This window comes from Panicum virgatum, chromosome 8K (assembly GCF_016808335.1).
Source record: "Panicum virgatum strain AP13 chromosome 8K, P.virgatum_v5, whole genome shotgun sequence".
In the NCBI taxonomy this organism is placed as follows: domain Eukaryota; kingdom Viridiplantae; phylum Streptophyta; class Magnoliopsida; order Poales; family Poaceae; genus Panicum; species Panicum virgatum.
In genome coordinates this window covers 45,796,279-45,912,837 of record NC_053143.1, presented here as the reverse complement: position 1 = coordinate 45,912,837, position 116,559 = coordinate 45,796,279, and the positions used below count along the sequence as shown (strand labels likewise).

The following is a 116,559-nucleotide window of genomic DNA, read 5'->3' as shown; positions in this document are numbered from 1 at the left end:
ATAGCCAAGGGTTTTACACAAAAAGAAGGGGTTGATTATAATGAAACTTTCTCCCCTGTGTCTAAGAAAGATTCTTTCAGAATCGTCATGGCGCTAGTGGCTCATTATGATTTAGAGCTATATCAGATGGATGTTAAAACTACGTTCCTTAATGGTGACTTGGATGAGACTATCTTCATGGCACAGCCGGAAGGTTTTGCTTTGAAGGGCAAGGAACATATAGGATGCAAACTAAAGAAGTCCATTTACGGACTTAAGCAAGCGTCAAGACAATGGAACCTTAAATTTGATCAAGTGATTAAGAATTCGGATTTAAGGAGAATGATGTAGATAATTGTATCTACACTAAGATGAAGGGTGGTACATTCATAATTCTAGTACTTTATGTGGATGATATCCTATTAGCAAGCAGCGATAAGCATATGCTGCATGAGACAAAGGGATTTCTTTCATCCAACTTTGATATGAAAGATCTTGATGATGCCTCTTACGTTCTGGGCATTGAGATACATCGAGATAGGACAAAAGGAGTACTAGGATTATCTCAGAAAGCATATATTGAGAGAATGCTTAAGAGATTTAATATGGATAAGAGTAAGGCCACACCTGTTCCATTAGCGAAGGGCGATAGGTTTAGTGAAGCCCAATGTCCTAAGAACCAATTGGAATTAGATGAGATGAAGGACATACCTTATACTTCAGCTGTCGGAAGCCTGATGTATGCACAAGTCTGTACGCATCCTGACTTGGCATTTGCTACCAGAATGTTTGGAAGATATCAAAAAAATCCCAAAAAGGTCCACTGGGTAGGTGTCAAGAAGGCATCACGTTACTGCCAAGGCACCAAAGACTTTATGCTCACATATAGAAGATCAGATAACTTTGAAGTTGTTGGTTATACTGATGCTGACTTTGCGGGCTGTGTGGATAGTAGAAAATCTACATCAGGATATATCTACACGTTAGCTGGTAGAGCAATATCATGGAAAAGCTCTAAGCAAAGTTTGGTTGCAGCATCGACGATGCAAGCTGAATTTGTGGCATTCTATGAAGCAACAGGACAGACTGTATGGCTTAAGAATTTTATTCCGGGCCTTAAGGTTATTGACAGCATTACGGAACCTATAACGTTATACTGCGATAATCAGTCCGCACTATTCTTTTCGAGTAACAACAAGTCAAGTGGCGCTTCCAAACACATTGACCTTAAGTATCGAGTTGTGAAAGAAAGATGCTAGGATCGAACCATTAAGATTGAGCACATAAGAACTAATACTATGTTAGCGGATCCGCTCACTAAAGGCTTACCACCGAACGTGTTTAAGCAGCACATTACTAATATGGGTTTGGTAGATAGTCTTTAGGTCCTGGTTTAGGGCCATTATGATCTCCCTATTAATGAATAAGCGTTCTACCGAGGTGTTTCAGTGAGACTGTGGGTAATGGGTCCCAGTAGTGCATCAAGCTGCTGACGACGCATTGGTCCGGTACTTACTGTTATACTGAGGGTGAACTTTAAGTGTGATGCGAACATTTAGTTTAACCGTTCGATCAAGTGGGAGAATGTTGGAAATAAATTTCTGTTAAGATAATATGTGATCTTCACTATTAAGGAAAGCGTTTAAACCACCTAAATGCGATTAAGGAAACTTAATGAAAAACTCTAATGGGTTGTGATCAGCAGGCCCATTAGTCCCGTTTCCAGAGGCTGCCCCCAGCCCCACAGTGCCTATAAATATGAGGTCGTGATTAGCATCCTTAATCACGTCATTAGCTAAACCCTAGCCACGAAAGTCTGATCGCTAAGGGCACTGAAGGGGTTCGGAAGGCCAATTCCTCAAGGGCAGTGTCGCTGGCGTCCGGAAGGCCGCCTCTACCCTGTTCGCGCATCTTCATCAACAAGTACGCCTACTTCCTCTGCTCAGGCATCATCAACTCAGGAGGCACTAATGGCTGCTTCATCCGCTAACGCTGGTATAATGATCTACCATTTTTCCGCATTAGATTGATCTGTCATGAACTAGGTTAGGTAAAGATCTTGGGTTATTAGCCTCTAATGTTTAAGCCTGGCTAATTCTAACAGAAATTAAACTACAGCTCCTGCTGCTTATGTTAATTACCAGTCATGGTACATGCCGATGAGGCCGCGCTCGTAGACGACGCCGAGGGTGGAGAGCTCGGCGGCGGTCGGCACGACGTTCATGACCCAGGCCTTTGGGGAGAAGATCGCCGCAGACCCAGACGCCGACCTCGCCCATCTCCGTGACCTTTTCCCAGCAGAGCGCGGCGGCGGTACTCCTCAATCCGCTGCTGCTCGGCGGCGAGGTCCGCCTCCGCGTGCTCCCACGCCTTGTGGTTCGTCTTCCAGTTGATCGGCGGGCCCGAGAGCACCCAGTAGCCACCCGGCTGGAGCACGCGGTCGATCTCCATCATGTACATCCCGCCTGCGTGTGTGAAAGGCAGCGCGTGAGGATTCCTGCTTGCGATCATGGAGGCGGCCGGGCATGGCGGCGGTGGCGCTCACCGTTGGCGGCCCAGGGGATGAGGCAGCGGGAGCAGTGCACCATGTCGAAGGCGCGCGGCGGGAAGGGGAGCTTGACGGAGCCGAGGACGCCGATGAAGGCCGGCACGCCGCGCTCGAGAGCGAACTGGACCTGCGCCTCGTGCGAGTCGCGCGGCGCGAAGGACATGGCGATCACGCCGCGGGAGTCCAGGTACGCGCCCAGGCTCGCCACCTGCACACGCACAGATGGACGCCGAGTCAGTCAGGGAAGCCGGCAACGGCGAGGTCGGCCAAGGTAGGCGGCGAGGTGCTTATTACGTACGCCGCAGCCGATGTCGAGGACGGTGCGGACGTGGCCGCCGGCGAAGGGGACGACGGAGGCGAGGCGGTCGATGTACTCGTCGGCGCCGTGGGGGAACTGCGTGCCGCCGCCGGGGAAGCGGAGGACGGCGCCCTCGTACTGGACCCAGTTCTGGACGGCCTTCTCGACGGTGAGGCTCTTGTAGGGCGCGTTGGCGAAGGGGACGAGGTCGCGGCTCCGGGGCCACGGGAACGGCGTCACGTAGCCCGGCGGCGCGGGGACCAGGCAGCGCAGGCGCTCGCCGGCGGCGGGGCAGTGCCGCTCCCGGTACACCATGTTCTTGCGGGGGAACTTCATGGCGCGGTCCTGGTCGTGGCAGGGGGTGTGGTCCGCCAGCGCCGCCGCGCACGGCGCGAACAACTCCGGGGCCGCGCCGGCCGCCGCCGACGCGTTCGCGGCGGCGGCGCCGCCGTGGTGCGTCTCGAAGCTGAGCCCCGCGGCGGCGGTGGGGCCGCCGCAGGCCGCCTGCCGGTTCACGGCGGCGGCGATGCGGTCGCCCTTGCCATAGCCGCTGCGCTGCCACGCGCCGAGCACGTAGAAAAAGCAGCACAGCGCCATGGCGACCACCAGGCTCAGCGGGCTCCGCGCCCCCGAGCTGCTCTTGTTCGCCATGGCCGCCTGGCCGATTGGATTCGATCAACCAATCTGCCATCATCAAGAACAATAATTTCAACAAGAAAGAAAGAAACATTTTTTCCTACAAAATGTGATCAATAATGTGCAAATATAATGCACGATGGATGAATCGGAGTGGAATGTAACGCGAACCTTGATTGCGATGCTCACGTTTCTAATAATCTGATCGATTAACGATGTGGTAAATCCGAACGCTGCTCTTGCGTTTGATTGAGGGAGGTGAGGAGGAATACGTGACGCGGTTTGTGTCAGGTATGCAGAGTAACGAGAAGGAGAGAGAACCGGATCTTGGAAGTGTTAGAGCAAAAGTAATTGATTGTTTCTATTGATGGGATTTACAGTTTATATACAAGACCAAGGGAGGCCGAAGGGATATGCCTGTATGGCCCCTTCGTGGGTTGATCCTTTCGTGGATTGGCCCTTTCGTGATGGCCCTTTCATGAAAAGTAACCGCCTAATCACTAATCTAATTAACTATTACAAAAATTGATCTCTAATTCTAATTTCTTCGTAACACTCCCCCTTGATCAATTTTCTTCTTCTTATGGTCTTGTAATCAATCGAATAACTCTTTGAAAATCCTATGGAAAAAATCAGGAGATGCGATATATATAACTCCCCCAAAAACCTTTCAGGAAAAATGTGAGAAGAATCTTTGGAAAATCTTGTGGGAAAAACCAAAGTAATTCTGCTATACTAGGCAAAACTCCTTCAAACCCAGTGGGAAAATTAGGAGAAACACCGTAATATACAACTACCAATGTTAGTAGACCCTTAAGATAAACCCAAGTCTTACTCTAATAACACCTTGACCATATGATCAATATGCTTCAAATATCATCTTCCAAAAACCCCTGTGGGGAAAATAGATGATATAGCATATACCGTTGTGCCGGCATTGCCTCATCAAAAACTTTATATAAGAAACATCAAAGGGAAAACTCACATAAAGAAAAGAGTACAATGCATGTTATGTCCGAGTATCATCCACCAAAAACCACATGGAAAAAATGGATGATATGACATGACATTGTGTTGATATTGCCTCATTAAAAACTTTATATGAGAAACCCCAAGGGAAAAACTCATAGAAAGAAAAAAGTGCAATATGATGTTTGCAACAAGTTACTATTCAGAGAGACTCTCCCCCTGATACTTGCAAATATCAAATTAAATTCATACCAATGTACTCAACACATAAGAAATGTTGAGTATGGTAGACTCTGTGAATATCTCCACGAGATTATCACATTACTTATTTTGCAAATGTTCATATGTCCATATTACTTATGGAGCAGAACCATCTTAGTGCAAAAATATTACACTAACTATAACTTGTCTTCATCTACACAACACAAGTTGTATTACCTTTATGGGTAATGACTATTGATTCAATAGAATCAACACCACATAACTTCAATATGTGATCTATCATTTTGTCCAGCTATACACATCATGTGAAGTCTTGTGCAATACAATATCAGAATGATTATTGGAATTGACCATTAAATGTCTAGTTAAAAACTATCACTAAATGGTCTTTCCATATGTACATTAAGCCTTCCAATGATCTGGATTTTGGGATCTTAGAGATAACCAGAATCATTATATCCACATGATCGGATCATGGATTATACCAAGATCACATGTGCTATTTGAGATATCAAAAGATACTCTTAATTCCAATCTACCAATATTTGGTTGGACTAGCACTGCTACTAGATAGCAAATCTTTGCAAAAGTAATATCCGGCCAGGAATATTTGCAAGATATATCAACGCATCAATAGCACAGAGATAATGAACTATATGTTATATTATCTCATATCAATCACTATGGCATACAATAATCTTTCTCTTTTGTAGAGATAGAACAACCATAGGATACCTTCATATTGAATCGCTCAATATGATCTGGATATAGAAGCTTTGTATAAAATTTTGAGAGAAGATGCTTAGATCATAAACACAAAATAAAATATTGGTTTAGTCTGTATCTTCCATCTTAAACTCCGTCTTTGATTATCACGCGCTATCAATGTGTGTTCATTACTAATGGCGTCAAATTTATTGACCACCATATAATACTATGAAGTCCAATCAAGGACATAAAAAAATGAACACCCATGTGTAATCAATCTTATATCCCTTAAGTTTAAGGAATGCACACAAGGTCGATTGTACCAAATTTGACTTAATTGCTCTAAGCCGTATATTGACTGAAGCAATACGCAATATATGTTGCGATTTTATGTATGAGGTTTGGGTATGTGAACTCCTTCTCGGAAGCTTCACAAATATACCAAATCAAGTTATCATATAAATATATGCAATCACTACATCTATCAACTATCAACTGCAAAGATAGATGCTTTTGTACTGCCAATCAAAAGATAGTATCAAAAATTTGTAACAATTATTTAGGAGAATAATTTGCACTAAAACTAAGTGCCTGGGCTTTGCGTAAACCCCTTACGCTACTAGTCTTGCTTTGTGTCTCACCACCATATTGTTCTCAATTCATTTTAGGATGAAAACACTTATGTATCCCACAGTAAAGATACCTTGAGATGTTAGCTCCATAGGCTAAACCATCTCTTTCTTGGTGAGCAAGACTATCTCTGTATGTACTACTTCATTCAACAAGTTCCAATAAGAGTGTTCAAAATACTCTGCCGTGGTCTTATTAATTGAATGACTTGGAATGTTGTATACAATTTATTCAGAGAAATATTTGTCCACACGTGTAGCCTTTGTTTCATAAAATTCTCCAGTCTATCAAGACTCAAAAATATCATTAACGACTCATCATGACTTCCTGAAACGAGAGTCATGGCTTTCCGATATCCTAGCATCAGTATTTAGGTACACCTTTGAGCTAGGTTTGTGGATGACATTCATCCACCGGGTAATAACCAATATTTACCCACAATATGTTGCCAACAGGTTCACCTGCATTTACTATCTTAGAAGGAAAGCCTTCTATTGCTAGCAATGAATAATCCTGCTTTATGGCCATACTTCTCCCCCTCTTATTTACAATTGGGAGTTGAGTGGATTTATTTGGTACCTCCACTCTTTCTAGCACATAACTTCCAAAGGATTAACAAATTTAAAAGATACCTTAGTAATCAGTAAATGCATTTGGCAGTCTATTTGCAATATTTTGCAAATAATAGTTATTTGAACTCAAAATTCAGTTCATTTAGTACGTGATCCAGAGCTTGAAATGCCTTAAGCATTCCAAATAATTTCCTGGCATTAGATATGGTACTTCAAATCTCCCCCTAATGCCTGGAAATGCTCGTTATTAAAAGAAACCCAGCGTACGGGCCATAAATAGGTCCTCCTTGAGACGTTCTAGATACTTAATGATTGACGGAGATTGAAAATCTTATGTTGATCCCAAATTTTCTGTGTGTACCCATCAATGTATGCTGTGGTGGTGAGATTGGTACGTATACAACGTAACCCAATCTTACGCAAATAGGAAATCTTCAAGGATTCGCACGTACTAAATGCATATATAAGGGATATGCAGTTAATTATAAGTCAGGAGTGTGTAAATCTACCTGACCCCAACTCCAAGTTGGCAAATAGCAATTCGCTAACGGTGGTCCTATATTATTTTGATGTCTTTTGTATAGATTCCATTTATCCCTTTGGATATTTAACTGAATTCTAATGCCAAAACAATTGTTTTGAGGCATATAAATTTAGTAGTGTTCAGAATAATGAGCTCACAACTTGAGCCATTATTTACCAAATGCATGGTTGAGTGTGGATACGTCACACACTCTAGATCATCTTATAGATGAATCTCACACTCTAGATCATCTTATAGATGAATCTTTACAACCATGAAATGCCTAATCTGTCCATACAATGTTTGTATCGGACTCAAACATATTCTCTTGAATATAATCAAGGAATATTATACGCTGAAATATGATTTTAAGATAAGAGGATCTTAAAATCTGTTTCACTGTGGCACTTATCATAACCACACTTTTGAAAAAATATGACCAATAGAATTGCTAATAATTTTTCAACTAATCCCATAGGATGGGCAAGTTGATCATTCCAAATTTGGAATGCATCAACAGTGTGAAAAATTATCTTATACGCAACATCTTTTACTGTAATGATTGTATGCATAATATAATCAAAATGAGACTTATCTCATTACTTATATGCCATATCCTATATTGTCCTTTTTGTGTTTCCAAACGAAAACACATTTGGATATCTCTATAATTTGATAAGATATGAGTCGAATTAGAATTAAATATCCTCGATTGTTATCTCATATCCATAGGAAGAATGATAGTAGTAGAACAAACCAAACTATCATTGCATCACATCAACGATGGCCAAAAATATTCTCTTTTATTGTCATAAGAACCAGGAACATTTTGCTTCCCCGATTATAAAGTTTGTGGTAAAAAAAGTCCACTAGGTACATACCATTCCCACATTTGAATGATTTCCGGACTATTTGTATTTATATATGACAAGAATTCAATGAAATTCTCATCTAATATATAGAAATCCATAAATATTATCAAGTATCAAATTCATAATATGATACCTACAATACTTATGTGTTGACAATAACTATTACAACATCTTTGATGTATAACAACAATCCCTAATTAAGGTTCATGAAATTCTTTCCTTAGTCAATGGGATAAAACTAATGTTATTTTCCACTGTCTATGGGGGATAATGATACCATCTAGAGCGAGTTCATCAAACTCCTCTGAAGTCAATATCCACACATGTGACAGCCCATTGATTTAATTAATTTACACCTAAGGTAAATTAAAAATCACTATGGTGATGTTGTAATCTCCAATGTAAAATTTAGGGGGATCTATATCTTCTTGTTGTTTGGACAATTGGAGGTAGTCAACAAAACTTCAAACCTCACAACAATTAGAGGTAGTCACAAGATGTGTATACCTCATAGACAATCATTATTAATATGGCACACACATAGTAGATAATCTCTATGTCCGAAACATAGAGTAGATCTCTCAATAGTAGGCAAATAAACTGCTGCTATAGGCACATTCTCTAGTCTGATATATTCACATGAATATACCGCAACCAATGCCTAAGACTCTACTACCTGTGTGTAACCTTTAATAATGAATGATGGTCGTCACTGTAAAAGTGTACCATTCGTATATTTCTAAAACACTTATTTGGGAGAACACAACGTAGGTAATCATCAAGTTTAAAATAAATGTGATGTAAACCTCTCAGCAATGGGCGAATAATCGCTGCCATAGGCACGGTCTCTGGGCTGAATAATCCAATATGAATTAAACGCAGCCAATGCCTAGGACTCCATTACTTGTGTTAGAATCCCAAATGTATCCAAGATATAGATATAACAATTTTGCATAACCCCTCAATAATTAAGAAATTCTTAATTAGGAGAAACAATCTTTGTTAAAATGTTACTTATAAAAAAATAACCAAATTAACAATGTTAACAAAGTACTCTACCATAATGATACTGTTTAATTCAGATATTAAAACAGAAAATTTACTAAGCACATAGAGCTATAGATGGATAGTGGCATAATTTGTGCAAATTTTTTAGGGATCAAAGCAAAAATTACACATTTTATGTTAGCCTTACTAGCAAAAATGGTTTGACTGCCATTTTGCTCTTTCTAGACTAGGCCAATATGTGCCTTATTGTGAAATTGCATGAGAGAATAGGGGCTCGGCTTGGCCTGTTGGCCCGATTAGACACGCCAGCCTGTCTTGGCTCGCTGGTGGCCCAATCCGGCCTGGTTTGGCCCGAGTAAAAAAAAAAAACAGGGAGAGGTGGGGAGAACCGAACCGCCGGGGGACGTCTATACATAACGCGCGCGATTGGCTGCCGTGACGTCGCAAAGGCAGCTGGCCTGCCTCTAGTACTTTGATCCATGTCGAGAGAGAAAAGTCAGTGCACGATCCAGGTAATAATGAGGAAACGAAAAAGTAAACGGATCATTATTAGTGTGCAATATACATTAAAAATAATAAAATATTTCAAAATAAATAAAATTGTTCTGAAACAAATAAAAATGTTCTATAAAAATATAACATACTAATTTAGAAAACAAAACAAAATGTTCCAGAAACAAGACAAAATGTTCTGTCCGAAATAAATGTTCTAGAACAAATAGAAAACTCTATACAATGATCTAATAGAAAAGGAGCCTGGAGGACCTGGTTGCCGGTGATTGCACCGAGCACTTGGTTTAACGGAGTTCTAATCCGATTCAAAAAAAAAGAGCCAAACAAATCGAATAGAAAAGTAGGCCTCGTGGGGGCCGTCTATTTGTCGCCTTAAGCGACTTGAGATCGATCGCATCGTAGAAGATCGCATCGCAGAAGGGTCCAGACGGGTGCGCACGCGCTCGGGGGGAAGCGGACGGGAAAGTTGGGCCCGGCCCATTAGCTGGGCGCATAATGTTGGGGCTGCGATTGTTTTTTCTATTATGTTAAATACTTTACAAATTTCTGAATGTTTCAAAGAAAAATTCAAATTGGTCCGAAGAAATTAATAAAAAAAATTCAGATTCGATTGAATACAATAAATTTCAGATTATTGGAACATTTTGGAGTGTTTTGGAAAAAAATGTTTAGAAGAAAAAGTTCTGAATAAATATTGTTAAAAATTTCAGAATTGTTTGAAAACATTTCAGATTGTTTCAAAATAATTTCAGGTTTATTTTGGAAGCATTTTAGAGTGTTTTAAAAAATATTTGCAAAAAGGTTCTCAACAAATGTTGTTAAACACTTTGGAATGTTTACACAAGAAAAGTTCTGAATAAATATTGTTAAACACTTCAAATAAATAATTGCCAGAAATGTTCAGAAAAAAGTTTTGAACTTTTAAAAATGTTCCTAAAGAATTTGTTTGGAAACATTTCATAATGTTCCTTAGAACTTTTCGAAATGTTCCTGAACATTCGAAAAGTTCCCGAACAAGTTTGTAAACATTTCAAAGTGTCGAGTGAAAAAATATTTGACAACAATTCACAATGTTCTGGATAACTGCCAGAAATGTTTAGAAAAAAGTTTTGAACTTTTAAAAATGTTCATGAGGAATTTGTTTTGGAACATTTTTAGAATGTTCCATTAGAACTTTTCAGATGTTCCAAAGTGTTCCGGAACATTCAGATATTTTGGAGTTGGAAAACATTTCAAAAGTGTTCCGGAACATTCAAATGTTTCAGAAACATTTCAAAAGTGTTTTGAAAACATTTTGTTATGTTTTCAGAATGTTCCGAAACTTTTAATTTGGCCGGCCCCAGCAAAGTTCATTGCACGGCACGTTGCAATGGAAGAAGAAAAAGAAAACGAAGAAAAACTTAATGGGCCTTCACAGTTCACAGAAACAAAACAAAAGAAAACAAAAGAAAGATAAAAAAAAGAAACAAAACAAAAGAAAGGGGGGTGGCGTGCGTTAGCTGCAACGGAAGAAGATAAAAAAAAAGAACGAAGAAAAGCTTCTCTCACGGTTCACGGAACCAAAACAAGAGAAAGCATGTGGCGTAAGCTTCCGGCCTTCTGCGACACGATGGCGCGCAGTAGCTCGCGCGACAAATAGAAATCCCCGGCCTCGTGGGCCGAGCTTAGCCTGCGTCGCTGTACTATCTCGCTTTTGCGATAGGCTGCGTCCTATTTAGCGCGCGCGATGAATAGAATTAACCAACCGCCGCCGCCCCTTTGCCCCTAAATCTCGTCGGTCGTCGCGCCCCTTGGCCTCGACCGCCGCCCAGCGCCGCTCCCGGTCTGCAGCGCCCCTTCCTGCGCCCTTTGGGCCCGCCGCCGCCGCTCGCTTGATGCCGTCGCCGCCCCTTGGCCCTTGCACCGCCTCCTCTCGCCGCTGCGCAAGCGCCTTGGGCAGCCCGCCGTGCGCCGCAGTGAGCAACGCTGATGTGCGCCGCGCCAGCGCCGTGCCCCCGCCGCGGAGCGCTGCAGTGTGCCGTTGGCGCCACCGAGTGCAGCGCCGTCGTCGTGCAAGTGCTCCGAAGAAGCACAAGTGGTGCTACTCTAGGCCGTTGCGGTCGACGTCGAAGGGCCAGGCCGTTTGGCCAACGGTGGAGTAGGGGTGCATCCTCTACGGCGCCGGCCATGACTACCATGGATGCGGCGTGCAGACCCACGCCAGTGGCCACCAAGCGGAAGGACAAGAAATCCAGTGCCCAATTCAAAGAAACGTAAGCTACTTGGTTCCATTCTTACTCAATGGTCTTAGGCCCTGGCGTGGGCTTGCGCTCTTGTCTTGGTGGTGCAGAGGGGCCTGGCTAGTTAGCGCGCGCCCGCTAGAAAGGAAACTAACAAACGATTTCCGACAGCCTGAAAACTTTCCATTTTGGGAACCGTATCCGTTCTCTTTTCAGGTTCTGTGGTCGGCAGGCGTCTAACATTAAAAATTTACTGGCTCAACTAATCAGCGCGTAGGGGTCCGAGCACTCGATCTCACACCGGGAGTGATTTTATTTTCTAAGTTTCTCTCTCCACGATTCTCTTTCTAGAAAGTTGCTAATAATAGTACATATGTATAAACTATGCATGATATTTTTTCAGTTATAACTATTAGATAATAATTTTTTAGCACAACTTTTACTATACTTATAATTTATATGCATAATTTTTTCAACCAACTTTTATATAGGATACTTTTTTAACACAATGTGTACAAATTTTACGTATAACTTTTTTCAGCCTCCTTACTAAATGATAATTTTGAACATAACTAAAATTTTCACACAATTTTGATGCATAAGTTCGTCATACAACTTGTGAAAAATATAATTTGTCGAGATAACTTTTCAACACAACTCACTGGATAACTTTTTATATACAAATTCATCATACAAATTCTAAGGACAATGCTTGATATAATTTTTAGTAGATTTTTTCTAAAGTCTTTGTCAAGAGAATTTCTCTAGAGAAATACATAGTAGAAAGTAAAAAGTTAAAACCTGAAAAAAGGAATAATAAATAGTAGAAAGTAAAAAGTTAAAATCTGAAAAAGAAAATAATAATAATAAATGCTGCCATTACGGAACACAGGGAAGAAAATAGAAAAGAAAAAAAAAAGAGAAAATCGATACCTGCCTCCCGCCTGGCTGTCACGTGGCCACGTGGGTGGGCACTCGCTGGCTGTTCACGTGGGTGGGCACTCGCTGGCTGTTCCGTCGCGCGCCACAAAGCGTTATGGCGCGCGATTGTTGTTTCGGATTTGCGGGTGCAGAGGCCATCGTGCCTCTGCTTCTTTTCGAGAGTTTCGTCGAGTCTTGTGTATGCCTCTTCGAGGTTTGTTCTCGCCGAGATGGCCGATCTCTCAATGGATTGGTCCTTTCGTGATGGCCCTTTCATGAAAAATAACCGTCTAATCACTAATCTAATTATCTATTACAGAAATTGATCACTAATTCTAATTTCTTCGTAACAGGAAGCATGGTGAGAGAGAAGAGGGCCTAAGAAACAGGAGTTAGCTTGAAGCCGTGAACATATATCTTTTTTCAAAATGGTTGAGAGATATATGACGTCACATTTTAGCCTTATAAAGGAGAAAATGGTGATATATTATGGGCCATCGGAGTATATAACATATCTAATATCCAAATAAATATCAAAGTCAACCTGAAGAAGAGTTAGGCCCAAATTCTTTTGCAAAGAAGAATTTATGTTCGAGAAGGCAAATTAGTGTTAAACTTCATGTACTGTAACGTGTATAATTAGAACATTAATAGAATAGATCATCGACAACATTAATAATAGAATGTCACGGTAATACCAATGAGAGATTGATACAAATAGAGTGAGATTAATGTTTTGTACGTAGTTTGTTTTAGAAAAATCATCAACTGCATTGAACAACACTATTCACCTTCTTGTTCGAATAACCAAGGGTCATTTACATGGAGTATCCCATTCAGATTTACCATACGGCTCCCTAATTTCAGCTTCTACCAACATATCGCTCGAATCTCACACTTACGTTTGATGATTTGAAGCTCAAGCTTGTTGTACAAAAATTAATTAAGGAAAAAAAATCAGTTAACCTCATTTGGAGTTATTTATCAACTAATATGTGATGATCCTCCATGCAAGTTCATTTGGTACCATCATGAATGCACGCATATAGATACTGCCAACCCTTCTGCCCAAGTTTACAGGAAAAAAAATTCTGCGTAGGAGGGCTGCAAAGCGCCCTCCGTGCAGCACCATCCCAGATTTGTGCCATGTGGACAGCCCATGTAAGCGTAGACGGTAGACGCGGCTCCGGCTGCTTGGATGCGATCCCCGCGGCTCCTGGAGCAGCGCACGCTCGGCTCACAAACGTTTGCCCTCTTCTCATCTCTCTTAATTCCTTTAAATTTGATAGCTAACTAGCCTATCAACCCGTGGTCCTGCACGGGCTAATTAGAAATTAATATAGAAATAAGACTTATAGCTAATAATTACAATTATTTATCTCACACCCTCTTTCATTTATTAAATATTCTAACATATACTCTAAAATACATATTACATCGCTGCGTGCTCTAAAGTCTAGAAGCTGCTGCCTTCTCCTCCCAAGTCCCAACTTCTGAAATTGTACCTCTCCTACCTGCTTCCTTTTCTTTTCTTGCGGGCTTGCTGATCAGCGCTTCAGCTCACCTTTTGTACTGGAGCCAAGGTCGTTACTCAGCACGAATTTGAATTTTTTTTGTACAAAACGCATCCTTGAATTTTTGCAGTTCTGTTAAAACAAAAACTCATAATATTTACAAAAAACGCATCCTAGTTTGAATCGTCAATATTAATCACTCTAAATGTTTGCAAATACACATTTGAACGCCTGCCTCATATTGCTCAGCCTCTACGCATGCAGCATCGAGCCATCGATTGGATGTGCGGCTCTGCCTCGAAGCCAAGACAGCAACACCGTGCTTAACCTCATGTGTCCAGCATGGGGTCGTCCGATCTACTCATGTTGTGCAACTTGCAGTTTTGTCTTTTTGTGAAAAAAAAACTATAATGAAATGTGCAAAGTTTTCAAGCAAGGTGCTAATGCTCGATGGATAATCCAATGGAAATACTACAACTTGATAGATCTAAAGACAGAACAGACCCTTTTTCACACCCTAGCACATAGCATTGGCCTCTCCCAAATGAACGAATTGAAAAAGTGATGAACAAAACAAAGGTGTCCTCCATTCTCTTCGTGATCCGTATATGAAATTTTAGTGCGCAGCTACAGACGCATGGATCCTTGACAACTCCATATAGCTTTGGTGGATGTGTTGGCCATTTCAGCTTCCGCCAACATCTCACGCCTCTCCAAAATTGCAATTCAAAACAGAGGAACAAAAATGGGACTCTTCTCTGCTGGTTCTTCTGGGGTTTCATCTTATTTGTGCTACATGCTGAATGTACATATATACTGCCATTGCTTCTGCCCAAGTAGCATGGTCACATGGATTGTTCTCCAAAACCATGAATAGCATGCTACGGCCTTTCTAATCATCAGAAATGCATGTATTTGGTATCTTTCCTGATGCTGTCATGAAATAGTTTAACATGCATGAGAACTGTAAATCTATATATTGAGATACAAATTTAACAAGTTAAGTTTGCAGTTTGAATATGTAGAATTAGACATTATTTTTGCCTATGAAGTATGAATAATACTTTTCAACCTACCAATATTAAAAATATCACACTAAAATTCCACAAGGTGGCATGTGTTGATTGAAGTATCAACCTACTGAGACACTAATGGAACAACAACGATTCAGAATCAATTACACAAAGCTTCGTTTTCAATCGGGCAGTATTTCTATCGTTACCTTGTTACACCCATATCATTACAAGAAAACTGATTACAAAGCATAACGATATCTGAATTCTCTCTATCATTTGCTCCTGGGGGATGTGGTGGGGTGGGGGGGGATGCTGGGGTTTGGATTACCGTAGACAATATGATGAATACCTCAGTCATGGAGGAAGGCATGAGTATGACATTTTATTATCATGGAAAACAAGGGTAATGACAATGGATTGGTGATAAATTTTACGGAAGTTGTAAATCCTAGAGAATAATGAAAGCATGTCATCTTGTTGACGTAGTAGAGAATGGCATGCTAGTCATGTTTGTTTTGCTGCTAATTCATGCTAAACCCATCCATATCATGTGGTGTAATAGGACAGGCAGTATATAAGTAGCTGCATCTTAACATTGCCACAAACAAGTAGTATTAATAACTAGTATCTCCAAAGGAGCAGGCAGATGTATATAGATCACGCTCTGAATGAAATGATCAAACGAGAAACTACAGAATGATATGCTCTGCTCCATTTTGGTTAAGGAAAACAGATACTCTGCTGGTGCTGAATGACCAAAGATTACAGAGTTAAGGCTGGATAAGCCCCTGAGTGGAACAAAATACTAAATTTTTAACACGATTTTAAAATGAAATTTGGAAACTATCTTCCATCAATACCAGATATTGTGACATCATTGAGACTACATGGCTCGACAAGTGTGGATGACTCCTCCTCTGTCACCCTTACATGGAAATATGCTGGGTGCTTAGGCTCAGGCAACGTCATGCTTTCAATAGTTAGCATGGCAACCACATCTGCCATGGTGGGTCGATTAGCTGCATTTTCTTGGACACACAACAATGCAATATTAATGCATCTCATCATCCCTGGAGTATGATACTCAGCCATGCCTGTAAATTGTATGAGCCCAAAATAAAGACTGATCACAAATTATGTAAAGGATCTTCTTGAATTTCGAAAAGCTTCAATGATCTTCTGGATAAGTGCAAAGAATAGATGCAGATTCTAGATCAATACTGTTAGTAGTGTAGTACTGGCTTTTATTTTTGCGAGAAAGAGAGATCACTCAGGGACATGGATACATTCCTTGGCAACTGTTGACTTAATACATAGGGGAACCTGTGTAAGACACATCGCCACTTGAATCGTATATTTCATCAACTGTGCAAGTTCATTGGCAGCTATATTAGGGTCTTTCTTAACAGCCTGGAAATATACTTCTGGCAAACAGGACAGAGCGTTGAACAAAGCAAAAACAGTGTTACACCCTTCAAAATTTTGTGCATACTCTTTTTGGAAGATCAGAAACACAAACTTTTACGTGTTCAAAATTGAAAAGACTTACGTGCCCAAGAAGGTTGATGAAGTCTCCATATCGATGGAATCTTGATGTTCTTTGTCCGCTGACAATCTCAAGAATTAGCACACCGAAGCTGAATACATCAGATTTGACTGAGAAGAGGCCCTCTGAAGCATACTCTGGAGCCATATAACCACTGAAAGGATACATGTAATAGATCCTGATGTCAAGTAACAGTATTGGTAGCTATGTGTATATCATAGATTGACTGATTGGTAAGAAAATCTTACTATGTCCCAACGATCCTCTTTGTGTTTTGTTCCGTATCATTTTTGCTAAATATTTTTGCGAGCCCAAAATCTGAAATTTTTGGGTTCATTTCATGGTCCAAGAGAATGTTGCTTGCTTTGAGATCTCTATGGATGACGCGCAACCGAGAGTGTTTATGTAAATACAGAAGCCCTTGTGCTATCCCATCTATTATTGCTAGGCGTTTGTTCCAATTTACCAAAGCTCTTCTGGTTTCATCTGGGAATCATTCAACAAAGATATATTAAAGAAAATACATTTCCTATTAGATTTAGTAAATAATATTTTTTACTACAGTGACCTGAGAAGTACTACCAAAAATGAAGAAGTCCAAGCTTTTATTTGGCAAATATTCATAGATCAGCAGTTTCTCCTGTCCCTGGTAGCAGAATCCTAAGAGCCTAACCAGATTTGTGTGCTGGAGGTTAGCTATTAGTTGAATTTCATTTTTGAACTCTGTGAAGCCTTGCCCTGAATGCGAAGCAAGTCTCTTAACTGCTATCTCCAACCCATCAGGAAGTTGGCCCTGAAAATAAGTTCAAAAGAAGTTGATCGGTATGTATTTCAGTTATTATTTAGATAATTCACTATTGTTCTGGTGACCATGACTGAGTAAAAGAGCACAGCTACTTTCTTTTGTTGTTTTTATAGGTATGTTTGGCACTCAGGAGTTTCACAGGAATTATGTTGGAAATAGCTTAATTTTAAAAATAAGGAAATTTTTCTAATGTTCCAAACAGGTGTTAAGACTATTTCTCAGCATGCTTTAATTTGATAATTATCTCTATGTACCTCATGATTGTTTTTCTTTTTCTTACCTTGTATACAGGACCAAAGCCACCTTGCCCAAGTTAATTTTCTTCTGAGAAGTGACATGTAGCCTCTAGTACTTGGGAGAAGTCATAAACCATGAACTCTGAACTCCTTCCTTCCAGTCCCCAATCTAGGGCTTCATCTTCCTTCACTTTCATTTTAATCCTGTTCTGTGAATCTGTAATCAGAGTTTCATGTGATCATTTTAGTTATAACGATTGTTGCACATGGTTTGAGACTTGAGTAAGGGAGTAAAATGTCGGGACGCAGCTACCTTTCTTGTGCTTTCTGCTGTATATGAAGTAAAGGAAGCAAAAGACGGATACAAGTGGTCGTACAATGGAGGCGGTGACCAAAACTTTGCTCGTGGCCCCCTGAAAATGAAACATGGCAGCCATTTTGCAAAATAAACATAAAATTGATTTATGATTTCAAAGTTAAAATTTTTTACCAGGATTGGAATAAATAAGGACCGGCTATCGCGATAAAATCAATGTAGCAAGAAAAATGTACCAAATATGTGGGACTGGTACCAAAATAGGTGGGCCCGTACTTACATTAATTAACTTTTTTAATCTGTTTAGAGAACAAGATTACGAAAATACTTTTCCATCAATTTTTCTAATTCACATATCAAATCAGCGGCTGCAATAATCAACAAAAATAGTATCGAAAGATACCGTCTGGTACCTTCCAACCAATGTAACAAGGCTCTTCAAAGTTTGGTGTATATGGGCCGTAATATTACAAAAAATCTTTGGGGGTCTAAGAAACATTAAGTACTTCAGCTTTTAGTTTGAAAAATAAGAACAGTCTTGAAATTGATCTTGTCCCTACATAATTGGATCGTAAGGTGATCAATATAATCTTCACAAAAAACTTGTAGTGCACAATTATCTTTTGGGTATCATCAAACATTTCCAACTAAACATATATGCAAAACATGGAAGTATAGTCTATGATTTTGAGCATCTAGTAATTTTAAGTGCAATTAATGTGGTATAATAGCTTCTTTTTTAAGAAGTATGAAATCCCAAGGTTGAGAAACCCCAAAAATCTACAAGGTGGTCACATTGTTGTGGGGAGTCTCAAGAGCGTCTTCCGAATCATACTTGTGTGTGATGGGAGAGAGTTGAAGAACTAATGGGAATTTGTCCATAGGACACTGCGAAAGCATGGTTTTGTACAGCACACATAGCCAAACTCGATTTAGTATCCAGCACACCTTGAAACCACCCTGAATAAACTAAATATTTTTAGCTCAAAGGAGGATGAAAATACCATTTTACCGTTGGGCCCACTTGTCATCATCTTCCACACGTATGAGGAGGTTGTTGGGTTTAGTTCCCCGTCATCAGAGAAATGGGGGTAGGGAATACAACTTGTAAGGTAGGGGTAGCTGTCACGTATGAGGCTAGAATTTTGGTTGAGTTTGTTGATTTTGCGCTCGGTGGATTTTGACTGTTACATATTGCCCCACTTCTCCTCCAATTCCCCCACCAAAATTGTGGGTCTGGCCACCGTGGAACAAGCGGCCCTCGCGGGTTCAGTCATGAGCTCGAAGTGAACGGTAATGATAGGGGTCACGTGCGCGTGTGCCTGTCAATCTATCATAGAAGGCTAGTAGGGCCGCTACTGGGCCAGCATAGGAGATCTGATTTGCATGCAAAAGGCCTGCCCACAAGATTAGCGCTTAGCGAGCGGCTCAGCGCTGAAATGACGCTAATAATCTCTAATAATAGGGGTCACGCACGTGTATGGGATCCCGCACGTCGCACAATCACCTCACCGGTTAAAACCGCGCATGCTCACAATCCATGAAGGGATGCAATATTATTGGTGGTTTCTTTTTTCATTTTTCTTCATTCATTCATTTTGGAACAATTGTTCCACAAGGCGGAATATTTTTTCATTATGCTGCAATAGTAACTGTTTGAGGAACTAGCATCGCATAACTTAGACTAAATGAGCATCTCCAAGAGTTTACCAAATTTTACTAGGTAAATCTTGTGTTTTGCCAATTTTTAAAAAGATAAGCCAAGTAAAAAAAGAGCTCATCTCCAATAGTTTGGCATAATTCACTTGCCAAACCCAGATATAACTTACATCAGGAACCTGAGAGAGAAATAAAATTATGTTTATGCCCTTCCACCTCATAAAAACTTACATCAGGAACCCTGAGACAGAAACAAAATTATTTTTATGCCCTTCCAGCTCTTTTGATACGGACGGATGCGCCGCGGATACGAGCGCGCATATATACGCGCGCGGAGGTTCTTTTTTCGAACTTGGCATAAATGACAATCTGGGATGGGGAACTGTTGGAGAAGGTTTTTCTGTTTTTGCCAAAAAAAATAAGAATGACAATCTGGGATGGAGAACTCTTGAAGATGCTATTGCAGCTAGCTCTGTATATTTCGGGCAGCCAGGCCCGGAAAGGTTCTTTAGATGGGGATGAGAAGGGGAATCTGTGCGACCACCGTTAAGTCCCATAACACTAACTGCTCTTACGTGGTGGAATATGTTGGCCGGATAGGACACCATCTGTCAGCTACCATAATTATCCGTGGTTTTGGGTGCAAATCAAGCTATATAATAGCTCTAGCCACCACGTATAAAGGTGTATCCTAGTATTCTCTTTGGATCCAAACAAGAGAGCAGGCCCTAAGAACCAGAACCTGATGGAACAGTGTACAGAGGTACTAAAATACAAGTTCTAGTGTCTAATATAAACTGTAACAACTTTAGTCTAAACTAGAACTACTGCAACCAAAATAAAGTATGTGCAGGAAGTAATCAACTAAAAATGAGCAAATCTGATTGTTCTCTAAAATGTTTGGCATGCGGTTAAAATTTGAGTTCCCAGATGGCAATGACTTTTCAGGATTAAGGTACAATGCATGCGGTTAAAAACTTTTTCTGAACAAATGAGACTTGATTGCTGGTAGGCAAGTACGCACTCCTTAGGTATTTAATCTTATTATAAGTTTAAAATGTTTGAATAAAGTTATAAGTTTAATTAATCTTGGCAAGCAGAACAAATGAAACCATTCCTTAGGTAGGGATGTTTTTGTGGTATGTTGAATATAATCAATATTTGGTCCTCAGTCTGTTTCTGTTGGCTCTTTGAACTAATTAGCTTGCCCTAAATATCATATATTTAAACAATACTTCATCCGTCCAAAAATAAGTGTTCGTTTAGAAAATTTCAGATATATTACTAGTAGTAAAAAATGACCATGTTATCTCTAATTAACTATAGCACTACAATGCATTGGAACCAGAAAAGTAGCATATACTTAAGCATTTGATTGGCTCTATGCTTTTCTCTACACAATTTTTTCTTGGTATTTGACATTGCTTTAACTAGATGAACTTCACTGCAATCTAAAAAGAATACTCTTTGTGGCATAGAATTTGAATGCTAAACGAACACTTGTTTTGGGATGGAGGGGAGTAACAAGGAGTGAGTGATATTTATTTGTATTTACTAGATGTTGTGTTGCTTACTCTTGTGTTTCTGGTTGGTGGGCATGACATCTGGAGGCACAGCAGCATCCGCCGACGGTACCATGCGCCACATGGGTTGGCCTTCGTAAAACTAAACCATGCTGTACCTCAAATTACATGGCACAGCGAGAACCTGACTTCCTTGCTGGCTCATTGCCATCTCGCTGATATTCTTGAGGCACTCCCAGCACTCAGTAGGTGTCAAATCTGGCAAGCACTGCATCAGTGAGTACAGTGGCGCGAAGTTGCCGTTGACTTCCATGCGTCCAGTCGCGAACCTCTCCATGTAGAGTTGTATGCGGCTTGCTTAGCCGTCTCCTGCAGTAGAACCTTGATGATGTCGTTGATGAAGGTGACACTGTTGGGCCTGTTGGGATCCAAACTTGGTAACGCATCCGACGTCCTCGGTCCTACGACAAGATGATCTCTTCCCAAAGGACTAGCATGATCAAGGAAGTCCTTGTTGGAGAAGCGGATGAGGCATTGATCATAGAAGATGGTAGCCTCCTTACTGAACCCACACAGACGTTGTGCGTCCTGGAACCCGATGGTGGCGCATTGACTGCAGTCGAAGGCGCCGACATCGCCTCGACAAAGAAAGAGGCCGTAGATGGTATCCGAGACGGCGCTAATGGAGCCCTTGGCGAAGGGGGATGGATTGGCTGAGGCGTTCTTAACGAGCATGTGGGATAGGAGCTCAAGATTGCCATGGTAGGTGCTGTTGGCAGTATTGTTATTGCTGCTGATGCCACAGAATTGGTAAATTAGGAGATCGCCGCCGATGGCGGCCGTGGGGGACAACATGAAGCCGAGAACGAGAAGGACAGGGGCGATCATGGCTGGCTAACCAATGATTCTACACTGGCAGAACCAGCATATATATGTTTGCTAATACTAGCAGCAGCTGTAGAACTGTATATAGTCCATTGGCTGAGGCTCCGCGTCTGGTTTAGCACGCTACCCCTGGTTTCCCGTCATCCTTTTTACGAGCAGCCTGTTTGGACTTGGAAAAATACTGTGGACTTGGACTTTAGACTGGAACGAAAGGTTGCTATCCCACTATTGATGGACCCTGATAGAAGCCCGTCAAAGTGTCTTCTTGAAATCGAACTCCTATCAGTGTCATCGACCTGTTTTGAAGGACCCTAAGCTACTAGTAACGGTAAAAATTTAATGCAACAAAACATTCAACAACGTAAGCCCAGAGTCCAGTTCATAATTTAAAAATGTATGTGTCTGCGTAAGAAACATGATCTATTAGGTCATAGTTTGTGATTGGTGATTGTGTAATAACATAATCAATATAACTAACAATATTTATTACAATATTTGTAACAAGTTTGTAGAATTTCTAGGTCCTATAAATGAAGTCCAATCCATAGTCAAGGTGTCCAAATCACTGTCACGGTGTTCAAATCATAGTGAAAACCAGAGAATATTTTAGAAGTACCCAACTGACAGCCGAGATGAGTTGTACAAGTCCCAGCAGAACTTAGGCAACCGGTTCAACCGATGGTTAGAATGATAAATGGGTTGGTGGATTAGAAAATTGCTATGGCCATCAAGTGAAGAGAAGACCAGTATCACCAGTTGAAACGACGCTACCAGAGTCTAGGCATCGGTGCAATGCTGAGTTGACCGCCCCCGGAAAAATATTTTCAAGGGCGGGTGACGCCATCACCTGCCTCTAAAAATGCCGCCTAACATCACCATCCCTTAAAAATGTCGCCTAGCGTCATCCACTCCTAAAAATAGAAAGTATTTTTTAGAACCGGATGATGACATCACTTATCCTAAAAAAATAAAAAATCAGTGACGGGTAGATCACAAGCACACGCCTCTTTCTCCCCTATCTCTCCCCCTTTTCTCATCCGAAGTCTACTGCATCTTAGCTCCTCCCTGACGCTCCCCAAGAGCAAGCTACTGGTAGCACTCTCTCTCTCTCTCTCTTCTACGTACATCTTAATCTGCTCCCTCGGCTTTCAAAAAAAAAATCTGCTCCCTCACGCTTCCCAAGTCCACCGGAGGGAAGGCCTCCCGCAAGCAGCTGGCCGCGTTCGCGTCTCTCTCTCTCTCTCGTGCTCTTCCGTTCCGATCTGCTCTGATCTCGCCGAGATTTGGTGGTTGTTTAGGCCACGTTGTCCTGAGACGCGTTTTCGTTTGCGATTAGCAGCAGCTGTAGAACTGTATATAGTCCATTGGCTGAGGCTCCGCGCCTAGTTTAGTAGGCTACCCCTGGTTTCCCGTCATACTTTAGGCCATCTCCAACAGCCTCTCTAAACTGACATGAATAGGTAGAAAAGTAAAAATTTAGAAAAAACAGGCATCCAACAGTCTAGGCATATCCCTCACTAATCCATCCGGCTCGCCATATCCGCCTGTTCCCTCGGCATCTGCCGAGCCGCACGCGCTCGCCATCCGGCTCCTTCTTTCCCACTCGCGGCCTACTCCGGGGGCGGTTACATGTCACTGATGGCGACAATTTCACCAACCATCGCCTGAAGATTTCTCCACCATCTATTATATTTAATGGGCCATCAGCCCAACATCCAATGTATGGGCTCTTGCGCACACTCTAGATAAAAAATATCTAGCACCGTACTATAATTATGACCACATGCAGCACATGTACAGTCCAATGAAAACGACATGTTAGCAAGAGACATCAACTAAAAAAAGTCATAAGTTCCGAACTAAATATCTCAATTAAATTTTGATTTCACCATAATGTTCCTTACCATGAGATCTTCAAATCAAGACCACACTTGACTATATTCAGAATAATTATTTTAAAAACTATTTTTAATATAAGATAATTAATTTCTATTGCTCTGAGCAAATATTTTAAATCTGGAACAAAAAATTGCTTTATACGAACAAAATAATCAAACAAGACGAACAAAAATATTGCACATTCTGAACATTTGACAACTAAATATCACGAACAAATGAGTTCACATCACGGAACAATTTTGTCTGCAAGTTGAACAAATAATTTAATATCACAAACATTTTAGTATAAATAAATAAAAAATATTTTTATATGGAGAACAAATGTGTCCACAAGACTAATAAATTATCCTTGCACACGAACAAATTATTCTTCTCGACAAATAAAATATAAAATAATAAAAATAATATAGCTTTCAAGTAGAGAAGAAATTATCATTAAAGAATTAAAATTAATAAAGAAAAAGGAAGTAGGTAGAGAAAAGATTCGAAGAAAAAGAAATAAAAGTGCACTGCACCACAGCTAGTAAGCATACATACAGTCAAAACAGTACGAAGCATGCACATATATAGGAAAAAACATAAACTTCAAACATGTATAAATAAATAGAGACTTGAACGTGAAAAACAAATGCATAAATTGAGAAAGAAAATGAATAAGAAGAAAAAGAAAATTAAAATAAAGAGAAGAAGCAGAAATAAAAAAAGAAAAAAAGAGTACACATGCTTCTATAACATACATGCAACCGCACGAACAACACGCACATCACAACATCCTTCAATCAAATCAATAGCCTGCTCTTTGTGGGCTCACAGCTGGCATGCTGCAGCAGCACCACACACAACAGTACGACACAATAATAGCCAATCAATCTGCTCCTCGTGGGCCAAAATCTTTTAACTATCCGGGCCGAAATCATCCCGCTGCTCCACCTGACAATCTTCAGGCGATGGATTCAACTTTTGTAGCCCGGGCAATATATAGCCATTGCGGCCTACTCCCCCATAGCCTGCTCCCCCTCCTCCACTTCTCCTCCGATGCAGTAGCAGGAGGCCCCGACCGAGGAGCCTGCCGCCCCGCCGCCGGCCCTGGAAGCTGTCCGGGCCCCAGTTCTCTCTGCCATGGCGGCCGCAACTGCAGATGCTGCCGAGATGGAGGCCGTGGTGGCCGACGAGGGCAGGAATGGCCGAAGCAAGCGGGGCCTAGTGAAGGGCGCGGTCCTGGAGCTGGAGCTGGAGCCCAAGCGCAGCCAGGCCGCGCCTGCGCCTGCGCCCGCTGCCGCGCCGCCGCCGCCGTGGCCACAGCAGCACCCGGCCTCGCGGATCTACTAGCCCAGCACCACCATCAGCAGCTCACGCGGATGGTGGGGAAAGGCAGCGGGAAGAGGCGGCGGACGGCGGGGAATGGCAGCGGGAAGTGGCGGGCGGGCGACAGACGGCGAAGAAGGGGCGGCGGATGGGCAGGGACGGCAGGGACCGGGAAAAGAAGAGTGGGATAGCTAGTCTGTTGTATTGTACAAATATTTAGAGAGTGGAGACTGGCTAAACAGATAGCTAAATGGTAATATAAAAAATAGAATTTAGCTAGTCTTTTGAGATGATTTTGTACAAGCAGCAGTTTGTTTGTTTGGACATGCAAAAATACTCGGTGGACTTTTGGACTTTAGACAGCAACGAAAGGTTGCTATCCCTGTTTTGATGGACCCTGATAGAAGCCCGTCAAAGTCACTCCAATCAGTGTCATCGACCCTGGCTTTTTACAGGTAACTTTATGATTAATGCGTAGATAGGCGTGTGTACATGTGTGGACACACCTGACCTGACCTGACGGATGTTGGGCATACCACCTGTACTTCGCCATAACAAATTAAATCTAAACTCAATCACAGCTGGATATTAGCTGGTGGGTGCATGGCAGTGCGTATCAGTAAAGTCATCATCGCCTCTAGTGTATGTCACTCTCAGCATCATCGCCTCTGGGATATTAGCTGGTGGATGCCAATTTGAAGCCTCCAGACTCCATCTTTAACAGGTCAAACCTGGTTGGTTGGAATTTGGTAGTGGTGGAAAAGAACGACCACGATGGAAGCAATCAGTGTCGTTTGCCGATTAGGATTGTTGGGCGCGTTACTTCCGCCATGTTCTACATGTCTCCACAGCTCATCATTTTCTACCGTATCTACATTGACCACTCCTTCCCTATCAAATCCTGGTCTCTGGAAATCTGACGCATGTACCTATGTAATCCTAGCTTGTAGTCTGGAAGTCTACCGACGCATATCCCACATACTCCCTCATGCAAAAAGAAAATCACAAGTGAAACCAACTAAAGTTTAACAAAGTTTATGCAAGAAAAAATTCAATACTTATTATACCAAATAAGTCTCGATCATAAATGGTTGATGCTCTTTTATAAAACTAGTGAAGATACACGTGCCACAGGTAGGTGTTTAAAGAAAAATTATTTAAAAATAATTAGATTACATCAAATATAATGACTACTGAAAATTAAACTTATTTATTAATAATTTATTCCTTTGATGTAAGTCTATATATAAATAACAAATACCAGTACTCGTGGGCACGGCCATCGGCCTGACAATATAGAAAAATTAAATATATTTCTCAGTATATATCCGTGTCCCTTATGAAGTGGACAACAGCTCTTATATTTTCTGGAATGTTCAATGCGCTCTCATTAAAGTTATATTTCAAGACTTCAATTAGGAACCATTTTCTGAGAACCCCTGAATTCTGTTGAGCTATAAAAAATATTATTGGTACAAGAAAACTTGAGTGATAATGGAGAATATCTAATGGATTGTATTGACCACACGAAGCATCTCAGGATCACTGGTCCAATAGAAGCAACAACCGCGATCACGTCCACTTGGGATCCATACGCCATTGAAAGAGCTTCAAACATGGTCACAAAGAAGGTGTACGAAACCATCCTGTCCTAACTTTTCTTCTCTATCTCTACTCCTAACAATATAGAGAAATATATGGTTGCCCTATTTTTCTGTGATCGACTACTAACAATATCTTACCTCTAGCAGTTTTAATAAAAGAGCTCGATCTTTCATCGTCAACGTGAAATACAGGGTAGGCTGATTGGCATCCTAGTGCAACAGTGACAAGTAGCACGCCGGGGGCGCCGATTGTGAGGAATAACACAGGGTGACCAAGTAAAAATTAGGATGCATAAATGCAGGCAAGAAAAAAATCAATCAAACATTTGAATGGATATCAAAATCTTATCTCTACAAATTTCTGTGCACCATTGCATCCAGTGACGAAACGACCAGCATAGCTTAATTCGCACCTCTAGGCCTGGTTTTTAGTGGGACAGGGGCGTTGGTGACCTTCAGGGATAGATAATGGACACTGGTGACCTCCACGACAACAGGCGCTGGTGCCGACAATAACCATGCAATGTGCGATGTTAGGAGGGGAAGGAGAATGGGGAACGTCGGTGACAATGATCAGGGAAACACGGACGATGTGGGACGCCGCTGACCTAAGACATGATTTCAGTGCCCCGATGAACAATACTGTTGGTGATATGACCAAGAGCCCATCATCACAATACGGTTTAAAGGCCCAAGAAGATATTGATCCAAGAGGGATTAGGGTTACTAATGGGCCTATGAGATAGAAGCCCATTAGTACGCCCTATATACACGAGGGAGGGGCTAGGGGGGGCGAGACCCCGGTGAGCTGCGCCACCTCCCTAGCCGCCGCCCCTCCCTCTCTCTCTCGGCCGCCGCCCTTGCCGTGCGTGCGGTGCTAGCACATCGACGCCCGGCTGTTTCATCCCCGTACGTGTGGACTCCGTGGAGGCGCTGCTGCGACTGCTACGCTGATCGGCTGCTGGGATCAAGTACGAGGAGCTCGGTTCGTGGGACGTGATCGACTACTTCCTCTACATCGACGCGCGACTTCTTCCGCTGCGCTGCGCGTCTAGTGGTAACGATCTATGATTTTCTACTCGCAAGTATCTTGGGTATATGCGGTAGTGATGCTAGCGTAGCCTACCCGTTTTCCTACAGTGGTATCAGAGCCATCTTGCGTAGTTTTTGGTCTGGATCTTTTGCATATAGGTGATATATTGTTGTAGTAGATTGGATCTATTACTTTTGCACGGTTTGATTAGATCAATTGGTCATAAGGGGTTAAAACTGGAGCGAGTTGATTGCGCGGCATGTGACAAAATATTAGTTTGTGTTCTTTCTCTGTTATGCATACGACATGTCCCTACCGGCTGGAATCACCATCGGGACTAACTGTGTGCATAGTCAGCAGATTGAACCAACAGATCGAGGTCATGTGTAGATGCAGTCTTCTCAATTGCAAAGTTTGCACGGTCAATGTGATTGACCTAGTGAAAATTGAGGCATTATGAATGGCTCGGATTTGAGGTGATGCGATCACTCTGATGAGATTTTCATAGGGATTCCATAGATGCGATCTGTGTAATACCGTGACGCCTAAGCGCTACTTCCTAACCGCCGTTGCTTTCTCGCTGTAGCGGCTTCCTAAGCGCTACTTTGGTAGAACACGTCGTACGCCTAACTTGTTTTTGCAGGGTGTGATGTGAATGGTAATGGCCTCAATGTCATGTGATGATGTATGTGATGATTTGTGCGGCCTGCGTGTCGCAAGTTAACACAACCGGGTTGAGGTTGCACCATTATTGTATAACGACCTGCGTGTCGACTTGTGATGTTTGAATCCTCATGTAATTATTTCACTAGCTATTAGATGTAGTAGCTTAGTATCTTTTCATGGAGGCTTCAATCATGATGGCGATGATGATCACCACAAGACATGACGGATGGCAATGGAGGTCACCTTGGAGCCATGGCGATGGAGCCCATTGTGATGCAAGAGGCCATACTATTCATAATATAATATGATTATATGCCTGTGATGTTTATTTTCCTGTCATACTATTCTTTCATGCTTTTACATATGGTGGATGCTTTAATCATGATAGAATAGCTTCCCTCAGAAAAAGTTGAGTTTTTGATGCCTTTTACCAATAGCTGCACCTATAAATTTTGATCGTTGTGTGGTAGGTTTACCAAAGTAGAGTACCCTCAGCTATCACTTTTGTATAGAGTGGATGTCGGACATTCACAAGCATAGTATTGGTTTACTCAGCAAAGCTATCAAAACAGTTTTGGGCTTTAAGGCATAGGGTTGGGGCCGGGGCATTGGATGCCACCCAACAAACAAGAGTCGCATAGAGATGTGATTAGTAATTTGTTACTTACCTATATCACTGCTTTTCTAGCCGTGATGCTAAAGCTCACTAGAATTTTAGTGATTATGGATCTTGAACTACTATATGTCATTAGAGGGAAGATGACATTGATATAGTAGGTTGTCTTTTGTTAAATCAGTTAATGAAAGTCTTTACATAAACTTAGTAATGAAATCTTGCTTTACTTTAATGTTGTAGATCATGTCTGCCAGTAACAATTCCGCTTTCAATTTGCGTTCTGTTCTTGAGAAAGAAAAGTTGAATGGAACAAACTTTATTGATTGGTACCGCAACCTGAGAATTGTTCTCAGGCAAGAGAAAAAGGAGTATGTTCTTGAGCAGCCATATCCTGATGATCTCCCTGACAATGCAACTGCTGCTGATCGCAGAGCTTATGAGAAGCACTGCAATGACTCACTTGATGTCAGCTGTCTGATGCTCGCCACCATGTCCCCTGATCTGCAGAAGCAGTATGAGCATGCGGATGCTCATACCATGATCGAGGGGCTGCGTGGGATGTTTCAGAACCAAGCCAGGACTGAGAGGTTCAATATCTCAAAGTCCTTGTTTGCGTGCAAGCTGCAAGAAGGTAGCCCAGTCAGTCCTCATGTGATCAAAATGATTGGTTACATTGAGACTTTGGACAGACTTGGTTCTGAACTTCACCAAGACTTGGCTACTGATGTTATTCTCCAGTCGCTCCCGGCGAGCTATGAGCCTTTTATCATGAACTTTCAGAAGAATGGCTTGGATAAAACATTGAGTGAGTTGCATGGGATGCTAAAGATAGCAGAGGAGAGCATTAAGAAGAATCCCAATCATGTTATGATGATTCAGAAGGGGAACAAAAAGAGGAAGCGTTGGATGCCTCCTAATCCCAAAGGTAAAGGCAAGGAAAAGAGTTCCGGTGGTGAGTCCTCGGGCTCTAAGCTAAAGCCAGCACCTAAGGCCAAATCTGGCCCTACTTCTGAGGATGAATGCTTCCACTTGTCATGAAAAGGGACATTGGTCTAGAAACTGCAAGAAGTACTTGGAAGAAAAGAAGAAGAAGAAGGGAAGTGAGACTTCCACTTCAGGTATAAATGTTATAGAAATAAATATTGCATTATCTTCTAGTGAATCATGGGTATTTGATACTGGATCGATGATTCACACTTGCAAATCGTTGCAGGGTCTAAGTGAGACTAGAAGATTTGCAAAAGGCGAGTTGGACGTTCGTGTCGGCAATGGCGCAAAGGTTGCGGTGTTGGCGGTCAGCACCTACCACTTGTCTCTACCCTCTGGATTAGTTTTGGAATTAAATAATTGTTATTGCATTCCTGCTTTGAGCAAGAACATTATTTCTTCTTCATGTTTGGAAGAAATTGGTGATTTTAAGATTGTAATAGAGAACAAACGTTGTTCTATTTTTTGCAATGGTATTTTTTATGCTCATTGTCCATTGGTGAATGGATTATATGTTCTTGATCTTGAGGATAAATCTGTCTGTAACATTAATACTAAGAGGCTTAGACCAAATGATTTGAATCCCACTTTTATTTGACATTGTCGCTTAGGTCATATAAATGAGAAGCGCATTGAACAACTCCATAAAGATGGATTGTTAAGCTCATTTGATTTTGAATCATTTGACACATGTGAGTCTTGTTTGCTTGGAAAGATGACCAAAGCGCCTTTCGCTGGTCATAGTGAAAGGGCGAGTGACTTGTTGGGACTTGTACATACCGATGTATGTGGACCAATGAGCTCAATAGCCAGAGGTGGTTTTGAGTACTTCATTACTTTCACTGATGACTTTAGTAGATATGGCTATATCTACTTAATGAGGCACAAGTCTGAATCGTTTGAAATGTTCAAAGAATTTCAGAATGAAGTACAAAATCAATTAGGCAAGACAATTAAATTTCTGCGATCTGATTGTGGAGGAGAATATTTGAGCCTTGAATTTGGTTATCATTTGAAGCGATGTGGAATTATTCCGCAGCTAACTCCGCCCAGAACGCCTCAATAGAATGGGGTATCCGAACGGAGGAACCAAACCTTGTTGGACATGGTTAGGTCCATGATGAGCCAAGCTGATCTTCCATTGTCATTTTGGGGTTATGCTCTTAAAACTGATGCGTTCACACTAAATAGGGTTCCAAGTAAGTCTGTTGAGAAGACACCATATGAGATATGGACTGGGAAGCGTCCCGGATTATCTTTTCTCAAAGTTTGGGGATGTGAGGCTTATGTCAAATGTTTGATGTCAGATAAGCTCACTCCAAAGTCAGACAAATGCTTTTTTGTGGGGTATCCTAGGGAAACCAAAGGATATTATTTTTACAATAAGGCGGAAGGCAAAGTGTTTGTCGCTCGCAATGGTGTTTTCTTAGAAAAGGAGTTTCTCTCAAAAGGATTTAGTGGGAGCAAGGTGCAACTTGAAGAAATTCAGGAAACACCCGAAACTATTTCAGCAACCACTGAACATCCACGGGATGTGCAAGATGTTGCACAACCCGTAGTTGAGGCACTAGCCCCACGAAGGCCTATAAGGGTACGTCGCGCTACTGACAAGCTCAACCTCCTTATTACGGAGGAGCGCCACATATTATTGATGGAAAATGATGAGCCCTTGACCTACAAAGAAGCAATGATGGGACCCGACTCCGACAAATGGCTTGAAGCCATGGAATCCGAGTTAAAATCCATGCATGATAATCAAGTTTGGAACTTGGTCGATCAAATTGACAGTGTGAGACCTGTCGACTGTAAGTGGATTTTTAAGAAAAAATTAGACATGGATGGAAATGTTCACATCTATAAGGCACGATTGGTGGCGAAAGGTTTCCGACAAATTCAAGGTGTTGACTATGAGGAAACCTTTTCGCCCGTCGCAATGCTAAAGTCTGTTCGGATTCTCCTAGCAATTGCCACATATTATGACTATGAGATGTGGCAAATGGATGTCAAAACCGCTTTCCTTAATGGACATCTAAGTGAGGATGTGTATATGACACAGCCTGAAGGTTTTGTCGATCCTAAAAATGCTGGGAAAATATGTAAGCTTCAGAGGTCCATCTATGGATTGAAGCAAGCATCTCGGAGTTGGAATATTTATTTTGATGAAGTAGTCAAAGGGTTTGGCTTCATCAAGAATGAAGATGAGCCTTGTGTTTACAAAAAGACTAGTGGGAGCGCACTTGTGTTTCTGGTCCTATATGTGAATGACATATTACTGATCGGAAATGATATTCAAATGCTTGAATCCGTTAAAACCTCATTGAAAAAGAGTTTTTCGATGAAGGATTTAGGAGAGGCGGCTTATATTCTGGGTATTAGGATCTATAGAGATAGATCAAAAAAGGCTAATTGGATTAAGCCAAGACACGTACATTGACAAGATATTGAATCGGTTCAATATGCAAGATTCCAAGAAAGGTTTCTTGCCAATGTCACATGGCATTACTCTAAGCAAGAGTCAGTGTGCTACGACACCTGATGAGCAAAAGAGGATGAGTACGATTCCTTATGCTTCAGCCATAGGGTCGATCATGTATGCTATGCTTTGCACGCGCCCAGATGTTTCCTTTGCTCTAAGTGTTATGAGCAGGTATCAGTCAGATTTCGGTGAAGCTCACTGGACAATTGTAAAGAGTATCCTTAAGTACTTGAGAAGAACTAAGGATATGTTCCTAATATTTGGAGGCGAAGATGAGCTCCTTGTAAAGGGTTACACCGATGCTAGTTTTCAAACAGACAAAGATGACTCCAAATCGCAATCCGGTTTTGTTTTCTGCCTCAATGGTGGGGCAGTGAGCTGGAAGAGTTCCAAGCAAGATACGGTGGCTGATTCGACGACAGAGGCCGAGTATATTGCAGCTTCCGAAGCTGCAAAAGAAGCTGTTTGGATCAGAAAGTTTGTTTCTGACTTGGGTGTTGTTCCTAGTGCGTCCAGTCCAGTGGACCTCTATTGTGATAATAGTGGTGCCGTTGCACTAGCAAAGGAGCCTAGAACAACTAAGAAGTCCAGACATATACTGCGGAAGTATCACCTCATCCGTAACTTTGTTGAGAGAGGTGATGTGAAGGTTTGCAAGGTGCACACGGATTCAAACGTTGCTGATCCGTTGACGAAGCCTCTCCCACAACCAAAGCATGAGGCGCACATGAGATCTATGGGTATTAGATACTTACATCAGTGATTCTAGTGTGCGTGGGAGATTTTGTGTCATGAGTATGTTTATGTAATGATAAATAATTTTTATTTGTTCCATGGATGATTATTTTTACATTGATTATCAAGTATGTGACTTGTTCGTGAAACTCTTTGTTGACAATGATATGATTCTAAATTATCCCTAGTTTATGTCGTTGTGTGGGACAACAACGACGTTGAGACTAGTACATGCATTAATTGATGATCATGGTTCACGGATCATGGATATGGAGATATCGGATTAATGATGTGGACACATGTTGGTGAACATGGTGTTGGATTGACCCACTTCGAGACAATGTTGGGATTGTTATTTTGTATGTGTCATCAGTTGTTCTTGAGTGTTATACCTACTGGATCCTTAGACCTGAGATCGCCATTGTTTCTCACTGTATGTAGTGGTGCATCTTGGGGCTACTAAATGCTACTCCGTGACTGGGTAGTTACAAAAGTAGCTTACAGGTGTGTCATGAAACATGGAATGGGATGTGAGCGGATCAAGATGGAATTTGCCCCTCCTAGATAACGGGAGAGATATCTCTGGGCCCCTCGAGATAGTTGGATTTGAAAGTGCATGGCCATGCCAAAGTGATTAAAGAGTTAATCATGATGACTAAAGGTTAGTTATGAATAGAATCCACTATTAGATCGAGAGAATGGTCGAGCTATCACAAAGGTGGCACGCATCTCGCTTTGAGCTTGACTGGTATCGTGTGGCAAAGGGATCGGAGTATGAGTATATCTAAGGTTCGGCCGATATGATCTTTATGTGTATTTGTGAGTCACTATGCCCTGCTAGGTGCCGCTATTGACTTGTGATTTGGAAATGATTTCCGATCACGACCACCTACACATGAACCTAACGGGTCACACACTTAAGGGGTTTGGAATGTTGGAAAGCTTGCCTGTATGATTGTCTCTAGTGCAAGTGGGAGATTGTTGGTGATATGCCCAAGAGCCCATCATCACAATACGGTTTAAAGGCCCAAGAGGATATTGATTCCAAGAGGGATTAGGGTTACTAATGGGCCTATGAGATAGAATCCCATTAGTACGCCCTATATATACGAGGGAGGGGCTAGGGGACGAGACCCCGGTGAGCTGCGCCACCTCCCTAGCCGCCGCCCCTCCCTCTCTCTCTCGGCCGCCGCCCTTGCCGTGCGTGCGGTGCTAGCACACCGACGCCCGGCGTTTCATCCCCGTACGTGTGGACTCCGTGGAGGCGCCGCTGCGACTGCTGCGCTGATCGGCTGCTGGGATCAAGTACGAGGAGCTCGGTTCGTGGGACGTGATCGACTACTTCCTCTACATCGACGCGCGACTTCTTCCGCTGCGCTGCGCGTCTAGTGGTAACGATCTATGATCTTCTACTCGCAAGTATCTTGGGTATATGCGGTAGTGATGCTAGCGTAGCCTACCCGTTTCCCTACAGGGCAAGGAGAATGGGGAACGTCGGTGACAATGATCAGGGAAACACGGACGATGTGGGACGCCGCTGACCTAAGACATGATTTCAGTGCCCCGATGAACAATACCTCTTGCCTAACCAACAACATTAAACTGTTATCACATCAAATATTGCAATATAGGTAGGAGACGGACCTTGGCATTGGATGCGACACCCTGTTGCTCTTGTGGTAGCATATGGTTGGCGCAGCTTTAGGCCCCTTCCGATCAGTGGAGAGGTCCTGTCTTAGAAGAAGAAACCAGATGGTAGCAGCTTCTTGGCGCGGTAGCGGCAATAATGGGGTGAATAATTAACCCTAGAGGTGTATGACTTTATAGGTACGGTGCTGGAAGGTAGGGAGACATCACGCTTTTTGAAAGGCTTCTTGCGGCAATCAGGGCACATGCAATTAGCCCCTTGATTTACCTTGATTTATTGATTGGGTATATCTTGATTTAGTATGGAAAGAATTTATACTACTTAATTTATGCTCTTCCATTTATACTTCTTTATTTTCTATTTGTCCATACGAGTGATTCATAAGTAAGGAAAGAAATATTCATAATCGAGTTTGTGCGTAACGAAAGAAATACACAGGGATCAATTTTCTCCCTTAATTATGCGCGTCTTGATGTTGCAATTAGCCCCGCGATTGATTGATATGGATATCTTAATTTATTTAGTATGGAAAAAATTTATACTACTTAATTTATGCCCTCCATTTATACTACTCTATTTCCTATTTGTGCGTATACCGAAAGAAATATGCGGGGATCAATCTTCTCCCTTAATTGTGCGCATGAGGGTGCTTCATGCGGCGGGTACACCGGGTGAGTATGTAGAAGGCTTTGCTGAAAAAAGTTTTAGCTTTGAGTTGGAAACATTTTCCTTCTATAAAAAAAAGGACTCCGCCCTCTCTTCGTCAAACCTTTTGGCCTAGCAAGTGGATCCTCTGTGAGGGGTATGGCGGGTCTAATCTTGGTGAGAATGATTTCAATTGTTTCAACTTTTATAGTATCTTAAGACAAAACTAGAAAACCATTCTTTGTTTTACAGAGCAAGTACTGATTAATCAATCTCTTTCCTTTTCCTACTTCCAAAACTCAAAGATGGCTCCGCTATGAGTAGATTCCAAGAAAAGTCCAATTCACACCCCTTTTGTACCATACTGATTTTAACCCTAACCTAGAAAACAAGACACCAAGCGTCATCTTGTTGTGTTGAAACCGGACAAATTTGATCCAATAACTGGTTCAAAGGTAGTTCTCTATTTTCTAGAAATAATAAATACTTTGATTTAATTTCTAAAAACATTTCAAATAAAAAATTTAAGAAACTTTCTTGTTAAAATAATCTAAAAATGTAATATATTTGTTCATGATGTATTTGGCGATATTTGGAATTTATTTATTCACTACTATGAAAACAGTTTTTAGGGGCGGGTAAAAACACATTTGTAGGGGTGGGTGCGATACCCGCCTCTTGTTCTCGCTGCTTAAAATATTCTTTTAAAGGGCGGGTAACGCGTCTGTCCTTAAAAATCCATTTCTAGGGGTTGGTGAGCCCCTCACCCACCTCTGGAATTTTCAGGGGCGGGTGAGGGGGTGACCTGCTCCTTGAAATGGGTTTTTCAGGGGCGGGTCACGTCGCGACCCGCCCCTACAGATCAAATAAAAATACAAAAAAAAACACCGGCAGCTAGCAGCCCCTGCTGCTCCCCTACGCCGGCAGCTGCCGTTGCTCCCAGCGAAAGCGCTGCCCTGGCCCTACTCCTTCCCGTGCCCTGGGAGCCATGCCACCGGGGACGGAGTGCATTGCTGCCGCCGCTCATGCGCTTGCCGCCGGATCTGCTCGCCCATGCGCTCTCCGCCACCTCCAGCCACCGGTTCCGCCTGCCCGCGCGCTCGACCCCGGATCCCCCAGCCCGCGCGCTCACCACGGATCCGCTCGCGCGCTCGCCACCGCCACCACCCGCGTCAGTAGCTCCGTGCACCGCAGCGGCCCCGTATCAGCCATCGCGATTCCGCTAGGAGGTAGAAGGAAGGCCTGGGATGGAGGGAGAGGAGGGGAAGGGCGGCGTGGGAGGGAGAGGAGGAACAGAAGGGAGGGCAGTGGAGGGGAGAAGGGAGAGGCAACACCACGAGAGAGGAGGGGAGGGGATCGGAGGGTGAGAGAAGGAACCAGCAGGTTGTGTAGAGGCCATGGTGGTGCGTGATTGGCTGCATGCGAGGGGGCGCGAATCGATGATGTGTGATCGGAGAGCGAGCGGGTGGGCTCAATTTTTAGGGGTGGGTGAGGTCCTCACCCGCCCCTACAGATGAATTTCTAGGGACGGGTGGCGCCATCATCCGTCCTAAAAGTATTTTTCTATTTATTCTAAAAATTCATTTAAATCTTTAAATATAGAAGAACAAATAAAAAAAGTGAAAATTCTACGCAATGGTTATTGTAAACTATAGATACAAAAAATATATCAAATATATTTCAGTGTATATAAAGTTTAAGATTATGGAAACTTGAAAATATAACTTGAGTTGTATGAGATATTATATAGTCCTAGCCATATGAAGGACACAACTGGTGATCCTGAATGGTGTTAAATGAATAATATATAAACTATAAAATTTTAGATCTTACCACTGTAACTTTGGTATGGAACTACTCTAGCTTGCGCTAGCCATCCAGGCCCGTGCTGGCCAGGCTTGCGAGGTACAGCGTCAAAGTTGTTTGGTTCATGTTTCCCCGCAGCTAGGCCAGCCAGAGCAACTGATTGGTTACACGCTCAACTAGCTTGACCAGCCACTTTTGTTTGTCCGGACGCTGGCCCCCACGCTCGCTCTTGCATCACGGCAGCTAGGCTCACCGCGTGCGACCGATTTTCACGTTCCTTTGGAGCCAGGATCATGGGAGTCTTTTGCACCACCGGAGCTAGGCTCGCTACCTTGTGCAGGTATCCAAACAGGCTTAAACTGCACCCCGTGAGCTAGGCTAGAGGTTGATACAGGCCCTTATCCGACGAGCTGGACCAGGTTGGGTAGCGAGGACCGCCAACCAATCATGTGGGTGGAAGAAAGATGCTGGCCAGGTTGGGGCTACTGCACACGGTGACTAACAGCTCAGTCACCGTTATTTTGGGCTTGTACTAACTCATTTTCCGTGAGATTCTAACATGCGACCTCCACTTTCCCGTGACGGGTTGTTTGCCATCTTGTCCACATGTGGTTTGGTACTACAACAAGATATTTTTTCTTTTTTTTTTGCTACTTTTAGTCTAAATTTTCGAGTGAAGATTTAAATATCTAGATGAATTTAAATAAAACAATTAAAGTTTCAACTACAAAGTTATTGATCTTATCGAGAGCTACAATTTTAATATAAAGTTTGTCCCCATCTGAATACGTAGAAAAAAATGCTACGAAAATCTAAAAATTAAGTCACTTTTGCCTTGCAAAATAGTGACAGGCCACAACTGTATTTAGATGACTTTAAACGAAAAACATTCAACTTTTGATATAAAGTTTGTCCCTGTTCAAATTCAAAAAAAAATATTACAAAAATATAAAAACAGAATAATGGCGGCCCTTCATTTCTAGTGATGAGCCAAAGTTAAGCCTCATTAAAGGCCTAATAAGGCTTTATTGACGCGTGACGTTTTTACGTCATTGTTACCGGCGTCACCAGTTGTATATAGTGGGTCTCATGTAGCATGATAATTGGTACTTCCTCCGTATCTAAATATTTGTCGCCGTTGATTTTTGGTCATGAGTTTGACAGCTCATCATATTCAAAAATTTTATGCACACATACAAAAACATAAGTAGTACTTAAAACACAAGTGAGCCATATATAAGATATTTGAAACTTACAATTTTTTTGAATAAGGTAAACATCAAACTCGTGAGTAAAAGTCAACGGCAACAAATATTTAGATATGGAGGGACTATCATTTTTTAGGCCCCTAAACACTTTCCCCATTATTATTCATTCTATTCGTTGACTTCAGTCATTGTCCGTGTGATTGGTAGGCTCCAGCACTCTAGGCCGGGGCTTCCTATCTATCTTGTGAAAGATAGATAAGCTATTTATTTTTAAAGCCTACTCTGGCCCAATTAGTATACACAAATGTTCAACATTTTTCTCAAACGTGTTCAACATTTTTCTTAAACATGTTCAACATTTGACGTTGAAAATGTTGAAACTACATAGACAAAATGTTGAAATTGTGAACATCAAATGTTGAAAATAATAAATTCAAAATGTTGAACCATGTATGTGGTGCCTTCTTCTCCGCCTCCGGTGACCTAGCAGTGGCGCGCGCGTGGCAGCCGAGGGTGGCGGCGCGCGGCGGCCCAGGCGCGGCGGCGCCCAAGGGCAGTTGCGGCGGCGCGAGGGCACGGTGGCGCGCGACGGCAGCCGAGTGGGGGGCGGCGCGCGGCGGCCCGACCGGGGGCGGGGAGCGAGGCGGCCCGGCCAGGGGCGGAGGCTGCCGGGGACGGGGCGCCCGGCAACGGCGGCCGGGGGTGGGGCGCACAGCGGACCGGCCAGGGGCAGCGGCGACCGGCGCGTGGCCGGAGATTGCGGTGGGATTGGGTAGGGTTTGGGCTGTAGATCTAACGGTTGCAGTTGTTTGCACGAATCTCAAACACTAGAAGATGTGGAAGATAAAATCTTCCGGAAGATGGATAGGAAATCCGCTCTAGGCCTAGCCGGAGGTAGAGACCAGGCCCGAGTTGGCTATCCGCACCGCGCATTTGTACCTGGGCCTCAACTGGAAATATGGAGGTCCAACTCCCGGACCGCAGCCCTCCATCCGCACCTCCATCCCTCCGATAGCTACAGTAAAACTTCAAATCCAGCGCCTACCGAGGAGCACGCTATCCTCTCTCTCCAACCCCAATCCTGCTGCCGTGCCCGTGGAGCGCCTGCGCCGGCGAGAACTCGGCGGAGGGAGCCAGCGGCGATGGCGAGGGAGGCCAGGCCGCGGCGGAGCTCCACTGCTAGAAAATCTAACAAGTCACGCGAATTTTTCACGCGTAAATGCGCGTGCGCGGTCTTGAGGATTCGAACCCATGACCTCCAGGCTCGCGCGTTGCTTCCTTACCGTCTCACCTATGCATCATATGTGACTAGATGAGAGATGCTTTCCTTTTGAACCAATCTGTGGAGGACCATTTAGTACCGGGCCAAGCCACCGGCCAGTACTAAATGACGCATTTTAGTACCGGTCGGTGTTACCAGCCGGTACTAAATGGACCGGCCGGTGGCTTGGCCCGGTACTAAATTGGCTCTGAGGGCTTTCAAATTTGGACCTGGTACTAAAATGGCATCGGGACAAGTTTAGTACCAGACCAAATTATGACCGGTACAAAAAGCCAGGAATGAATGAGGCATTTTCTGGTAGTGCTCCCATGAGGCCGGCAAGGGCGAGGGATGTAAGAACCATCCAATTTGACACCGTTTTAAACAAACAATCAATCACCATTCTTAAGATGAAAGCTAGCACATATTCGCCTAAGTGCGTGCCACGTGCTACATCTAGAAACTTTGACAACCGACACTCCATTCACTTAAAACAATATCAAATCCGGTAGTCCCGGCACGTGCTCTGCAGTATGCCCAAGATCAAGCACATATACCGTTTACAAATAGACACATCACCAATGAAGTATAAAGAGTAATTTTAGTCATTATAAAAGTTCAACATTAATCATTACAAGTTCATAACATAGGAGGTTCAAATCTGAAATTTAAAGAGGTCAAGCTTCAAATTTAAGCCTTGGGCTCACGAATGACATAAATGAGGCATAAAATTAAAGTATAGTGTTTTATCATACTCTCTCAAAGGATAATCTATGAAGCGGATAACTCGATAAAAACGCAAAAGCAATGGTGTCTTGCTCAAGAGCACTGAGAGAAGATATGGCTCGGGAAAAATAGTAGATTGATTATTCAGGGTACAAGGGTGTATGATATATAGGCAAGGAGATCCTAGGGTTTATAGAAACAACACCCAATCAAGGAGATCCTTGCCCAATACAGATATCATCTACCATAAACTCAAGAGGCTGCTGGGCTGCTAAGCCAGCGCGCCTTGGCCCAACTAGACCTGCTGCAAATACTGTCTAACACGCCCCCGCAGTCTGATCGCCACTGCACACGTTCAGACTGAACCTGAACTCCATGAACAAAGAAGAAGGCAGCCCTTTAGTGAAGATATCCATGTACTATGACGAAGTCGGTACATGAAGAATTCGAAGATCACCAACTGCAACCCGCTCCCGAACAAAGTGAAGGTCAATCTCAATGTGTTTCATGCGCTGATGCTGAACAGGGTTGGAAGTCATGTAGACAGCGCTGATATTATCACAATATACCGGCGTTGCACGGCGAAGAGGGGCGTGAAGCTCCTGAAGAAGCTGGCGCAGCCAAGTAGCCTCGGCAACTCCATTGGCCACTACACGATACTCAGCCTCTGCACTGGACCTCGAGACAGTCGTCTGACACTTGGAAAACCAAAAGATGAGGTTGTCCCCAGAAGCACGGCATAGCCCGAGGTGGACTTGCGCATATCTGGACAACTGGTCCAATCAACATTAGTGTAGACAACAAGATCCGAAGAGGCGGATGGACGCAGCAAGAGTCCCAAATCAAGAGTGCCTTGATGATAGCACAGGATGCGCTTCAGAGCCAGCAAGTGAGGTTCCCGTGGATCATGCATGTGAAGGCAGACCTGCTGGACAGCATAGGCAATATCTAGCCGAGTGAACGTCAGATACTGTAAGGCACCAGCAAGACTGCGATAATCTGAGGCATCAGCCACTGGCGCACCTCCATCAGCAACAACCTTCAGATTTGTGTCGACGGGAGTAGAACACGGCTTGCACTCTATCATCTTAGCACGCTCCAGAATTTCTAGCATGAACTGCCGCTGAGAGAGAAGAAGGCCCTAGCCACACCGCTAAATTAAACTCGCATACCCAGAAAGTGATGCAGTTCGCCGAGGTCCTTCATGGAGAATTCATGTTGGAGGGCCGAAATAATCCACCGAAGAAAACTAAGTGATGAGGCTGTGAGCACATATAGAAGCAAATAAGCTGTGTCTAAGCTGCGCTGATAGACAAAGAGTGATGTGTCTAACTTGGCTTCAACAAATCCGAGAGAGAGTAAGTGTGTACCAAACCGACTGTACCAAGCACAGGGAGCTTGCTTCAGTCCATATAGAGATTTGTTGAGACGACAAACAAACTCTGGGTGGGCGGAATCCTCGAAACCAGACAGCTGCACACAATAGACTGTCTCCTGCGAGGTGCCGTGAAGAAAAGTATTCTTCACATCAAGCTGGTGAATAGGCCACTGACGAGAGAGAGCCAGAGAGAGCATTGTCCGCACGGTCGCCGGCTTCACAACAGGGCTGAAAGTCTCACCGAAGTCCACTCCAGACCGCTGGGTGAAGCCACGAAGAACCCAGTGTGCCTTGTACTGCTCGAGAGACCTATCGGCGGTGAACTTGTGCTTGAAGACCCACTTGCCTGTCACCACATTAGCCTGTGAAGGCCATAGAACGAGCTCCTAGATGTGGTTCTTCATGAGAGCAGCATGTTCTTCCTCCATAGCGGCACGCCAATTGGGTTCGGCCAGTGCGCTACGGAAGGTCTTCGGGATCGGAGACAGCAGAGCGGCGTGGTACGTCAACAGAACACGGAAGCCAGACTTGGCCCGCGTGGCCATCAAGTGCTGGTTGGTCACAGGAGGACAGCAACAGCACCCTTCGGCAGGGGCGTGGGAGTAGTACTGGCCAAGGGCGCCGAAGTGGTGGCGTCCAGGGTCGACGCCACTGCCGGGCGGGGCCGGCGCGCGTAGACCTGTGTGATGGCGCGCTCCGCGGGCACCCAGGCGGCGGGGCCATCTGCTGGGGTAGCGGCGCGAAGCTTGGCGGGAGGCCGCGCTGCGGAGAGGGCGCAGGGGAGCCTAGCCAGGGCGGCAGAGAGGGTGCCCGCTCTTGGTGCCGCACATGGCTGTGCGGGTAGAGGGGCGAGTTCCAACACAGGTGAGGGCGCGTCCGAGGGTGATGAGCCAGCTGGGAGCGCATCATGCGCTGCTAGACCAGTGGGATCAGCACCAGGCGCAGCCACACGTGGCTGTGCGGAGGAAGAACCTGCAGGAGGAAACTTGGGCACAACACCGATAGGTGCTGGCACAAATTCAGTAGCATCCAGAAACTCAAAATCCAGCGCTGAGGGAGACGAGCCGCGCTCAGCATAAGGAAAGGCTGACTCATCAAAGACGACATGAAGAGAGATGATCAGTCTGTTGGTGGAGAGATCAAGGCAGCAGTATCGTTTATGATGAGCGGAATAACCCAGGAAAACACACAGGGTAGACCGAGGGGAAAGTTTATGTGTGGCGGTGGCGGACAGGTTAGGATAACACTTGCAACCAAAGACGCGCAGATGGTGATAGGAGGGCGCCTTGTCGAAAAGGGCATGGTGCGGTGTGGATTTCTACAATGTCTTGCTAGACAAAATGTTGATCAGGTAGGTGGCTGTCTGCAACGCCTCGACCCAGAAAGATTGCGAAGGGATGCCTGGAACAGAAGGGAAAGCACAACATTGTTGATGGAACAAATGATGCGCTCAGCCTTACCGTTCTGGGGAGAAGTGTATGGGCAGGACATGCGAAGGTGAACGCCATTGGTGAGGAAGAACGTGCGGGAGGTGGAGTTGTCAAATTCACGTCCATTATCGCACTGGACAGCCTTCACAGTAGTGCCAAACTAAGTGGAGACAAAAGCAAAAAAGTGAGCAAGCATCGAGAAGGCGTCAGATTTCAGCTTCAAAGGAAAAGTCCACAAATAATTTGAGCAATCATCGAGAACGACCAAATAATACTTGTAGCCGGATATACTGAGAATAGGAGATGTCCAAAGGTCACAATGTATAATATCAAAATTATTGGACCCTCTAGATGATGGCAACTGAAATGGCAGACACTCATGGTGTCCTAACTGACAAGCATGACACAGTGAAAAACTATGATCTCCTTGGGATCGGTGGGGGCAGCTGCCGACTTGGAGGTGGGAGTCCCTGTCATCACGGCACAGCAAGGTGGCGGCATGAGAGCGGGGGAGGGCGCAGCCGGTGAGGCGTGCGGTGCAGCCAAGGAGGCACGCTAGGCAGCAGCGAAAGAGGAGCCGGGAGATGAACCCAGACTCGTGATACCATGAGTGAAGATATGGCTCGGGAAAGATAGTAGATTGATTATTCAGGGTACAAGGGTGTACAATATCCTAGGGTTTATAGAAACAGCACCCAATCAAGGAGATCCTTGCCTAATACAGATATCATCTACAATAAACCCAAGAGGCTACTGGGCTGCTAAGCCCGTGCGCCTTGGCCAAACTAGGCCTACTGCAAATACTGTCTACAGGCACCATCGCGGCCACATGACCTACTCCTCTCCCATGCCGGGATCGGCGGGATAGAAGTGGCCAAAAATAACTTTCGGCTCACCTGCAACTTAGGTTACAAAGCAACATGAGTACAAAGTTACTCGCAAGACTTACGTAATTAAATAAACAAGGATTATGCAAGATGGCTCAAATAAGGAGAGGCTTTATGGTTAAGTTATTATTGCATAAGCGTGAACTCTCTAAGCCACCATATAGCTCTCTAGTCAAGATTAAGTAATCTTCTTCAACCCACAACACCAATTTTAGTTGATTATGATAAGAACAAGTAAATGATATCAAAGGTACCAAGAACCATTTCCAACATAACCGAAACTTTCTACGAAGAATTCGATGAACAATGAGCTTGGTCATAACCGAGAGCACGGCAATTCGAATTGATTATTAACCTTGCAAGGGTGTACTTCTTTACCCACATGACATAAGGACCATGCGGCTCACCCAACCGATCACATTGGATGAGAGGGTACTCGCGTCAACCATTCCCAACAAGCCTCAACCATTGAAAATTGCACCTAGCTTATGTGGAGAGTCACCTAGGTCCATCGAGGACACCCCTAAGCCACTCTATAGCCCCTTGGCCACGCATATAGAACCATACATCAATGACCATGTCAAAGAAGGTAATAGCCTCATCCTTACCATGATTGGATATGTGGTAGCACGATAAAATGCTCAAAACCGATGGCATCCACGGACGGTCCTTAAATGGTCCAAGCAGACTATGCCTCCGAGACTCCTTTCTCTAGACCCGACCATTCTGTCCGAACCACGAAACCACAATTCCAACAAAACCATCATTGACCAACATAACCTAAACCGAACATGTGTGATCAAGGATAACCAAGTGAGTATAGTATGACCCTATTCCATCCTTTCGAGTTATAAAATAAATCGAAGCATGGCTAAGCATCTAGTCAAATCAATTAGTTAATCAAACTATCGTGTGATAAGGATATGGATAAATAAATCAAGAAAGGGTAATGCAAGAAAGTAGGTACAACAATGCAATAAATAACCATAATACATATAAATAAATACCTAAGTGAGATAACTAAAGCTAGAACATTTTAAGCGGGTAAAAGGATCATGCTTAGCTGCTTGCCTTGGTTTTCTTCCGGCTCGACCACGAACTCAACACCGGGCTCGGGCTCAACGGACTCAACAGGCTCACTCTCCGATGTTTCGGAACGAGTGTATGCATTAGTATGATGCCATGGTTATGCATGAGTGATATGACATGAAGAATAAATGGCACAACATGCATGAAACACAACATATGCATAAACAACAAGAAAATCACACAGCAAGAATAATTCATAAAATAAATTGAGCACACAGAGGAATCAAAACAAACACATGAGAGTTGAATTTGCAGCAAAAGCATTTTTGTGGAATTACATATGAGCATGGCAAATTTCAGCTACTTTACACAAGATAAATCAGAAAAGACATGCAAATAAGTCCAAATAATTTCTATAAAATTAAAACAATAACTACATAGAATAAAAAAATCTAAAAAAGTGGTTTCACTATTTTATTATTTTTCAGTAAAAAGTTATGCTATAAACAAGATTTCAGGCAGCAAGCAAGAAATCAATCTAAAACTCTAACAAACAGTTATGCTATGGCAAAATCAATTATGCCATTTGATAGATCTAGCAACTAGGAATCTAACAAAATTAAGTTTGCAATTTTTAGAGCACCAAGTAATTATCGAGTAATTAAATCACTTTTGAATAAACAAAGCATAATTAATTTATTTTAATAGTAGCATGCAAAACAATATTTTTAAATTATAGATCTAAATCACCGGAGTCTAACAAAACTTGTTTCACATTTTTTTGAGATCTACAAAATTTCTTATGAAATTTATAAGCTTTCAGATCTATAGGAAACACTCAAACACAACAAAAAGGCTAGGGCCACCCGGATCTGCTGCTCCCAGGCACCGACAGGGGGCCTAGGAGGGGTCAGCGGACCCAGGCTGGTTCAAGGCAGCCCGCAGCCGGCGGGGAGAGCGGCTGGGGAGGCTGGACGGGGCCGGCGAGCGCGCGCACGGCGCGTTCCGGGGCGAGGCGAAGCTCACTAGGGGCCCGGGCGGCGGGGAGCGGCGATGAGGTGGCGGCGCGGCGAGCACAGGCGGCGGCGGAAGGAAGGGCTCGCCGGGGACCCTGCACGGCGGGAAGAATGGCCGGGTCAGCGCTCAGGTTGGAGGAGGGAAGGGAGGAGGAGCTACAACCACGAGAAATTGAGGAGAAGCTTATTGGGGAGGGCAAATCGCGGCGGCCAGCGGTGAGAGAGATGATGGTGGCGGCGGTAATGGGGAAAATGGTGATGGAGCCTGGGTCTCGGGGGCTAGCCGGCGCTTTAAAGGCGAGGAGGAGGTGGAGGGGCGCGGCTGAAAGAGATCGGGTGCTCTAGCCTAAGAGGGGGAGGGGGTGAATTAGGCACTCTAAAAACCTTAACCTATGGCTCCAACTAGTTTGCACAAAACTTAAATTAAAATAAGCTATCTAGATATGCAACTACGGTTCACCTTAGTGTGAAACCCTCATCCCAAAAGAGTTTTGCAACCTATAGCTAATTCTAGCAAGATACTACACTAAGAAAGTAAAGGCACACAAGTTGTAATATGAAATGTGGAAGCTAAAACAGAGGGATGATAGAAAGCGAACTCTTGACACGAGGATATATCCCGTGGTTCGGTTTGCCACAAAGGTGCCCCTACGTCCACGTTGTTGAAGGACTCACGAAGAATATCGCTTTCCGGCAATCAAATCTCTTCTGTTAACACAATCACGGTCACCTTGACCCCGATCTTCACTAAGGGAGATTGCCCACGAAGGAGGGGTCTCTGTCCCCCGCACAATGTTGTCGACGCTGCTCCACACCAAGCCGGAGGGTCGTTGACTTGCCGGCGAGCCACCAAAGCACCAAGGAGGCCGGCGCACCGTGATACAACTTTGGTTCACTCTAGAACCACAGCACAAGGATCTAACCCTTGCTTGATCACTCACTCAAGAGCTAACCTAGCACTAACACTCACAAAGCTTATGCTAAGGACTAAGGATATTATCTATATGCTCTTGGATGTCTCGGAGGTGTTCTTGGGTGTGTGTGGGATGTCCAGCAACTCCAGCAAACTCAAAATGGCAGGGGTGAGGCGTATATATAGGCCACCAACTCGAACTAGCCGTTAGCCAGTTTTTGCGTAGGCATCGGAACTTCCGGTGCATGGGGCATCGGTTCTTCCAGTCACTCTGTGCTTCGAAGTAGCCGTTGGCAACTCTGACACTTCTGCAGCTGAGTTGGCACACACCAGTTTAACCGATGACTTAGTGTCGGTTCAACCGGTGCCTCTTGATCTCCATGTAGCTGTTGCCCTTACTGACGTCATTGCACCGACGCCTTGCTCCGACGCACCACCGGTTCAACCAGTGCTGAAGGCGTGGCACCCTTGCGCTTGACATCGTCTCTGGAACATAGTACGTTGATTGCACCGACGCTTCTCTTGACACCGTCGGTTCAACCGATGCTTCTCTTCTTTCTTCACTTGATCTCCAGAGGCTCACAGACTTGTGCCAAAGCCAGGGCGTCGGATCTTCCGACAACCATCGGATGCACCGATGCTATAGGCATCGGTTCTTCCGGCGCTACTGATTTTAGTAGAACGCATCCAATTCAGCGTTTCTTTGAGTTCTTTCTTCGTGTTTTGCTTTGCATGGCCTTTTTACTTCATCCCTGGGATCTAGAAATATTCACTTAACAAAACCATTAGTCTCATTGATTGCGTTGTCATTCGATCACCAAAATCACTCGAAATGGCATAAATGGTGCCATGTTCGTTACAATCTCCCCCTTTTTGGTGATTGATGACAACGCAATCAAAGCAAGCATAAAATTTACAAGAATTGACAAATTTAACCACTTACACTTGCTTGGATGCTTACCATCATCCAATGACGGTTTGGCCTCTCCCTAAAACCATGATCCCCCTTTGTTCCTCCCCCTATTTGCTACTCTTCTCTCATATGTTGCCTTCATCCGATCGGCATTTTCTCCCTTTGGAATACTTTTCCTTCTTGGGAACATCTCTCCCCCTTTGTTGGGAACATGCCTTGCTTTGATCCACATTTCTCCCCCTTTGGAATCAAATCACCTAAAAGGTCTTGCACCTAAAAGGTCTTGCAAAACAATATAGCTCAAGAGAAGATTAGTAGCCTAGGGAATTAGTTTCATGACTTATGATCCAATTGTATGATATCAATGAAGATACCAATTGAAAATTTACTACGGTGGATCACAAAATCACGAAACTTAGCATGACATGAGCTAAGCTTTCCATAAGTACGTGCACAACTAGATGTTATAACTAGAATGCTTAGGTCATATCATGCACGGAGGTAGCTCTAAAATAATAAGGAGTTGACAATGAAACCAATTGAATGAATTTAGAACCTTGCATACCTCCGGGGGATCTCTTTGTTTACCTTGCATGTACCAATTGAAAGTGACTTAGAACCACTTGAAAGTCTTTAAAGGAAGAGTACTTGGCACACTGAGGTTAAACAAATGTATGAGCACATAGCCTATGAACTTAGATATGAGCATTTAAGTTCAATAGAGCATGGCTCAATATGCATGAAAGCACAATTTGTCTAATCACTCTTATAGAGTTATTTGTTCACATTGATCGTGAATAACATTCTCTTAGAGTGTTAACTCCACGTGAGACTACAAAAGATAAACTTGCAAACATGTTAGTCTCAAAATCACAACCTATAGGATGAACTCGCCCTAAATATGTGCATTTAGTGTTTGAGTCACCAAGAAAATGTATGCACATTGATTTCGGCACAATTGGGAAGTTTACCCTATAGCTTGTGCTCATGGTACACATATGAAATACATACCTCATGAGGTCCATGTACCATGAAGAGTAATCTTGTGTAGCTTTCTATACACTTATCAAACCATGTAGGTTGCTCATGGGTTAGAATCATGACACAAGCAACCTACCATATATAACACTAGGAGATGCAATATATGCAAACAACCTAGCAAAAGCAATGGAGTTACATGATGCATTGAAATCTAGCTACCATTACCTTATGGGGGATTTGGGCAACAAATGTCCAAGTTGTGAGCTTAGCTTGTTTTGACTTGAATCTTCACTTCAACATGTAAGCTAAGCCTCCAAATCCCCCGAAGCCGTCCTTGGCTTTAAGTCACCTTTGGACCCACACCATTTGAGGCCCCTTCATATTGGTGATAATGTCCTTAGGCACCCAAATAGAGTGGTTCCAACTCCTTTCCTTCTTCCCAACCTTGTGAGCAACCACCTTGCCATTGGTCTTCTTTTTTATTACATAGGAGGTGCTATTGCTTTTGTTCCTCCGGTTGGGCTTGGTGTAGATGAGAGAACTCTTGATTGTGAGGTTCTTCTTGTTCTTCTCATCCGGAAGATTCTTCTTTGGTTGAGGACACTTGTTGGACTTGTGGCCTTCTTTGTGGCACTTGGAGCAAGTCACGGTGGACCCCTTCTCAAGCTTCTTCACCATGTCTTCACGGTTATCTTCAGAAGGTTGGACATTGCTCTCTATGCCTTTGCCCTTCAATCTATACAAGTCCTTCATGAGCCTTTCCACTTCTTTCTTGAGCTCATCATTCTCCTCGGCAATGAGATCATCACATGATTCTACAACAACATTCTCATTGCATTTCTCATTGCAAGTGTTAGAGTAAGATTCATCAATTAAATCAATGCAAGAAGTTGAAGCATCTACCCTAGAGATAGGAATTGCGCAAGGGATAGTTTGCTTCATTTCCAAAGACTCATTTGTATCATTAATGCTCTCAAATTTTAATTTAAGCTCTTCATACTCCTTGCTAAGTAATTTGAATTTGCACATCAAATTTTCAAAATTTGTAGTAAGAGAAGCATTTAGATCATTGAGAGCATTAAGATTTTTAATTTCTTTTGATTGCTTCTTAATGACTTTTTGGTGCTCATGAACAAGGTCAAGAAGTTCATCAATTGAAGGAGAGTCAGAGTCATCATCACTTGCATCGCTATCCATACCTTTGGCCATAAAACAAGTGTTGGATGATGATCCCATGTGGGTGGTGAATTTTTATTTGATTCATCACTTGAACTTGCACTTGATTCTTCACCACCGCTAACCCATTCACCAAATATGGCAAATGATTTATGCTTGGGCTTCTTCTCCTTCTTTTGCTTGTTCTTCTTGAACTTCTTCTCAACCTTCATGAGTTGATGATGAGGCCCATCCTTGAGGAAGACAATATACCCCATTGATTTGATTTCCTTTAAGTATTTGTTCATCTTCTTTACTTGCTTGTAGAGGTTAGGGTGCATTGGCTCTTTATCATCACTTGAGGAGTTTTTTGCATCCTCTTCTTCCTCATCACTTGAGCTACCTTTAATGGCCATCTTCTTCAACTTCTTGAGTTGCTTGCATGCAAGTGCACTATGTGTTGGTGAAGAAGATGGGCTTTTGCGTTGATGTCATTGCGTAGCTCATGGGCGATCACCTTGCTGAGGACTTGATTTGGTGTCATTGTGTTGAGATCTTTCTCATATAGAATTGTGGTCACCAAATTATAGTCCGGCCTTCTGAGTGAGTGAAGGATCTTGCGAATGAGTTCCAAATCTTCAATTTTCTTCACACCTAAGGAATTAATCTCATTCACAAGAGTGTTCAAGCGTGAGTACATAGATTCGGCATTCGCATCATCAAGTTGCTTAAAGCTATTAAGCTTATCAATGAGAACATGGTATCTTTCGTTGGCAACATCCTTCGTGCCCTCATGGTTCTCAATGATAGTCTTCCATAGCTTTTGAGCATTTTCACAAGAATAAACACGATTGAACACATTGTCACTACAAGAAGATAAGATAATGCATTTAGCGGTGACATCATATTGCTTCTCTTGTTGACAATTATTTTTTACCCCTTCACTCACTACCCTCCAAACGTTTAGCCCCGTCGCTTGGAGATGGGCTTGCATCAAAACCTTCCATCGTTGGAAGCCCGTACCGTCGATCCGTGGAGCGGGTCTAAAAGGATCCATCCTTTCCCCCCTAAGAGCTAACTCACTATGCAGTGAAGCCTGCCGATCTAATGAGCCAGTAAACACAATTTTGCCAATGGAATTGACTTTTTTTGTGAGGGAAGTGAGTCCCGGCTCTGATACCATTTGAAAGAGATCGGGTGCTCTAGCCTAAGAGGGGGAGGGGGTGAATTAGGCACTCTAAAAACCTTAACATATGGCTCCAACTAGTTTGCACAAAACTTAAACTAAAACAAGCTATCTAGATGTGCAACTACGGTTCACCTTAGTGTGAAACCCTCATCCCAAAAGATTTTTGCAACCTATAGCCAATCATAGCAAGATACTACACTAAGAAAGTAAAGGCACACAAGTTGCAATATGAAATGCGAAAGCTAAAGGAGAGGGATGAGAGAAAGCGAACTCTCGACACGAGGATACATCCCGTGGTTTGGTTTGCCACAAAGGCATCCCTACGTCCACGTTGTTGAAGCACTCACGAAGAGTATCGCTTCTCGGCAATCAAGTCTCTTCCGTGAACATAATCACGGTCACCTTGATGCCGATCTTCACTAAGGGAGATTGCCCACGAAGGAGGGGTTTCCGTCCCCCGCACAATGTCGTCGACGCCGCTCCACACCAAGCCGGAGGGTCGTTGACTTGCCGGCGAGCCACCAAAGCACCAAGGAGGCCGGCGCACCGTGATACAACTTTGGTTCACTCTAGAACCACAGCACAAGGATCTAACCCTTGCTTGATCACTCACTCAAAAGCTAACCTAGCACTAACACTCAAAAGCTTGTGCTAAGGACTAAGGATATTATCTATATGCTCTTGGATGGCTTAGAGGTGTTCTTGGGTGTGTGTGGGATGTCCAGCAACTCCACCAAACTCAAAATGGCCGGGGTGAGGTGTATATATAGGCCACCAACTCGAGCTAGCCGTTACTAGCCGTTAGCCAGTTTCTGCGTAGGCATCGGAACTTCCGGTGCATGGGGCATCGGTTCTTCCGGCCACTCTGCGCTTCGAAGTAGCCGTTGGCAACTCTGACACTTCTGCAGCTGAGTTGGCACTCACAGGTTTAATCGATGACTTAGTGTCGGTTCAATCGGTGCCTCTTGATCTCCATGTAGCCGTTGCCCTTGCTGACGTCATTGCACCGACGCCTTACTCCGATGCACCACCGGTTCAACCGGTGCTGAAGGCGTGGCACCCTTGCGCTTGACATTGTCTCTGGAACATAGTACGTTGATTGCACCGACGCTTCTCTTGACACCGTCGGTTTAACCGGTGCTTCTCTTCTTTCTTCACATGATCTCCAGAGGCGCACAGACTTGTGCCAAAGTCAGGGCGTCGGATCTTCCGACAACCATCGGATGCACCGATGCTATAGCCAACGGTTCTTCCGGTGCTACTGATTTCAGTAGAACTCGTCCAATTCAGCGTTTCTTTGAGTTCTTTCTTCGTGTTTTGCTTTGCATGGCTTTTTTACTTCATCCCTGGGATCTAGAAATATTCACTTAATAAAACCATTAGTCCCATTGATTGCGTTGTCATTTGATCACCAAAATCACTTGAAATGGCATAAATGGTGCCATGTTCGTTACAGCGGCGCCCCGGCTTGCCGTGGCCACGCTGGCAGGACCAGCATCGCCGGCATGGCGCGCCACCCCGGCCGCCCAATCCAGGGGCGTGCATGTCTGGAAGAAGGGGAAAAGGATGCTAACAGGTGGGCCCGGGCGAAGAGCAAAAGGAAAACACGGTTCGATTTCAAATTGGGAAAACAGTAACTTCCTAGGATCAAAAAATCACCAAATTTTTACAGGGGAAATATAAAATTACCGAGATCACAATGCAACATCAAACACTCAAAAATCCACTCTAGATTGCTTACAGAAAAATAAACAAAACTGCTGCTTTTGAAACTTCCAAGCATTTTGTGCTTCGGGTTAGTTGTCACAAAATTCTGCAAAAATGTTGTAAAATCATTATTTTAGGTCTAGTATTTTAAAAAAAATTAGGGCACAGTTGCATAACAAAATTTCAACTGTCTTCACAAGCATTACTTCAACCAAAGCACAATAATTAAATCAATGCTTGCGAACACATGTTCATGGTGCACTTTATGCTTTTATGATGCTCATGATGATTTTGTTTAGGTGTTAAACATGTTTATGACATTTGGGTCATGACAAGGAGGCCGGCGGCGGCGGATCTCCCGCGAGGCCGGCGAGGGTGACAGTGGTTGATTTGGGATCGAAATAGAGGCGCACGAGTGCAGCATTGGGAGTTTACCGATCTGTAAACTCCAACCTGACGTGTGGGCCATGCCTTTTTGCAGGTTGGTTTGACGCGGGCGCGGTGCGGATAGCTAGCTAGCCTGGGCCGCCGAACCATACAACTGCCCCTTGTTTGGTTTTCTGCATCTGTTCATGCAGATGATGGACAAGCTGAAAAAAAGGACCAAGGTCCAGAGCAAACGCATACGAGTCAACCCTGGCCTGGCTCCCCAGCGACGGAAAATCTCCTGGTTTCCGCGCGGTCTGGCTCCGGCCGGGGCCTTTTCTGCACGAGCTGGACCAGGATGGGTAGCGAGGACGGGCCTTCCTATCTATCTATCGGAAGATAAAAACTCATGGTATTGTACAGCCCAGGTACGGCCCACAAAGCCAGCCAAGGCCAGGCCCATCAGACTGGAGGACGCTTACGCGCCCACATGGAGAGTCTGCCGGTAGTTTCGTTTCCAGTGACTAAAAAAAAGTATTCCTTTTCTAATTTTATTTCCTCCTTTCCCCCTTAACCATTGAGGTTCATTTGTTATTTTTATTCTGCACTCAAAACTTTAAAACACTTTCAACATTTTCAGAAATCTACTACAACATTTTATAGATATTAATTCAACATTTTACTAAAAAGTGTTGAAATGGATTATTAAGAATGTTGAAATGGTATATTTGAATTATTGAATTTTAAAAATTAAATAAAAATATTCATATTGGATCTTATTTCATTGCATTAATTGTAATGAACATCATGGAGCAATCGGCTTCTCAAACACACCAAAAATTTGTGAGGAAACATATTTTAAAGTGGAAGTCAATATGAAACTAGCCACCCACCCATCTCTATATCCAATAGGTAAGCGCCACCTGTCATTCAATCAAAGTACCTCATGCGAAAAGCATCGGCACGCACATGCGCTTCCGTCCATATATAGATTAACATCAATCTCAAAGCGGAAGATAATCTCAAAGCGGAACCGGAAGATATATAGGAATCCGACAGCCAACCCATCATGTGGGTGGAAGAAAGATGCCGGCCAGGTTGGGGCTACTGCACACGGTGTGTGACCAAGAGAACCTCGGCCACTCGTCTCCTTGACCCCTGTAGTCTGTAGATAGATACTTTGTCCCCTGAAACAGATCAGGGTGGTGGTGTGCAGCTCGCTTGCCAAGAGATCGATGGCCGCATTGTTTGCATCCAGGGCCGTGAAATCAGCACTAGACAATCTCTCCTCCCTGCTGCCGCCGGCGGCCGCGAGCCAGGGCCTGGAGGATCTTCGGACGCTGGAGAGGACCATGCGCAGGATCCACGCGACGCTGCAGGACGCGGAGCGGCACTGGAACCTCCGCGAGGAATCCGCCAAGCTGCGGCTCAAGGAGCTCAAGGACCTGGCGTACGACGCGGAGGAGTTGGTCGAGGAGTACGAATACGAGGTGAACCGCTGCCGCGTCGAGGCTCCCCGGCGGCCTGCGGCCTGCCTTCATGGCGGCGCCAGCAGCAGCAAGCGCAAGCGCCAAGAGGTGATTAAATAAATTACTCAGCCACACAGCAAACTTCACTTGTCCGTTAGTTTGAGAAACAGCTTGAGTTGCAGTTTGACTTGGTATATCCTAGTGATTTGTCAGTCCAATCAAATATCGATAGAATGAAAATCCTATTAAATTGTAATCTGACCAACAATATTTGCGAAGATATATTAATTAATAGAAAGAGTAACACATCATGAAAATATGGTTCATGATCAGTCTAGTAAAATCAATATCATGCTGTCAACCTGTATGATTTTTTTAGCTTTTTTTTTTAGATAAAGGGAAGCTCTATTTCATCATTAAAATGAAAACGTCCCGGTCTCTACATCCAAAGATGTATCCAACCTTTAAGATTATTAGCTATTGATGGTCAAATTTAAAAAGGTTCGATTTAAAACCTACATGGAAACATATTTAGGATTGGTGGAGTATCTATTATTTCTATTTTTTAAATTTGAACTAGATGCCTACATAACTAAGTCTCCTCTACCTTCTATCATTAACTTATTTGGTTAAAAAAATAGGTACTCGAGGCCGACCACTGCTCTAATGAAGCTAGCATAGTTGCAGTTCCAACTGAGTTATCCGTTAGAGCAAGGAAAGTTTTAGAGAGATTTACCGAGATCGAAGACTACTTTGGTACTTTTGGCCTGTCAGAGAACGATGGGGAGCGAAAATTTGTTCCAGAGATCCGCAGCCTGCGACAGACTAGCTCTGTCGTACATGCCCCAAGAATTCTAGGAAGAGAGAAAGATAAGGAGAATGTTATCGAAGCATTGATGATGAATTCCGGGGAAGGCAGCTGTTTTGGAAGTCATATGTCTGTCTTGCCCATTGTTGGTATGGGAGGATCGGGCAAAACAACATTAGCGCAGCTTGTGTACAATGACAAAAGGGTGCGACATTCGTTTGACCTTCGTGCATGGGTCTGCGTGTCGGAGTATTTCGATGTGGAGAACATTACACGAAAGATCATTACTTCACTCACCCAGAACACCTGTCACCATATACAGACCGGTTCGCTGCAGGGGGCATTGGAAGACCAGGTTAAGGAGAAGAGGGTTTTCCTTGTTTTGGATGATGTATGGAATGAGCGAAGTGATTACTGGGAATTGTTATGTCAGCCAATGCTGGCATCTAGGAGATGCAACATTATAGTAACCACACGAAGCAAGGCAGTAACAAGATTGGTGCAAACAATACCATTCTACAACCTAAACTGTTTAGGCCCTGACGATAGCTGGTCATTGTTCAAGCAAACAGCATTTGTCCAGCAAGAAATTGTTACTGCATCGAGCATGCTAGAGATTGGCAGAAGCATTACTGAAAAGTGCAAGGGATTACCTTTGGCAATTAAGACTTTAGCTAGCATATTGCGCAACGAAAGTGATGAAATGAAATGGAGAGATGTATTAGAAAGTGAGTTATGGGACTTAAAGCAATCAAAAAATGAGGTTTTGCCAGCCTTGGAGTTGAGCTACAGGTACATGCCCATGCACTTGAAATGTTGCTTTGTTTCCCTTTCTCTACATCGAAAAGGTATGTACCTTGATGAAAACAGGGTGGTTTGGTTGTGGAAATTACTTGGTCTACTTGAGTCTGATGGAAGTGACAACAGGGATGAAATTGGAAGTTTATATTTCAATGAATTAGTCCAGCGGTCACTGCTTCAAAATTATATCGAGGAACAGACGGTCATGCATGACCTTGTCCACGATCTTGCATGCTTTCTTGCTGGGGAAGAGTTTTTCAGACTTGAGGGAAATAAACCAATTGACATTCCACCGGATACACGGTATATATCAATATTATCAGGAGATAAAAGTATTCAAGTATCAAATATGTCCCGATCACTAAGAGTTATCGCAATGATAGAGACTTCTGATGTCGAAAATCCAGATGTACTGTTTCTGAACTGTAAGAAGCTTCGGATCATTGACATCGAGCAGGGCAGACTTGGGAAAGCATTACTTGATTTCATGGGTGGCATGAAACTACTTCACCATCTCTCACTTTCCGGATATGAAGATGCAACCCTCCCTAGTTCTGTCTTCCAGCTGTTGAATTTGCAGACCCTGGACATTGAAGCACATATGCTAAATGGAATTGGGCGTCTGGTTAACTTGAATACATTGCCTGATATACATCTCAGCAAATGTGGTTGCTTATTTAACATAGGAGAGCTGAGGAATATGAACAAAATAAGGAAGCTATTTATGACTGGACTGTGTAATATGACTATCAGAGATGCATACGAAGCTCATTTGCATAGTAAAAAGAATCTCGAGATACTAGAATTAGACTTCAATGCATGGAAAAGTTGTGAACACACACAGAGATCTGATGGTAATCAAGCTACTGTGGCAGTATCTGGTATCGAACTACTGGAGAGCTTCCGGCCACATCATCAAAGCCTTAAAGTACTGAGGTTAAGGAACTTTAATTTTGATATAGTATATCCCAGTTGGCTGGGTAGTGCTTCATTTTCCATGTTAACCGAATTACTGTTACATAATTGTCAATCGGAGCACTGTCCAACACTTGGTGAGCTACCATCCCTCAACTCCCTTAAGATATTAGGTATGAAGAAAGTAGTGCAAATAGGACGAGAGTTTTGCAGCCTTAATCCAAAAGTAAAAGGGTTTTGCTCATTAGCACGCTTGACTATCGAAGACATGTATCAGTTGCAACAGTGGTGTGGAGTTGAGGATGGTGACTTCCCACGTCTGGAAACCCTTACACTCTGGAGTGACTTCGAACTGAGGTCTCTTCCACTGGTGCCATTCTCATCCTTGCAAAATTTGACCCTGTATGATTGCAGAAGTCTGGCAACATTTCCGCCGTCAGCTACCCTGCGTGAATTAAACATCTCGACATGTCCGAGCCTGAATGAACTGCCGGCCCTCCCATCACTTTGGTCACTTGAGCTGTCCCATTGTCCAAGCCTGGTCACCTTTGGTCACTTCCCCTCCCTCGCCATCCTGCATCTGAATGAACCATTCAAAGAGGAGGTACTTTATCGATTGGTGAATTCCCACTTATCGCTTGAACGCTTATCGGTTTGGTCTGATACTTTGATGTCGATCCATCTTGAGCCCCAAAGCCTGCCTTGGCTTGAAGAGCTCGAGTTGCGTGGCCGCAATTTACAGTACTGCGGCAAACTTACCAGCCTTACTTCCCTCAAGAAACTAAATGTTTGTGGTTCTCCGAGATTTCACGTGCCTGATTCTCTCCGAACTCAACTGGAGGAGCTGATTGATCTCAAATCACTGGAATAATCATGGTACAAGTCTCTGTGCTGCCTTCATTCTAATGTAAAGTTCCAACATGAATTTTTCAGTTTGCAAGAGACCTGATATCAGATTGGTCTTCTCTTATTCTGCAGGTGATAGTGATACATATATTAACCTGCAACGTGATGGAGGTGCAACGACGACATGGAGATGCTGGAAGGCAAGAACCGCGTTCGGCAAGGAGGCAAGCTCGGCGGCAGGGACAAGGTGTGAGGAGGAGCCGCGTGTGGCAAGTTGGTGAGCTGGCCGAGGGGGCTCGCGGGAGGCCGGGCGACACGTATAACATAAAGTGGGGCTCATGTAATTTACTGTTTAATTTCTATAACCAGGGTTCTAGTGTGATGGTTGTTACAATAAAAGATTTGGAATTATTGGGTTTAAATGCCCTCATCTCCCTTTATAATCGAATAGCATGTGTATGTATAAAAGAAAATCATGGCATAATCAATATGTGGTTGATGAAACTTATTTGCATGGCATTGCACGTTAGCCAGTGCTGGTGCATATGCTTGTGGTTGTTTCACGAGTAAAACTACTCTACAGTTGCTAACAAAATATGGAAATCATGCAGTTCCCTCACCGAACAGACACCGTACCTTGTGCTGGCCGGATGCCTGTTGGAATGATTAAAAGCAGGCAGGACGGATAGAAGGGTGCATTCGCATCATTGGAATGGCGTTTGCGAGGTCCGGGGTTCCGGCTGCTCAATGGCATGGTTTATGGTTGACCACAGTTTTCAGTGGCAAAGTTGCTGTTGTGTTTTTTGTAGCAAATTTACAAGAACGTTTCAGATAGATAGAAAAATTGCAATTGGCCCATAAAAGAAACATATCCAAAGTTGTCCTATCTATATTTCTAAAATACCCACTTAGCTTCTTGATACTACTAATATAAAAAACAACTCAAAGAATACATATGCAGGACTTGGGTCACCATGTGGATCACGTTGTAGCTCATGCTAATATTTCAACAAAACATAGGGTAAACCCCCGTGAAGGTGAAATATAAAGGGAAAACTTATGAATATAAATGGAAAAGGAATAAAAAAAAGAAATACGTAAGTAAAGTCCATCATAATCAGATGAAGATTACAAAATATTTATGAGTATTATAGCCCCAAAAAATCAATAAGCGTATTATGTTAAAATATTGATAAATAGGAGAGTAAAAATAAACAATTTTGATTATCACCTCACAAATTTATCTACGAATTTCTAATACTCGCTTTTTGTTGTGAAACACCGATGCCCTGCCCTATGAACACCTCCAATAGTTTTGGTCCATCTGATCTCGAGACTGACAAAGTCAATGCAGACGTCTCGCTGTCGACAAACATGTGACCTACCACTAAAAGAATATTAGCTGAAAACACAAGCACCCATTTCTGGAAGGACAGGTTCCACCACAAGGAGCCTAACCATTTGAACTAATTACTAGTTTGTGTAGGAGTACGGGTTGATAAATGGAAAAGCATAAAACATAATTGGCTACTAAAGTCTATTGCAACCGAATAAATATTACAAAACATCTATGTGAGTATTTTGGCCTAAAATAAGAGTGTTGTGTGGAAATATCGACAAATGAGAGAGAACAAAGATTACCCGTTTTGATCAGCCGTGGGTAATGAATTTATTCATAAATTTCGAAGACTTATTTCTCTTAGATTACTAGCTGTTGATAGACTAATTCCAGTTTAGTGGTCATCCGTATCATTTGGAAGGGAGCAGAGGAAGCAAAAAGATCAGGGCGCTGCCTGTGGCAGGAAGCTTCCTGCCAAAGTGAAGTGAGCGGTCACTTCACTTTCGACCTACCATGTGAATCTGTACTGTTACGAATCCATGAAGGCATTGTCCGATTGATCATTTCCTTTGCCAGGAAGTCTCTTCTCGCCCATTCGGCCACTCTTCTCACATCCTTGCGCTCCTTCCCCTTGAATCAAAGTCGTTTCTGCAAGCAGATCGCCAGAGCAGAGCCACCGATGTCGGGGCTGGTGCTTGCATCTCTCTCCATCGGTACAGCATGGGAGAAGCTCTCCTCCTTCCTCCAGGTCTTTGCGGCGCCCTCCATGGCGCCCTTGTCGTCGTCATTCTTGGCCATGGACCTGGAGGTGCTAAGGAAGCTGGAGAGAACCATGCGCCGAATCCTGGCAACTCTGCGTGACGCCGAGGAGCACTGGAACATCCAGGAGGAGTCCACCAAGCTGCGGCTAAGGGAGCTCAAGGAGGTGGCGCATGAAATCGAGTACGTTGTCAAGGAATTTGGGTATGAGACTGACCGGCGTAAGATGGGGGCTCTCAAGAAATGTACCTGTATTCACCATGGCACCAAGCGCAAGCGCGAGGAGGTAAAACACCTTACAAATTATAGTTTGCTCATGTGTAATTTCTGTTCACAAGAACTTGGTTGTGTCAAATTCTGTTTGGTATATATCTTGCTATTATATTTTCACGTTCAAAAGTAGAACAAAATTGTACCATACTTATGGTTTTTGCACTAGTATGTTTAGAGTAGTAGAACTGTACAGTACATAAATAATTAATGACTAAGCTCTTTCTTCTTTCTTAAAAAGGAAAACGTAAGCCATTCAGAGGATACTGGTGTGGTAGAAGTTCCATCTGAGTTCAATTCTCGAGTAATGAAAATAAAAGAGAGATTAAAGGAGATCATGCATTTTTCCAACCATTTCAGTTTGTCAGAGGATGACGGAGAGAGATGGTTCACTCCTGACATCATTAGTTTGCGGCAAACAAGCTCCTTTGTATTTGATGAGAATAGGATTTTTGGGCGAGATAAAGATAAAGACCTAATTGTTGAGAAACTGCTGTCCGGAGAACAGAGATATGGTGGAACTCATGTTCCTGTCATGGCGATTGTTGGTATGGAAGGATTAGGGAAGACAACGCTTGCACAACTTGTGTTTAACGACCTCAGAATGCGCCAGTCATTTGACAATCACGTTTGGGTATATGTGTCTGAGCGTTTTGATATCAATACAATAACAAGGAACATCATCAATTCATTAACCAACAGAACATGCCACTTCACAGAGCTTGCTGATCTTCAGGAGAAATTGGCAGACGAAGTTAAGGATAAGGTAGTTTTACTTGTTTTGGATGATGTATGGAATGAGCGAGCAGACTGCTGGGAGTTGCTGTGTACACCTATGTTAAGCGCAAGGATTTGTCAGATCATATTAACCACTAGGAGCGAAGAAGTTGCCAGGCTAGTCCAGACAATGCCTTCTCATCGTCCAAGTTGCTTAAGTTTTGACGAGGGCTGGTCAATGTTCAAGCAAGTAGCATTTCCAGGTAAAAAAGAGTTTGACAATCCGACAAATCTGATAAAAATTGGTAAGAGCATTGTTCAAAAGTGCAAGGGGTTGCCACTAACAATTATGAAATTAGGAAGCATGTTATGCTACGAAACTGATGAAAATATATGGGACGATGTCTTAGAAAATGGGTTTTGTAGCTTGAAAGAATCACATCACGAGAATTCGCCAGCATTAGATTTTAGTTGAAAACTCATGACCATATAATAAGGTGATCCTGTTTTCTTTCCCTATTTCTATCAGCAGATGTTACTTCGCTGTGCAAGATTTTGGTGAGTAGGTTGTGACAAGTATTTGCGTTGCTTCACTTTGTAAGATTGCACATCACTCTCAGGGAAATGATAACAAGTGTAAAAGTTTAGAGAATTCCTTATTTGTCTCTGAAAATAATCATGGTTCCCTCCGGCCTCCGCGCGCCCGAAAGATGACAACCTTCTTGTTTGGCTCTCGGTTTACTATTCATTCCTCATTTGATCATTTCCATCAGTTAACTCACCTAAACAGTGACACCATGCCGGGTTTAAGGTAGACCTCCAATCTGTCAGTGTGTTTATTGCTGCTTACTGTAAGGATCGGGTGCTCTAGTCTAAGAGGGGGAGGGAGTGAATTAGGCACTAATAAAAACTTAGACCTATGGCTCCAACTAGTTTGCACAAAACTTAAACTAAAACAAACTATCTAGATGTGCAACTAGGTTGTTCTAGTGTGAAACCCCTATCCCAAAAGAGTTATGCACCATATAGCTTTTCCTAACAAGAAACTACTCTATGAAAGTAAAGGCACAAAGGTTGCAAGTAAAAAATGCGGAAGTTTAAAGAACAGGATAGGAGATAGCAAACTCTTGACGCGGGTGTTTATCTCGTGGTTCGGTTAGTTTCAAAGGCACACCTACATCCACGTTGTTGTAGCACTCACTAAGAGTGTTGCTACTCGGCCACCAAGTCTCTTCCGTGAATACAATCACGGTCACCTTGGCCCCGGGTTCCACTAAGGAGTTTCTCCACAAAGGATGGGGTCTCCACGTCCCCCTCACAAAGATGTCGTCGCCGCTCCACACCAAGTCGGAGGGTCGATGACGTTGCCGGCGAGCTTCATGCTCCAAGGTGCCGGCGCACCAAGCTCTTATTTTGGTTCATTAGAGAACCACAGCACAAAGGCTCAAGGCCTTGCAATCACACTCACTAAGAGCTAACCTTTACACAACACTCTCAAAGTCTGCTAAGGGCTAAGGATATGATCTTGATGCTTTTGTATGGCTTGGAGATGTTCTTGGGTGTGTGTGGGATGTCCAGCAACTCCAGCAAGCTTCAAATGGCCGGGGTGAGGCGTATATATAGGCCACCAAGTCTTGTAGCCGTTGCACCAACGGTCAGCTGAAAATCTGCATATCACCGGAAGAACCGATGCCTCTGGCTGAGGTAGCGTCAGTTCTTCCGGTCACTCATAACCCGAAGTAGCCGTTGAACTCCTGACAGCTGACGCAGTGATCACCGGTTGAACCGATGCTTTGTACCGATGCATCACCGGTTCATCCGGTGCTTAAGAATCTTCTCCTGGGCACTGACGTCATTGCACCGACGCAATACTCCGATGCACCGTCGGTTGAATCGGGGCTGAAGAATCTTCTCCTGGGCTCTTGACATCGTCTCTGGAACATAGGACGCCCAATGCACCGATGCCCTTTCTTGGACCGTCGGTTCAACCGGTGCCTATAGGCTAACTTGGCTTCGATTCCCTTCTGCACCAAACATCATAGCGTCGGTTCTTCCGACTATCATCGGATGCACCGATGCCCTTGGCGTCGGTTCTTCCAGTGCTACTGACTGAAGAGCTTTTAGGGCGCTGCCCTGAGACCCGCGAGGGGCGGAACCCCCGTAGGGGCGGCCCTTCGGGCCTTGCTACGCCTATCTTCTCTTCCTCTTTGTCATCACTTGAACCTAAAAGCCTAAGAATGGTCATCTTAACAATTATATTAGTCCAAGTGTTGTGTTGTCATTCGATCACCAAAATCACTCGAAATGGCATAAATGGTGCCATGTTCCTTACACTTACTCCATTTCAAAATATACCGCTCTATTTTTATTAACTCCCTCCATTTCGTAGGTATGGTTTATTGTAATAAAGATTTCATTTTGACGAGCTTTATCATTTCAAATTAGCCTATTTCTGTCCCTTGACTATTCCAATACTTTCCGCATCTTCAGACCAAGAAATCTTCCGTCCTCAATCTTCTAAAACTGTTAAAGAAACATCCATTGGTGGATTTAGAGATGATTTTACACATGCGACAACACCACTAATTTGGCTTTTCTTAAGAGCATCTCCAGCGGTTCTCCTTTTCTAAAGAGAACTATCGTATTGGCGTTTTCCCCCTCCAACAGTCCCATTTTCCATAAATTTATTGGAAGAGCCCCAATATGGTGCTCAAGTCCCCCAACATACAGGGAGTTGCAACTCCCCCAACATCCCAACCATGGTGGGGCATGGGCCAACTACCAATGTCAGCCACCACCAGCTCGTGGTGACGCATCTCCGGCTGACCAGACCGCGACGGTGCACGATGTCACTCCGGTTGTTTCATGGAGGCGCACGACAACATGAGGCAGCGGCACGTGGCGGGCAGGCGAGGTGCGGTGGCACAAGACAGTGTGTGATGAGCAAGGCAATGCATGACATCGCAAGATAGCGTGTGACGGGTGAGGCAAGGCGGGGCAGAGGTGCGAGGCGGGCGAGGTGAGGCGAAGTTGAGGCGTAGGACGGGTGAGGCGTGATGGCGCTAGACGGCTGATGCAGCCTGCCGGTGCCCTCCGGTGGGAGAGAGAGGTGGAGATCCGGTTGGAGAGAAGAGAGGTGGACGAGATAGAAAAGGGAGAAGAGATAAATGATATTTGGTCCTACACAGCAATACTATATCGGGATGACTTATTGAGGTACTATAAAAAAATATTTTCTTTTACATCTCTTTTAATAATATCGGAACAGTTTCAATAACTCTTTATTAAAGTTAGGTTATTGGAGAACTGATCGACAAACGATTATTGGAGAACTGATCGACAAACGATTATTGGAGAACTGATCGACAAACGAACTGCTTTTTAGAACGGATGAACTAGTGTCGTGTACCATCTGGAGCCACCACGGGCATCCTCTCGACTTCTCCACGCTCCATCAAACCGTGGTCCCACCCATAGGCCGCCGGAGGCAAAAGTATCCTGCCTGGGCCCACACGCATAGACACGTCCCATTCCAAATCCACCACCACCACCTCCTCTATTGCTGCTCCAGTGCTCCGTCCGTCCGCTTCGCCACCGCCGCCGCCATGATGCCGCAGCCGCATCCGGCCTTGGCCTCGCCGCCTCCAGCGCGCCGCAGCACTGGGGCGGCATCCCGCCGCCCATGGCCCCGCAGCACCTGCGCAGCACCTGTACGCGCCGCCGCCGCCCCACCAGGCCGCGTACGGTCAGGCGCCGCCCCCGCCGCAGCCCGCGTACGGCCAGGCCGCGTACTACGGGGCCCCGCCCGCGGCCGCGCCGGTGCCGGCTGCGGCGTCTCCCGCGGGGCCGAACGAGGTCAGGACGCTCTGGATCGGGGACCTGCAGTACTGGATGGATGAGAACTACATCTACGGGTGCTTCGCCGCCACGGGGGAGGTACGCGTTTCTCCGTTTCCTTCCGCGGAATCGGCATGCAGGTCGCTTCGATCCGTTCCATGCGGGGCCCGTTGACGCGTGTCCCCAGACTTTGATGCCAATTGATTGCGTCCGTTCAATACAGTTTACATGATGAGTAGTGTTCCATGCAGCACAGCTTATATGAGTAGGTGTGAATTCATATTTTTTTAGAGATTGATGCTATTGGTGATGATAACTGTGAACTGGAACAATTAGGATTTGAGTATGAGGTTGTAGGCATTAATTTTTTGGATGTAGAATGTTCTGTCGATGCATATCCACGTTGGTATGGTAGTCGAGATGGATGTCCTGGCAGATTGTTTTTTTCTGGAGTAGAAGAGCATTGTTTCCATATTTTCCCTGAGATTTTGCTTCAGGTGCGTTGATTCTTGTCTTTGTGGTTAGCTAAAGCAAAATTGTACTAGTTGCAGTGACCCCGATGTTTGCAATGCTGAGCTGCATTTATATTTTTACCGTGTTAGTTGGTCCAGTCTTAGAATGTTTGTGATGTCACCACGCGCTGTTATGGTTGCACATTTCACACTAATTTTTTTTTTGTTTTATGGATAATATTATACTGATCCTTGTTATGAGTTTTTAGGTACAATCTGTGAAGCTAATTTGTGACAAGCAGACTGGACAACTTCAGGGCTATGGTTTCATTGAATTCATTAGCTGTGCTGCTGCTGAAAAGAGTTGTTCAGACATACAATGGGACAATGATGCTGAATGTTGAGTTGCCATTCCGATTGAACTGGGCCTCTGCTGGTGAAAAACGTGATGACTCTCCTGACTATATGATACTTGTTGGTGACTTGGCTGCTGATGTTACAGACTACGTATTGCAAGAGACATTCAGGGTACATTACCCTTCTGTAAAAGGTGCAAAAGTTGTAACGGACAAACTGACAATGCGCTCAAAGGGATATGGCTTTGTGAAATTTGGTGATCCTAATGAGCAAGCTCGTGCAATGACCGAAATGAATGGGACGCTCTGTTCTTCCAGACCTATGCGTATTGGGCCAGCTGCAAATAAGAAAGCTACTGGAGTTCAAGAAAAAGGTAAGAAATAACTGAAAGCAAGTTGAATTTATCTTCTTTTAGCTGCATTTTAATGCATTATCATAATTGCTTTTGATTTCTAGCTTATATCATGTGTCGATCCTGTTATGTAATTGTTGTGTTCGCTGTTCAGTTGCTACTTCGATTAGTTTTATGGGGTTTTCTTCTCTACTTGTTCCAAATGTATTGAAGCTTGGTTGTCGTCCTTGAAGAATTCAATAGGTCCAAAACATTTCATTTGTTAATTCGGGTGACGTATGATGGTTCTGAAGTACTCATAAAAACTCATATTGTCTGGAAGCAGGATACCAACAGGCTCTTCATATAGGAGCCTTGGAACTGACTTGAGCTGGAATGTGTGTCTTGTGTAATGCATGGCCTCTGTTAGGTCACTGTTAATCATTTGTCCTAAATTTGATTGCGGTTATTTTGGCACCTACTTTTTTTGAAGTCTTGTTTCCCTTCCTGCTACAGTTCAGTTATTTGCTTCTGTATCCTTATGAAATATATTAGCTGAGGTGAAGAACCTTCACCTCCCATTTCCCTTCTGCCTTAATCCATTTATCTACTTCTGTTCTCTTGTTAAAGCTACCACTTAATCGGTTAATCCCACCATAGGTTTCAGGTGGAATGCATGCATAGTGTTCTTAGCTTCGTAACCAGAAATTAGAGGCTGCACTTGTTTTCATGGGGGGTCAAATTTTCCTTTCTACAACCTTTTTCATTTTCTACATTTTCCATTTATAATCTTCTTTTTGAAGTATGTCTTCTTGAAATGTTTTCAGATCAAGCTTCGTATTGACGCTGTTGGTAAAATGCCATTTGATATTGCCTTGGCATCTTTTAATGTTAGAACTATTTTGCTTTTGTTATTTCACAATTACAATGGGATATATTCCAAAATGCTGGTTCCTTTACAGTAATAAGCTATAAGCATCAATGACATGTGCTGTTATGAGTGTACCATTTTGTATACTGTCTCTTTCTATGGACCTTCCTTCTGTGTACGAGGGCTTGTATTTCAGTTGTCAATATCATAGACCCTTTATATGATGGATAAAGTGTTTTGAGACATTTTAGGAAATTTTGGACCACCCTTCTGTATAACTTGATGAAGGCTCTTTTTTGCTAGCTACTGAAAGACTCGAAGAAAGTATACAGACCTTCCTTGCCTTGTTTATTCCCTTTAGTTGCTACTGTGTTAGCTCATTGCTAGCTATGTTTTTGCCTTTGTAAACCTGAGTTTTTGGTTTCCTTACTGGTGGGCATATCTTTGTGAAAAGAAGAGTCTATTACCTGCTTATGTTGATTTCGAGCTTGTGGATATGGATTTCCCAAGTTGACTTAAAATGGAAATAGCTGGCTGCTGGCTTCCTGCAGTTTGCCCTTCTAGTGTCAATTAGCAATCTCTGAGCTGTTAAACTTTCTTTGATATCTGACATTCAGCTCCAGAATTTAGTTTGTTGAAGCTGTAACCATCCATGTAAGCCTATAATGATGAGTTTGTGGTGTTAGAAGGCATATATGAATGGAATCATTAATAAATAAAAATTTACGGATCAACTGCTAATATAGGCATATTGCATTATATAATCACACAATGAAATCGCACAGAATAACCGATATATGCTTTCCTACCTTTGTTTAGACCATCCTTGAGTCATTCACATTCTGCTTCATCACCTTGTGTTGATTCCTTGTGCTTGTTATTGTGGTTAATATTCCTGTGAGCTAGTTATTGTGAATCAGATTGTCCAAGATATGCTCTTCTTCCACAGTTATGGCATAGAATATTTCCATATGCATTATTGCATTCCTTAACTGAGTAGTATTATACAACTAATGAAGTTCATAATGTGCATGGTATTAATATTATGCATATACATATTTTTTTATCTATGTTCAGTAAGTCTTACGTTATGCCTTTTTATTTTGTGTTTTATTTACAGTACCAAGTGCTCAGGGAGTTCAGTCTGACGATGATCCTAATAATACCACCGCGCGTTCTTTTTTCTACTTTCTTGTGAAGCAAATTATTTTTATTTTGGTATTGATAAGCTGTCTTGCTATTGAGCACAGGTTTTTGTTGGTGGCCTTGACCCGAATGTCATTGAAGATACGTTGAAGCAAGTTTTCAGCCCTTATGGGGAAGTGGTTCATGTTAAGATCCCTGTTGGCAAAAGATGTGGCTTTGTTCAATATGCTAACAGGTTCACTCATTTTGATCCCTACTTGCCCCTGGTTTGTGGATGTGTGTTTGTTGTGTCCATGCATGCAACTTTATTCTATTACTGTGCATTCAGATCTTCTGCAGAGGAGTTGTTGGGACTTCTGCAAGGTACCTTGATTGGGGGGGGGGGGGGGGGGGGGGGGATGGGCGGGAATGTGAGGCTTTCATGGGGTCGCAGTCCTTCAAACAAACAAGTTCAGGTTATTATCTCTTGCATGTTAAATCGTGTTTCCACTTCTAGTCAACGGAAGCTACTACTGGCTATTATGGTTACGGGCAAGGCTACGAGGCCTATGGATACCCTCAATCTCAGGACCTACGTTGCACCGATTCCGACACGTGTATCGGACACCATATGTGTCCGACACGGGATTCGCTGTTTTGCTAAAATTGATGGCACGGCGACACGGCAATATTATTTTATTAAGGATATATAATCACCACGCAACAAATTGTTCAGATAGCAAACACAAGCTATAGAAAAGAAAACGGGAAAAGAGAAATTGAGAACGGAATGGATCGGCCCAGCCAGACATAGGGCAGCCCAATTCTCTACCTCCTTTCTATTGAAGCCCACCAGGTAGTCATATACTCCTGCAAAACAACTGCTTGACCCTAGTGGCCTAGCCCATCAGACGATTCCTCAACTGCTCGTCTTCTCCATTGTGGCCGCCTCTCTAGCTCACCGCTGTCCGCACCACCAGCCTTCCTGCCTTGCCCCGAGCTCGGCCTCCGCTGGAACTCCGCCCTCGTGCCGAACTCGGCCGCCGCCGGAGCTCCGCTTCCACACCGAGCACTGCCATTGTCTCGAGCTCGCCCGCCCCCGGAGCTCCGCCTCCGCGCCGACCTCTGTCCGCTCCGCCCTCGCGCCGAACTCGGCCCCCGCTCGAGCTCCGCCTCCGCTCGAGCACCACCTCCACGCCGGGCGCCGCCCTTGCCTCGAGCTCGGCCGCCGCCGGAGAGCCGCTTTTGTGCCGAGCTCCGCCCGCTCCACCCCACTCCGGCTCCGCCCAAGCTCGGGCTCAATCCGTTGCGACCGCGCCTTGTTCCTCCACTGCCCAATCAATCTGAGGAGGCGCGGCTGCGGTGGCGGCGCATCGATCTTGGGCCTGGACGTCTCTTCTTGGACCGGGCCGTGTCGACGACGCGTCGACAAAGTGTCGAAGAGGTATCGGTGATTAAATTGATTTATTTTTAATGCCTAATTTGGCGATACTGCTTCGACATGTGTTAGCGACGTGTTAGTGTCGGACATGGTATCCGACACCGACACGCGACCAAAGGAACGTGTCGGTGCATCAGAGCTCAGGACCCTAATATGTATGGTTATGGAGCTTATGCTGGCTATCAAAATTACCAACAGCAACCAGTACCACAGCAGCCACAGCAGTAACAGGCAAGTTTTTTTTGTTATACTTTGGTATGCCATGTTGTTATACTCTGGTCACTACTCTGTTATACCAATTCTTTTAAGTAATGCAACTTTTCATGCAGCTCATCAAACTTGATTTGATGGAGCTCTATTGTTTGGACATGATTAATTTCTATTGGCTGCCATGCAAGTACGATATATCTGGTAGATGGAAGGACATACTAGAATATGTTCAGTACCCTGTATTTTTATTGTTTAGGTATTCTTTTTCTCTTTGTTAATATAGAGAATACGAATAATCTATGTTTGGAAATCATTGGAGAAACGTTGCACAAATACTGAGTTGAATACACTGTTTAGATTATTCATTCTAGGCCCTTATCTTAGTTTGTATTGTTTGTTGAAATGCACAAAGACAGGAAAACCTCAGCTTGTTCGATAGTGCCCTGAGCTTTTTCTCTCTGCAGTCCATAGAAAAGATATTGCCCCAGACATACTGAATTTTGTATTTGTGTTCTTAATCTTTTAGTTTTTTTCCTGAGAACAAAATAAACTACAGCATTGACCTTTGCTTGTCGCTACCCTTGGCTTCTCTTGTTTTTTCTGTGTATAGTTTGCATGTAAAAATTCTGATAATTGTTGTCGTCCTTTGCAGGGAGGTACGGTGACTCGTATAATTTGGGCATGGCGACTGATGCGAGCATACGTACGAGCTTGTAAGATATAGAGCTTTTGGTGCATGCCTGAGTTGTGGTTCTGCAGACATGATATGTATTACTCCAGATTTTGATGCCTCCTGTCATTGTGCGTTGCGGTTCTATACCATATGGTGGTTACCTATAGCTGAAGCAGTCTATTTGCGTGCCTCCCTACATTTTACTGCCTGTTAATCTACATTTTCTTGCTTAAGTAGTTGATGAGGATAAAAGTAATGGGTACCCTTAAACCACCCGTCACAGACTTATCCCCAAAGGCTTAGCCTTGGCCGCGCGACAGCAGGTGCCGGCCCAAAGGCAAGGCTCGGAGACGACCCAGCAAGCATAGAGCGGCCCACGCAAAGACTCCGCCTCGCCCGACCCCCCGCGGAAGGGGTCCGCCTCGCCTGACCCCCCGCGGAAGGGGACCGCCTCGCCTGACCCTTGCTTTGTGGGAATCCGAATGGCCATGAGGCGACGGATGAGTCCTGACAAGGGTGGGGCGCCACCGGTCAAAAGGGGTCTAAGCATATGGCACCAGGGAACGGGGGTATGGCCGCACCACGCCCCCGTACGGACCGGAGTGGGCGATGGGTCAACCCGCTCCTTCTGGAGGGAGACGTGGCCCAACCACTCCTCCGGATGTCATCAACAGGAGACATGGTGATGAGCGCCATGCAGGGATGTGACGGCTCGCCCATGCCCCGCAGTCGACGACGTCAGCTGCAGCACGAATCCCGCGCCCCCATCCCACCACGACTGGCACAGTACCAGGGATGGGGGGGGGGCATCCCACTGTCAACATCAAGAAGGGTCAGTGGGACCAACCGTACTGGATAGACGATAGGTAGATAACAGGAAGGGGTCGGGAGGCGCCTGACCCCGACGCCTCTCCTCTCTTCTTCTCCCGATGGAAGCCCTCCTCTCTTGAACTATAAAAGGGAGGAGACGCGCCCCGGGCCGATAGAACAGACACGCACGAACACACTCACTCGCCATCCAGAGACTTGGGACCCCGGTCCCTCTCTCGCCCATTTGTAACCCCTACTGCAAACTTGAGTGCAAGAGCACGAGAGCTCGAACTGGATGTAGGGACGTTCTGCCCGAACCTGTATAAATCTTGTCTCATCCTTGCAACACCATCCGACCCTGTGACGCGCGAACAAGTTTACTAGCCAGTGATTTCGGAACACCGACAGTTGGCGCGCCAGATAGGGGCCTTTCGCGCGTCACACGTTTCCGTCAGGCTTCAGATGGCCAACCACGCTGGAGCCTGGGCTCCAGGCGCGCTCGTGTGCTTCGGCAGCTTGGACTTCATCATCACCCTCAGTGGGGGCCTGGAGCGGATCCAGGCTCCCACATGTTCCGGCGGCGTCAACAGCGTCACTGACACGCTACGGGGCCTGTGTTTCCACCGTTAGGAGCAGGACGTTCCTATGGCCCCGTCACATTGCAGCTTCGACAGCGCGCGCCTGGAGCGCCAGCTCCAGGCGGTCTTGGGTCCCCACTCGACCCAGGATGATCTCCGCTGCACCGTCTACTCGCTGGCCAATGTGGCTGTGCAGCCGGCTGGAGGCGGGCCCATATCCCTGGGCATCATGGCGGGCCATGCCGTGACGACGTTCCCGCTGGGCCTGGGAAACACAGCTCGGCGCTCGTGCCACCATATGGTGCAGCGCGTCATCACGCGCCCCGGCGATGTCGAGCTCATCGGGATGCTGGGATTCGTCTCCGAATAAGACGACGACCTCCTCGCGATGGACTCCTCATTCGGATCTGATTCGGACTCCAGTAGCAGGAGTCACCATTCCTCGCGGGAGTGCTTCATGGCGGAAACCCCCGAGGGTTTCGTCGAAGATGTCGGGGATTCGCCCCGCCACCCCCGCGACCGCACTCCACCGCCTGCTCCCATGCCCACACGGGGAGGCGGGCGCCTGGAGCCGCTGCACCCTGCCCCTATGCCGACATAGGGAAGCGGACAACCGGCGCAACCGCCACCCGCGCTCGCACCGGCGGGGGGTGACGAGCGGGAGGTACAACAGCAGCGGGCTCGACTCCTCAATCGTCAGAAAGAGCTCGAGGAGGCGCTCTCCAGCTGGAACAAGAACGTGCGGCGCTCGAGCGTGAGCCCGGCCGCCGCGCCGATGGAGGACTCGCCCGCGCGCGTGCGGGCGAGGTCAACCGCAGGATTGTCGAGGACCGGCAGGGCTCCTCAGCCTTCGCCCGGGCGAGCCAAAACGTCGCCGCGGTGGCGGCTCTGCTGGAGGCTCTCCCTGCGGCGGCGACGCCGGAGGAACAATGAGCCCGCGAGAAGGTGCACAGGCACCTGCATCTTGCGGCGGATCAGCAGGCCGAGAGCTCTGTATCTCGATGCCGCAACGCCCCGACGCAGCGGCCCGCACCCGCCGCGTCGGGGGCGATGGAGGTCCCCATCCAGCAGGCTCCGCGGAATGACGACCGACAACTTGGCCGCCGCGAGCAGGATAGGGCACGCGGGTCGCCTCCACAACAAGGCAACCCGCGAGGACGGGGAGCACGGAGCCGTCCTGGTCAAGCGGCGGATCAGGCAGGATCGCGACGCCCGTCACACCATCAACGCCTGCCGCCGCGAGTATGACTACAATGACGAAGCGGGATCGGTAGCGCGAAGCTATCGCCCCTATCGTGGCGGCCGTTACGACAGCGGCAAAGACCGGAGCATGAGCCCCGAGCCTCGGGGCCCCAGGGTGTTCACCGTCGACATCCGCAGCTCGCGTGTACCCACGCGGTATCGGCCCCCCACAAACATCACCAAGTACGGGGGGGGGGGGGACCGACCCTAGACTCTGGCTCGACGACTACCGCTTGGCCTGCCGTACCGGGGGCGCGGAGAGTGACGGGTTCATTATCCGCAACCTCCTGCTGTACCTGGCCGACTCGGCCCGCACCTGGCTCGAGCACCTTCTGCCCAACAGGATCGCGTGCTGGGCGGACCTGAGGGAGATCTTCGTGGGAAACTTTCAGGGCACGTACGAGCGCCCAAGGAACCCATGGGACCTCAAAAACTGCCAGCAGAAGCCAGGAGAATCCCTCCGGGAATACATCAGGCACTTCTCCAAGGAGTGTAATGATGTTCCCAATGTCGCCGATGCCGACATCATCGGGGCGTTCCTATCGGGAACTACATGCAAGTCCTTGGTGCACAAACTGGGCCGCAAGGGTCCCAGGACCACCAAGGAACTCCTTGACATCGCCACCAACCACGCCTCCGACGAGGAGGCGGTGGGGGCAATCTTCGACCGGGCCCAAGGCGAGAAGGCGAAGCGGGACGACGCGGCCAATGAAGGCCCATCCGACTGCTCCGGCAAAAAGAACAAGAAGAACAAGAAAAAGGGTGGGGGAAACTTGGTGGCCGCGGCCGACCGCAAGGCCGGCAAGGCGCCCGCGGGTGATACCCCCGACTACTTTGAGAAACTGCTTGAGAAGCCCTGCACCAACCACTCGTATCGCGTGGGTCACCTTCTGAAGGACTGCGGCCTGATGAAGAAATGGCTCTCGGGCAACCTGAAGAAGGGCGAGCAGAAGAAGAAGCCCAAGGCAGAAGCCGAGGGCGAGGGGGAGAAGGAGGAGACCTTCCCCGACCATGATGTCCTCATGATCTTTGGAGGACCGGTTGCATGCGAGTCAAGGCGCAAGCAGAAGGTCACGCACCGAGAGGTATTCGCGGCCGAGCCCGCGACGCCTGCATTCCTCCGATGGTCGGAGTCGCCGATCACCTTTGATCGGGCTGACCACCCGAGCAGTGTCCCCCAGCCAGGAAGGTGCCCCCTGGTGGTGGACTCCATCGTCGGCAACAAGCGCCTGACTAAGGTGCTCATGGACGGGGGTAGCGGCCTCAACATCCTCTACGTTGACACCCTCGATGCGATGGGGATCGATCGATCACGCCTCCGACCCTCGGGGGCTCCGTTCCATGGCGTCGTGCTAGGGAAGTAGGCGATACCGCTCGGGCAGATCGACCTGCCCGTGACGTTTGGGGATCCCTCCAACTTCCAGAAGGAGACCCTCACGTTCGAGGTGGTGGGCTTCAAGGGAGCCTACCACGCCATCTTGGGGGGGGGGGGGCATGCTACGCGAAGTTTATGGCAGTCTCCAACTACACCTACCTCAAGATGAAGATGCCGGGCCCTCGAGGTGTCATCACCATCGGGTCAAGTTTCTAGCACGCGTATCAGTGCGAGGAAGATAGCTGCAAGCTTGTCTCGACGGACTTGGCATCTGAGGAGCTCGCCCTGATCAGAACGGAGACTCCCCAGAAGCCTCCCGACTCCAACCGCAACGTCGGTGCCTTTGAGCCCGCTGAAGGCATCAAAGAGATCCCCCTCGACCCCCAGGGGTCAGGCGAGAAGAAGCTGAGGGTCGGCGCGACGCTGACTCCCAAATAGGAAGGTGCGCTCGTCGACTTCCTCTGCACGAATAAAGATATTTTTTCCTGGAAGCCCTCAGATATGTCGGGCATACCAAGGGAGGTTGCCGAGCACTCGCTCCACGTCAAACCGGGTTCCCGCCTGGTGAAGCAATGACTGCGCTGCTTCGACGAAGAAAAGTGGCGGGCCATCGGCGAGGAAATTGCAAGGCTTTTGGACGCGGGTTTCATCAAGGAGGTGTACCATCCTGAATGGCTAGCTAATCCCATTCTTGTGCGAAAAAAGAGTGGGAAATGGAGAATGTGTGTTGACTACACGAATCTCAACAAAGAGTGTCCAAAGGATCTGTTTCCTTTGCCGCGCATAGATCAAGTAGTTGACTCGACCTCGGGGTGCGATACCCTCTGCTTCCTAGACGCCTACTCGGGATACCACCAGATCGCAATGAAGGAGTCCGATCAACTCGCGACTTCTTTCATCACCCTTTTTGGCTCGTATTGCTACGTTACGATGCCATTCGGCTTAAAAAAATGCTGGCATGACTTACCAACGATGCATGATCAAATGCTTCGGCGACCTCATCGGGCGAACTGCTGAGGCGTACGTTGATGACATCGTGGTCAAAACCAAACAAGCCGACGAGCTCGTGGCCGACCTCGAGCTAACGTTCACCCGACTCCGCGTGAATGGGGTCAGGCTTAACCCTAAAAATGCATTTTTAGGGTTCCACGTGCCATGCTCCTCGGCTTCATTGTCTCCCAACAAGGGATCGAGGCCAACCCCGATAAGATTAGTGCCATCACAAACATGGGGCCGATCCAAAATCTAAAGGGAGTGCAACAGATCACTGGGTGCCTCGCCGCGCTCAGCCATTTCATATCCCGATTGGGGGAGCAGGGTCTTCCCCTTTACCGGCTCCTGAGGAAAAGCTATCGCTTCACCTAGACCGCTGAGGCCCAGCAAGCGCTCAAAAACCTTAAGTCGTCACTGACTAAGGCACTGATCTTAGTACCCCAGCGGATGGGGAGCCGCTCCTTCTCTACATAGCTGCCACGACACAGGTGGTCAGCGCCGCTCTGGTCGTAGAAAGGGAGGAGGCTGGACACACTCTGAAAGTGCAGCGACCCGGTGTACTTTGTGAGCGAGATCTTGGGCGACACCAAGACCCGATACCCCCAAATCCAAAAGCTCCTCTATGTAGTGCTGATTGCCAAGCGCAAACTGAGGCACTACTTCGTGTCGCATCTGATCACGGTGGTCACATCTTTCCTGCTAGGCGAGGTGGTGCGTAACCCTGACACCACGGGAAGGATCGCTAAGTGGTCACTCTAGCTCATGGGGCAGGGCAGCGAATACGCCCCGCAAACCGCCATCAAGTCCCAGACACTGGCCGACTTCGTGGTGGAGTGGACGGAGACCCAGCTGCCTCCCGCCCCCGTGGACCAAGATTACTAGACGATGTTCTTCGACGGCTCACTGATGAAGGAAGGGGCCGGGGTTGGCCTCGTGTTCCTCTCTCCACTCGGCGTCTGTATGAAGTACGTAACTCGCATTCATTTCCCAGCATTTAACAATGTTGCGGAATATGAGGCCCTCCTCAACGGCTTGCGCATCGCCACCGAGTTGGGCATCCGGCGCTTGGAGGTGAAAGGCGACTCCCACCTTGTCGTGGACCAAGTGATGAAAGAATCAGGCTGTCTGAGTCCCAAGATGGCAGCGTACTGCCAGGCAGTGCGACTGCTAGAGGAAAAGTTCGATTGCCTGGAACTCGTCCACATTCTGTGACGCTTCAACAAAGCCACCGACCAGCTAGCAAAGATGGGATCGCAACGCCAGCCTGTTCCCGGCGGGATCTTTGCCAACGACTTATACAAGCCCTCCATCCGTTTCGAGGAGGAGGAGCGGCCACAGGTCGGACCATCTAATGAGGGCGCGGGGGCACGCCCCGCGACTCCCGACCCCAACCCAACATCGGAAACGACGGGGACCCAGTGCCCGAACCCGCATAGCCCCGACCCTCCTGAAAAGGGCTCGGGGGCTCGGGGGTCGGTGTCGCTCCTTTCCGATGCCGAAGTCATGGAGCTGGATGAGGAGCAGGTCCCAGCTCCCGACCCCGCAGGAGACTGGAGGGAGCCCTACATCAACTATCTCCTCCAGGACATGCTCCCCGCCGACAGGACGGAGGCCCGCCGGCTCGCCCGGCGCGGCAAATCATACGTCCTGGTCGACGGGGATCTTTACAAGCGGAGCCACACGAGGATTCTGCAGTGCTGCATCCCCATTGAGCGGGGGAGACAACTGCTAATCGACATCCACAGCGAAGTCTGCGGACACCACGCCGCTCCAAGGACCCTGGTTGGGAACGTGTTCCGCTAGGGTTTTTACTGGACGACGGCGGTCGCCGATGCCGATCAGATTGTGCGCACCTACGAAGGGTGCCGGTTCTATGTTCGGCAGACCCACATGCTGGCTCAAGCGCTCCAAACCATCCCCATCACGTGGCCCTTTGCGGTCTGGGGATTGGACATGGTTGGACCCCTGAGCAAGGCGCCCAGGGGCTTTACCCACCTGCTTGTCGCCGTGGATATCACGAAATGGATTGAAGCAAGGCCTATTACGACGGCCAAGTCGGCGCAGGCTGCAGCTTTCTTCCAAGACATCGTCCACCGCTTTGGGGTGCCAAATTCCATCATCACGGACAATGGCACGAATTTTACGGGGAAAGAATTCCTCGAATTTTGTGACGATCACCATATCCGCATTGACTGGGCAGCGGTGGCCCACCCGAGCATGAACGGACAGGTCGAGAACGTGAACAACATGGTCCTACAGGGACTCAAGCCTAGAATCTTCAACCGGCTCAAAAAATTCGCAGGGCGGTGGGTCGCGGAGCTCCCAGCCGTCCTGTGGAGCTTAAAAACAACTCCGAGCCAAGCCACCGGGTTTACGCCATTCTTTATGGTGTACGGTTCTGAGGCCATTCTGCCTACCGATCTGGAATACGGCTCCCCGAGGGTGAAGGCCTACAACGAGCAGGGATCGGATGCCACCCTCGAGGATGCCATGGATCAGCTCGATGAGGCGCGCGATGTCGCGCTCCTACGATCGGCCAAGTACCAGCAGACGTTGCGTCGGTACCATCACCACCGCGTCAGGGGGGCGTGCATTCAACGTTGGCGACTTGGTGCTGCGGTGAGTGCAGAGCAGGATGGATCGCCACAAGCTCTCCCCACCGTGGGAGGGTCCCTACATCGTAGCGGAGGTGCTCCGACCTGGCACATACAAGCTACAGACTGCCGATGGCCAAGTCTTCACCAACGCGTGGAACATTGAACAGCTACGTCATTTTTATCCCTAGTAAAACCAGTTGTACAAATTCGCTGTGATAATATAACAAAACTTTTCCGTCAAACTTTCTCATTTCATTTTTTACCTGAGTGACCCCAACCCCCGCTATTGCTCGGGTCGGGACTCACTTGGAGGCTGCTGGAAGCTGTACCCTTCGGGGGTCGGGCGAGCCGGGTGAGCCGAGTTTCCCGACTCTGGCACATCCTTGGTACCATGGGTCGGATCGCGAGAACGCCAACACCCCGACGGTCGCGGCACTCGTTCACCCACGGTCTTGAGATCTTGCCTCATCTACAACTCGCTTTTTCCACCCAGACAGTCATAAAACGAACGCCTTTTTGCGCAAAAAGCAAACTTACTTTTTAAACTAGTCCAATGTTACTTACAAAACCTGAAAACTACGAATAAAAGTTCATATGACCCGACCCTGAACAGACTCTTCTAATGACCTTCATTGCCATCTTCCTGCATTTTGTCTGTCAGGGCCCGGGCAAAAGGAGCGACCTCTCCCTCGATCGCGTCCAGCTCCGCGTCGGTGTAATCCGCCGGGTACCCCTGACTCAGCTCGTCAAGGGCAATGTTGGCGTAGTGGATGCGCGTGACGGCGAAGGCGCACTGCACTCCGATGAATAGCCGCGCTCGTGGAAAGGGACGAACGAGACGATGTACCCCGGTGGCGGTGTCGGTTCCGACTTGCCGCGGGGAAGGATCCACTCTTGCGCCGCCGTGAGTGGGCGTAGGAGCCCCTTGGCCACCAGGCCATTTAGGCGCGCAGTGGTCATATCGGAACGCAGCCAGAACGACATGGCGGACCCTTTATGGAGGAGAGGCTCGGGGGGCTCGGGGGCTCGACGGCGGCGAGAACTGCGATGGCGGAGAGGGTGAGGGGGCTTCGTTTTTTTCTCTCTTGCTTCGCTCTCACTCTTCTGCTCGTGCTCGAGTGCGAATGCAGGGTACTCCGCCGTCGCCGCCGCAGCTCAATTTAAGGAGGAGAGAGGCGAACCGCCTCCTCGATTCCCACAACCACATCATGACGACACCGCCCACGACACGCCGCGTCCCGTCGAATCCCACGAATCCCACAACCCCAACCGTCGCGGCTCTCGGGGGAACATGCAACGTGGCGAAATGACTAATTTACCCCCAGGTAAGATGGGAAATGGGCTGAAAAATGGCCCAAACGGCCACGGAGGCCCACAGACGACCAAGGGTTCGAAAGCTGGCCCGCCGACGGGTTCGACAGCTGCCCAGGTACAACATAGAGAAAGGGGGCAACGAGGGGAGGGCCCAGCGGCCTCCACCCGGACGCGCCCACGTGGCCCAGGCTTCCCGACCTTGCGTTTGAGCCTTGTCTTTTTCCCAACCCGTGTTTCCCCCCGAGGGGAGGCTGCGAGCCGTCGAGGTCAATCGAACAACCACGATAACTGTGACAGTCAGGAAAGCAGGGATCTTGGGGTCAGTCGACAGCAGACTCAGTCCGACTCCCCCCAAAAGGGAGATGGGGCTCCACTCAAACTTACCCGTTAACAGCTCCCCGGGCGTCGCGTTTCGCCTCCGACGGAAAATATGGTACGTCCCGACCCTCCCGCTCCGAGTGAATGGAGCGCGTGGAAGGGCGATGCTAAAATAAGAGTTGAGACGGCAAGCCCGATAACGAATAGGAGTGTAAGACCGTACTCGCGACGGAAAACCCAGATAGGGTCACGATCAGGGAAAAGGTACACGTGCCCCGAAGATCTTCGGGTGGGGGACCGACACGCGCGCTAAACCCTCTGATCGAATCTCTGATTCCCTCAGAGGCTCGAGGGCTACACCCACTGGGTGCGCTCGCGCGCACCCATTGGAACCTGAGGGGGCAGCATTATGTCATATCGGAAAATAAATGATCACGTTCGCCGGACTGCCCGCTGAACCCTCTGAGCGAATATCTGATTCCCTCAGAGGCTCGGGGGCTACACCCAGTGGGTGTGCTCGCGCGCACCCACCGGAATGCCGTGAAAGATAAACGGCACGCGTCCCCTAACTGAACGCCCGTTTCGAAAACGGACCCCCCACGCGGTTCCTTCGCAACCACGAGGGGGGTCGGGGGCTACTGATGTGGATAAAAGTAACGGGTACCCTTAAACCGCCCATCACAGACTTATCCCCGGGGGCTTAGCCTTGGCCGCGCGATAGCAGGTGCCAGCTCAAAGGCCGGAAGGCTCAGAGGTGACCCAGCAAGCACAGAGAGACCTACGGCCCGCGCAAAGACTCCGCCTCGCCCGACCCCCACGGAAGGGGTCCGCCTCGCCTGACCTCCGCATAGGAGGTCCGCCTCGCCCGACCCCCACAGAAGGGGTCCGCCTTGCCTGACCCTTGCTTCGTGGGAATCCAAATGGCCACGAGGCGACGGATGAGTCCCGATAATGGTGGGGCACCACCGGTCAAAAGGGGTCTAAGCGCGTGGCACCAGGAAACGGGGGTATGGCCGCACCACGCCCCCGTACGGACCGGAGTGGACGATGGGTCAACCCGCTCCTTCCGGAGGGAGACGTGGCCCTACCACTCCGCCAGACGTCATCAACAGGAGACATGGTGATGAGCGCCATGCAGGGATGTGACGGCTCGCCCATGCCCCGCAGTCGACGACGTCAGCTGCAGCACGAACCCCGCGCCCCCATCCCGTCACGATTGGCACACTACAAGGGATGGGGGGGGGCATCCCACTGTCAACATCAAGAAGGGTCAGTGGGGCCAACCGTACTGGATAGACGATAGGTAGATAACAGGAAGGGGTCGGGAGGCGCCCGACCCCCACGGCTCTCCTTTCTTCTTCTCCCGATGTAAGCCCTCCATCCTTGAACTATAAAAGGGAGGAGACGCGCCCCGGGCCGATAGAATAGACACACACGAACACACTCACTCGCCATCCAGAGACTTGGGACCCCTGTTTCCTCTCTCGTCCGTTTGTAACCCCTACTGCAAACTTGAGTGCAAGAGCACGAGAGCTCGAACTGGATGTAGGGACGTTCTGCCCGAACCAATATAAATCTTGTGTCTCATCCTTGCAATACCATCCGACCCTGTGACGCGCGAACAAGTTTATTATATTAGCCGGTGATTTCGGAACACCGACAGTATTCTATTTGCGTGTCTCACTACGCTGTACTGCCTGTTAATCTACATTTTCTCGCTCGTATATTATTTTTGATCAATTGGTTCCGTGTATATTATTTTTGATCAAGTGGTTCCGTGTCCGCTGTTGCGTTCGTGCCATGCTGTGCTCTTGGCATGCAGAATGAGTTGTATCTTTACAAATTGTTCTCAGGGACTGCCTGTTTGGATGATGCCTAAGCTTTGCTATAACTAAGGTAAGTGTGGTCTGCTATACTTTTTGTAGCATAGAAGTCTGGTGACATCTGTGGCAATAAAGGTAGGCAAGAAAATAAATTTGACATGCGGGATGCTAAAACCTGACACGTTTGGTTGAACCAAACAACTGCATAAGAACTATGGTATGGCAAAGAACCAAACAGGCTAATTAGTATGCGTTTTCCTTGTATCGCTGACTACGTGACAGCATTACCATTTGAATAGCTCTTTTTTGGAGACTCGAATATGACACGCAGGAGGCAAATCTGGCCGCACACACTCCATTTCTATTGAGTTCGCTCGTCAGGGTTCGTTGGTGTTTGCCTGTGTGGGTTTTGCTCCGTGGAGGGATTCGTGGTCCTGTGGACTTCTGCCTGTTGGGGAAAAGGTATGTCTAGGATGATGCTGGCCTGTTTGCTTAAGCTACCAACCAGTCAGCCACTACAATATTCTCTCTACCAAAATAATATTGAAACAGCCGCTACAGTATTTCAGCTTTTCCCACTGAACGCTGACAGGATGATGTCATCTTTGATCTTTTCCCCAAGCGGTGCAAATTTTTTTTATGCTATTATTGTACTGAAACTGATGCTCAAGTGCAGCTTCATCTCCTGATCATCATACATCTGCCTCAAGTTTGTTTGCGTTACATACAGGAAATCATAGCAAAAACCAGAGCTGTTTCAAGGATGTAAAGCTGCTTTCTAGCAGTAGTACTGATGAAAAGCGTGCAGCTCTCTTTCTTAGTAGTGCTTTCGAAATCAGGGTTACTGTTGGAGAACATTGGGCCAACTGCTGGAAGCATACTGATTCTCACCACAATGAAGTTCAATGGCTCTGATGATCCCCACTGCCGCCGAGAAGGCTGTAGAGGTCCTAAAGAACCCTAAAGAATATCAAGTACATGACTGAAAGTGGCTATTTGAATCCTTTGCAAAGGCAACTAGTTGAAGGTAGGGTTAGGTAGGGTTAATTGGATCTGTGCTATTATAATTCTTCCGATTTTGAAGCGTGCTATTACTATTCAACAAACTATACCAGTGCCATTATAATTGTACCGGTGTTTGAGATACGCCACTATCTACGCCGGACACCATATTGGGCCCACTTTCAGGCGTATAGGAGGACCCCCCGGCCCACAGCAAAAGTATAAGGCCTGCATCTCCGGCTCTCCGCCGCCCGTCAGCATCCGCGCCGACCCGCCGCCCTCCAACAAAAACACCGCCTGCATTTCCAGCTCTCTGCCGCCTGCTAGCATCCGCGCTGACCCGCTGCCCTCCAGCATCTCCGTCGACTTCCGCTGGCCGCCTACCACCGCTGTCCTGCTGCCTGCATCACCACCGTGGAGGCCAGCTCGTGGGGGCGACGACCTAGCGGGCAAAGGGATCTAGCTGCCGGCGGCGTTCAGATGGGGCTCCAGGAGACCGTCAACGGGGCTGCAAGTGGCGCCGAGCTTTGGAGTGGGCGGCGGGTCAGCATGCAGCCGAAGCTCCAGGCAGGCGATGGGATGTGGAGGGCTGGTGTCCAGGCAGAGCTTTGGGCAAGCGGCAGCATGCAGGCGCCGGTCTAGTCAGAGCTCCAGGCGGGCGGCAGTCCAACGCAGCTCTGTGGCGGGCCGCGGCGTGCAGCCGGCGGTGCAGCGAATCTCCGGGCAGGCGGTGGACCTCCGATCGGGCAGCAGCGTGCGGACGGTGGAGCTCCAGCTGGACAACGGCGGTCCATACGAAACTATGGCTCCCTCCTATACGCCTGCAAGTGGACCCAAGACAGTGTCGGGCGTAGATAGTGGCGTATCTCAAACATCGGTACAATTGTAACGATATTGTCATAGTTTGTTGAATAGTAATAGCGCGCTTCAAAATCGGAAGAATTATAACGGCACAAATTTAATTAACCCTTGAAGGTAAGATAGATTTTAACTCTCTTCTGCGTGTTAAGCTAAGATATGCTACCACTTGGTGAAACGTTGAGTGGAAAATGCCACTTTCAGCCTGTCGAAAACAAAAATGAATACTTTGAAAACTCAGTACATAAATTTGCTTTAGTTTGCATCCTACTCTGAAACCATACCATTTGAAGTATAGTTCTGCGCCCTTTAAACCATACAGACGAATTTATAGTGGCATACATCCAATTAACTCTTGGGTATGCTATATCCTTGGGAATTACACCTTGACACTACCCCAATGGCAAGACGCTGGTGGATGACCGCCGGTGCGGTCCAGTTAGGCTTGCTAATGGGTTGGGTTGAAATGGGTTTTATGGGGTGGATTTTGAAATGGAGTGTGTTTGGATGATTTAAAATGGGTTGTATTAGTTAATGGGGTGGGTCGGGGCGGGTTCTATATAAATGCGGGTTGGGGCGGGTTGAAATGGATACTTTTTACAAAATAGTATAACTATATATAAATGTGGGTCCCACGTGAGAGCTGGACTCTGAAATTAAAACCACGTGTTTATATCAGAAAATTTTATCGAAATTGACTGAATTTTGTTGGAGATGACTCAGTACGACTTGCAGCTATTTTGTGCAAAGCAGTGTGGCTAGAACTACCTGTGGGCCCCACATGAAGAGCCGGACCCTGGAATTAAAACCTCGCGTTCACACTATAAAATTTTATCGAAATTGACTGAAATTTTTTTTGGAGATGACTCAGTACGACTGGCAGCTACTCTGTGCAAAGCAGCGTGGCTAGAACTACACGTGGGCTACACATCAAGAGCCGGACCCTAGAAATAAAACCTCGCGTTCACACTACAAAATTTTATCGAAATTGACTGAAATTTGTTGGAGATGACTCAGTACGACTTGCAGCTACTCTGTGCAAAGCAGCGTGGCTAGAACTACACGTGGGCTCCACATCAAGAGCCGGACCCTGGAATTAAAACCTCGCGTTCACACTATAAAATTTTATCGAAATTGACTGAAATTTTTAGAGATGAGTCAATATGACTGACAGATACTCTGTGCAAAGTAGTGTGGCTAGACATATATGTTGTCCCCACATTAAGTGTAGAACCACTAAATTCCTCTGCATAGTAGAACCCATGGGTTTTTATGGGTTACCCGCTTATAATGGGGCGGGTTGGTTAGAGTTGAGAAATTAACTAATTGGGTTGGGTGGGGTTGGGTATCTAAATATGTTAATTTTGGGTGGGGTTGGGTATAGTGCGGGTTCCAACCCATTAGCAGGGGTCCCAGTCATGGTCCAGCGAGGTCTTCATCCCAAAGATCGATGATGAGCCGATGGCTCTAACTAAGATGGAAACCGCTGCATTGCTGGCCAACATTGTTGAGTCCGGCTCGGCCATCGTTGTCAACAAGGAAGGCCACGTCATCACGCCCAAGTACTCGGTGTACGACTTTGCTCTTCTGGGCGGTGGAGAGGTTCCGGCGCACAACAAGGAACCCCCCCCCCTCCTTTTTTTTTTGGTTTGCGGGGGTTCTCTTTCTTGCTTCTCTTTGTGACATGGTGCATTGTTTGTTGTAGCTAAAGGAAAATAATAGAAAAGGGAAAAAATAAACTGGAGATGCCATGTTATTAATGTAATGTAAGTATAACTGCAGATTATAGCAAGGGAAGATAGTCTTTTGATTACTGTTTGTGTTCTTGTTACTTGAAGTATGTTCAGTAGATTTTTATCAGTTGCAGAAACCTCTGTCTAATTTGTACAAAGTTCTACGTCAGTGTATTCTTGCACAACTGTGGACTGACAAGATGAGAAGCCACATAAAGAAGAACAAAGTGACATCAAACAAACAATTGCCCCAAAAGCAAAGCGTTCAAAGTACAAGAATCACATAACATATTATTTTTGAGGATCATTAATCATGATAGTGATCAACGATTACTCTAAGGCCGTTTTCATCTTCCCTTGCTGCAGTTGCCACATCCTCTACTATCATCTTAGTATTCTCGCCTGCTTTATCATGTATCCTGAGATGCACCTCTCTGAGATTTTTGAGGTTTTCTATGCCATGCACTCCCTCCAGAATGCTGAAACGTAGCTCAATCCTTTCAAGTTTCGGCATTGCCTTATCTGGAAAGCTTAGTAGCGGCACAAAAGGAGCAGAGAAGCGGAGTAGCTTCAGATTATCAAATCCGCCAGCTGGAACAATGATTTCCCCATCGGATTGCACCTTGTTTTCCTCAATAATGGCGGCTGTTTCCGGATCCAATTTTGCAGCCGTAAGTGAAAATGTCAGAGAAAACAGGTTCTTGAGTTGTTTAAGATTCTCCAAAGCATTTTCCTTGAGCACTGTCACCGAGAGGGTTAGCTTTGTGAGAGCCTCCAGTTCTGTGATCCATTTCGGGAGCTCAACCAACTTACCGGACAGTTCAAGAGCATTAAGAAACTTGGGAGGGGAAGAGAGGGCACTCAGTGATTTAACAAAGTCAGCTGACTCGTCATCGATTACCAGGGTGTGGAGAGAGTAGCCACCGAGGTACTCAATCGAGGACCTTAACTCCTCAAAAAGCTTACCACCCATCCTGATGTTGAGCTTGAAAATGGTGAGTTTCCTGAGATCGGTCAGATGATGAAGGTCTGCTACTGTAGTTGGCCCTTCAACAATATCAATACCTGATAGTATTCGCAGAGCCTTCATTGTTTTTTTCTTCATGTCCTCAGGAAGTTTCAATGGCTTCCGTGTTCGTTTATTCCCACCAAGTATGCTCACAATTCGTTCAAGCTGGCAGATGGTTTTAGGTAGTTCTGTAACATTGGTCTCCCTTATGTCAAGGGTCTCCAAATACTTGAGTTTTCCAATCTTTTTAGGAAGCCTCTTAATGTCTGTTTTTCGGAGGCTGAGATACTTGAGAAGAAGCATTTTGCATATATCCTTGGTATGATGCGGTTTGAAATCCTTACAGCCTTCAAGATCTAGCACTTGAACAATTGCAAACTTGAATGATTTCGAAGGCAGCTGAGTCAAGCTCCCAAACATGGTCAGCGATCGGACATGAGACAAGTTCATGCTCTCTGTTGCACTCCCATGTTTTGAGTCACTGCCTTGAAGGGATAACCGACGGACTTTGCTGCTTGGTGGTGCCATGAGCCAGTGGCCACCAACCACTGTGATGAAGTTCTCTTCACTTGCCTTGGACACAATGTACTCAAGAATCATGTCGTGAACTTGATAGCTCTTCACCTTTCCATTGCTGCTGTGCTCCACGGCTCGTATAATCTTCCTCATTCTGAGATGATTGAAGTATGCCTCTGCTACATCCTCCACACTGAGCCCCTGCTTCTCACTTACAAAACCTTCTGCTATCCATCGCTTTGTCAAACGTTTCCTACTAATTTTACAACCCTTCGGAAATATGCTTAAATACAATGAGCAAGTATTAATCTCAGCATTAATATCATTGTAACAGTGATTCAGTATTCTCGTGACTCTGTCCTGGGCAAGAATCTTAACAGAGTCTGGCACTATAGTACGGCAAACTTGTTCCCAATCAGCCATGGATTTCTCCGTGTTGCAGACCACGAGCCCAGACATCGTAACTATGAGCAACGGCAAGCCCTCACACATTTGCCACAGCCTGGATGGAATTTTCTTCTGATTTTCTTGGGGCACAGCTTCCATTAATAATTTTTTAGCCTCGGCTTCATCAAGTTCGTATACTTTATGAAAATAATCTCCTTTATCTCTTTTACATGTACTAGCAACAGCTTGAAACCGTGTGGTAACCATCACTCTACTGCTTTTGTTACTTGCGGGCAATGCCTTTTTTATCTGATCCCATGTAGTTGCAGACCATACATCATCAATTAAGAGCAGGTAACTGGCACAAGAGATAACGGAGAATGAAAATAGTGCTTTTAAATACTAAGAACAGAGCCCAGCAAAGTGATGGCCCAACAAGAAACTATCCTAATCTACTTCAAATTATAAATATGCAAAACAATGCATGTACAGTTCCACCTGTATTTGTCAGTTACAGGTGGTAACCTCAAATTTAATTTGGAAAACCAAACTTTTATGTGGCCCTCCCTTCCATGAGCTATGCTTATCGAACTCAAATTACAACTTAGGCCGACTGTTGCCATCCATATTATTCCAGAAAATATTAATAATTTGATTATTAAATTCATGCAGTCTAGGACAGCAAGTGGCAGTTCATCAAGATATTCAGTAATGAGCAAAGGTTACCATAAGTTATGTTCCAACATAGTATGCAATTCTATAATTTTGCAATGAAAAACCATTATGGAGAACTAATAAGATTAAGCTGTCACCAGAGAAAAGGAAACTTGAAATCTGTTGTACCTGCAATTGTTCAGGTGCTTCTTGAGCTCTTCCTTGAGTTGTTCCAGCTTCATTATTTGTATGTTTCCCTGTGCTTTTTTAGAGGTGCTGCCATCCTGCTGGCCCTTGGGTACGACAGTACAACATATTGAGCCAATTGCAGTCTTGAGCCATTTCTTCTCCTGGGCGCCACCACTACTGCCTTGGTGATCAAGGCCATCTTCAGATTGTGGCATGACTTGAATGAGTATGCTTCTTAATATTGCCTCAATGTCAGAGCTCTGAGACACTGTGACAATCGCCCGGCGGTCTAATTGATCACCAAATTTCCGGAACAATGATGTGGCAATGGTAGTCTTTCCCACTCCTCCAAATCCAACAATGGATAGGACACCTGGAGCTTGCATTTTAGGCTGTGTTTGGGACCTTTGGTCTCTGGAGGACTTTTGAGCAGACTCAGTGGAACCCTTTATCTCAGTTTCAGTTGGGGCCTTGATCTCCTCAGCGATCACCCTAATCCACTTTCCGAGCTCTTCCATGTCCTTGTCCACTCCCACGGGTTTCTTGGTGCCAATAAGCTCAAGGGTTGTGTGCTGGTTCTCAGCAGTGTCAAATCCAGTTGCTCTGTCACCGGACTCGTTGCCGACTTGTTTCGGGTTCCGGATGCCGTATCTCATGCGCCGTTCGCCGATCCGCTGCGCCCGCACCTTGAGTTCGGTAATACTGGAAGCAATGTCGCGGCGAGGCTGCCACGTCCAGACTTCGTAGATCCTGGTGATGAAGAAGGCACAGTAGACGTCGCCGCCGGGGTCGCTGGAGAGGCGGTGCGCGAAATCATCGATGCAATCCTCGATGTCGCAGGTGACATCGCGGATCTGCTTCATCCAGTCCTTCATCCATCGGTCGAGGCCGTGTCAAGAACAAGCAAGAACGAGAGAATCGAGATCGAGAAGTAGCGGAAGAACTCAGAGAAATTCAGGTCAACAAGCGAGAGAGTAGTGGGTAGCTATAATTCACTGCAAGATCACCCGAGTACACGATAACGCGCCGCTAGGGAGACGACGATAAATACTACTTCTACAGCTACCAACTACGCTAGGGTTTAATGTTCAGATCATTCGATAGCATTTACAGATCGCAGGCCAACACCTAGATAGCAGGGTGCGACTGAAAAGAAATGAAAGCTTAACACTGTTTAGCGTCTGAGAACGGCCGGTACACAACGGTGCATCCCAGACGTTCGATCCCCATCGCACGGTAGAAGTGAAATCGCCAAACCGTTAGACTTGCCGCTGGCTTCTACTAGAGTGACAACTGAAGAAGGTGTTGATCGATTTAGAAGTTCAGACATTCAGGTATTCAGGTAGCTACTGCCTGACAATGCCCCCCCTTAAGATCCCCCTTAAGATCCTTGTCCTCAAGGATGAAATGTTGGAAACACTTTACGGATAAAGTCTGCATCTTCCCAAGTAGCTGCTGATGGAGGCAAATTGAGCCACTGAATCAACCATTGGACCACAGGTTCATTATTTCTCGGTATCATGCGATGTTCCAGTATTTCCATAGGAGCCACCTTAATGTTGCCTTGATCATCAACCAGTGGTAATTGTGGAGTAGGAATAACCTGAGGGCTGACATGCCGCTTGTGTTGACTCACATGAAAAACCGTGTGCAGCTAACAGCCGTCTGGAAGCAAGAGTTTATAAGCTGCCTTCCTAATCTTTTCTAGCACTCGAAAGGGCCCATAATATTTAGAGTGTAACTTCAAGCTGTTGTGGATGCTTAAGGAAGTATGTCTGTAAGGTTGGAGTTTCAGATATACCATGTCTCCAATACTGAATTCTCTGTCAGACCTATGCTTGTTTGCTTGGTGTTTAATTCTGGACTGAGCCTTCGACAGGTTGTCCTTGATGATTTGAGTGGCCAGCTCTCGGTGTTGTAAAAGCTGCTTTGCATTGTCATTTGGACAGTCTAGGAGGATAACTTCAGCTATCATAGGAGGGGGGAAAACCATACAGAGCTTGGAATGGTGTCATATTCAGGGAGGTGTGATAAGATGTGTTATACCACCTTTCTGCCAAGGATAAATAATGGAACCATCTTCTAGGTGCATTGAAACACATACATCTTAAGTAGTTTTCCAAACATTGATTGACCCTCTCAGTTTGACCATCAGTTTGAGGATGGTAGGCAGTGCTAAAATGGAGTTTTATTGACATTGACTTGAAGAAAGCCTGCCACAAGGCACTAGTAAATATTCTATCACGATCAGAAACAATCACTGTTGGAGGACCATGTAGCTTGAACACAGTATCTGTGAACAGAGGTATAACATCTTCCACAGTGAATGGATGGCTCAGTGGCATGAAGTGGGAATACTTTGTGAATCTATCCACTACCACCAAGATCACATTCTGGCCATTTGATTTTGGAAGTCCTTCAATGAAATCCATAGAAATGTGTGTCCATGCCATTTCTGGTATTGGTAGTTGCTCAAGTAAACCCGGGTAAGGGGTGTGTTCAGACTTGTTCTTCTGGCAAACTGGACATTCCTTGACAAATGCCTTAACTTGCTGATGCATCTGTGGCCAGTAGAAGACTAATTTAAGTCTCTGATAAGTGGCTCTTTCTCCTGAGTGACCCCCCAAGGCAGTGCTGTGAAAAGTTTCCAGAAGTTGCTGTCTGAGGTTACCAGTGGCACCAATCACTAATTTGCCATCATGTCTGAGCAGACCATTGCTGAATGTAAAGTGGGTGACAACTTGAGTGTTGATGCTCAATTTAGCTATGAGGTCTAAGCATGTGGGATCAGTTGTATAACTAGCACTTACTTGTTCAATCCAAACTGGGACCACATGGGAGATGGCCAGTAATTGACTGGAGTGATGAACTCTGGATAAGGCATCAGCTACTTTATTCTCATTGCCTTTCTTGTACTCAATTGTGTAGTTGTAGCCCAAAAGTTTTACCAAAAGCTTGTGCTGAATTCCCTCAACTAGTCTCTGTTCATGAATGTACCTGAGACTTTGCTGATCGGTTTTGATGACTAAAGAGGTGCTGGCAAAGTGGTGTTTCCACTTCTTCAGAGCTTCCAGAATAGCTATGGCTTCCTTCTCATATGTGGATAAGGCAGCAGCTTTGGGCCCAAGTGTTCTGCTGAAAAATGAGAGTGGTCTGCCATTTTGCATTAGTACTGCTCCAATACCATTCCCACTAGCATCAGCTTCTAGAACAAAAGGCATAGTGAAATCAGGTAGTGCTAGAACTGGTGGATGTGTCATCAGTTGCTTCAAGTGCTGAAAAGCTACCTCTTGGCTGTCAGACCATGAAAATGAGTTTTTCTTCAGAGCATTGAAAAGAGGATGACAGATAATGCCATAACCTTTTATGAATCTTCTATAATACCCTGTAAGTCCCAGAAATGCTCTTAACTCAGTAACAGTTTGAGGTGTAGGCCATTGTTGGATAATAGCTATTTTGCTAGGGTCTGTAACCACTCCAGCTTGATTTATGACATGGCCCAAATATTCAATCTCAGGTTGACCAAAAGTACATTTGGATAGCTTAGCATAAAGCTTGTGGTGTCTCAGAATCTCCAAAACCGTTCTCAGGTGGGTAATGTGATCACTTAAAGTAGTGCTGTAAATAAGTATGTCATCAAAGAAGACCAAAGAAAATTTTCTTAAGATATCTGAGAGAATGGTGTTCATTAAGGTCTGGAATGTTGCAGGGGCGTTGGTTAACCCAAAAGGCATTACCAAGTATTCAAAATGACCCAAATGAGTAGTAAAAGCAGTCTTTGGGATGTCTTGGTCAGTCATTCTGATTTGGTGATAGCCAGACCACAGGTCTGTCTTGGAAAATATTTTGGCACCAAACAATTCATCTAGCAAATCCTCTATGATTGGAATTGGGTATTTATTTTTGACAGTGTTAGCATTGAGCAGCCTGTAATCAACACAAAGTCTCCAGCTGCCATCTTTCTTTTTTACCAAAATTACAGGAGAAGAATAAGGACTGACACTTGGTCTTATCATGTTGGCTTGCAACAACTGTTTGATCAAATCTTCCATTGCATTTTTCTGATGGTGGGGAAGCCTGTATGGTCTTTGAATAATGAATTTAGCACTGTCAATAAGAGGAATTCCATGGTCAACAGCTCTCTGGGGAGGAAGATCACTGGGTTCCTGGAAAACATCATGAAATTCTTGGAGAAGAGCCGAAATAGAAGGGTGAATGTCACCAGAAGGAAAGGACTGCTTGAGTTGTGAATTCTGTAGAACTACTACAGCTCCAACTGCCTTGTGCTTGAGAAGATGACAAAGTTTCTTGGTGCCAATGACTAATCCATGTGGTTGTACCATTTCATCAACAAGTGTGACTATTTGAAAATTTCCTTTTGTGATGGATAATTCCCTTCTCTTAAGATCCAATGCCACTGGGCTGTGATTAAAAATCCAGTCTGGTCCAAGAATGATATCATATCCTTGGACTTCCAACAGCCTGAAATTAGAGGTAAATTCATGGCCTTGAATGTAGTAATTACATGATAAACAAGCAGTGTCACTGAGCATCTCTTTGCCATTGGCTGCAGCAACATTGACCCTTGGGATTGAAGTAATCTTACAGTTGGTCTTGACTGCAAACTTGGCATTAATAAAAGACTCATCACTGCCACTGTCAACTAATGCTACAACAGTGTAGTTACCAATGTGTATCTTGAGAGCAAAAGTGCTTGCTGCTGAAGGAAGGCCAGTCAAGGCATGCATAGAAATATTGACAGTTGGTACAGTCTCAGCATCATGAAATTCAGGGTCTTCAGACAACTCAGCATCTTCAATTACTGCCACTTCTTCTTTGCCTTCTTCATTTTCCACTAAGATGACAGAATAGAGTTGTTTACCCTTACATACTTTTGTGTGTCCAGGTACCCAAGGTTCCCTGCATTTAAAACATTTACCAGCAGCTTTGAGTTCTGCCATAGAAGGAGTGGCTGGGTCCTTGTCTTTGGTCCACTGTTTCTGTACTTTTGCAGATTGATTAAAAACATAGGGTTTCTTGAAAGAGGGATTGGCTTGTTCCAAATGTTTGGCATACCAATAAGCTTGTGATAAGGCTGTAGGTCTGTGACATTGCAAGTGATATTGGATGGAATCCTTGAGGCCAGATATGAAGCTGCTGATGTAATAGGTTTCAGGAAGTTGTGGGCAATTCCTCCTTACCATAGTGACCATTTCCTCAAATCTGTCCACATAGTCCACTACAATACCAACTTGTTTCAAGTTATGAAATTGTCCAATGACTTCATATTCAGACACAAGATTAAATCTATCTGTAACCATCCGACAAAAATGGTGCCATGGTAGGGTATTTGCATTTCATTTAGTACCTCTCCACCAGAATTCTGCCTTCCCAGTGATGTACAAGACTGCTATTTTGACTCTATCTTCAGTGGGAACACCAACTAATTCAAAATATTTTTCAGCTTTTCAGATCCACCCATCAGTATCTTCACCAGTAAATTCAAGAAATGTTAGTTTAGGCCCTCTAGCCACTGCTCTATGATGATTCTGCAATTGCATGACATAATTGGTTTGGGTAGTAGTAGGAAGTTTCTCTTGTCTGTTTTCAGTGTGTGTGGTTTGGATATGAGGTTGGGTGTTGTGGGGCTGGTAGGGAGGAGGATGGGGTTTGTTTTGAGGAGGGGTGGTTGCTTTCTGTTGGTTGAAGTTGGGAGCACGTTTGGGTTGAAACAGGGACTTGTCTTGCTCATGAAAAGGTGCAGGATGCGCCTGATAATCTTGCTCATACTCATATTCCTCTTCTCCATAATCATCACTAGCTACAAAATGACCTTGAGCAGACCAATGAACATGTGAAGGTTGCTGATGCATACCATAATAACTATGCTCATCAGGGTGAATTGGCACAAACTGAGAAGGATGTTTGTAGTGATGTTGGTGTTGTGGATGCCTGGGCCAGTTACTATTGTGGGGGTGAGGGAACTGAAATTGAGGAGGTGGGGCGACTTGGTCCTTACCCTTGATGTTGGAACCTTTGTCCTCTGGAGCAGGGACACCCATCTGTGGGTTGATGGTGAATTGACTCAATATATTGTCGAGGGAGGACTTGATTGACTGATTCACGTCATCCTGGGTCTTCATGAATTCATCCAAGGTCCTTCTTAGGCCATCCACTTCAGTTGCTGTTGCAAACTGACTAGGATCCACTGGTTCCGTGAAGTTAACCATCATCGTTGCATCTGTGGATTCAGTTTGAGTAAACTCGCCCCAATTAGATCCACATGACCGATCTACCGCCACCTGAGATACGGATTCGACCTCGGGATTTTACTCAAGAACTAGTCTTGAAACCTTGATCGAAGAGTATCTCGCCAACGCCACCGCAGATCCAATTCAAAATAGCTTAAGGAATTTTACGCAAGGACAAGGCCTTACAACCCTCACCGCCTCCAAATTCACTGCTAATTTAGGGAGAAATGGGGTGATTCTTCACAGATCCGGGTGGGAGGGTGGGATTTTACTCGGGAGAGCCAAACCACCTCCAACCGCGCCGATCGGACAAGATCTGGAAGACTGGCTGTTGAAGGTTTCCTGATCCGGCCAAGGACGCCGAGCTCTAGATGCCCTTGTCAAGAACAAGCAAGAACGAGAGAATCGAGATCGAGAAGTAGTGGAAGAACTTAGAGAAATTCAGGTCAACAAGCGAGAGAGTAGTGGGTAGCTGTAATTCATTGCAAGATCACCCGAGTACACGATAACACGCCGCCAGGGAGACGACGATAAATACTACTTCTACAGCTACCAACTACGCTAGGGTTTAATGTTCAGATCATTCGATAGCGTTTATAGATCGCAGGCCAACACCTAGTGTCGGTGTCCCGACCTGGGGGCCTGGATCCCAACTAGTAAATGCTGCGTGTTTCCTCGTCCCAGATGATGATGCAAGAGGCAATCACAGTAACGCACGATTTATCCTGGTTCCGGCCGCAGGGCCGTACGTCCAGCAAAGGGTGTGTGCGAGGGCACTGTATTATCTTGCACCCGGTGTGCTTGTAGTTGGGGATACAAGCGAGGCGAGAGAGGGAGGGAAGCTCCCAAGTCTCTGCTAGGAGTGGAGTCGGTTGAGATGAGTGCTCAGTAGTCCCTGAACGTCCTCTTGGAAATGAGAAACCAGAGAAGGTCCAGCCAGAGTCCAGCGTTCCGACCTGGGTAAGGGGAGCCCGCCTCCTCCTTTTATAGTCACAAGGAGGGGCGGCGTGCATGAGTGGGGCATGAAAGTCGTCGTTTTCCCCTGAATCGCGGGGTACAGTGGTCGAACACTGTAGGAAGTACACTGTGGGAAGGCAGCGCGCGTCGCAGTCGTCCTGGATGTTGTCCTTGGCCCTGCGAAGATCGCGCCGGTCGTCCTACAGTGTCCCTTCAGGCGGCGTGGTGGTGGTGTGCAGTGTCCTTGGCCCTGCGAACTAGGGTTCTGGACATTCCAGCGGTAGTGGTGGCGCGACGGCCCCGGACCCCCTGGTCGGAGTGTGGGCGTGCACACTAGAAGGTCCGGGGGACACGTGGAAGTCCTGGACCCCTGAAGGGGAAGGTCCAGGACTCCGTCCATCTTGTACTGGGCGCCCCTCCCGGAAGGACACGTGACGTTACCGGACCCCTTCCCCAGCGGGAGGTGTGTCCGGATGGTCGGAGTCGGCAGAACAGTAATGGGAGCAGTGCCGAGCCTGTCTTGTCCCGCGTTGCAGGTCCCAAGGCACTGCTACAGCATCCGGGATGGTGGAATGGCGACCGGAGTCAGCGGATGGGACCCCGGTCACATCCACTGTGGGAGTGGCGGCCTGACGCCGCCCGTCCTTTGAGCCGTGACGGAGTGGCTAGCTTTTAATGCCTTCGTACGGCGAGCAGTTGGGCGGCGAGGTTGTCTGTCCCTTGTGCCGAGGGGTGGCCTCGAGCGAGGCGAAGATGAGCTACCCGCTCGACGGTAGATTCGCTACCCTCGAGCGAGGCGGAGATGCGGAGTGCAGTCGAGGGATCCTAACGGGAACCCTCGAGCGATGCGGAGATGAGTCACCCGCTCGAGGGTAGATCCGCTACCCTCGAGCGAGGCGGAGATTGTCCAGTGGGCCCGAGAGGGACCCTCGAGCAAGGCGGAGATCGTTCCGCGGGTTCGAGGGGTATGTGAATGGGCCGCACGCTGGGCTTCTTTGAGTCCTTTCCCTTTTCCCGAGTAGGAAGCAGGTCGTGGGCCTTCGCGGGCCCAGTTGTTTTAACAGGTGTTTTGCGTTTTTAGAGCGATCTTAGTACCCCAATTAGGGTGTCCCTAATCGTGGTACCCGACAGTAGCCCTGAGGCTTTGGTCGAGTCAGGGGATTCGGCCAAAGGGTGATTTGGCGATTTCCCCTTTGACGTGATCGGTCAATGTCGCGCACCCGCCAGACGCGCCTGAGCGCCGGCCCGGCGGATGTGACAACTCACCGGTCGGGGTAGTACGCCCGTGGGAGGAGTGTTTTGGGGTACGCGCCTCTTTGTTTGTTTGCTTGAAGGACAAGACGTGTCCGCGTGCTGAGGGGGGGGGGCAGGGTGACGACGGCGCCTGCTGCTCGGCAGCTGGCGCTCCCGTCATGCTGTCCCGCTCGCAGGGCCTGGGCCCTGCCTTCCCTGGTTGCTTTGCTGTGCGCCGTTCGAGGGCGGTCGGCCTGAGCCGATGCTGTACCGCTTAGTGTCCAGGGGCTCAGCTTCGCTTTGTTTCGTCCGGTCGTGTCTCAGCGCGGTGACTGAGGACATCCTTTACTCGTGGAGTGCCGCGTCGTCACGGGCGATACAAGCATCCGCGTTTCGACAAGCTTGAAGCTTTGTGCCCGGCGCAGCTATAAATAGGGGTCGTGAGGTCCCCTTTCCTCTCCAATCTCCCAGCTCTTTCTTCCAGCATTGCCTACCTTTTGTAATGTTCCTTTTGCCCTTTTGTGACCAGCCCCCAGATGGGGTGGCCTGGCTTTTTTAGGTTTTTGGCGCTAGAAGAATGCTTGCGAGCGGTAGGGGAAGACCGGAGTGGGCGTGTGCTCCATCCCTCAGGTTGAGTGGGATCAGCAGAAGAGCATTGGGCCCATAGGGTCCTGCTCCTACGATGTCCCCTAGCCTGAAGGGGGATGGAGATGCCTGACCATGGCGTTAGTGCCAGGTTGGGCGGCTGTTCTTTGCATCGTCCCCCCAGGCGATGAGGTTGCCCTCGGGGAGACGGTGCGGAGGGCGCTGTCCGCCAGCTCGACCCCCCGCATGGTCTTCGGTGGAGGAGACGCCAGAAGAAGGCTTGCGAGGAAAGCATCCCGCTGGACCCGTGTGGTCTGGGGGCTGCTCCTCGCATCCCTAGCAGCCTCGCTGTTGCGTCGGCTAGAGGCTCGGTGCCATTCTTCGTCGCTTGTTCCTCCCCAAGACAGGGAAAATTGCCACGTAGGTGGCAATGTGTTTGTATCTTTCGATGGCTTCGCGCCGGTGACCCTTTGTAATCTTTATTCGCATTGAGCAATAAAGTTCCCTTTCTCCTCTGCGGGGAGGATCATCGAGGGTATAGGGGTGTACATAGAGTCACGATCCTCGAATATTTGTGAAGTCGCCTTCGCGGGGGCGCGTCAGCGCACCCGCGGGTGTAGCCCCCGAGGCCTTGGAGGAGAGTTTGTGCTCGTCCAAGGGCTATAAACGTTGTCCCCCTGTGTAGCTTTACTGGGGCGGCTGCCCATCATCTTTTTTCAGCCGGCATCGGCACTCTTTCAGCAGGCCTCGGCATTCTCAGTGCTGGTTAGTGGCCCGGCGCTTAGCTTAACCATCAGGAGAGCGCATGTTAACAGCGGAGGGTTTGGTTTAAACACGTGGAGTCTTCACGATTGACGGTCGTCGACTTATTCGAGGGTGTGGTTTGAACCGTGGTGTGCGAGGAGCCCCCGAGCCCCAGCCCGTGTAAAGGCGTTCAGGGGAACTCTTGACTTCGATTACGACCCTCGTCGCCCTTCCGCAGGGAGGAGGGGTGAAGCGCACCATGCTACCCATGCCCGGGCCGCGAGCTATGGCTGCTTCAGTGAGCTATTAGCGGGTTGTTCAAGCGGACGTCCGTGCCCCGTTCGATAGGGGTCGGCTCGTGGTCCATAGACACGTCTCATAAAGCGCTTGCGAGGGTTCGCTAGGCGGGGCTCGAACCCATTCGGTAGGGTTCGAGGGCTCGATGCTCTCCCTCGATGGGATCCCCCTCTAGGCACCCTCGCCCGGCCTTGAACACTGCGTATGATGTCTCGAACTCTGCGTTGGAGGGTAGCTTGTACGGCACATCCCTGCAGTCCCTGACTCTAGTGATATGGGGCGCCTGTCGAACCCCCTGAAGGGCCAGGCTTCGACCCCCTGATCAGTAAGGTCTCGAAATGCGATTCCTTCGAGGGTAAAGAGACCCCATGATGGAATATTTCGTCGTGATCTGAAAATGTCGCAGAGTCACGAGCCACGCGCGCGCGGGTCTTCCGCCGGTAGCGGGCGATGTGGCCCGATCTGTGCAGCACGGTGTGGGTGCACCTTTTTAGGCGTCAGCCTCGGGCAGACGAAGCGGCGTGGGCGGCGGCTGACGGATGGGATAGCACAACAGTCGCGCCGCGTCCGCCGGTTACCGTGCTGCATTTATTGTTGCGTGCGCGCGTGGGAGACTTCGCGGTCATGGGGCCCATCTGTCGGTGATAGCAAAATCTACCGCATTCAATGCGGTAGATTTGGGCCATGGCTACGGATGCGCCCGTCATGGTGAATAAAGATGAAGAGAAAGGGGATGTTTTGGGTTCACCTGGCCATTTGCCTCCATCCTGCTTTGCCTTCTCCGCCTCCGTCGCTTCCTGAACCCGTAGCCAAGAGCGAGAAGGAGGAAGAAGGAGAAGGAGAGAAAGAGAGAGAGAGAGAGACTTAGCCATTTCGGTGCCTCCTTTCCCGCATCCTCCCTCGACTCACGGAGATGTCGGACATCCAGGAGCCTCTGCCGTGGGGGAAATCCTCCGCCACCGTGGCGGTTCTAGAGCAGCTGGTCGCCGACCGGCTGCTGCCGCGGAACCCCGACTCGGGAGCGCCGTCGTGGATTTCCCCGCACCCAGACGAGACCGAGCCGAAGCCCCCGCAAGGCTACGTTGTAAGCTTCGTGCGCCTCCATGAGCGAGGCTTCGGCGTCCCCGTCAGTACGTTCATGAGGGCCTTGTGCGAGTACTACGGAGTGGAGCTGCACAATTTCAGCCTCAACTCCATCTCGTAGGCGGCGGTCTTCATCGCCGTCTGCGAGGGGTACCTCGGCATCGAAGCCCACTGGGACCTCTGGATCCATCTGTTCCGCGGCGAACTCTTCGTCGAGAACGCGCGGAACCAGCCGAGGCGGTTCGCGCGCGCCGGTGGCCTGACGCTCCACGTCCGCCCGACCCGGAAGAACTTTTATATCTCGAGCAAGATGACGACAAACAACTCCGGGTGGAGCCGAGGGTGGTTCTACCTTCGGAACCACAAGGGTGCGCTCCCGGCGTTCACTAACAAAGTTCTCCGGGAGCGACCGCCGTAGTGGGACTGGGGGGTGTCGCCCCCAGCGTAGCAAGCCAGGCTCGAGGGCCTCACCGACGCGCTGGCGCGTTTGGCGAGGAAGGGGCTGACGGCAGCGGCCGTTATCGCGAACTTCCACCGGCAGAGGGTTATCCCTCTCGTGGAAAGGGCCCTGCCGATTTTCGAGCTCACCCCCGGGAGCAAGGTTGAAGGCTCGAGGACGTCAAGCAAGCTCCTCTCCCACACCAACGCCGCCCGGAGGGCGAAGTACGCGGTAGCGGAGTTTCCCCAAAATCCCGAGGATCTTTGGAGGATCAAGATGCGGCCCAAGCCGGGGTATATTTCCCTGGTAAGTTTTGGCTTCGAACTCGTCGTGTGTCATGTAGTTCCCTTTTCCTGACCCCATCTCGGGCGTGTTTTACAGGGGTTGAGGTGCAGCATCTCGAGGCCCCCGATCCCGGAACAGCGCCTGATCAATCGCCTCCACGTGGAGAAGATGAAGAGGCGGAAGGACGCGGCGGAGGCGAAGGTTGAGAGGAAAAGGAAGAGGAAGGTGAGGCACGACAAGGCGTGCAAGCTCGCTCGCGCGGAGGGGAAGCCGCAGCCCGCCACTCCCGAGTCCTCGGAGGAGGACGAGGAGGAGGCCTCGGGTGCCGAGGACCACGCTCTGAGGAGCGACGGGGAAGGTGCGGTCGTGAGCCCCCCACCGTTCTACATGTGGGACGAAGAAGAGGGAGCGCCCGTGGCGCCAGAGGAGCCGAGGGCCGTGGCGGGGTCACCGGCGAATCCCACCCTCGAGGGCGCGGCGCGGGAGTCATCCTTGTCGGCGGCCGGCAAGGAGACGCCCGCGCCCCAGGTGCTGATCCGTGGCGACGAGGCTGCGGCGGGAGAGGAGTCGTCCGTGCTGGCAGCCTCGAGCCATCGGGCCGACACGAGGGGGGCGCCCTCGGGGCAGTCTTCGAGGGACAGCACGATGCCCCGGGCTCGAAGAAGCGCCGCGAGGAAGCGGAGCATGAGCGCTCGATCTGGGTAAGTATTTTGGATTTCGTTTTTGTCACATGTTTGGTGGATTTCTCGATCCTGTTGTCCTCAACTCGCGTCTCTTGATTTCCAGCCCCGGGGCCGTCCCCAAAGATGCAGTGCAGCTTGCCCTGGCCAAGGCTCTCAAGACCGGGGCACGCAGCATGCCGCACACGGTGCCGCAGCCCCTGCCTGCCGTGGATCTCGAGGCGGCGGCCGCGAGACTACGGGAGGCCATGGCTCGAGGGGCCCAGGCGGCGCAGCAAGCTCGGGCACAGGAGGAGGGTGACGTCGTTTAGGGCGACGCCGGCCAGAGCGGTGCCGAAGCGGCTGCTCAGGCTGCCGATGCCGAGGAGGCCGGTCAGGGCGGCGTGGACGGCGCCACCCTGGCAACCGCAGAAGTCGAGGCCGGTCGGGGTGACGCGGCAAGCGCCGCCCGACCGGATACGGAGGGAGAAACTAGCGGGGGCGCGCAGGAGTGCCCCGCCGGCCAAGCAGAGGAGGACACCCTCGTCCCCGAGCCCTCGAGGGCCGAGGGCGAGGGCGTCGCAGAGGAGGAGGCGGCGCAAGAGGCGCCGACGGTAGAAGGAGCCCCTGTCCCGGGGCCCACAGAGGTCCGGGACGAGGGTACTGTCGCGGTAGTGCCCGTGCCAATGGCGCAGGGGGGGGGGGGCGACGGCGGTGGTGGAGCTGCCGGACAGCAGTGAGGAGTACGGGGACTCGATGGACATTGACCCCGCTGCTGCGGCAAGCGCCGCCGCGCACATCGCCGAGTTTGCGTCGGCCGGCGCGGGTATGCTCGAGGCGGGGACATCTGAGGGGTGCCATCTCGGGGCGATCGTCCCGTCCGGGGTCCCCTCAGAGTTCCTCCGCAAAGAGCAAGAGGAGGAGGAAGCCTGGAACAAGCAGATGGGCGTGGGTCGGGAGATCTTGCAAGCCCTCGACCGTGCCTTCCAGCTCCACCAGGATGCGGATTACCAGGTCAGCCAGGTAAATACTCCCCCCCCGAAAATTGCTCAGATTCGGTTTTAGCTTTTACGTGTCTTCACCCACGTCCTGCCCCTTTGCAGCAGCTGAGGGAAATCTCGCGCGAAAAGAGCGCCGAGATGACCCGGTTGTACTCCCAGATGAGCCAGCTCGGGCAACACAATGCCGAGCTGGTGCTCAAGAATATCGACGCCAACACAAAAATGGCCGATCTGGGGGTGCGTCAGCGGGCGCTGGAGGAGGAATTAGTGCGGGTTGCCGATGAGCGGGACGCCCAGAGGGCGGCAGCGGAGCAGAAGGCCCGGGAGGCCGAGGCGCAAGCTTCCGAGCTGCAATGCCTTCGGACGGCGCTCGAGGAGAGAGCTCGCGAGGCTGAGGTGCAGAGCGCTGAGCTGCAGCGCCTCAGCACAACGCTCGAGCAGCAGAAGGCCGAGCTCCTCCATAAAGAGGTGGCCATGGTTGCGCTCACCGGGACCCTCCGGGAACAGGGCGAGGACCTCGAGAAGAAGGAGGTGGCCCTCCAGAACATGGTGGCTACCTTTAGAGAGAAGGAAGCCTCCTTGTCCTCGCTCGAAGAGGCCGTTCGAGCCCAGAGGGAGGAGGCGCAAAGGAACATCACAAGTGAGTACCTTCGAGTTTTTTGTTGATTTGTTTCTTTTCGTAGTTGACGTTGATTTCCTTTGCTCAGAGCTGAGTTGGAAGGTGGCGGACGAGACTGCGGCAAAGGAAGCGGTCCACACCGCGCTCACGGCGGCACAGATGGAGTTTGCTGAGCTGGAGCAGACCGCCGTGAGCGTGTGTCAAGAGCTCGAGGGGGAGGGTGCCGTCTCGGGCAGTTCGGTGATCAGCCGCCTGCGCGCGCTAGGCGGCCGGATCGCCGAACACGCCAAGAGCACCTTCCGTCTCGGTGTCCTGCGGGCTCTCGCCGTGGCCTCGACGCATTACCTCATGGATATCCAGAGGGTGTCGTCGGGGTACGTCGTTCCCGATGATGCGGATGCGGACGCCACGTCGGCCATCATTGACGAAGCCGATGCAGCCGCGGAGGAGTTCGCCACGGTCCTCGCCGGCAAGCTTGAAGCAGACATCCCTCCCATCGCCGAATTCGACGCCCCTGAGGGCCCGCAAGGGGGGATGATAGCCTGTAGAAAAACTGGGCCTCAGAGCCCATGTAAATAGATTAGTGTTTACATCATAGTCACGCTTTGTAATCACATCCTATGAATATAAGAGATTTTATTTCGTTGAATTGACTGTGTGGCCCGTCGAGGCCTTGTGCGTTCGAGCCTATGTTTCTTTACTTTATTTCCGTGTTCTTCATTTGCGAGTTAGATAAACATCTGCGAGGAAGTTTGCGTTCGTAAGCAACGTAGGCGTAGGGTGGTGAGGGGGGTGCCGTATCCCGGAGGCGTAGGCGGCCCCACGACTCGGCCGGCCCGTACCATAGTTGCTTACGCCTCGCGTCCGTTTTTTCCAAGGATACGAGAAGCTTAGGGTCGAGACGGAAATTTTTCGAAAAACATTGGCGTCTTTTTGGGGACATTCGGGGGTTCCCCCGTAGTAGCCCCCGAGGGAGGCTCCGCTTTGCCGAGGGTAAAGCCGAGCGTACCTCAGTGTCAGCGCACATCCTAGCCCTCGAGGGCCCGGATGGTTCCCAAAAATAAACCAGTAAAGCGTACTTTATTATTTCGGGAGATTGAAGATGTGAGTACAAACGATGTACGAATAGCTTGAAATTTTAAGGATAGAAGCAACGTAGCTGTTGTATATTCCAAGCGTTGGTGAGGACTTCACCTTTTTCGTTTGCCAACTTGTACGTGCCGGGTTTGAGCACCTCGGCGATTATGTACGGTCCTTCCCATGGAGGTGAGAGCTTGTGGCGGCCCCTGCTGTCCTGTCGAAGCCTCAGCACCAAGTCCCCTTCGTTGAGATCTCGGCGCCGGACCCCTCTGCGCTTGATACCTTCGTAAGGACTGCTGGTAGCGCGCAGAGTGGAGGAGCGCCACGTCTCGGGCCTCGTCCACTTGGTCCAGCGAGTCTTCGCGAGCTCGCTGGTTTCGTTGCTCTTGGTATGCCTTGAGCCTTGGCGATCCGTACTCCAAGTCAGTGGGGAGAATGGCCTCGGCGCCATAAACGAGGAAGAACGGGGAAAAGCCCGTAGCTCTGCTTGGGGTCGTCCTCAGGCTCCAAATGACCGAGGGCAGCTCCGCGAGCCACCTCCGGCCGAATTTGTTCAGCTTGTTGAAGATCCTTGGCTTTAGTCCTTGGAGGATCATGCCATTGGCACGCTCCACTTGCCCGTTCGTCTGTGGGTGTGCCACAGCCGACCAGTGCACACGTATGTGGAAGCCGTCGCAGGACGCCAAGAATCTCTTGCCTGTGAACTGGGTGCCGTTGTCGGTGATGATCGAGTTTGGGATCCCGAACCTGAAGACGATGTCGGTGAAGAACAGAACTGCTTGCTCGGATTTGATCTTGCCGATGGGTCGAGCCTCGATCCACTTGGAAAACTTGTCGACCGCCACCAGCAAGTGGGTGAAGCCCCCGGGCGCCTTTTTCAGCAGACCGACGAGGTCTAGTCCCCACACGGCGAATGGCCACGTGTTGGGGATGGTCTGCAGAGCATGGGCCGGGAGGTGTGTTTTTCGAGCATAGAACTGGCAACCCTCGCAGGTCCGCACAACGTCGGTGGCGTCGGCGACCGCAGTGGGCCAGTAAAAGCCTTGCCGAAACGCGTTACCCACGAGGGTGCGCGGCGCGGCGTGATGGTCGCAGATGCCAGCATGGATGTCACGGATCAGCTCCTTGCCCTCGGGGATGGAGATGCATCGCTGCAGGACACCCGAGGGGCTGCGCTTGTGTAGCTCGTTGTCGATCAGAACAAAGGACTTGGCCCACCTGGGGAGGCACCGCGCCTGAGCGCGGTTCGAGGGTAGGTCCCCTCGAATCATCCAGTCTAGATACTGGACGCGCCAGTCTCGCAAAGCGGAGGCCTCGTCGACTTCCATTGCTTCGGCCTCGTCCGCGGAGGTGGTCTTGAAGTCAATGTCTATGGGCTCGACCTCGTCCGCCGAGGAGTTCCCGCCGGAGGGCCCAGCGGACGAGGGGCCTGACTCCGTCGGGTCCTTGAACTCGACGGAGGGCTTGATGATGTCTCGAGTGAAGATGTTCGGGGGGACGGTAGTCCGCCCCGACGCAATCTTCGCTAGTTTGTCGGCGTCCTCGTTGTACTTGCGCGGGACATGATTGAGCTCTAGGCCGTCGAATTTGTCTTCGAGACGGCACACTGCATTGTAGTACGCCTCCATCTTCGGGTCGCGACAGCTAGACTCCTTCATTACTTGGTCGACGACAAGCTGAGAGTCACTACGTACGTCGAGGCGTTTGACGCCGAGCTCGATGGCGATGCGAAGGCCACTGAGAAGGGCCTCATACTCCGCCATGTTGTTTGACGCTGGGAAGTGAAGGCGTATCATGTATCGCATATGCTCTCCGAGGGGTGAGATGAAAAGGAGACCGGCGCCGGTTTTCATCACCGACCCGTCGAAAAACATGGTCCAGCATTCGCCCTGGATCTGTGGTGGGGGTAGCTGAACGTTCGTCCACTTGGCCACGAAGTCAGCCAAGATTTGGGACTTGATCGCCTTGCGGGGGGCGTAAGTAAGAGTTTCCCCCATCAGCTCCACAGACCATTTGGCGATTCTACCCTCGGCTTCCTGGTTGCGGGCTATCTCTCCTAAAGGAAAAGATGAGACCACGGTGACGGGATGGGCCTCGAAGTAGTGGTGTAGCTTATGCCAAGCCAGAACCACTACGTAGAGCAGTTTCTGGATCTGCGGATAGCATGTCTTAGTTTCAGACAACGCCTCGCTGATGTAATACACCGGCCTCTAGACGGGCAATGCATGGCCCTCCTCTTGTCTTTCGACCATGATCACCGCGCTGACCACTTGGGTCGTCGTGGCTATGTACAGGTAGAGGGGCTCGCCGTCCGTGGGTGGTGTGAGAATAGGGGCACGAGTGAGTGATGCCTTCAGCCTTTCGAGGGCTTCTTGAGCTTCGGGGGTCCACGTGAAGCGCTCGGTTTTTCTCAAGAGCCGATACAGGGGTAAGCCTTTCTCGCCGAGGTGCGAGATGAACCGGCTAAGAGATGCTAGGCATCCCATGACCCTCTGTACCCCCTTTAGGTCTCGGATCAGTCCCATCCGAGTGATGGCCGAGACTTTATCAGGGTTGGGTTTGATGCCCCGCTGGGAGACAATGAAACCCAAGAGCATGCCTCGAGGCACCCCGAACACGCACTTTTCGGGGTTGAGTTTCACCCATTTGGCCCGTAGGCAATCGAACACGATTTTGAGATCGGCAACCAGGTCGTCCGCCTTCCTGGATTTTACAACGATATCATCGACATATGCCTCTACGCTCCGCCCGAGATGGTCTCCGAAAATGTGGAACATACACCGCTGGTATGTGGCTCCGGCGTTTCTGAGGCCAAAGGGCATCGTAACGTAGCAGTACATGCCAAAGGGTGTGATAAAAGAAGTCGCGAGATGGTCGGACTCTTTCATCTTGATTTGGTGGTAACCGGAATAGGCATCAAGAAAGGATAGGAGTTCACATCCCGCAGTAGTATCTACAATCTGATCGATTCGTGGCAAAGGAAAGGGAAGCTTCGAACATGTCTTATTTAAACTAGTGTAATCTACACACATCCTCCAGTTTCCACTCTTTTTCTTCACTAATACTGGATTAGCTAGCCACTCGGGATGGAATACCTCTTTGATGAATCCGGCCGCCAGAAGTTTCTGCAATTCCTCGCCGATCGCCCGGCGCTTGAGCTCGTCGAAGCGTCGTAGGCACTGCTTCACCGGTTTAGAGTTGGGTCGGACATCAAGGGAGTGCTCGGCGACCTCCCTCGATATGCCAGGCATGTCCGAGGGGCTCCACGCAAAGATGTCTGCGTTGGCGCGGAGGAAATCGACGAGAACCACTTCCTATTTGCCGTCGAGGTTGGTGATGATCTGCAACGCCTTGTCGTCGGAGTGGTTCGGATCGAGGGCACCTTCTTGATACCCTCGGCGGGTTTGAAGCTCCCGGCGTGTCGGTGCGTGGAGTCCAAGGCCTCGCTTGCCATTTTGTCGAGGGTGGCTGCGAGGGCCTCGTCCTCCGCTTGAGCTTCCACACGCTCAACGCACTCAACGTCGCACTCGTAGGCGTGCTCGAATGAAGAGCCGATGGTGATGACGCCCTTCGGACCCGGCATTTTGAGCTTGAGGTAGGTGTAGTTGGGGACGGCCATGAACCTGGCGTAGCAAGGACGACCAAGGATGGCATGGTAGGATCCTCGAAACCCCACACCTCAAAAGTGAGTACCTCCTTGTGAAAGTTGGCTGCCGTGCCGAAGCAGACGGGCAGATCGATCTGGCCGAGGGGTTGGACTCGCTTCCCCGGCGCAACGCCATGGAATGGCGACTTGCTGGGGCGGAGCTTGTCCAGTCCGATCCCCATGAGCTCCAAGGTGTGGGCGTACATGATGTTGAGGCTGCTGCCTCCGTCCATGAGCACCTTGGAGAAGCGGGTGTTGCCGATGATAGGGTCGACAACGAGCGGATACCGTCCCGGGTGCGGGATGTAATCGGGGTGGTCCTCTCGGCCGAAGGTGATGGTATCCTTCGACCAGTCGAGGTAGGATGGCGTGGCTTTGGTGATGAAGAAGACCTCACGGCGCTCACGCTTGCGCTGCCGGGAAGTCATATTCGTCGTTGCTCCTCCAAAGATGAAGAAGGCGTTCTCCACCGGGGGGAACTCGTCATCTCCACCTTTGTCGCCAGCATCCTTCTTCTTGTCTTCGTCGCGATGCGCGATGCGATTGTAGTATTTCTTGAGCATTTCGCACTGCTCGAGGGTACGATTGACCGGGCCATTATGGTAAGGGCATGGCTTCTTAAGTATGTCGTCGAATTGGCCACCACCACCTCGATGGGGGCCTCGAGGTCCTTTGCGGTCTGGGGCGGCGGCGAAGGCCTCCTCGGAGTCCTCTGCCTGCCCCGACCCGCACTGGTTCGGTGGGACCGGCTTCTTTCCCTTCCTCCCCCGCTTCGGTTTCTTGGCGGGGTTGTTGGGCTTGACGTTGCTGCCCTCCGCGGGCGCATCGTCCTTGCGCTTGCTCGATTTGTCATCGAAGATAGCACCAACAGCCTCCTCACCGGCGGCGTAGTTGGTGGCAGCGTCGAACAACTCAGTGGTACTGACGGGTCGGCTTCTCGCGAGCTCATGCACCAGGTTTCTGCACGTCGTACCCTCGAGGAAAGCGTTAATGACCTCGACGTGGGTGACGCTGGGGAGCTCGGTGCACTGCTTGGAGAAGCGTCGCACGTAGTCACACAGGGACTCGCGGGGCTTCTAACGACACCCTTTGAGATCCCAGGAGTTCCCAGGGCGTACGTACGTGCCCTGGAAATTGCCCACGAAGATATGGACCAAGTCGGCCCAGTCGTGGATCTGATCCGCAGGCAGGTGCTCGAGCCACGTTCGTGTGGCGTCAGCGAGATGAAGAGGAAGGTTGCGGATGATGACTGCGTCCTCCGTCGCACCGCCTAGCTGGCACGCTAGGCGGTAGTCGTTAAGCCAGACTGCAGGATCAGTCTCGCCCGAGTACTTGACGAGGGTGTTGGGTTGTCGAAAGCGCGGGGGAAAAGATGATGTTCGAATCTCCCGGCTGAACACCCGGGTGCCCGGAGGCTCCGGTGACTCACCCCTGTCGTGCTCGGGGTCGAAGCGTCCACCCCGTCGAGGGGTGTACCTCCTGCCATCGATGACGTTGCGGGCGTCGCCGTCGCCGGCGTGCCCGCGAGTGTCGCGGATTCGCTCCCTTACGGGAACTCTTCCGATGCGCTCGTGCACCGAGGGTGCCCTCACGCCGGGCGCTACGGCTGCCTTGCCCTTCCGTGCTGGTGGTGTGTGCACAGAAACTTCGCGGTCCTGGTGCGCAGTCCCACCAGGCTGCTCCGGGTCCTTCGACCGCATTCGAGACGCAGAACTCTCGGCCTGCTGCAGAGCAGCTTGCTCGATGAGCTCCTGTGCCTCGCGGCGTAGGTTGCGGCCCGAAGGTGTCGATGGCTCGGGCATAGCTTGGAGTAGGTAAGCCGCAGCGACGAGCTTCTCGCCCGCCGTCTTCAGCTCCGAAGATTTGTCGACGTTGTCGTCGGCCATGATGCGCTCCCGGGCAACACGTCCCGCCGCCTGGGCATGTGCACCACGCGCGGTACACTGCTGCTCGAGTGCGGCGCACAGCTCCTGGGTTTGTTGACGCTGCTCGTCGAGCTTGGCTTGAAGCTCATTGAGTTGTGCCAGCTGAGCTTGTCGCGCCGCCGAGCTTGACAAAGAAGGGGCTGCAAGCGGCACCACCGGTGGGTTTGCCTGCGCGTCCGCCCCGCCGTCCTCGTGGTTGCTCGGGGCGTTGTCGTTTTGCTCGTCCGCGAGGTCTGCCATGATGCACTCCCGGGAAGGATCGAAATCCCCCTCACTGGAGTCTTCGGAGCAGGTGAGGCAGTAAGCCGTCGCCAGCTGGAACGAGCGAAGAGCGTCGGGGTCGCGAACCCCGAAGTAGTCCTCGGCCTCCTCGGCCGTGAAGTTGTTCATGAAGAAGCTGACGTCGTCGGCGATCAAGCTCGCCGTCTCGGGGTAGGATTCGTCAGGGGACGACGCGATGAAGCTGCGAATCGACCGGAGACGATGACCCGACAGATCCTCATGCTCGATGAAGCTAGCGCTGGTTGACGAAGCGCAGTTGTGAGCGGCGGTGTTGCGCATCCCAAAGGGGAAGGGCGACGGCGAGGTCGAGCCCCCCCGAGAGACACTGGTGTCGCAGTAAATGATGTTGCCGGCACAGATGGCGCTAGGGCACATGATGACAAAATGGTGGCCCCGTTGGCCATGATGCTGAGTTGCGACATGCCAGCCTCGACCCACGTGGGGGAGCTGTGGCGTGCCGCACGACGCCGCCCCGCGCGTGCTTGTCGCGAATGTTGGCCCGAGCGCCTGTTGCGCTGGGCTGGCGAAGTCGGGGTGATGGGGTTGCGTCTGGGCGAGAGGAGCCGCATGAGGTAACCGTTGCCGGTCGCTCCGAACTCGAGACTCCCGAACCAGATCACGAATCCCGCTGGCAGTGGATTCAAAGCACCCATAGGGTATGGGTTGGATCTGCCCGCCATCCGTGGAGATCAAATGGGAAAAAGAGAGAAAAATGTCACGCGGCTCCCCTACCTGGCGCGCCAACTGTCGGTGTCCCGACCTGGGGGCCTGGATCCCAACTAGTAAATGCTGCGTGTTTCCTCGTCCCAGATGATGATGCAAGAGGCAATCACAGTAACGCACGATTTATCCTGGTTCCGGCCGCAGGGTCGTACGTCCAGCAAAGGGTGTGTGCGAGGGCACTGTATTATCTTGCACCCGGAGTGCTTGTAGTAGGGGATACAAGCGAGGCGAGAGAGGGAGGGAAGCTCCCAAGTCTCTGCTAGGAGTGGAGTCGGTTGAGATGAGTGCTCAGTAGTCCCTGAACGTCCTCTTGGAAATGAGAAACCAGAGAAGGTCCAGCCAGAGTCCAGCGTTCCGACCTGGGTAAGGGGAGCCCGCCTCCTCCTTTTATAGTCACAAGGAGGGGCGGCGTGCATTAGTAGGGCATGAAAGTCGTCGTTTTCCCCTGAATCGCGGGGTACAGTGGTCGAACACTGTAGGAAGTACACTGTGGGAAGGCGGCGCACGTCGCAGTCGTCCTGGATGTTGTCCTTGGCCCTGCGAAGATCGCGCCGGTCGTCCTGCAGTGTCCCTTCAGGCGGCGTGGTGGTGGTGTGCAGTGGGCCCTGCGAACTAGGGTTCTGGACACTCCAGCGGTAGTGGTGGCGCGACGGCCCCGGACCCCCTGGTCGGAGTGTGGGCGTGCACACTAGAAGGTCTGGGGGACACGTGGAAGTCCTGGACCCCTGAAGGGGAAGGTCCAGGACTCCGTCCATCTTGTACTGGGCGCCCCTCCCGGAAGGACACGTGACGTTACCGGACCCCTTCCCCAGCGAGAGGTGAGTCCGGATGGTCGGAGTCGGTAGAACAGTAACGGGAGCAGTGCCGAGCCTGTCTTGTCCCGCGTTGCAGGTCCCAAGGCACTGCTACAGCATCCGGGATGGTGGAATGGCGACCGGAGTCAGCGGATGGGACCCTGGTCACATCCGCTGTGGGAGTGGCGGCCTGACGCCGCCCGTCCTTTGAGCCGTGGCGGAGTGGCTGGCTTTTAATGCCTTCGTACGGCGAGCAGTTGGGCGGCGAGGTTGTCTGTCCCTTGTGCCGAGGGGTGGCCTCGAGCGAGGCGAAGATGAGCTACCCGCTCGAGGGTAGATTCGCTACCCTCGAGCGAGGCGGAGATGCGGAGTGCAGTCGAGGGATCCCGACGGGGACCCTCGAGCGATGCGGAGATGAGTCACACGCTCGAGGGTAGATCCGCTACCCTCGAGTGAGGCGGAGATTGTCCAGTGGGCCCGAGAGGGACCCTCGAGCGAGGCGGAGATCGTTCCGCGGGTTCGAGGGGGATGTGAATGGGCCGCACGCTGGGCTTCTTTGAGTCCTTTCCCTTTTCCCGAGTAGGAAGCAGGTCGTGGGCCTTCACGGGCCCAGTTGTTTTAACAGGTGTTTTGCGTTTTTAGAGCGATCTTAGTACCCCGATTAGGGTGTCCCTAATCGTGGTACCCGACACCTAGATAGCAGGGTGCGGCTGAAAAGAAACGGACGCTTAACACTGTTTAGCGTCTGAGAATGGCCGGTACACAACGGCGCATCCCAGACGTTCGATCCCCATCACACAGTAGAAGTGAAATCGCCAAACCGTTAGACTTGCCGCCGGCTTCTACTAGAGTGACAACTGAAGAAGGTGTTGATCGATTCAGAAGTTCAGACATTCAGGTAGCTACTGCCTGACACCCCTCCCCTACCCAAACAAAGAACTAAAGCTGAGTGACTTTCTCCATCCCCTAGAAATCTCGAGAGCAAACCTCAGCAACCAGATCTACCAAGGGAGAGAGAGGTAGCCATAAATCCCCAAGCTGGACGAGATCCTCAAGGAGAAGTACAAGCTGAAGAAGAGGGTGAAGAGAGATGTGGAGATCCTCAAGAGCGAGTTGACGAGCATGCACGCCGCGCTCGGCAACGTGGCGGAGGTGCCGCGGGAGCAGCTCGAAGAGCATGTTAAGGACTGGGACAAGCAGGTGAGGGAGCACTCGCACCGTACTGAGGTTGTGGTTGACACTTTCCAGGTGCGCATATTGGGCTCCGAAGGCAGCACCGACCCGGACAGCTTCAACAAGAGGCTCACGAATAAGATGGAAAATTCGTTCAGGAGGGCCAAGGCTCGCCATGAGATTGCCTACTCGATCAAGCGCATCAAGGACCAAATCCAAGATCTGGCCAACGAGAATGGCTGGTATAGGGACTGGTGCGAGGTTGAGGCTGAGCCTAAGCCTGATCCTGATCCTCGCCTGAAGGCTCTGATCACAGAATCGGCAAATCTAGTTGGCATTCACGAGAAAAGAGAAGAGCTTATTAAGTTGCTGGTAGACGGGGACGAAGTGTCCAAGACGAAACTAAAAACAGTTTCCATTGTTGGATTAGGAGGGTTAGGCAAGACCACTCTTGCAAAAGCAGTGTACGACAAAATAAAAGGAGATTTTGATTGCACGGCTTTTGTTTCAGTTGGCCAGAAGCCTGACGCAAAGAAGGTACTCATGGACATCCTCTTTAATGTTGACAACTAAAAGAGTGCTGGTTCCAATCCTGAGATAGTGGATGAAAGGCAATTGATTCTGGAACTCAGAAGCTTCCTTCAGAACAAGAGGTACACATCAGTTACCCAATTCTGATTACACGCTTACTCTGATATGGTACATGAGAGAACTGCATATGGTAGTTAAGTTGTCCAACAATGCCTTTGCGAATTGTGAAAACTCTAAAGTGCTTCATTTATGTGTCGGTGACAGTCACAGTGGCTTGCGTTCCTTAACAAAATCAACGTTATGTCCTCTAGACAAATATTTTTAATGTAATAAATGAAAGTAAGAGTCCATCCGATCAGAAATGTAGTCTTGGTCACAAGTGTTATTTGGGCTGTGTGCAGTCAATCTATCTAAAATTTAATTATGAAACATTTTGTATTTTTTTTGGATTTAGTGATAGCGCACGCTGCATGGCCAACGGCTTCAGTTGCAATCGTGTGCGCTTCACACGCCACGACGCCCATGCTCCGCGTGTTTAGATGGTGATCGTGTCCACTCTGACCACGTCGCCTGAACGTTCCCGAGGCTCCGCCTCCTCGTGACTCCACCACTTGTACCATGTATAAATATGTATACTAGGTGAATACAATGAGTGTGTTGGATCCTAATCTCGCTCATGGTGTTAGAGTGGATTCAATCTATAATCGATAGCTTGTACCCACCTCAATCTTCTACTGCCATGGCCTCTGCCGCCGCCCACTCTCAATTCTCCTCATCTTCCTCACCCCCAATGACAACCACATGAGCACAGCTGACTCCCATCCGCTGTTGCCCATTCCTACTGTAGCCGCGGCTGTCATCCAGACCGTCAATATTCGATCTCATGTTATCATCACCCTCGATCTAAGGGAATCCAACTACACCCAGTGGAGCTGCTTCTTCGAGCTCAATCGGACGGCAAGTTCGGTCTCGGCGACCATGTCTACTCCAGCCTCCAGGCACGTCTCGGCTCGGTCGACGCCGACTGGCACTCCATCGATCAATCGGTCGTGAACTGGCTCTACATGACAATGTCCAAGGACATCTTCGGCCTTGTGGTCAAGCCGAGGGCCACCGCGCGCAAGATCTGGGTCGACATCGAGGGGCTCTTCCGCAACAATCGCCTCTCACGTGCCATCTACCTGGAAGCTAAGTACCACAACCTGCATCAGGGCCAACTAACGGTCTCCCGATACTGCGGCAAGCTCAAGACCCTCGCCGATGCTCTCCGCGATGTCAGCAAGCCTGTTAGCGAGCCCAGTCAGGTCCTCAACATGATGCTGGTCTCAACTCTTCCAGTGCTTACTAGGGAGCAGTTGCCGCCGTTCGTGGAGGCCTGTTCTCACCTATTGCTACTCGAACAAACTGACGATCACCAAGCCAAACAAGACGCCTCCACAACACTAATCGCCGCCTAGGGGACCTCCACCAACACTTCCTCGGGCGCACCTGCCGCCGCCAATTCTTGATCCGCCTCCGGTAATGGTGGGCGACCCTCCAACAACAACAAATAGAAGGGTAACAAACCCACTTATGGCGGTGTAGGCTCCTTCTGTGCCCCATGACTCGCTCCTAGTCCATGGACCCTGACCTTTAATCCCTGGACCCCTCGTGGCGCCCTCCTAGAGCTGGCATTCTTCGGTCGCGGCCAGGTACTCCCACTCCGTCCCTGCAAGCTTTGAATGCCACCTCCTTCCCACCGTCATCATCTTCTGCCTAGGATTAGTCTGCTCTCCTCACCATGCTCGCCAATGTTGGTGTGCAGACTCCCATCCCAGGGGAACTCCAGTGAGTGGTTCCTCGACACTAGAGCTACTTCCCACATGACCTCCAACTCGGGTAATCTCCACAACCTTGTCCCTCACCACTCCCTTATCACTGTTGGTAACGGTGCTTGCATTTCATCCCCTTCTGTTGGATACTCTTCTATTCCCACTTCTTCCCCACTTCAACTTCGTCGTGTTTTGTACACTCCGGACATTGTCAAAAATTTGATTTCAGTGTCAAAAATTTGATTTTAGTGTGCCCCTAACACATGACAATTCTATTCCTGTCGAATTTGACCCCGTTGGTTTCTCCATCAAGGATATGTCGCTACTACAACATCCCCCATCACCGCCGGTTCGAAATGAGCATCACCGCCGGTTTGGGAGGCGTTGGATTTAAGTCGTTGGTGATAGGAGGGGTCATCACCGCTGGTTTCAAAACCGGCGGTGATAAGAGGGCTCATCACCGCCGGTTCATAAACCGTTGGTGATGAGTGCACCCACCATTGGTGATAAGTGCTCACCACCGCCGGTTTGTGGATGGAACCGGCGGTGAAGGCCATTTTCCCATCAAAAAAATATATTCATATAATAATATTGCATGGTTTGTACAGCATATATAATATATCATTATAGCAGCATAATTCAATCACATGAGCTCATACATCGAGATTAAACGAAAGGGTTCATACATCAAGATTAAAACAAAGAGTTCATACATCAAGCCTAGTTTTTGAGCCTCTCTCTGTAGCAAACTTAACAAGCTGCCCATTACTCTCTGGCTGGGCACTTGATATGATCCTAGATATTAACAATGAGACTTATTACATGGAAATTGGATAGAACATACATGACTTCAAAATTCAGAAGAGCATGCAAAATGTCAACAAGACATGAGACAATCAGATTTGTAAAAAGATGGAAATACATGCACAACAACCTTAGCCGAAGAATAAAATGCAAGTCTGAGAGAACTGCAACTATTTTACCGCGAAGGGATCATGTTGGAGGATTTCCAGAGCCACATCATCCCTGTTAATTGTAACTGAAACACCATTAGCATGATACTGTTTATACCATAAGTAGAAGAATTCACATCATGTGCTATCTGTCAGGTTGTGAAACCAAATCAAAACAATGCCAGATTGTTAAATTAGCTGAGAAATGTGCAGATAAACTTATGGAAGAAAGGCAGATGGGGCAAGAAAATAGAAAACAAGTTTTTAGGTTATAATAGTACTCAAAATTACTGACCATAGAAAAAAAAACTTGTTTTAAAAATCAACAGGTTATGTCTTGCAAACAAGGGCTCATTAAAAAGAATGACTCTAACATACACAAAGACATCTTAAAAAAAAGACAGCAGTACAACCCAATGAATTTCAGAAAAGATAACCAGAACAAATAGTCTTTATTATTACATTACTCCAAGGTTCTTCAAATTGGCCACCGCATAATAGAATGTAACAGTTTATTGGTCAAGCATAATAGAATGTAACAGTTTAATTAAAAATAGATTTGGCCTAACTTTACTGATAAATCAAACTAGATGAAGGAATGATGGCATGAGAAAGGAAAGTACCTGAAGCCAAGGAGATGGGATTCCGTAGTAAGTGTATTCCTGTGGAATATCTTGATTTCTTGCTAGCCTCTCCAGTATTAATTCTTACACATTCTGGAAGGCAATTCCAATATGCTTCCGCATTGTTGGATACTAATGAAACAAAAAGGCTCATGAGTCATGACAGATGTCAGCACACCTAGGTAGCGCTCATCTAGAAGCTGTGCCATTCGATCAGCCCTGATATGCAGAATCCAATTAGCATATTATATTTGGTAGAGTATTATGTAGTACTTCTATATTCTATAATATTACTACCAGACATCAATATTCACAACATCAGGATTCTTCCTATAAAGCCGCAGAAGGCATAGAGCAGCCTTCTTTCTGACAACAGGACGGCCGCTACTTGAAATCTGTGACAACATAAGATGTTTCATTAATAGAATCATTCACAAAACAATGAAAGGGAAACATAAGCAATAGAACATTCACTCACAAGAAGTTTCTAGACATCTGGGGCTAGTGACTCAGAAAATTCTTTCCCACCAATGTTACCTACCTGAAATA

At 47.7% G+C, this 116,559-nt stretch overlaps 6 protein-coding genes, 1 long non-coding RNA gene and 3 pseudogenes across 9 annotated transcripts; 6 read left to right on the top strand and 4 right to left on the bottom strand.

The window, feature by feature from the left end:
* LOC120644868 overlaps positions 1-3,476 on the bottom strand; it is a 9,437-nt pseudogene extending 5,961 nt beyond the window's left edge.
* A 12,392-nt stretch (positions 3,477-15,868) lies between these two features.
* Positions 15,869-22,117, bottom strand: LOC120645817 (annotated as a pseudogene).
* A 32,652-nt stretch (positions 22,118-54,769) lies between these two features.
* Positions 54,770-59,044, top strand: LOC120644867 (putative disease resistance RPP13-like protein 1). Of its 2 annotated transcripts, none has more exons than XM_039921599.1 (3): positions 54,770-55,274; positions 55,808-58,566; positions 58,669-59,044. In XM_039921599.1, the coding sequence occupies exons 1-2, from the start codon at positions 54,933-54,935 to the stop codon at positions 58,559-58,561; spliced, it is 3,096 nt and encodes a 1,031-aa protein (XP_039777533.1). In that variant the 5' UTR covers positions 54,770-54,932; the 3' UTR covers positions 58,562-58,566; positions 58,669-59,044. The 2 variants fall into 2 exon arrangements, with proteins under 2 accessions (XP_039777533.1, XP_039777534.1); XM_039921600.1 differs by lacking the exon at positions 58,669-59,044 and having other exon boundaries at positions 55,808-58,294; positions 58,387-58,542.
* Positions 59,045-60,333: 1,289 nt separating this feature from the next.
* On the top strand, positions 60,334-62,314 carry LOC120644866 (putative disease resistance protein RGA4). Of its 2 annotated transcripts, none has more exons than XM_039921598.1 (2): positions 60,334-60,920; positions 61,265-62,314. In XM_039921598.1, the coding sequence occupies exons 1-2, from the start codon at positions 60,555-60,557 to the stop codon at positions 61,277-61,279; spliced, it is 381 nt and encodes a 126-aa protein (XP_039777532.1). In that variant the 5' UTR covers positions 60,334-60,554; the 3' UTR covers positions 61,280-62,314. The 2 variants fall into 2 exon arrangements, with proteins under 2 accessions (XP_039777532.1, XP_039777531.1); XM_039921597.1 differs by having other exon boundaries at positions 60,336-60,920; positions 61,146-62,314.
* A 2,842-nt stretch (positions 62,315-65,156) lies between these two features.
* On the top strand, positions 65,157-68,966 carry LOC120644865 (annotated as a pseudogene).
* Positions 68,967-77,161: 8,195 nt separating this feature from the next.
* LOC120645816 lies at positions 77,162-77,719 on the top strand. Its single transcript, XM_039922554.1, has one exon. The coding sequence runs from the start codon at positions 77,162-77,164 to the stop codon at positions 77,717-77,719; it is 558 nt and encodes a 185-aa protein (XP_039778488.1).
* An 87-nt stretch (positions 77,720-77,806) lies between these two features.
* Positions 77,807-79,324, top strand: LOC120645815 (uncharacterized protein K02A2.6-like). The gene is made up of 2 exons (XM_039922553.1): positions 77,807-78,535; positions 79,175-79,324. Exons 1-2 carry the CDS (start codon positions 77,807-77,809, stop codon positions 79,322-79,324), a joined length of 879 nt encoding a protein of 292 aa, XP_039778487.1.
* A 6,455-nt stretch (positions 79,325-85,779) lies between these two features.
* Positions 85,780-89,688, bottom strand: LOC120644864 (disease resistance protein Pik-2-like). Its single transcript, XM_039921595.1, has 2 exons — positions 88,317-89,688; positions 85,780-87,831 (listed from the first exon to the last, which is right to left on the bottom strand). The coding sequence occupies exons 1-2, from the start codon at positions 89,189-89,191 to the stop codon at positions 85,869-85,871; spliced, it is 2,838 nt and encodes a 945-aa protein (XP_039777529.1). The 5' UTR covers positions 89,192-89,688; the 3' UTR covers positions 85,780-85,868.
* A 22,353-nt stretch (positions 89,689-112,041) lies between these two features.
* LOC120645814 (disease resistance protein RGA5-like) lies at positions 112,042-114,080 on the top strand. The gene is made up of 2 exons (XM_039922552.1): positions 112,042-112,629; positions 113,532-114,080. Exons 1-2 carry the CDS (start codon positions 112,042-112,044, stop codon positions 114,078-114,080), a joined length of 1,137 nt encoding a protein of 378 aa, XP_039778486.1.
* Positions 114,081-115,072: 992 nt separating this feature from the next.
* On the bottom strand, positions 115,073-116,557 carry LOC120646354. The gene is made up of 4 exons (XR_005664402.1): positions 116,489-116,557; positions 116,308-116,405; positions 116,011-116,229; positions 115,073-115,460 (listed from the first exon to the last, which is right to left on the bottom strand). It is a non-coding gene; the product is annotated as an uncharacterized LOC120646354 (long non-coding RNA).
* Between the last annotated feature and the right edge of the window lie 2 nt (positions 116,558-116,559).

Bases quoted from the DNA above. Each gene is read 5' to 3' on its own strand.
- LOC120645815 (XM_039922553.1), top strand. From the start codon at position 77,807: ATGCTGGCTCAAGCGCTCCAAACCATCCCCATCACGTGGCCCTTTGCG. The intron at 78,536-79,174 runs GTGAGTGCAGAG...TTTGTCTGTCAG, and splicing joins GTTGGCGACTTGGTGCTGCG to GGCCCGGGCAAAAGGAGCGA.
- LOC120645816 (XM_039922554.1), top strand. From the start codon at position 77,162: ATGGGATCGCAACGCCAGCCTGTTCCCGGCGGGATCTTTGCCAACGAC.
- LOC120644864 (XM_039921595.1), bottom strand. From the start codon at position 89,191: ATGAAGGACTGGATGAAGCAGATCCGCGATGTCACCTGCGACATCGAG. The intron at 87,832-88,316 runs GTACAACAGATT...CTCTTGTGCCAG, and splicing joins AAGCACCTGAACAATTGCAG to TTACCTGCTCTTAATTGATG.
- LOC120644866 (XM_039921597.1), top strand. From the start codon at position 60,555: ATGTCGGGGCTGGTGCTTGCATCTCTCTCCATCGGTACAGCATGGGAG. The intron at 60,921-61,145 runs GTAAAACACCTT...TTTCTTAAAAAG, and splicing joins CCAAGCGCAAGCGCGAGGAG to GAAAACGTAAGCCATTCAGA.
- LOC120644867 (XM_039921599.1), top strand. From the start codon at position 54,933: ATGGCCGCATTGTTTGCATCCAGGGCCGTGAAATCAGCACTAGACAAT. The intron at 55,275-55,807 runs GTGATTAAATAA...TTAAAAAAATAG, and splicing joins GCAAGCGCAAGCGCCAAGAG to GTACTCGAGGCCGACCACTG.
- LOC120645814 (XM_039922552.1), top strand. From the start codon at position 112,042: ATGCACGCCGCGCTCGGCAACGTGGCGGAGGTGCCGCGGGAGCAGCTC. The intron at 112,630-113,531 runs GTACTCATGGAC...CCTCGATCTAAG, and splicing joins AGAAGCCTGACGCAAAGAAG to GGAATCCAACTACACCCAGT.